At 51.0% G+C, this 123558-nt stretch overlaps 5 protein-coding genes across 14 annotated transcripts in view; 3 read left to right on the top strand and 2 right to left on the bottom strand.

Moving 5' to 3' along the window:
- The first annotated feature begins 6463 nt into the window (after nucleotides 1-6463).
- On the top strand, nucleotides 6464-14352 carry LOC117397469 (transgelin). 2 transcript variants are annotated; one of them, XM_034917372.2, is made up of 5 exons: nucleotides 6464-6606; nucleotides 12039-12224; nucleotides 12327-12501; nucleotides 12599-12701; nucleotides 12905-14352. In XM_034917372.2, exons 2-5 carry the CDS (start codon nucleotides 12051-12053, stop codon nucleotides 13050-13052), a joined length of 600 nt encoding a protein of 199 aa, XP_034773263.1. In that variant the 5' UTR covers nucleotides 6464-6606; nucleotides 12039-12050; the 3' UTR covers nucleotides 13053-14352. The 2 variants fall into 2 exon arrangements, with proteins under 2 accessions (XP_034773263.1, XP_034773262.2); XM_034917371.2 differs by lacking the exon at nucleotides 6464-6606 and adding an exon at nucleotides 11291-11344.
- A 5320-nt stretch (nucleotides 14353-19672) lies between these two features.
- LOC117969402 (proprotein convertase subtilisin/kexin type 7-like) lies at nucleotides 19673-74478 on the bottom strand. Of its 2 annotated transcripts, XM_059010122.1 has the most exons (16): nucleotides 73974-74476; nucleotides 65763-66222; nucleotides 63036-63170; nucleotides 59354-59519; nucleotides 58443-58533; nucleotides 56180-56234; nucleotides 52034-52172; nucleotides 50635-50735; nucleotides 37559-37726; nucleotides 30244-30351; nucleotides 28810-28912; nucleotides 27806-27962; nucleotides 22999-23093; nucleotides 22468-22561; nucleotides 22154-22271; nucleotides 19673-21782 (listed from the first exon to the last, which is right to left on the bottom strand). In XM_059010122.1, the coding sequence occupies exons 2-16, from the start codon at nucleotides 66162-66164 to the stop codon at nucleotides 21504-21506; spliced, it is 2211 nt and encodes a 736-aa protein (XP_058866105.1). In that variant the 5' UTR covers nucleotides 66165-66222; nucleotides 73974-74476; the 3' UTR covers nucleotides 19673-21503. The 2 variants fall into 2 exon arrangements, with proteins under 2 accessions (XP_058866105.1, XP_058866106.1); XM_059010123.1 differs by lacking the exons at nucleotides 50635-50735; nucleotides 52034-52172 and having other exon boundaries at nucleotides 73974-74478.
- A 771-nt stretch (nucleotides 74479-75249) lies between these two features.
- Nucleotides 75250-88742, top strand: LOC117968464 (RING finger protein 214-like). 4 transcript variants are annotated; one of them, XM_059010126.1, is made up of 16 exons: nucleotides 75250-75341; nucleotides 76569-76683; nucleotides 77190-77577; nucleotides 78224-78283; nucleotides 78497-78637; nucleotides 79033-79172; nucleotides 79438-79506; nucleotides 79725-79821; nucleotides 80984-81072; nucleotides 81276-81366; nucleotides 82217-82312; nucleotides 82553-82884; nucleotides 86353-86476; nucleotides 87005-87118; nucleotides 87289-87390; nucleotides 88248-88742. In XM_059010126.1, exons 2-16 carry the CDS (start codon nucleotides 76583-76585, stop codon nucleotides 88311-88313), a joined length of 2010 nt encoding a protein of 669 aa, XP_058866109.1. In that variant the 5' UTR covers nucleotides 75250-75341; nucleotides 76569-76582; the 3' UTR covers nucleotides 88314-88742. The 4 variants fall into 4 exon arrangements, 3 of the variants coding, with proteins under 3 accessions (XP_058866109.1, XP_058866110.1, XP_058866108.1); XM_059010125.1 differs by lacking the exon at nucleotides 75250-75341 and adding an exon at nucleotides 75417-75725; XM_059010127.1 differs by lacking the exon at nucleotides 76569-76683 and having other exon boundaries at nucleotides 75272-75341.
- Nucleotides 88743-96384: 7642 nt separating this feature from the next.
- Nucleotides 96385-109943, bottom strand: LOC117397465 (beta-secretase 1). Its single transcript, XM_059010128.1, has 9 exons — nucleotides 109026-109943; nucleotides 106359-106447; nucleotides 104525-104741; nucleotides 104115-104252; nucleotides 103846-103980; nucleotides 103186-103287; nucleotides 102803-102952; nucleotides 102160-102331; nucleotides 96385-97176 (listed from the first exon to the last, which is right to left on the bottom strand). The coding sequence occupies exons 1-9, from the start codon at nucleotides 109350-109352 to the stop codon at nucleotides 96935-96937; spliced, it is 1572 nt and encodes a 523-aa protein (XP_058866111.1). The 5' UTR covers nucleotides 109353-109943; the 3' UTR covers nucleotides 96385-96934.
- A 798-nt stretch (nucleotides 109944-110741) lies between these two features.
- Nucleotides 110742-123558, top strand: part of LOC117397346 (centrosomal protein of 164 kDa-like) — a 35326-nt gene continuing 22509 nt past the window's right edge. Inside the window, exons 1-12 of one of the 5 annotated variants that reach the window (XM_059010119.1) lie at nucleotides 110742-110896; nucleotides 113143-113257; nucleotides 113955-114066; nucleotides 114998-115232; nucleotides 117872-118015; nucleotides 118186-118296; nucleotides 118380-118457; nucleotides 119456-119569; nucleotides 121018-121650; nucleotides 122117-122194; nucleotides 122502-122585; nucleotides 123207-123295. In XM_059010119.1, the coding sequence (XP_058866102.1) occupies nucleotides 113176-113257; nucleotides 113955-114066; nucleotides 114998-115232; nucleotides 117872-118015; nucleotides 118186-118296; nucleotides 118380-118457; nucleotides 119456-119569; nucleotides 121018-121650; nucleotides 122117-122194; nucleotides 122502-122585; nucleotides 123207-123295 (1760 nt within the window). In that variant the 5' untranslated portion in view covers nucleotides 110742-110896; nucleotides 113143-113175. Of the gene's footprint in view, nucleotides 111023-113142; nucleotides 113258-113954; nucleotides 114067-114997; nucleotides 115233-117871; nucleotides 118016-118185; nucleotides 118297-118379; nucleotides 118458-119455; nucleotides 119570-121017; nucleotides 121651-122116; nucleotides 122195-122501; nucleotides 122586-123206; nucleotides 123296-123558 lie in introns of all 5 variants that reach the window. The other 4 variants (XM_059010117.1, XM_059010118.1, XM_059010120.1 and 1 more) reach the window with 4 other exon arrangements.

The raw sequence follows: 123558 nt of genomic DNA, 5'->3' as shown, positions 1-123558 counted from the left end.
CTCATCAGAGCTCTGTGTGCACATATATGGACATTTACATTCAGCGCATGAATGTCACTGGTTATGGCAGTGGAGGCAGAACAGGCTTTGTATGTTTAATGTCCAAAATAAATCGCATCAAAAGAAGCGTGAAATAGTGAGAAAACATGATGACTGTCAGGAGAGGAAGAGAGGTTAGGGTTAGGGTTAGGGGGGGGACCAAAAAACAAGAGACTGCAGCACAAACACACCCTCTCACTGCACAGGAGAGAGAGACTGCAGCACAAACACACCCTCTCACTGCACGGGAGAGAGAGACTGCAGCACAAACACACCCTCTCACTGCACAGGAGAGAGAGACTGCAGTACAAACACACCCTCTCACTGCACGGGAGAGAGAGACTGCAGCACAAACACACCCTCTCACTGCACGGGAGAGAGAGACTGCAGCACAAACACACCCTCTCACTGCACGGGAGAGAGAGACTGCAGCACAAACACACCCTCTCACTGCACAGGAGAGACTGCAGCACAAACACACCCTCTCACTGCACGGGAGAGAGAGACTGCACTACAAACACACCCTCTCACTGCACGGGAGAGAGAGAGACTGCAGCACAAACACACCCTCTCACTGCACGGGAGAGAGAGACTGCAGTACAAACACACCCTCTCACTGCACAGGAGAGAGAGAGACTGCAGCACAAACACACCCTCTCACTGCACGGGAGAGAGACTGCAGCACAAACACACCCTCTCACTGCACAGGAGAGAGAGAGACTGCAGCACAAACACACCCTCTCACTGCACGGGAGAGACTGCAGCACAAACACACCCTCTCACTGCACAGGAGAGACTGCAGCACAAACACACCCTCTCACTGCACAGGAGAGAGAGAGACTGCAGCACAAACATACCCTCTCACTGCACGGGAGAGAGAGACTGCAGCACAAACACACCCTCTCACTGCACGGGAGAGAGAGACTGCACTACAAACACACCCTCTCACTGCACGGGAGAGAGAGAGACTGCAGTACAAACACACCCTCTCACTGCACGGGAGAGAGAGACTGCAGTACAAACACACCCTCTCACTGCACAGGAGAGAGAGACTGCAGCACAAACACACCCTCTCACTGCACGGGAGAGAGAGACTGCAGCACAAACACACCCTCTCACTGCACAGGAGAGAGAGAGACTGCAGCACAAACACACCTTCTCACTGCACGGGAGAGAGAGACTGCAGTACAAACACATCCTCTCACTGCACAGGAGAGAGAGACTGCAGCACAAACACACCCTCTCACTGCACGGGAGAGAGAGACTGCAGCACAAACACACCCTCTCACTGCACAGGAGAGAGAGAGACTGCAGCACAAACACACCCTCTCACTGCACGGGAGAGACTGCAGCACAAACACACCCTCTCACTGCACAGGAGAGACTGCAGCACAAACACACCCTCTCACTGCACAGGAGAGAGAGAGACTGCAGCACAAACACACCCTCTCACTGCACGGGAGAGAGAGACTGCAGCACAAACACACCCTCTCACTGCACGGGAGAGAGAGACTGCACTACAAACACACCCTCTCACTGCACGGGAGAGAGAGAGACTGCAGTACAAACACACCCTCTCACTGCACGGGAGAGAGAGACTGCAGTACAAACACACCCTCTCACTGCACGGGAGAGAGAGACTGCAGTACAAACACACCCTCTCACTGCACGGGAGAGAGAGACTGCAGCACAAACACACCCTCTCACTGCACAGGAGAGAGAGAGACTGCAGTACAAACACATCCTCTCACTGCACGGGAGAGAGAGACTGCAGTACAAACACACCCTCTCACTGCACAGGAGAGAGAGAGACTGCAGTACAAACACACCCTCTCACTGCACAGGAGAGAGAGACTGCAGCACAAACACACCCTCTCACTGCACGGGAGAGAGAGAGACTGCAGTACAAACACACCCTCTCACTGCACAAGAGAGAGAGACTGCAGTACAAACACACCCTCTCACTGCACGGGAGAGAGAGACTGCAGCACAAACACACCCTCTCACTGCACGGGAGAGAGAGACTGCAGCACAAACACACCCTCTCACTGCACGGGAGAGAGAGACTGCAGTACAAACACACCCTCTCACTGCACGGGAGAGAGAGAGACTGCAGTACAAACACACCCTCTCACTGCACGGGAGAGAGAGACTGCAGTACAAACACACCCTCTCACTGCACGGGAGAGAGAGAGACTGCAGTACAAACACACCCTCTCACTGCACGGGAGAGACTGCAGCACAAACACACCCTCTCACTGCACGGGAGAGAGAGACTGCAGCACAAACACACCCTCTCACTGCACGGGAGAGAGAGACTGCAGTACAAACACACCCTCTCACTGCACGGGAGAGAGAGAGACTGCAGTACAAACACACCCTCTCACTGCACGGGAGAGAGAGACTGCAGCACAAACACACCCTCTCACTGCACAGGAGAGAGAGACTGCAGTACAAACACACCCTCTCACTGCACGGGAGAGAGAGACTGCAGTACAAACACACCCTCTCACTGCACGGGAGAGAGAGAGACTGCAGTACAAACACACCCTCTCACTGCACAGGAGAGAGAGACTGCAGCACAAACACACCCTCTCACTGCACAGGAGAGAGAGAGACTGCAGTACAAACACACCCTCTCACTGCACGGGAGAGAGAGACTGCAGCACAAACACACCCTCTCACTGCACAGGAGAGAGAGACTGCAGCACAAACACACCCTCTCACTGCACGGGAGAGAGAGACTGCAGTACAAACACACCCTCTCACTGCACGGGAGAGACTGCAGCACAAACACACCCTCTCACTGCACGGGAGAGAGAGACTGCAGTACAAACACACCCTCTCACTGCACAGGAGAGAGAGACTGCAGCACAAACACACCCTCTCACTGCACGGGAGAGAGAGAGACTGCAGTACAAACACACCCTCTCACTGCACGGGAGAGAGAGAGACTGCAGTACAAACACACCCTCTCACTGCACAGGAGAGAGAGACTGCAGTACAAACACACCCTCTCACTGCACAGGAGAGAGAGAGACTGCAGTACAAACACACCCTCTCACTGCACGGGAGAGAGAGACTGCAGCACAAACACACCCTCTCACTGCACAGGAGAGAGAGACTGCAGCACAAACACACCCTCTCACTGCACGGGAGAGAGAGACTGCAGTACAAACACACCCTCTCACTGCACGGGAGAGACTGCAGCACAAACACACCCTCTCACTGCACGGGAGAGAGAGACTGCAGTACAAACACACCCTCTCACTGCACAGGAGAGAGAGACTGCAGCACAAACACACCCTCTCACTGCACAGGAGAGAGAGAGACTGCAGCACAAACACACCCTCTCACTGCACGGGAGAGAGAGACTGCAGTACAAACACACCCTCTCACTGCACAGGAGAGAGAGACTGCAGCACAAACACACCCTCTCACTGCACAGGAGAGAGAGACTGCAGTACAAACACACCCTCTCACTGCACGGGAGAGAGAGAGACTGCAGTACAAACACACCCTCTCACTGCACGGGAGAGAGAGACTGCAGTACAAACACACCCTCTCACTGCACGGGAGAGAGAGAGACTGCAGTACAAACACATCCTCTCACTGCACGGGAGAGAGAGACTGCAGTACAAACACACCCTCTCACTGCACAGGAGAGAGAGACTGCAGCACAAACACACCCTCTCACTGCACAGGAGAGAGAGAGACTGCAGTACAAACACACCCTCTCACTGCACAGGAGAGAGAGAGACTGCAGTACAAACACACCCTCTCACTGCACGGGAGAGAGAGACTGCAGCACAAACACACCCTCTCACTGCACGGGAGAGAGAGACTGCAGTACAAACACACCCTCTCACTGCACGGGAGAGAGAGACTGCAGCACAAACACACCCTCTCACTGCACAGGAGAGAGAGAGACTGCAGCACAAACACACCCTCTCACTGCACGGGAGAGAGAGAGACTGCAGCACAAACACACCCTCTCACTGCACAGGAGAGAGAGACTGCAGCACAAACACACCCTCTCACTGCACAGGAGAGAGAGAGACTGCAGCACAAACACACCCTCTCACTGCACAGGAGAGAGAGACTGCAGTACAAACACACCCTCTCACTGCACGGGAGAGAGAGAGACTGCAGCACAAACACACCCTCTCACTGCACAGGAGAGAGAGACTGCAGCACAAACACACCCTCTCACTGCACAGGAGAGAGAGAGACTGCAGCACAAACACACCCTCTCACTGCACAGGAGAGAGAGACTGCAGCACAAACACACCCTCTCACTGCACGGGAGAGAGAGAGACTGCAGCACAAACACACCCTCTCACTGCACGGGAGAGAGAGACTGCAGTACAAACACACCCTCTCACTGCACGGGAGAGAGAGACTGCAGTACAAACACACCCTCTCACTGCACAGGAGAGAGAGAGACTGCAGTACAAACACACCCTCTCACTGCACAGGAGAGAGAGAGACTGCAGCACAAACACACCCTCTCACTGCACGGGAGAGAGACTGCAGTACAAACACACCCTCTCACTGCACAGGAGAGAGAGACTGCAGCACAAACACACCCTCTCACTGCACGGGAGAGAGAGACTGCAGTACAAACACACCCTCTCACTGCACGGGAGAGAGAGACTGCAGTACAAACACACCCTCTCACTGCACAGGAGAGAGAGACTGCAGCACAAACACACCCTCTCACTGCACGGGAGAGAGAGAGACTGCAGCACAAACACACCCTCTCACTGCACGGGAGAGAGAGACTGCAGTACAAACACACCCTCTCACTGCACGGGAGAGAGAGACTGCAGTACAAACACACCCTCTCACTGCACGGGAGAGAGAGACTGCAGTACAAACACACCCTCTCACTGCACAGGAGAGAGAGAGACTGCAGTACAAACACACCCTCTCACTGCACGGGAGAGAGAGAGACTGCAGCACAAACACACCCTCTCACTGCACGGGAGAGAGACTGCAGTACAAACACACCCTCTCACTGCACAGGAGAGAGAGACTGCAGCACAAACACACCCTCTCACTGCACGGGAGAGAGAGACTGCAGTACAAACACACCCTCTCACTGCACAGGAGAGAGAGACTGCAGCACAAACACACCCTCTCACTGCACGGGAGAGAGAGACTGCAGTACAAACACACCCTCTCACTGCACAGGAGAGAGAGACTGCAGTACAAACACACCCTCTCACTGCACGGGAGAGAGAGACTGCAGCACAAACACACCCTCTCACTGCACGGGAGAGAGAGACTGCAGCACAAACACACCCTCTCACTGCACGGGAGAGAGAGACTGCAGTACAAACACACCCTCTCACTGCACAGGAGAGAGAGAGACTGCAGTACAAACACACCCTCTCACTGCACGGGAGAGAGAGACTGCAGCACAAACACACCCTCTCACTGCACGGGAGAGAGAGACTGCAGCACAAACACACCCTCTCACTGCACGGGAGAGAGAGACTGCAGCACAAACACACCCTCTCACTGCACGGGAGAGAGAGACTGCAGTACAAACACACCCTCTCACTGCACAGGAGAGAGAGAGACTGCAGTACAAACACACCCTCTCACTGCACAGGAGAGAGAGAGACTGCAGCACAAACACACCCTCTCACTGCACAGGAGAGAGAGACTGCAGCACAAACACACCCTCTCACTGCACAGGAGAGAGAGAGACTGCAGCACAAACACACCCTCTCACTGCACGGGAGAGAGAGACTGCAGGAGGATAGGAGTCTCAGGTGTGTTCAGTCCATGCTCTGATAGGAGTCTCAGCTCAGGTGTGTTCAGTCCATGCTCGGATAGGAGTCTCAGATCAGCTCAGGTGTGTTCAGTCCATGCTCTGATAGGAGTCTCAGCTCAGGTGTGTTCAATCCATGCTCTGATAGGAGTCTCAGATCAGCTCAGGTGTGTTCAGTCCATGCTCTGATAGGAGTCTCAGCTCAGGTGTGTTCAGTCCATGCTCTGATAGGAGTCTCAGCTCAGGTGTGTTCAGTCTGCATGCTCTGATAGGAGTCTCAGATCAGATGTGATTAATCCGAGCTCTGGGGGGGGTTATCAGATTCACAGCTGAACTCTTGGGCTGCTGCTGCTGCTGAGTAATGTTTAGCTAAGTAAAAGATTAGCTAAGCAGCTCCTGTGGCATGTTGCTTTAACTCCCGATGAGCACATAGCACTCAGCAGTGCCTCTCTCAGGATCCTGTCTATAAAAGGGCTGCTAACTCCTCTAGCCCTGGGTCCACGCTCCTCTTAAATCAACAGACGCCCTGGTATTTGGAGAATGTTGACCAAAACCAAGCCCTTTGGCTACAAGCCTAGTCTGCTGAGCCCCTCATTCCAAATAAGGAGTCTGTTAAAAAAAAGAGCCGTGTCCTTTTAAGGGGTTTCCTCTCTCCTGGGCTGGGCGGAGTGAAATCACGCTGCTCAACAGGGCTCTTTACAGCACCCTTCCAGCTCAGAACATCTGCAGTCTCCACTCGACCTCGCTCAGGAAACACAGACGCACACTCCCTCTCCAGCAACCAAGTAAGTCGACACAACAACAATGCAGGCGCTTTACTGTGTGGGATCCTGGTTTTGTTTGTGAATATGTTTCAATGCAGGTGGTTTACTGTGTGGGATCCTGGTTTTGTTTGTGAATGTTTTTTTTTTTTTAAAGCTGCCAAAGGTATAGAAGTTTCAGAAGAGCCCATGATTAAATGAAAGGCTGTTTTCTGTGTGCCGGTTTGTAATTGTACGTGTGCGGATGTGTCTGGAAGTTTTTGAACCGAGCCACAGGTGGCAGTCCTAATTGAAGCGTGTTTTAGTAGCGTTGTGTTTAGCTGTGCTCTGGGGAGCCCGTCAGGCAGGCTGGTGATGAGGGGCTGAGATGGAAGCACAGGGGTCGGGTAGCGTGTGTTCAGCGGTGCAGGAACATTGCTCCTGGCTCCGCTCTCGCATCTGAAGAGCTAGACGGGTAGTGAATGGTCAGCAAAGTGAGATGTAGTCGTGACAAGTCATTGTAGCTTTACAGCAACCTGTAGCAGTTAGACGATGTGTCTGCGATCACTTCTGTTAGTCCCAGCTCATTTATTGTTTTTACTTACAATTTTTTATTTTTTTTTCATTTCAAAATGGCTTTTAAGACTTGCTGTAAAATTACATAAAAAAAAAAAAACTTAAAATGGCCACACCCATTGCTGGTTCAGTACCTGTGTGAAGCCACAGGGGGGCGCTGTGGTTCAGGGCTTCCAGGGGGTGAGCTGCAGGCACTGCAGCCCAGTGAAGCAGTGTGTTCTTGAACAGGGGCAAGAGGATCACTGCCAGGGAGTGAACTCAGTGCACAGGTCACATGACAGGGATCAGTGCCAGGGAGTGAATCCGGTGCACGGGTCACATGATAGGGATCAGTGCCAGGGAGTGAATCCGGTGCACGGGTCACATGATAGGGATCAGTGCCAGGGAGTGAATCTGGTGCACGGGTCACATCAGAGTGCACAGAGAGACGGGGGTGGAAACAGGCGTTGCCGTGCTCAGCTTCGTGTCCCACTGCAACTCGCAGGCAAAACATCTGTGAGTGAAGCACTGGACTCCCACTGTTGACTCCGTGGGATACACACTGTCTTGGAATCCACACATCCCCCTAATATCAAACAGCCAGAGACTGCTTGTTTATCCAGATTTTCGATACTTTTGGTAAATGAAAAAGATATAAATATATTTAACTAGCACAGATTTTAGGTTTAACTGCAAACTACACGTGGACACAGATCTCGCAGGAACGACACCAGACCCGCGATATTCAGCTGCTCTGGTACACTGGACGGGTGGTGTTTTGTTTTGATTGGAGTGGAATGGCATATTCGTGTGTTCTGGTGTATTGCAATGTATTTATAGATCTGGAAAGGAAAACGGCAGGAAACTGCAGCCCTGGTGGAGTGTGCAGAGCAGAGATACCAAGCAGAGCTGTAGAGCAGGAGAGAGCAGGAGAGAGCAGAGATACCAAGCAGAGCTGTAGAGCAGGAGAGAGCAGGGGAGAGCACAGCACAGCAAGAGCCCAGAGTGAGAGCAGAGATACCAAGCAGAGCTGTAGAGCAGGAGAGAGCAGGGGAGAGCACAGCACAGGAAGAGCCCAGAGTGAGAGCAGAGATACCAAGCAGAGCTGTAGAGCAGGAGAGAGCAGGGGAGAGCACAGCACAGCAAGAGCCCAGAGTGAGAGCAGAGATACCAAGCAGAGCTGTAGAGCAGGAGAGAGCAGGGGAGAGCACAGCACAGCACAGCAAGAGCCCAGAGTGAGAGCAGAGATACCAAGCAGAGCTGTAGAGCAGGAGAGAGCAGGGGAGAGCACAGCACAGCAAGAGCCCAGAGTGAGAGCAGAGATACCAAGCAGAGCTGTAGAGCAGGAGAGAGCAGGGGAGAGCACAGCACAGCAAGAGCACAGAGTAGGAGCAGAGATACCAAGCAGAGCTGTAGAGCAGGAGAGAGCAGGAGAGAGCACAGCACAGCAAGAGCCCAGAGTGAGAGCAGAGATACCAAGCAGAGCTGTAGAGCAGGAGAGGGCAGGGGAGAGCACAGCACAGCAAGAGCCCAGAGTGAGAGCAGAGATACCAAGCAGAGCTGTAGAGCAGGAGAGAGCACAGCACAGCAAGAGCCCAGAGTGAGAGCAGAGATACCAAGCAGAGCTGTAGAGCAGGAGAGGGCAGGGGAGAGCACAGCACAGCAAGAGCCCAGAGTGAGAGCAGAGATACCAAGCAGAGCTGTAGAGCAGGAGAGAGCAGGGGAGACCCAGCCCCTGCAAGATCAGAGACGAGCACCAGGTGCGCGTTGCACTGAGGGTCTGTAGCACTGAAATGATTTCTGCTGCCCTTTCATCCCATCCCGAATATAAGCGAGTGTCAGAATACCTGCAGGAGACTTTTACACAGCTCCCAGCTCACCGGCCGTGAAGCCAGGAAACGTGTGGAAGCAATATGGAGACAAAAAATACCATCCAGAAATGAGAGCACTCCTATCCTCTCCCGTCACTCTGTGCACACCTGGACCACCTTCATCTTCCCATCTGTTTTATAGATAGGAAAATGAATCACCTGTGCATCACCTGTTTGCTCAGGTGAGGCACAACAATCTTGAACCATTACTGGACTGAAATGATGTCAAACACTCTCACACACACTCTCTCTCTCTCTCTTTCTCTCCTCTCTCTCTCTCACACAGTCTCTCACACACAGTCTCACTCACACACACTCACACAGTCTCTCTCTCTCACACTCTCACACTCTCTCACAGTCTCACTTGCACACACATACAGACACTCACACTTGCACAGTCTCACACACACAGTCTCTCACACTCCCTCTCTCACACTCCCTCTCACACACAGTCTCTCCCTCTCACACTCCCTCTCACACACAGTCTCTCCCTCTCACACTCCCTCTCACACACAGTCTCTCCCTCTCTCTCACACAGTCTCTCTCTCTCCCTCTCACACTCCCTCTCACACACACACTCAGTCTCTCTCTCCCTCACACTCCCTCACACACAGTCTCTCTCACACTCCCTCTCACACACACTCCCTCTCACTCTCACACACAGTCTCTCTCTCACACTCCCTCACACTCTCACAGTCTCTCCCTCTCACACACACACACAGTCTCTCTCTCTCTCACACTCCCTCTCGCACACACTCTCCCTCTCACACTCCCTCTCACACACAGTCTCTCCTCTCTCACTCTCACACACAGTCTCTCTCTCTCTCACACTCCCTCTCACACAGTCTCTCTCTCTCTCTCTCTCCCTCTCACACTCCCTCTCACACAGTCTCTCCCTCTCTCACTCTCACACACAGTCTCTCTCTCTCTCTGTCTCACACTCCCTCTCACACAGTCTCTCCCTCTCACACACACACACACAGTCTCTCTCTCCCTCACACACAGTCTCTCCCTCTCACACACAGTCTCTCCCTCTCACACAGTCTCTCTCTCACACACACACACAGTCTCTCCCTCTCTCTCTCTCACACACACACACAGTCTCTCTCTCTCTCTCACACACACACACAGTCTCTCTCCCTCTCTCACACACACACAGTCTCTCTCTCTCCCTCGCTCTCACAGCCGGTTTCTCTTTGTGCAGCGTTGCTCTCTGGGTCTGTGGTGTCGCACTGCATTTCTGATGCATTCCTGCAGCTCTCGAGCACAGCAGCACATCTTTAAACATTCAGGAGCTGGCATGGGACGACCGCAGCCGTGCTCAATTGGATTTCACTTCAATTCAATGTAATGCTGTAGCTGTGAAAAGGGCAAGCTGGAAATATCCATGTCAGCAGTAAACCCTGGCGACTCCAAAGGGCTGTTTATTATTTTTGATTGATTTCCGCACAGCAAGCACACTTCAGCAACCAATCCCTCAGCAATGCCGTCGTCTTTTTAAAAGCATTGCTGGCAGCTGAGGGTGAGCTTGGGGTAACCAAACGAATTGGGAAGTGGAGTTCAAACATACAGCTTCTGGTTTCTTTGTTGGTTGACAAACTCAACTGCTCTATAATATACAGAGCAGAGCTTCCAGCAATGAGGTGCATCTGTTATAAACGGATTGACACACTGAGTTTCAAACCTGCCGTTTATCCCTTGAACCACAGTGACAGACTGGAAATCAGCAGAACCCCAGTGCTGAGCAGAGCTGGGCCGGTCTGGGAGGGATCTGTCCAGTGCTGCTCCGACACAACACTGCTCCCTGGACAGTGCCAGCCGCAGCTTGTCTGGGTCACTGTCCATTGCTTCAGTCCGTTAATCTGTAGCACTGTAAGCACTAATTGACTGGACACAAATCCTTGGTTTTCGTGGCCTTTCGTTAAGCCACGTTTCCACTAACAGAAAGGTTCTTGAGATGCTGTGTGCCAACGAACAGGAACGAGCAGATTCTGGACATGACATTGGGCTTGCACTGAGGGATTCAATCCTCTGATCTCCCGTTTATTTATAGCAACTTGTTTCAGAGGTCTGTACACATGTGTGTAAGTCACCTGTGCCTCCCTGGGCCGCTGTGTAAGTAAGGGTTCACAAATCCATTCTGAAGAGACTATGATCTCTATGAGGGGGTACTGCCAGGGGGAAACCACTTCTCCAGCAGAACTAAGGGCTGTGTGAATGGAACCCGTCTCCGGTGGTTTCCTCACGGAATTGAGCATGTGTGGGTTCTCCTCTGTAACAGTTCTGACCTTTAACCCCTCAGGAACGGAAGCTGCTTTCTCAGCGATTGACAGACACTCTTCGAGATGGCATCACAGGTGAACATTCGAGGACATGGGAAGGGTCACTAGCGTGTGCAGTCCGCATGTCTTTCCACACTTCACCGCGTGTTTGTGTGTGTGTGTGTGTGACCACGCTTGTTAGCTTGCTTTTACCCAAGGCAGCACTGAAATGAGACGCGTAGCTGTGTGAGTAGCAGTTAAGATTCTATACCTACAGTTAATGCTGTGATGCAAATACACATTGACCTCAAACTGCAGCTCCAGTGTGAATCTTACAATGAGAGCAGAATTCTCTTAAACTGCCAGTACAGTGTAGCCAAGCAGCCGTTACTCTGTGATTCTCTGTTTCAATGCTATGCATTTTCACAGCAAGTAAAAAGCATTCACTCTCTGAGTTAATAACATCAGGGACACTGTGATCTCCCAGCAAGAAATGATGCTGCAGGACAGAGTGGGGTCCTACATCAACCAGCTGGACACCACACCTGCTAGGTCTGGCTGAGACCGAGGTCCAAACAGATGGCGCAGTTGGCGGGCCAGGCTGTCCAGTTTGAGGGCTGTGTTTTACATGGTTTGGTAAATGAATGAATACAGCGAGAGAGAGTAACAGAAAGGAAGCCCGGGCTGCTTTACCTTCCCAGAGGCAGGAGCTGCAGCTGCTGGTGTCGGCTTTGGATTGAGTGCGTCTCTGCCGAGTCTCTAACTCCCCCCTCTCCTCCGCCCTCCCCAGACAAAAGAGAACATGGCAAACAAGGGACCCTCGTACGGACTGAGCCGCGAAGTGGCGAGCAAGATCGAGAAGAAGTACGACGCACAGCTGGAGGACAGAATCACGGAGTGGATCATGGTGCAGTGCGGCGTGGAGAAGCCAGAGGCTGGCAAGCTGGGCTTCCAAACATGGCTGAAGGATGGCATTGTGAGTGGAGGGGGAGGGGGAGGGGGAGGGGGAGGGGGAGGGGGGGTGTAGGTATTGGGTATTCCCAGTGTTTCGCTGACAGTTCTTTTCTCCTGGTTCTAGGTCCTCAGTAAGCTGATAAACAGCCTGTACCCTCCCTCAGAGAAGCCCATCATGAAGATCCAGGCCTCCAACATGGCCTTCAAGCAGATGGAGCAGGTGGCCCAGTTCCTGAAGGCGGCGGAGAACTATGGGGTGGTGAAGACTGACATCTTCCAGACCGTCGATCTGTGGGACGGTACAGCAGCGATCTCTCTCTCTCTCTCTCTCTCTCAATACCTGTCCTTCGCTCACAGCATCCCTCTCTCATACTCCTCCTCTCTTTCCCTCCGCAGGAAAGGACTTGGCAGCGGTTCAGCGGACGATCATGGCCCTGGGCAGCATTGCCGTCACGAAGCACGATGGGTTTTACAAGGGAGACCCCAGCTGGTTCCACAGGTCAGTGCCTCCTTTCTCCAGGGCGGGGCGGGGATGGGCGGGGCGGGGAAGGGCAGGGCAGGGATACAAACATACGTGGATTCCTGGTGGTTTAGAAGCAAGGATGGTGTGCATTAGGGTATGTTTTCAAGTTGTTTGAAACAGTGCAGTATTACTGATGCGGCGGTCCGTGTGTTCATCACCTCTCCCGTCTCTCTCTGCAGGAAATCTCATGAGAACCCACGTGATTTCAGCGATGAGAAGTTGAGGGAGGGGAAGAACGTGATCGGGCTGCAGATGGGCTCCAACAAGGGGGCTTCACAGGCAGGGGGCACTGGGTACGGGCGACCCAGGCAGATCATCAACAACTGAGCTGAACTGAGAGGGGCGAGCAACCAACCAGGAGACACACCAACACCCCCAGCCAATCCAAAGACACTCTGGGACCTCCCACCCCTTACAACCACCAATCAGGAGCCACCCTGACCATGGCACAGCCTATCCCTGCACGCACTATCCAGTGGGGAATCCCTCCTGCACAGCAAAGTCTTAAAAGGTCCAAGACGGGATCTCTTGAACCAAAAACCTGACCAAAAAATGAAGACAACAACATGACCAAAATCAAACAAACCCGAGGGGATAAAGAGATCTCATTCCACTCTGTAACACACACACCCCTCTATTCATCACACACACACACACACACACCCCCCCCTCTATTCATCACACACACACACACACACACACACACCCCTCTAATCACACACACACACACACACACACACACACACCCCTCTATTCATCACACACACACACTCCCCCACTCCCCTCTATTCATCACACACACACACACCCCTCTATTCATCACACACACACACCCCTCTATTCATCACACACACACACACCCCTCTATTCATCACACACACACACACTCCCCCACTCCCCTCTATTCATCACACACACACACACCCCTCTATTCATCACACACACACACACACCCCCCTCTATTCATCACACACACATACACCCCCCTCTATTCATAACACACACACACACACCCCTCTATTCATAACACACACACACACACACACACCCCTCTATTCATAACACACACACACACACACACCCCTCTATTCATAACACACACACACACACACACCCCTCTATTCATAACACACACACACACACACACCCCCCCCTCTATTCATCACACACACATACACCCCCCTCTATTCATAACACACACACACACACCCCTCTATTCATAACACACACACACACACACACACCCCTCTATTCATAACACACACACACACACACACACCCCTCTATTCATAACACACACACACACACCCCTCTATTCATAACACACACACACACACACACACTCCCTTCTATTCCATATATATATATATATATTTTTATTGTTAAAATACACTTCCTGCAATTTGTTTTTATTTTCAAGTCTTGAATGTCTTACATATCTGAAGCTAACCCAAGTAAGAAACAAATAAAACGACTCCATTCCCTGGACCGGCTTCTCCCACTGTCTCTCGTGTGAAATTGCAACAGGCTAATTTTGTAAAGAATTCCTTACACTGTCACTGTCAAACCCCAAATTTTGTAAATTTTCTTTTGAAATAATAATAAAATAAAAGTCCAGTTTAATCGAGTTGCTGTTCCTGGTGTTTTTTTGAGTGCCTTGTTTGCGAGTCTCCTTTGAGTAAAACTGCACATCTCTTCTTTCTTCTGTCGATTTTTAAAACAGCATGTTCTTTCCTGCAGACCACACCAGCAATCCTAATTACAATGCATGGAGTTCCACAACTAGAGATCCTCAATGATGCAGCAGGATAGCGTCAGGCATGCGCACATCTTACTCACAGACATAGAAGAAACAAAGAAACAAGGCACAAGGGCCAAAGCAAAAGACGAAGCCTCCCATGCTTTCACACCGAGGCTTGGGGTGATCCAGGCTGCTGTTCAGGACAGGCATTCGCCTTCACTGAAGCCCTCCTCCTTCAAGCAAACCATTCAGCTCCCTTTGCATACATGTGGCCGTTCCCCAGTTAGAACTCCATGACCACCTTCCACACCTTTCAATAAACATCGAGAACGACTTCCAGTGGAAACGCTGGTCATTGGAGGGTGGCACAGGGTGATACCAGGGCCACCTTTATTCCACCAAACATCTCCTCTCCCATCACGACGCCCCCCAGGTCTGTCCCCACAGCTCCCACGGCACACTGCGATCCCTCACATTCTTCCACTGGATGCTGCTGTGGGGTTGTGCAACTCGACAGCTTACCTGTTGTAGTAAGGGGGGATCAGTCTGTAGATTGCAGAGGGGTTGTAGTAAGGGGGGGATCAGTCTGTAGATTGCAGAGGGGTTGTAGTAAGGGGGGATCAGTCTGTAGATTGCAGAGAGTTGTGGTAAGGGGGGGGGATCAGTCTGTAGATTGCAGAGGGGTTGTAATACGGGGGGAGCAGCTGACCCAACACAGGGTCTGTCTGTTGTTTCGATTGGTTTTGCAGGTGAACAGGTGCAGCTCTACTGGCCGCGGTTCCACTCCCCTGTAGCTTCCAAACACTCGGGACTTGGCCACAGAAAGCAAGACAGGACTCCCGTGTCACCTTCACATCAGAAACAAGACAGGACTCCCACCTTCACATCAGAAACAAGACAGGACTCCCACCTTCACATCAGAAACAAGACAGGACTCCCGTGTCACCTTCACATCAGAAACAAGACAGGACTCCCACCTTCACATCAGACACAAGACAGGACTCCCACCTTCACATCAGAAACAAGACAGGACTCCCGTGTCACCTTCACATCAGAAACAAGACAGGACTCCCACCTTCACATCAGAAACAAGACAGGACTCCCACCTTCACATCAGAAACAAGACAGGACTCCCACCTTCACATCAGAAACAAGACAGGACTCCCACCCTGACATCAGAAACAAGACAGGACTCCCACCTTCACATCAGAAACAAGACAGGACTCCCACCTTCACATCAGAAACAAGACAGGACTCCCACCTTCACATCAGAAACAAGACAGGACTCCCGTGTCACCTTCACATCAGAAACAAGACAGGACTCCCACCTTCACATCAGACACAAGACAGGACTCCCACCTTCACATCAGAAACAAGACAGGACTCCCGTGTCACCTTCACATCAGAAACAAGACAGGGCTCCCGTGTCACCTTCACATCAGAAACAAGACAGGACTCCCGTGTCACCTTCACATCAGAAACAAGACAGGACTCCCGTGTCACCTTCACATCAGAAACAAGACAGGACTCCCACCTTCACATCAGAAACAAGACAGGACTCCCACCTTCACATCAGAAACAAGACAGGACTCCCACCCTGACATCAGAAACAAGACAGGACTCCCACCTTCACATCAGAAACAAGACAGGACTCCCACCTTCACATCAGAAACAAGACAGGACTCCCACCTTCACATCAGAAACAAGACAGGACTCCCGTGTCACCTTCACATCAGAAACAAGACAGGACTCCCACCTTCACATCAGAAACAAGACAGGACTCCCACCTTCACATCAGAAACAAGACAGGACCCCCGTGTCACCTTCACATCAGAAACAAGACAGGGCTCCCGTGTCACCTTCACATCAGAAACAAGACAGGACTCCCGTGTCACCTTCACATCAGAAACAAGACAGGACTCCCGTGTCACCTTCACATCAGAAACAAGACAGGACTCCCACCTTCACATCAGAAACAAGACAGGACTCCCACCTTCACATCAGAAACAAGACAGGACTCCTGTGTCACCTTCACATCAGAAACAAGACAGGACTCCCACCTTCACATCAGAAACAAGACAGGACTCCCACCTTCACATCAGAAACAAGACAGGACTCCCACCTTCACATCAGAAACAAGACAGGACTCCCACCTTCACATCAGAAACAAGACAGGACTCCCGTGTCACCTTCACATCAGAAACAAGACAGGACTCCCACCTTCACATCAGAAACAAGACAGGACTCCCACCTTCACATCAGAAACAAGACAGGACTCCCACCTTCACATCAGAAACAAGACAGGACTCCCGTGTCACCTTCACATCAGAAACAAGACAGGACTCCCGTGTCACCTTCACATCAGAAACAAGACAGGACTCCCACCTTCACATCAGAAACAAGACAGGACTCCCGTGTCACCTTCACATCAGAAACAAGACAGGACTCCCGTGTCACCTTCACATCAGAAACAAGGCAGGACTCCCGTGTCACCTTCACATCAGAAACAAGACAGGACTCCCACCTTCACATCAGAAACAAGACAGGACTCCTGTGTCACCTTCACATCAGAAACAAGACAGGACTCCCGTGTCACCTTCACATCAGAAACAAGACAGGACTCCCACCTTCACATCAGAAACAAGACAGGACTCCCGTGTCACCTTCACATCAGAAACAAGACAGGACTCCCGTGTCACCTTCACATCAGAAACAAGACAGGACTCCCGTGTCACCTTCACATCAGAAACAAGACAGGACTCCCACCTTCACATCAGAAACAAGACAGGACTCCCGTGTCACCTTCACATCAGAAACAAGACAGGACTCCCACCTTCACATCAGAAACAAGACAGGACTCCCGTGTCACCTTCACATCAGAAACAAGACAGGACTCCCGTGTCACCTTCACATCAGAAACAAGGCAGGACTCCCGTGTCACCTTCACATCAGAAACAAGACAGGACTCCCACCTTCACATCAGAAACAAGACAGGACTCCTGTGTCACCTTCACATCAGAAACAAGACAGGACTCCCGTGTCACCTTCACATCAGAAACAAGACAGGACTCCCACCTTCACATCAGAAACAAGACAGGACTCCCGTGTCACCTTCACATCAGAAACAAGACAGGACTCCTGTGTCACCTTCACATCAGAAACAAGACAGGACTCCCGTGTCACCTTCACATCAGAAACAAGACAGGACTCCCACCTTCACATCAGAAACAAGACAGGACTCCCGTGTCATCTTCACATCAGAAACAAGACAGGACTCCCACCTTCACATCAGAAACAAGACAGGACTCCCGTGTCACCTTCACATCAGAAACAAGACAGGACTCCCACCTTCACATCAGAAACAAGACAGGACTCCCACCTTCACATCAGAAACAAGACAGGACTCCCACCTTCACATCAGAAACAAGACAGGACTCCCGTGTCACCTTCACATCAGAAACAAGACAGGACTCCCGTGTCACCTTCACATCAGAAACAAGACAGGACTCCCACCTTCACATCAGAAACAAGACAGGACTCCCGTGTCACCTTCACATCAGAAACAAGACAGGACTCCCGTGTCACCTTCACATCAGACACAAGACAGGACCCCCACCTTCACATCAGAAACAAGACAGGACTCCCGTGTCACCTTCACATCAGAAACAAGACAGGACTCCCACCTTCACATCAGAAACAAGACAGGACTCCCGTGTCACCTTCACATCAGAAACAAGACAGGACTCCCACCTTCACATCAGAAACAAGACAGGACTCCCACCTTCACATCAGAAACAAGACAGGACTCCCACCCTCACATCAGAAACAAGACAGGGCTCCCGTGTCACCTTCACATCAGAAACAAGACAGGACTCCCACCTTCACATCAGAAACAAGACAGGACTCCCACCTTCACATCAGAAACAAGACAGGACCCCCACCCTCACATCAGAAACAAGACAGGACTCCCACCTTCACATCAGAAACAAGACAGGACCCCCACCCTCACATCAGAAACAAGACAGGACTCCCGTGTCACCTTCACATCAGAAACAAGACAGGACCCCCACCCTCACATCAGAAACAAGACAGGACTCCCGTGTCACCTTCACATCAGCTTTATTGCCACCCAACAGATGCATTTTATTCATTACAAAAAAGCAGCACGCGTTTCTGTTCCACGGTTTGTGTTTACCTGATTATTGTGGACATGTGCACATACAAATACCTCTTCTCATTGCTTGTCTTTCAGATTCGCGTCTTTTCTTTCAAAAGTGTAAAGTATTGCACGCAGGCAATAAAAATGTGCATTATAAATATCATATGGGAGATACTGAAATTGAAGAAGGGAACTATGAAAAAGACCTAGGAGTTTATGTTGACTCAGAAATGTCTTCATCTAGACAGTGTGGGGAAGCTATAAAAAAGGCTAACAAGATGCTCGGATATATTGTGAGAAGTGTTGAATTTAAATCAAGGGAAGTAATGTTAAAACTCTACAATGCATTAGTAAGACCTCACCTAGAATATTGTGTTCAGTTCTGGTCACCTTGTTACAAAAAGGATATTGCTGTTCTAGAAAGAGTGCAAAGAAGAGCGACCAGAATTATCCCGGGTTTAAAAGACATGTCGTATGCAGACAGGCTAAAAGAATTGAATCTATTCAGTCTTGAACAAAGAAGACTATGCAGTGATCTGATTCAAACATTCAAAATCCTAAAAGGTATTGACAGTGTCGACCCAGGGGACTTCTTTGACCTGAAAAAAGAAACAAGGACCAGGGGTCATAAATGGAGATTAGATAAAGGGGCATTCAGAACAGAAAATAGGAGGCACTTTTTTACACAGAGAATTGTGAGGGTCTGGAACCAACTCCCCAGTAATGTTGTTGAAGCTGACACCCTGGGATCCTTCAAGAAGCTGCTTGATGAGATTCTGGGATCAATAAGCTACTAACAACCAAACGAGCAAGATGGTCCGAATGGCCTCCTCTGGTTTGTGAACTTTCTTATGTTCTTAAAAGCAAAGCCCACTGGATTACGATGGGAAGGTATTGTTACTGTACAGACGATGACAACGCAATGGAAATGTTTCTGTTGAACTGGCCCCACAGTTAGCAGTATTACCCATTGTTTTCACACCTCTGCTTAAGTTTGGGCTGCATTACTCTCTCATTCATGAACCCATATTCACAATAATAAGGCTGTTTATTTTTTCATTCGTTTGTTTTATTTTTTTTCTCCTTGCAAGGCTAACCCACTGCATGCAGGTCTTTGCATAGCAGTAAACCGACTTTACAAAGCACCATCAAAATATACAAAAACAGCAATTTGAGTATTTTAACATTAAGGAGTTCAGAGCGGGGTTCTGGGAAAAACATGCTGCTGCAGCTGTTTAAAAAAACGTACCTGTCGTTTTTAAAATCGCACTGATGTAGAGCTCTGATCTCAAACCCCAGTGCACTAGAGTGGCAACACAGTTAGTTCACATTGCCCTTGAAGCCTGCTTGCACTGGCTTTGCTCTGCGAGTCACACAGGCATGCAGCGCTTTGCACAACAGCAGGTCATACAGCACAAGAAGACATCTGGAAGCTTGGTCTCAGGAATCAAAGCAGGCCCCCAAAGGGAATCGTCCGTGAGTGAGCGAGGCTGTGTAGCTCCTTCACTTACCTGAACCTTGTTTCAGCGTCTGCGATCTCAGTACAAGCAGGGTTCAAAGCAAAACACATTCCTCAAAAAGGAAACGAGGTGACCTGCACAGCAGACCCATGATGCCTGAAGCACATGAGGAATGCAGGCTTTGTATGATCTGGAAAGGGCTGGTCATGACTCAGCTGAGATTGCTCAGTACAGCAAGCTTTGTGCATGGACAAGAAAGTCTCACTAAATAAACAAAGTATAGGTTAGAAATGACTAGAAACTTTTGGACAAATAATATTCACTTATTACACAAGCGGTGTTGGAGCTGGAACAGTCTGCGTGAGTGATTCTGCTTCGGGCTCCCTTCTTTAATAAAGAGGCAGCTGGATAGAAGGGGGGTGTTTGAAAGCAGGACTGATGATTCATTCAGTAGCACGGTGTGCCACTCTCTTTCAAACTGGTTTTCTGCCATTATTCTTATTAAAAGGAGATTTCTTTATTTCGTGCTCCGAAGGGGTGGCGTGAAGCGAGTGAAGCGCCCGATTTCCTCGCGCCTGCACCGGATCATCCTGCCGTGTCTCCCAACGACCCCTCCCCAAACTCCACGGTAACATCAAGCAGGCAAATCGACAGAGAGACAACTGGAGGAAGCAGTGAGAAATGGGCTGCGTACTCCCGAAAAAGAAATCAAAGCACAAGCCAAACAGAAAAATCATTATTATTTTCATTCTGTTCAAATACAGTATAGTGCACAGCTCCCCCTCCCAATACAGTAGCCCCTCAGACGAGAGGCAGGGAGACAGATCTGAGAATGTGGAATACTGCAGCAATTCTATTGACAGATCGAAATTAAAAAATTAAAACAAACTGAAAACTAAAAACCAAAGGAGGAGCAACACAGTTTAAAACTCATCATCATCATCATCATCCTCATCATCCTCATCAACACAGAATGTTTTTTCTCCGATCAGTTCAGCGCTGTGACTTCCTCCGTCGAAGAGAGGCGGCCCGATTCCGTCGAAGAGAGCTCCAGCAGCAGTGCAATCATGGGGAAGCTCAGGGACACTCTGCCAGAGCCTGGAGCTCAGAGTCAGGGAAGGAGGGAGGCAGGCTGCCCTGAGACACGGAACAAGGCAGCCTCTAATACTGAAGACACCCAAAACCAAAACCTCTCTCTCTCTATAGATATACTGCTATAGATATACTGTAGCTCTACTCTCTCAGCTCTGTTCTTGAAATGCATCTCAGTAAAGCTCTTTATTGACTCCCTTCCTCCCTGTGAATTAGTCCTGGTTCTTTCTGCAGCACCAGTGCAGATCATGTCCCTAGATTGCTATATACTGTCAATATCCCCCGCAGCGGGGGCCAGTATACCGGGGGGGGGGGGGGTGACGGTGCTACGTGGGGGAGATCAGGGGGGCTGCCTCCTCTTCTTGTTGCAGGACGGGGGTCTTGTTGTGGGAGAACTGTGGGCGGGGAGGAGGCAGTCTCTCCAGGGGAACCATGGGGTCCCCCCCCCCCTCTCCCTCTCCGCCTCCCTCCTCCACCTGCCTGTCCCTCCCTGCCCTGCAGGGGGCGCCGCGGCACAGTGCTCTCCAGTCCAGGTGAGCCAGCAGAGTCTCCAGGGTGTAGTACAGAGACCAGAACAGAGCGAAGCAGCCCAACAGGAGCAAGGACTGGGGGAGAGAGAGAAGAGTTAACCGAGGAGAACAGGGGGACCGGAGTGCATTCAAACATAATAACACAGTACATCCTCGCTAGAACGAACCTGGCCCCTGGACCCCAAATGACGTGAAGATTCGCTAGAATGAACCCCTCGATATAATGAAGGCTTGAACCCACACAGGTTCGTTATAGCGAGGTTGTGCTGTAGCAGCGCTAGTCCTATTTGAAGGAATGGGAATACGACTCCCACTGCATAGCAGTTTGATCCATTCCATGTAATAAGACACAGCTTGTTACCGATGCACTGTGGCTAGTCAGGCTTGTAGTAAACCCTGGAATGGGCGATGCTCTGCAGTAGGAGTCTGATTTGTAATGCCCTCACCTTCAGGCTGTTGGCAGTCAGGGTGGTGACTGGCGGCTCCTGGATCTCCAGACCCGGGGGACAGGGCAGAGAGAAGCTGCTCACCAGGTACTGCCCCCCCATCGCATGCTCCACCAGCCTGAGGACCAATCAGAGAGGCCGGTTACAGGCTAACACACACACGCCTCCACCAATCGGAGACCCTGACAGACTGTCAAGATTGCTAAAGAGATTCAGTATTGAACAACAGACCCAGGCTATTGAAGAAAGACTCCCCTCAACCCCTCCACCCCTCCACCCCTCCCTCCCTTTATCAAAGCTGGTACATCTCGTACTGTTGCCTCTCTTTCACTTCTTCGGAGGACCAGGATGAGCCGTACAGGGTGAGCTGCCAGCGGTTCAGAGTGCCCTGGGTCAGGGGGCCATCAGCTGAAACAAAACAGAGAGGGGGGTGAAAACTGAAGAGCTGCAGTCAACATCTCAGAGCTAAACTCACCCTCCTTACCACTTACCATCTGTGAGTGTGTATGTGAGTGTGAGCGTGTGTGAGTGTGTGTCTCTCTGTGTGTGTGTGTGTGTGTGTGTGTGTGTGTGTGTGTGCGTGTGTGTGTGTGTGAATGTGTGTGAGTGTGTGTCTCTGTCTGTGTGTGAGTGCATGTGTGCGTGTGTGCGTGTGTGTGTGAGCGTGTGTGTGTGTGAGCGTGTGTGAGTGTGTGTGTGTGTGTGTGTGTGTGAGCGTGAGCATGTGTGTGTGTGTGTGTGTGTGTGTGTGAGCGTGTGTGAGTGTGTGTGAGTGTGTGTCTCTGTGTGTGTGTGTGTGTGTGTGCGCGTGTCAGTGTCAACTCCTTCCCTGCCGCGCTGCTCACCGTGATCTTGCACCAGCAGTGTGTACACCCCCTCCGCCCGCTCACCCCAGCAGCGCACCGTGGAGAACATCCAATCAGAGAAGCCGGAGGGGTCGCTGGGAAAGAAACACAAACAAGGGGGGGTTACAGGAACACCCTGTCTGTTTACTGAGCCCCTCCCCCTCCACACAAACAACACAAACAACACAAACAACACACGCAATACGGGCTCGTCAAGGGTTAGAGCTGAGGCACTGAGAGGGGACGGGCAGTACGGGCTACAACACCCAGCCATGTGAATGGATGTTCAGCAGCATGCTGTTTGGATCTGGAGAGTGCAGAACACCCAGCCATGTGAATGGATGTTCAGCAGCATGCTGTTTGGATCTGGAGAGTGCAGAACACCCAGCCATGTGAATGGATGTTCAGCGGCATGCTGTTTGGATCTGGAGAGTGCAGAACACCCAGTCATGTGAATGGATGTTCAGCGGCATGCTGTTTGGATCTGGAGAGTGCAGAACACCCAGCCATGTGAATGGATGTTCAGCAGCATGCTGTTTGGATCTGGAGAGTGCAGAACACCCAGCCATGTGAATGGATGTTCAGCAGCATGCTGTTTGGATCTGGAGAGTGCAGAACACCCAGCCATGTGAATGGATGTTCAGCAGCATGCTGTTTGGATCTGGAGAGTGCAGAACACCCAGCCATGTGAATGGATGTTCAGCAGCATGCTGTTTGGATCTGGAGAGTGCAGAACACCCAGCCATGTGAATGGATGTTCAGCGGCATGCTGTTTGGATCTGGAGAGTGCAGAACACCCAGTCATTTGAATGGATGTTCAGCGGCATGCTGTTTGGATCTGGAGAGTGCAGAACACCCAGCCATGTGAATGGATGTTCAGCAGCATGCTGTTTGGATCTGGAGAGTGCAGAACACCCAGCCATGTGAATGGATGTTCAGCGGCATGCTGTTTGGATCTGGAGAGTGCAGAACACCCAGTCATGTGAATGGATGTTCAGCGGCATGCTGTTTGGATCTGGAGAGTGCAGAACACCCAGCCATGTGAATGGATGTTCAGCAGCATGCTGTTTGGATCTGGAGAGTGCAGAACACCCAGCCATGTGAATGGATGTTCAGCAGCATGCTGTTTGGATCTGGAGAGTGCAGAACACCCAGCCATGTGAATGGATGTTCAGCAGCATGCTGTTTGGATCTGGAGAGTGCAGAACACCCAGCCATGTGAATGGATGTTCAGCAGCATGCTGTTTGGATCTGGAGAGTGCAGAACACCCAGCCATGTGAATGGATGTTCAGCGGCATGCTGTTTGGATCTGGAGAGTGCAGAACACCCAGTCATGTGAATGGATGTTCAGCGGCATGCTGTTTGGATCTGGAGAGTGCAGAACACCCAGCCATGTGAATGGATGTTCAGCAGCATGCTGTTTGGATCTGGAGAGTGCAGAACACCCAGCCATGTGAATGGATGTTCAGCGGCATGCTGTTTGGATCTGGAGAGTGCAGAACACCCAGCCATGTGAATGGATGTTCAGCGGCATGCTGTTTGGATCTGGAGAGTGCAGAACACCCAGCCATGTGAATGGATGTTCAGCAGCATGCTGTTTGGATCTGGAGAGTGCAGAACACCCAGCCATGTGAATGGATGTTCAGCGGCATGCTGTTTGGATCTGGAGAGTGCAGAACACCCAGCCATGTGAATGGATGTTCAGCAGCATGCTGTTTGGATCTGGAGAGTGCATAACACCCAGCCATGTGAATGGATGTTCAGCGGCATGCTGTTTGGATCTGGAGAGTGCAGAACACCCAGCCATGTGAATGGATGTTCAGCAGCATGCTGTTTGGATCTGGAGAGTGCAGAACACCCAGCCATGTGAATGGATGTTCAGCAGCATGCTGTTTGGATCTGGAGAGTGCAGAACACCCAGCCATGTGAATGGATGTTCAGCAGCATGCTGTTTGGATCTGGAGAGTGCAGAACACCCAGCCATGTGAATGGATGTTCAGCAGCATGCTGTTTGGATCTGGAGAGTGCAGAACACCCAGCCATGTGAATGGATGTTCAGCGGCATGCTGTTTGGATCTGGAGAGTGCAGAACACCCAGTCATTTGAATGGATGTTCAGCGGCATGCTGTTTGGATCTGGAGAGTGCAGAACACCCAGCCATGTGAATGGATGTTCAGCAGCATGCTGTTTGGATCTGGAGAGTGCAGAACACCCAGCCATGTGAATGGATGTTCAGCGGCATGCTGTTTGGATCTGGAGAGTGCAGAACACCCAGTCATGTGAATGGATGTTCAGCGGCATGCTGTTTGGATCTGGAGAGTGCAGAACACCCAGCCATGTGAATGGATGTTCAGCAGCATGCTGTTTGGATCTGGAGAGTGCAGAACACCCAGCCATGTGAATGGATGTTCAGCAGCATGCTGTTTGGATCTGGAGAGTGCAGAACACCCAGCCATGTGAATGGATGTTCAGCAGCATGCTGTTTGGATCTGGAGAGTGCAGAACACCCAGCCATGTGAATGGATGTTCAGCAGCATGCTGTTTGGATCTGGAGAGTGCAGAACACCCAGCCATGTGAATGGATGTTCAGCGGCATGCTGTTTGGATCTGGAGAGTGCAGAACACCCAGTCATGTGAATGGATGTTCAGCGGCATGCTGTTTGGATCTGGAGAGTGCAGAACACCCAGCCATGTGAATGGATGTTCAGCAGCATGCTGTTTGGATCTGGAGAGTGCAGAACACCCAGCCATGTGAATGGATGTTCAGCGGCATGCTGTTTGGATCTGGAGAGTGCAGAACACCCAGCCATGTGAATGGATGTTCAGCGGCATGCTGTTTGGATCTGGAGAGTGCAGAACACCCAGCCATGTGAATGGATGTTCAGCAGCATGCTGTTTGGATCTGGAGAGTGCAGAACACCCAGCCATGTGAATGGATGTTCAGCGGCATGCTGTTTGGATCTGGAGAGTGCAGAACACCCAGCCATGTGAATGGATGTTCAGCAGCATGCTGTTTGGATCTGGAGAGTGCATAACACCCAGCCATGTGAATGGATGTTCAGCGGCATGCTGTTTGGATCTGGAGAGTGCAGAACACCCAGCCATGTGAATGGATGTTCAGCAGCATGCTGTTTGGATCTGGAGAGTGCAGAACACCCAGCCATGTGAATGGATGTTCAGCGGCATGCTGTTTGGATCTGGAGAGTGCAGAACACCCAGCCATGTGAATGGATGTTCAGCGGCATGCTGTTTGGATCTGGAGAGTGCAGAACACCCAGCCATGTGAATGGATGTTCAGCAGCATGCTGTTTGGATCTGGAGAGTGCAGAACACCCAGCCATGTGAATGGATGTTCAGCGGCATGCTGTTTGGATCTGGAGAGTGCAGAACACCCAGCCATGTGAATGGATGTTCAGCAGCATGCTGTTTGGATCTGGAGAGTGCAGAACACCCAGCCATGTGAATGGATGTTCAGCAGCATGCTGTTTTTATGGTAGAATTCATTGTGGTGCTGTTTGTTTTGCAGCTCTGTTTCAGTGCCTGTGAGTTATAGATTGTGAAGCAGCCAGACAGGGCACTGGAAATGCGTTGCTGTTTTTCACCGGAGACTGCGAGATTCTGGCTGGCTGCTTACGAGGTGACTGTGTAAACACTAAACTCACAAGAACCTGCGAGTTCTGAGCTGGGGACATGCCCTGCCTGTCTGTCTGTCTGCCCACTTGCCTGCCTGCAGTCCCTCAGCTCAGTGCTGGCAGGGGAGCAGACTCAAGTCAGGCTCAGGGTCTGTTTTAGTGAACTGAACCAGAGGCAGGTTTGATAGGTGAAATGAAACAATAATGAACTACACCTGGACCAAAAAGGAGTTTTCACTGATTCAATGAAACAGTTAAAACACTGACAGAGGCAGGATCACCCTCACTGCTTCTGTAACAGCTGGAGCTCTGAACGGGCTCACGAGAAAGCTGGACAAGGTTTACTTTTACTGGAGAACAAGACGAGCTACAAGGAACTCAGGCAGTTTATCTGTGGTGTTGAAACACAAAACCTTGCCTGCTGCTGATTTTGTAAACTGATTTCCAAAGAATGCACGGTCATTGTTATTGCACGAAACGAAATGACGACACTAATCACTACACTGCCAAACAACTTCCAGTGCGAGTCTGGACTGAAGAGGAAAGGGGGGGGGTCTGTGTCCCTCAGTGTGTGTGTCTCAGTGTGTGTGTGTGTGTGTGTGTCTCTCTCTCTCTCTCTCTCTCTCTCTGTGTCTCTTTTCAGTCTCTATCTCTGTGTTTCTGTCTCTCTGAGTGTCTCTGTTTCTCTCTCTCCCTCTGTCTCTCTCTCTCTGTGTCTCTCTCTCTCCGTCTCTCAGTGTGTGTGTGTCTCTCTCTCTGTCTCTCAGTGTGTGTGTGTCTCTCTCTCTGTCTCTCAGTGTGTGTGTCTCTCTTCAGTGTCTCTCTCTATCTCTGTGTTTCTGTTTCTCTCTCTCCCTCTCTGTCTCTCTCTCTCTCTCTCGCTCTCTGTGTTTGTCTCTCTCTCTGTCAATTCAATTCAATTTAATAAGCTTTATTGGCATGACAAGAATAAAAACGTTTTGCCAAAGCAATTACAATGTATGAAACACAAACAACAAACAAACAAACACATGTATAGACATATTTTCAGTGCAGATTCGTTTTTGTCTCTTGGACTGTGGCAGGCAGTCACATATTCTGCAGCTAGTCCAGATGTTGTAATATTTCTGTTTCTGTGAGGTGGGTGAAGTCACTTCTGTCTCTCTCTCTCAGTGTGTCTCTCTCTCTGTCTCACCTGTCCATGGCTCTGCGTGCTCCTATCAGGGAGGAGATGCCGCTGGGGCAGAGCAGCACGATCTCCACGTTGCCACGGCGAGGGTGTGTGAGGGTCAGCGTCACGGCAACGTGCTCCAGCGTGCGCATGCCAGACTGACCCAGATCCGCCGCCGTCACTGCGGGGAGGGAGGGGTTAATCAGGGTCCCTCAATCACTCAATCAAGCACTCTCACAGGCTCACTCCTCAACACAATGCTGGTTTACAGGTGACAGGCATGGGTACATGTTGTGCCATAGCCAGCACAAGAGGGGTTAATAATAACAGCACCCATCCCAGCCACACCCCCACCCATCTCCCCCTTCCCCTGCCTGCTCCTCCTCCTCCTCGCCTCTCCCTCTCCCTCTCCCTGAATTCCTGGCAGTGTTTTGGCATTTTCCTTGCCTGTGTTATTGCTTCAGTCCTCACTCTTTCGCTCCTTGTAGGGAAGAATCCATCCCCTCCAAAACTGCGAGGAGGGGGGAGGAAGGAGGGGCTAATGAGCTGAACGAGGGAAGGAGGGAGGGAGGGAGGGAAGGACAGAAAGAAAGAGGCTGGGGCGTGCAGGGTTAACATGCTGCAGGACAGATTGGGTCAGGCTCTTTTCCACTGTAACCCTGTAGCCGTCCTGTTCTGTAGAGTGTGGCTGCTTGATAAAGAGAGACAGGGGCAGAGATAGAGAGAGAGAGGGAGGGGGAAGAGGCAGAGAGAGGCTGTCAGTCCAGGGGGACGGCTCTGCGTGTTTCACAATTTCACTGGAAGCAGAAACATTACCTAAAAAGGACACAGCAGAGTGGAGGGCTGGCCAAGAACCAAACCGGGGAACAAGCCCCCCTCCTTCTCCCTCTCCCCCTCCCTCTCTTATTCCCTCTCCTTCTCTACCTCTCTACATCTCTCTTAACCCTGCCAGCCGAAAGCACACGGAACGCACAGTTAGTCCAGTATAAATGTGATGATATGAAGTGTGCTGCAGAGGCTGGGCTCACCGTTCCAGGAGACTCTCAGCTGAGCCGGGGCGCTGGGGATCACTCTCTCCTCCTTGAACGCGGGGCTCTGATAGGAGGTGAGGTACGGCACAGACTCCCACACCTGCACAGAGACACAGAGAGAGACAGAGTGAGACACAGAGACACACAGAGACACAGAGAGACACAGAGAGACACAGAGAGAGACACAGAGAGAAACAGATACACAGAGACAGAGACAAAGAGAGACACAGAGACAGAGACAAAGAGAGACACAGAGACAGAGACAAAGAGAGACACAGAGACAAAGAGAGACACAGAGACAGAGAAACAGATACACAGAGAGAGACACAGGAGAGACACAGTGTCACAGACAAAGAGAGACAGAGTGAGATGTGAGATGCAGAGACACAGAGAGAGAGACAAAGAGAGAGACACTGAGACAAAGAGGGGCACAGAGTGAGACACAGAGACACAGAGAGACACAGAGACAAAGAGAGAGACACAGAGACAGAGAGAGACACAGAGACAAAGAGAGAGACACAGAGACAAAGAGAGAGACACAGAGACAGAGAGAGACACAGAGACACAAAGAGAGACACAGAGACACAAAGAGAGACACAGTGGTGTACACACAGCGCCGTACCGCTCTGAGTGTGTCAGTGCAGGAATGGAAACAGGACCCGCTGCACAGAGGTAACAAGCTCAGGTGTGTCTTCTGAAACTCAGAGCACAACCTGGAATGGAGCAAACTGCTCTGCAAAGGGAGTCTTATTTAGGTCCATGCAATGTGTATGCAGACCTTTCAAAAAGCAAGCACAACTGCAGAGTGAAAGCACACACAAGACTCTCCACTGTGAGCAGCTCTATAGGCATGCATCCCACTGAGAGGAATCAGGGTGCGAGAGATCCTTACTGCACTGAGACAGAACTGTATCAATCAGGGTGCGAGAGATCCTTACTGCACTGAGACAGAACTGTATCAATCAGGGTGCGAGAGATCCTTACTGCACTGAGATAGAACTGTATCAATCAGGGTGCGAGAGATCCTTACTGCACTGAGACAGAACTGTATCAATCAGGGTGCGAGAGATCCTTACTGCACTGAGACAGAACTGTATCAATCAGGGTGCGAGAGATCCTTACTGCACTGAGACAGAACTGTATCAATCAGGGTGCGAGAGATCCTTACTGCACTGAGACAGAACTGTATCAATCAGGGTGTGAGAGATCCTTACTGCACTGAGATAGAACTGTATCAATCAGGGTGCGAGAGATCCTTACTGCACTGAGACAGAACTGTATCAATCAGGGTGCGAGAGATCCTTACTGCACTGAGACAGAACTCATCTCAGCATTGAACACTTCAGCCTTTGCACTGATTGTGCGTCTCTTAGTACTGCTGTGTTTAGAGCTGTGGCTGAGGCAGGCAGGGGTTAGCACTCTGGCTGGTACCTTGGCAGCGTTGACCAGTCTCCAGGCGTTGAGCAGCCCGAAGCCGTGCTGGTGGCTGTGGTGGAACCCGGCTCCATTCACCTCCCAGTCCGCTCGCCGGTCCTCATACTGGAACAGAGAGCAGGGGTCAGGGGCCAGGGAGGGTTAAACGCAGACACACACACACACAAACACACACACTCGCGCGCACACACACACACACACACACACATCTCTTTACTGCAGGTCATCACCAGCATTATGTTTCTTTGAATGGAAACTCGCACCCAATAAAGGCACCACACTGGAAAATAAACAAGCAAGTCAGACTCAGAGGCTTGTGAAGCAGCTTTATAAAGTAACTGATGCTGGAACGAATGCACATCTGAAGTAAAAAAATAACCTTTGAGAGTTTGGCCCATAATGACCAGCAACACTGACTCAAAGTGTACTGCAAAAGAATGACAAAGTAAAGCATGGTAAAAACATGATTAATCATAGTAGATCAGATATATGCAGGCAATGAAGCTCACAGCCTGCGCTCCCCCTGCCTCTCCCCTCCCCTATCCCCCTGCCTCTCCCTCTCCATCTCCTTCTGCCTCTCCCTCCCCTTCCCCCCTCCCCCTCCGCCTCTCCTGCCAGCTGGCTGTGTTGCGGGGCTCAGCGCTCCCAGCAGCTCCAGACAGACTCCCTGTGCGTGGAGCCCTGCAGCTGTGCCAGGCTGTGCTCTGGCTGAATGCGCTTCTTTCCTCCTGCACCTCAGTGTAGTGCTGAGTTACTGTTAAGTACCGTTTATTTTGTTACTGCAGCACTGAGAATATTTCCTTGGCTTGGTGAAGACAATGCTGTGCTGTACAGTCCTGCATGTGTCCTGTCTCTGGTAGCAGTGTGCACTGTGCTGTAGTGACTGGGCTGTATTCACTGTGCTGTAGTGACTGGGCTGTATTCACTGTGCTGTAGTAACTGGGCTGTATTCACTGTGCTGTAGTGACTGGGCTGTATTCACTGTGCTGTAGTGACTGGGCTGTATTCACTGTGCTGTAGTAACTGGGCTGTATTCACTGGGCTGTAGTGACTGGGCTGTAGTGACTGGGCTGTAGTGACTGGGCTGTATTCACTGTGCTGTAGTAACTGGGCTGTATTCACTATGCTGTAGTGACTGGGCTGTATTCACTGTGCTGTATTGACTGGGCTGTAGTGACTGGGCTGTATTCACTGTGCTGTAGTGACTGGGCTGTAGTGACTGGGCTGTATTCACTGTGCTGTAGTGACTGGGCTGTATTCACTGTGCTGTAGTAACTGGGCTGTATTCACTATGCTGTAGTGACTGGGCTGTATTCACTGTGCTGTATTGACTGGGCTGTATTCACTGTGCTGTATTGACTGGGCTGTAGTGACTGGGCTGTATTCACTGTGCTGTAGTGACTGGGCTGTATTCACTGTGCTATAGTGACTGGGTTGTATTCACTGTGCTGTAGTGACTGGGCTGTATTCACTGTGCTGTAGTGACTGGGCTGTATTCACTGTGCTGTAGTGACTGGGCTGTATTCACTATGCTGTAGTAACTGGGCTGTATTCACTATGCTGTAGTGACTGGGCTGCATTCACTATGCTGTAGTGACTGGGCTGTAGTGACTGGGCTGTATTCACTGTGCTGTAGTGACTGGGCTGTAGTGACTGGGCTGTATTCACTATCCTGTAGTGACTGGGCTGTATTCACTGTGCTGTAGTGACTGGGCTGTATTCACTGTGCTGTAGTGACTGGGCTGTATTCACTGTGCTGTAGTGACTGGGCTGTATTCACTGTGCTGTAGTGACTGGGCTGTATTCACTGTGCTGTATTCACTATCCTGTGGTGACTGGGCTGTATTCACTATGCTGTAGTGACTGGGCTGTATTCACTATGTTGTAGTGACTGGGCTGTATTCACTATGCTGTATTGACTGGGCTGTATTCACTATGCTGTAGTGACTGGGCTGTATTCACTGTGCTGTAGTGACTGGGCTGTATTCACTGTGCTGTAGTGACTGGGCTGTATTCACTGTGCTGTAGTGACTGGGCTGTATTCACTGTGCTGTATTGACTGGGCTGTATTCACTGTGCTGTATTGACTGGGCTGTATTCACTATCCTGTAGTGACTGGGCTGTAGTGACTGGGCTGTAGTGACTGGGCTGTATTCACTGTGCTGTAGTAACTGGGCTGTAGTGACTGGGCTGTATTCACTGTGCTGTAGTGACTGGGCTGTATTCACTATGCTGTAGTGACTGGGCTGTATTCACTGTGCTGTAGTGACTGGGCTGTAGTGACTGGACTGTATTCACTGTGCTGTAGTGACTGGGCTGTATTCACTATGCTGTAGTGACTGGGCTGTATTCACTGTGCTGTAGTGACTGGGCTGTAGTGACTGGACTGTATTCACTATGCTGTAGTGACTGGGCTGTATTCACTATGCTGTAGTGACTGGACTGTATTCACTGTGCTGTAGTGACTGGGCTGTATTCACTATGCTGTAGTGACTGGGCTGTATTCACTATGCTGTAGTGACTGGGCTGTATTCACTGTGCTGTAGTGACTGGGCTGTATTCACTATGCTGTAGTGACTGGGCTGTATTCACTGTGCTGTAGTGACTGGGCTGTAGTGACTGGACTGTATTCACTATGCTGTAGTGACTGGGCTGTATTCACTATGCTGTAGTGACTGGGCTGTATTCACTGTGCTGTAGTGACTGGGCTGTATTCACTGTGCTGTATTGACTGGGCTGTATTCACTGTGCTGTAGTGACTGGGCTGTATTCACTATGCTGTAGTGACTGGGCTGTATTCACTGTGCTGTAGTGACTGGGCTGTAGTGACTGGACTGTATTCACTATGCTGTAGTGACTGGGCTGTATTCACTGTGCTGTAGTGACTGGGCTGTATTCACTGTGCTGTAGTGACTGGGCTGTATTCACTGTGCTGTATTGACTGGGCTGTATTCACTGTGCTGTAGTGACTGGGCTGTATTCACTGTGCTGTAGTGACTGGGCTGTATTCACTGTGCTGTATTGACTGGGCTGTATTCACTGTGCTGTAGTGACTGGGCTGTAGTGACTGGACTGTATTCACTATGCTGTAGTGACTGGGCTGTATTCACTGTGCTGTAGTGACTGGGCTGTATTCACTGTGCTGTAGTGACTGGGCTGTATTCACTGTGCTGTATTGACTGGGCTGTATTCACTGTGCTGTAGTGACTGGGCTGTATTCACTGTGCTGTAGTGACTGGGCTGTATTCACTGTGCTGTATTGACTGGGCTGTATTCACTGTGCTGTAGTGACTGGGCTGTAGTGACTGGACTGTATTCACTATGCTGTAGTGACTGGGCTGTATTCACTGTGCTGTAGTGACTGGGCTGTATTCACTGTGCTGTATTGACTGGGCTGTATTCACTGTGCTGTAGTGACTGGGCTGTATTCACTATGCTGTAGTGACTGGGCTGTATTCACTGTGCTGTAGTGACTGGGCTGTAGTGACTGGACTGTATTCACTATGCTGTAGTGACTGGGCTGTATTCACTGTGCTGTAGTGACTGGGCTGTATTCACTGTGCTGTAGTGACTGGGCTGTATTCACTGTGCTGTATTGACTGGGCTGTATTCACTGTGCTGTAGTGACTGGGCTGTATTCACTGTGCTGTAGTGACTGGGCTGTATTCACTGTGCTGTATTGACTGGGCTGTATTCACTGTGCTGTAGTGACTGGGCTGTAGTGACTGGACTGTATTCACTATGCTGTAGTGACTGGGCTGTATTCACTGTGCTGTAGTGACTGGGCTGTATTCACTGTGCTGTAGTGACTGGGCTGTATTCACTGTGCTGTATTGACTGGGCTGTATTCACTGTGCTGTAGTGACTGGGCTGTATTCACTGTGCTGTAGTGACTGGGCTGTATTCACTGTGCTGTATTGACTGGGCTGTATTCACTGTGCTGTATTGACTGGGCTGTATTCACTGTGCTGTAGTGACTGGGCTGTATTCACTATGCTGTAGTGACTGGGCTGTATTCACTGTGCTGTAGTGACTGGGCTGTAGTGACTGGACTGTATTCACTATGCTGTAGTGACTGGGCTGTATTCACTGTGCTGTAGTGACTGGGCTGTATTCACTGTGCTGTAGTGACTGGGCTGTATTCACTGTGCTGTATTGACTGGGCTGTATTCACTGTGCTGTAGTGACTGGGCTGTATTCACTGTGCTGTAGTGACTGGGCTGTATTCACTGTGCTGTATTGACTGGGCTGTATTCACTGTGCTGTAGTGACTGGGCTGTAGTGACTGGACTGTATTCACTATGCTGTAGTGACTGGGCTGTATTCACTGTGCTGTAGTGACTGGGCTGTATTCACTGTGCTGTAGTGACTGGGCTGTATTCACTGTGCTGTATTGACTGGGCTGTATTCACTGTGCTGTAGTGACTGGGCTGTATTCACTGTGCTGTAGTGACTGGGCTGTATTCACTGTGCTGTATTGACTGGGCTGTATTCACTGTGCTGTAGTGACTGGGCTGTAGTGACTGGACTGTATTCACTATGCTGTAGTGACTGGGCTGTATTCACTGTGCTGTAGTGACTGGGCTGTATTCACTGTGCTGTATTGACTGGGCTGTATTCACTGTGCTGTAGTGACTGGGCTGTATTCACTATGCTGTAGTGACTGGGCTGTATTCACTGTGCTGTAGTGACTGGGCTGTAGTGACTGGACTGTATTCACTATGCTGTAGTGACTGGGCTGTATTCACTGTGCTGTAGTGACTGGGCTGTATTCACTGTGCTGTAGTGACTGGGCTGTATTCACTGTGCTGTATTGACTGGGCTGTATTCACTGTGCTGTAGTGACTGGGCTGTATTCACTGTGCTGTAGTGACTGGGCTGTATTCACTGTGCTGTATTGACTGGGCTGTATTCACTGTGCTGTAGTGACTGGGCTGTAGTGACTGGACTGTATTCACTATGCTGTAGTGACTGGGCTGTATTCACTGTGCTGTAGTGACTGGGCTGTATTCACTGTGCTGTAGTGACTGGGCTGTATTCACTGTGCTGTATTGACTGGGCTGTATTCACTGTGCTGTAGTGACTGGGCTGTATTCACTGTGCTGTAGTGACTGGGCTGTATTCACTGTGCTGTATTGACTGGGCTGTATTCACTGTGCTGTAGTGACTGGGCTGTAGTGACTGGACTGTATTCACTATGCTGTAGTGACTGGGCTGTATTCACTGTGCTGTAGTGACTGGGCTGTATTCACTGTGCTGTATTGACTGGGCTGTATTCACTGTGCTGTAGTGACTGGGCTGTATTCACTATGCTGTAGTGACTGGGCTGTATTCACTGTGCTGTAGTGACTGGGCTGTAGTGACTGGACTGTATTCACTATGCTGTAGTGACTGGGCTGTATTCACTGTGCTGTAGTGACTGGGCTGTATTCACTGTGCTGTAGTGACTGGACTGTATTCACTATGCTGTAGTGACTGGGCTGTATTCACTATGCTGTAGTGACTGGGCTGTATTCACTGTGCTGTAGTGACTGGGCTGTATTCACTGTGCTGTATTGACTGGGCTGTATTCACTGTGCTGTAGTGACTGGGCTGTATTCACTATGCTGTAGTGACTGGGCTGTATTCACTATGCTGTAGTGACTGGGCTGTAGTGACTGGACTGTATTCACTATGCTGTAGTGACTGGGCTGTATTCACTGTGCTGTAGTGACTGGGCTGTATTCACTGTGCTGTAGTGACTGGGCTGTATTCACTGTGCTGTAGTGACTGGGCTGTATTCACTGTGCTGTAGTGACTGGGCTGTATTCACTGTGCTGTATTGACTGGGCTGTATTCACTGTGCTGTATTGACTGGGCTGTATTCACTATCCTGTAGTGACTGGGCTGTAGTGACTGGGCTGTAGTGACTGGGCTGTATTCACTGTGCTGTAGTAACTGGGCTGTAGTGACTGGGCTGTATTCACTGTGCTGTAGTGACTGGGCTGTATTCACTATGCTGTAGTGACTGGGCTGTATTCACTGTGCTGTAGTGACTGGGCTGTAGTGACTGGACTGTATTCACTGTGCTGTAGTGACTGGGCTGTATTCACTATGCTGTAGTGACTGGGCTGTATTCACTGTGCTGTAGTGACTGGGCTGTAGTGACTGGACTGTATTCACTATGCTGTAGTGACTGGGCTGTATTCACTATGCTGTAGTGACTGGACTGTATTCACTGTGCTGTAGTGACTGGGCTGTATTCACTATGCTGTAGTGACTGGGCTGTATTCACTATGCTGTAGTGACTGGGCTGTATTCACTGTGCTGTAGTGACTGGGCTGTATTCACTATGCTGTAGTGACTGGGCTGTATTCACTGTGCTGTAGTGACTGGGCTGTAGTGACTGGACTGTATTCACTATGCTGTAGTGACTGGGCTGTATTCACTATGCTGTAGTGACTGGGCTGTATTCACTGTGCTGTAGTGACTGGGCTGTATTCACTGTGCTGTATTGACTGGGCTGTATTCACTGTGCTGTAGTGACTGGGCTGTATTCACTATGCTGTAGTGACTGGGCTGTATTCACTGTGCTGTAGTGACTGGGCTGTATTCACTGTGCTGTAGTGACTGGGCTGTATTCACTGTGCTGTATTGACTGGGCTGTATTCACTGTGCTGTAGTGACTGGGCTGTATTCACTGTGCTGTAGTGACTGGGCTGTATTCACTGTGCTGTATTGACTGGGCTGTATTCACTGTGCTGTATTGACTGGGCTGTATTCACTGTGCTGTATTGACTGGGCTGTATTCACTGTGCTGTAGTGACTGGGCTGTATTCACTGTGCTGTAGTGACTGGGCTGTATTCACTGTGCTGTATTGACTGGGCTGTATTCACTGTGCTGTAGTGACTGGGCTGTATTCACTGTGCTGTAGTGACTGGGCTGTAGTGACTGGGCTGTATTGACTGGGCTGTATTCACTGTGCTGTATTGACTGGGCTGTATTCACTGTGCTGTATTGACTGGGCTGTATTCACTGTGCTGTAGTGACTGGGCTGTATTCACTGTGCTGTAGTAACTGGGCTGTATTCACTGTGCTGTAGTGACTGGGCTGTATTCACTGTGCTGTATTGACTGGGCTGTATTCACTGTGCTGTATTGACTGGGCTGTATTCACTGTGCTGTATTGACTGGGCTGTATTCACTGTGCTGTATTGACTGGGCTGTAGTGACTGGGCTGTATTCACTGTGCTGTAGTGACTGGGCTGTATTCACTGTGCTGTAGTGACTGGGCTGTATTCACTGTGCTGTATTGACTGGGCTGTCGTCTCACCTTGGTGGCAGTGAAGGCTATGATGTGCTGCACGTCTCTCCAGGTCAGGCAGGGTCGAACCTGCAGCATCAGAGCCACCATCCCCGCAGCGAGGGGGGCGGCAGCGGAGGTGCCAGAGTGCCCGTCCGTGCAGCCAGTGCCCTTCAGCAGGTCCCAGTCTGAGGTCACCTGCACAGCGCAGGGGGAAGAGGGCTTACTGGGAGTATACTGGGAACATACTCCCAAGAAATACAAACACAACACAGTGAGCTGGCAGTTAGGATTCAAAAGGTTTAAAATAAATAAACAAACAAACAAAGACATGAATGATCAATCTTGACAGTGGAGCAACAGAACCCCAGGCCACTCCGAGATTCAAATCCGATTCACCAGGAATAAACAGCAACACCGTGCGATATCTGAGAGGGTCTGCTCACTAAACCAGGGGGAGTTTAACAAAACACAAATCACAGACACACGGATTGGAGTTAATGCTGGGGAGGGCGGAGGAAAGAGCTACAGTCGAATGGTGAAATGTTGAATAATCCTCAGAACAGCTGGCAGTAAATTAAAAAAAAAAAAAAAACCACTTCAACCATTTTTCTTCCTTTTCTTTGTAATGTAAACAGAGATTTAATTCCATCTGTCTCCAGTGTGTCTCTCCCTGTCAAGCAAATGAGAAGGGTACCTGCTGCTGAGAGAGGAGGGGAGGAGAGGAGAGGAGAGGGGAGAGGAGAGGAGAGGAGAGAGGAGAGGAGAGGGGAGAGGAGAGGAGAGGAGAGAGGAGGAGCAGAGAGGATAGAAGAGAGGGGAGAGGAGAGAAGAGAAGAGAAGAGAGGGGAAAGGAGAGGAGAGAAGAGAAGAGAGGGGAGAGGAGAGGAGAGAAGAGAGGGGAGAGGAGAGGAGAGGAGAGAGGGGAGAAGAGAGGAGAGGAGAGGGGGGAGAGGAGGAGAGGAGAGAGGGAGGAGGAGAGGAGAGAGGGAGGAGGAGAGGAGGAGCAGAGAGGGGAAAGGAGAAGAGAGGGGAGAGGAGAGGAGAGAAGAGGGGAGAGGAGAGGAGAGGGGGAAGGAGAAGAGAGGGGAGAGGAGAGGAGAGAGGAGAGGAGCAGAGAGGAGAGAGGGGAAAGGAGAAGAGAGGAAAGAGGGGAGAAGAGAGGAGAGGAGAGGGGGGAGGAGAGAGGAGAGGAGAGGAGAGAAGAGAAGAGAGGGGAGAGGAGAGGAGAGGAGAGGGGGGAGAGGAGGAGAGGAGAGGAGAGGAGGAGCAGAGAGGGGAAAGGAGAAGAGAGGGGAGAGGAGAGAAGAGGGGAGAGGAGAGGAGAGGAGAGGGGGAAGGAGAAGAGAGGGGAGAGTAGAGGAGAGAGGAGAGGAGAGGAGCAGAGAGGAGAGAGGGGAAAGGAGAAGAGAGGGGAGAGTTGGACAGGAGAGAAGAGGGGGAGAGGAAGATAGAAGTGGAGAGGAGTGGAGAGGAGAGAGGGGAGAGAAGACAGGAGATGAGAGGAGAACAGAGGAGAGGAGAGGAGAAACATTGTTTTTGATGCCTACCTGATTATAACATTCAACCTCAATCTAGACTGTCAACAAAAACAAAACAACCTCATCCTTTTTAAATAGTGGGGTTGAAATGATTGCTTCAGTGTCAAAGATCTTGCTGCAACAACACAGACAGAGACAGAGAGAAGCTCTCACTGAAACTTCAGTCCAAGTACATACTGCACTGGCACAGTCCCTTCTTACATTTCTGAGTCTGTCTCTGAGACAGAATGAGAGACACAGGAGGGGGGCAGTGATTTATAACTGCAAAGCCAGACGAAATCCACAAACCAGCTTTCAGCAAAGAGATCTAATCTGTTTCAATAAAACAAAGCAAGAGGCAAAGCAAAGATGAATTCCACTGTGAGAAGGTAAACAACATAACTGAGGTGCTGCAGTCAGGAAAGGGGGGGACTGGACGGGGGGGGGGGGCATGTACAAACTACGAGAGATCAACTCCTTACACTGCATGAACAAGCACCTCAACTCACATTCACTTAAGCCAGCAGGGTCAGCTGTATAGTCCAGCAGTCACAGTGAGCAGGGTTAGCTGTATAGTCCAGCAGTCACAGTGTGCAGGGTTAGCTGTATAGTCCAGCAGTCACAGTGTGCAGGGTTAGCTGTATAGTCCAGTCACAGTGAGCAGGGTTAGCTGTATAGTCCAGTCACAGTGAGCAGGGTTAGCTGTATAGTCCAGTCACAGTGAGCAGGGTTAGCTGTATAGTCCAGCAGTCACAGTGAGCAGGGTTAGCTGTATAGTCCAGTCACAGTGAGCAGGGTTAGCTGTATAGTCCAGTCACAGTGAGCAGGGTTAGCTGTATAGTCCAGTCACAGTGAGCAGGGTTAGCTGTATAGTCCAGTCACAGTGAGCAGGGTTAGCTGTATAGTCCAGCAGTCACAGTGAGCAGGGTTAGCTGTATAGTCCAGTCACAGTGAGCAGGGTTAGCTGTATAGTCCAGTCACAGTGAGCAGGGTTAGCTGTATAGTCCAGCAGTCACAGTGAGCAGGGTTAGCTGTATAGTCCAGTCACAGTGAGCAGGGTTAGCTGTATAGTCCAGCAGTCACAGTGAGCAGGGTTAGCTGTATAGTCCAGTCACAGTGAGCAGGGTTACAGTCCAGTCACAGTGAGCAGGGTTAGCTGTATAGTCCAGTCACAGTGAGCAGGGTTAGCTGTATAGTCCAGTCACAGTGAGCAGGGTTAGCTGTATAGTCCAGTCACAGTGAGCAGGGTTAGCTGTATAGTCCAGCAGTCACAGTGAGCAGGGTTAGCTGTATAGTCCAGTCACAGTGAGCAGGGTTAGCTGTATAGTTCAAACAACAAACAAATAAATAAATAAATGCAGATGACAGCAGAGAAGACGTCTCGCTCCTGCCCATCAGACAGGTCTTTAAGTGATGAGTTTGTACCCCTCCTCCCCTCTCTGGTAGCACTAACACCTCCCCCTGCCCCCCGCTCTGAAACACAGGGCAGTAAAACCCAAGAGAGCTCCTTAAAAGGTCACTTCTGTGATGCTCTCCGAGGGGGGGGGGGGGGGGGGCCTGAACAGCATTGCTGCAATAACTGAGAGTTTTTACAGCACTTGTAAAAGCTGCTTGTGTAATGAAGTGTACAGCACCGTGCCACCAGCTACATTACAACATCAATTCTAGATGAAACAAAGGCATGCAGTAGACTCTCGGCATCAGACACTGGTCTAAGTTTGGCTATATTTCCCAAAAGGTAAAAAGATACTTCAGTAACTTCCCTAAGATGAGTCTCAAATGAGAGATCAGGATCAAAGATGACCCCCAGACTCGTCATTTCTAGTTTAAGTTTTGATGAGAGGCTGCAAGGGTCGAGCTCATGTAATCCCACATTTCCTCTTATTTGGTTCTGTGAGCTCACAAGCATAACCTCAGTTTTATCTGAATTCAACATTAGAAAATTCTGCCACATCCAATGCTTGATGTCTGTAAGGCAAGTAGCTAATAACACCCCGGCAAAGAAATTCCTGGCTTTAGGGGCAAATCTAGCTGGGTATCATCAGCACAGCAATGGAAGGTCACTCCGTGTCTGCGGATAACGTCACCTAACGGTAGCATATATAATGAAAACAGCAAGGGACCTGGAATGGAGCCCCGTGGAACACCACAGACAACTTCTGATAATGCCAATTCTACCTCCCCAATAGAGACAAACTGAAACCTATCAGAAAGATGAGATTTGAACCAGGATAGGACAAGGCCAGACAGTCCCACTGTGCTTTCAAGATGAATGGTCTACAGTATCAAAAGCAGCACTTAGATCTGAGACTTAATACTGATGGAAAGCCTGAGTCAGAGCTAATCAGCAGATCATTCACAACTCTGACAAGGGCCGTCTCGGTGCTATGTGCAGCACGAAAACCACACTCAAACTTCTCGAATATACCATTAAGAGTTAAGAAATTTCTGTAATTGAATTGCAACAACTCTCTCTAGAACCTTATCTAAGAATGGTAGGTTGGAGATTGGCCTATAGACATTGAGGACTTTAGGGTCCAAATTGTGTTTCTTAAGAATGGGCTTTACCACAGCTACCTTAAGAGCTGAGGGAACTATACCGGAGGAAAGCGAACCACTTATCATCTGAGCTGCCCGTTTCCACTGGAGAACAGACCGACGCTGGGTCTGGTCCTGTATGCGCGTGCAGAGCCCCTGAACTGCAGTGCGTGCCCGATGACATCATACCCCTTGCGTGAAGCCATTTCCCCTCCCAAAACACAGAGAAGGAAGTGTTTAAATCCCCAGCAAGCCTGTCATACTGCGGAAGGCTAGTCTCTTATGTCTTATTCTAAATGCTCGAACCTGAACCACCACAGGGTCTGGGTTACAGCATCGTGACCACGTGCACTCCCTTCACGCTGCATTCCGGCTCCTCATCTCAATTCTATCATCTTGTAATTCAATATGTATCGATGGTCTATCACTGTGATTGGCGTCCTCAGCTTTCTAGGTCTCAATCAGGTTTGTGTGCAGCCCTGTGCTGAACAGCTCTGCGGACACATCTGTTAACCTCTGAAGCGTGTGTTGCGCATGAGAAATAATCTGCCCTGGTTTACACAGCGGAGAGCAATGCTAGCAGGCTGGAGAGGGTGTTTACACAAACATTCATCAAACAACTAAATATAGGAGATCCAACCCGCTGGAAAAGTTCCAACCCACTGGAAAGTTACTGAGTGTTAATAACTGCTGCTGAAGGGTTGATAAAAACAACATAAAACCACAGACATTAAAGAAAGATGCCGGTCATGAAAGCACTCAGGAAGTGCTTCATGAGCTCCGCACGGCTTCCAGGGCTGGCTGCCAGCGCAGCGCAGCAGGGGCCCGCACGTGGCCTCCATCACCACTCTGAAAACGCGTGCTTTCAGAAATATTCGTGGCGATTTGTCACTTTATCTGAAACATTCCGGGTCTCGCGCCATTCGATTTGTGTTTCTCCTTGTTTGTAAAGCGTCTTCTGTGCTGATGTGTGAGTCTGACGGGAAGGCTCTCTGACTGCAGGCAGGCTGGTTACAGCGAACCCTTTCTCACAGCGCTCACAAACAATGTAGGCTCTATTTTAACCATCTGCGCTGGACTGAAATTGCGCAGCTGTGCCAGCACTGTGATTTGTTAACCCGCTTACATTCGAAATACAGCAGTCCACAGATCAACGTTACAGCCCGCTTGGATAAATCACCATGTCCCCCCTTCCAGCTATCCGTTTCAAACCTCCCTGATCCCTCGCCCCCCCTTCCAGCTATCTGTTTCAAACCTCCCTGATCCCTCGCCCCCCTTCCAGCTATCTGTTTCAAACCTCCCTGATCCCTCGCTCCCCTTCCAGCTATCTGTTTCAAACCTCCCTGATCCCTCGCCCCCCTTCCAGCTATCTGTTTCAAACCTCCCTGATCCCTCGCCCCCCTTCCATCTATCTGTTTCAAACCTCCCTGATCCCTCGCCCCCCTTCCAGCTATCCGTTTCAAACCTCCCTGATCCCTCGCTCCCCCTTCCATCTATCCGTTTCAAACCTCCCTGATCCCTCGCTCCCCCTTCCATCTATCTGTTTCAAACCTCCCTGATCCCTCGCCCCCCTTCCAGCTATCCGTTTCAAACCTCCCTGATCCCTCGCTCCCCCTTCCAGCTATCTGTTTCAAACCTCCCTCATCCCTCGCTCCCCCTTCCAGCTAACTGCGAGCTACTGGTGCACAATGTGAAGATAGAAATCTCTGCTCCAACATGTGGAACCCATTACGGGATAAAACTCGACACAATTTGCTTTTGAAATCCCTTGCTTGATAAATATCTGCCCCTGCACCCAACACAGCAGCACGCTGAGAGTGCAGGATTGGGTTGTGTAACACAGACAGTAGTGTTGAGACATTATGCATTATAAAACAGATGCATAGATAGGCAACGTAATGTGGTACAGTTAGACACACAGTGAGTGAAGGGGATATGTGGTACAGTTATACACACAGTGAGTGAAGGGGATATGTGGTACAGTTATACACACAGTGAGTGAAGGGGATACGCGGTACAGTTATACACACAGTGAGTGAAGGGGATACGCAGTACAGTTATACCACAGTGAGTGAAGGGGATACGCGGTACAGTTATACACACAGTGAGTGAAGGGGATACGCGGTACAGTTATACACTCAGTGAGTGAAGGGGATACGCGGTACAGTTATACACACAGTGAGTGAAGGGGATACGCGGTACAGTTAGACACACAGTGAGTGAAGGGGATATGTGGTACAGTTATACACACAGTGAGTGAAGGGGATACGCGGTACAGTTATACACACAGTGAGTGAAGGGGATACGCGGTACAGTTATACCACAGTGAGTGAAGGGGATACGCGGTACAGTTATACACACAGTGAGTGAAGGGGATACGCGGTACAGTTATACACTCAGTGAGTGAAGGGGATACGCGGTACAGTTATACACACAGTGAGTGAAGGGGATATGCTGTACAGTTATACACACAGTGAGTGAAGGGGATACGCGGTACAGTTATACACACAGTGAGTGAAGGGGATATGTGTGGTACAGTAATACACACAGTGAGTGAAGGGGATATGCTGTACAGTTATACACACAGTGAGTGAAGGGGAGACGCGGTGCAGTTATACACACAGTGAGTGAAGGGGATATGCGGTACAGTTATACACACAGTGAGTGAAGGGGAGACGCGGTACAGTTATACACACAGTGAGTGAATGGGATATGCTGTACAGTTATACACACAGTGAGTGAAGGGGATACGCGGTACAGTTATACACACAGTGAGTGAAGGGGATATGTGTGGTACAGTAATACACACAGTGAGTGAAGGGGATATGCTGTACAGTTATACACACAGTGAGTGAAGGGGATATGTGTGGTACAGTAATACACACAGTGAGTGAAGGGGATACGTGGTACAGTTATACACACAGTGAGTGAAGGGGATACGTGGTACAGTTATACACACAGTGAGTGAAGGGGATACGCGGTACAGTTATACACACAGTGAGTGAAGGGGATACGCGGTACAGTTATACACACAGTGAGTGAAGGGGATATGCGGTACAGTTATACACACAGTGAGTGAAGGGGATACGCGGTACAGTTATACACACAGTGAGTGAAGGGGATATGCGGTACAGTTATACACACAGTGAGTGAAGGGGATATGCGGTACAGTTATACACACAGTGAGTGAAGGGGATACGCGGTACAGTTATACACACAGTGAGTGAAGGGGATACGCGGTACAGTTATACACACAGTGAGTGAAGGGGATACGCGGTACAGTTATACACACAGTGAGTGAAGGGGATATGCGGTACAGTTATACACACAGTGAGTGAAGGGGATATGTGCGGTACAGTTATACACACAGTGAGTGAAGGGGATATGCGGTACAGTTATACACACAGTGAGTGAAGGGGATATGTGTGGTACAGTTATACACACAGTGAGTGAAGGGGAGACGCGGTACAGTTATACACACAGTGAGTGAATGGGATATGCGGTACAGTTATACACACAGTGAGTGAAGGGGATATGCGGTACAGTTATACACACAGTGAGTGAAGGGGATATGCGGTACAGTTATACACACAGTGAGTGAAGGGGATATGCGGTACAGTTATACACACAGTGAGTGAAGGGGAGACGCGGTACAGTTATACACACAGTGAGTGAAGGGGAGACGCGGTACAGTTATACACACAGTGAGTGAAGGGGAGACGCGGTACAGTTATACACACAGTGAGTGAAGGGGAGACGCGGTACAGTTATACACACAGTGAGTGAAGGGGATATGCGGTACAGTTATACACACAGTGAGTGAAGGGGATATGCGGTACAGTTATACACACAGTGAGTGAAGGGGATATGCGGTACAGTTATACACACAGTGAGTGAAGGGGATATGCGGTACAGTTATACACACAGTGAGTGAAGGGGAGACGCGGTACAGTTATACACACAGTGAGTGAAGGGGAGACGCGGTACAGTTATACACACAGTGAGTGAAGGGGAGACGCGGTACAGTTATACACACAGTGAGTGAAGGGGAGACGCGGTACAGTTATACACACAGTGAGTGAAGGGGATATGCGGTACAGTTATACACACAGTGAGTGAAGGGGATATGCGGTACAGTTATACACACAGTGAGTGAAGGGGATATGCGGTACAGTTATACACACAGTGAGTGAAGGGGATACGCGGTACAGTTATACACACAGTGAGTGAAGGGGAGACGCGGTACAGTTATACACACAGTGAGTGAAGGGGATATGGGATCTGAGGGGGTTAATCTGATTCCAGTGCGAGTCAGTTACAGGTCTCAACTCGCTGTTACTCTGTTTGTTCGAGTTTGTGCTGCCCTTTCTTCTCTGTAATTAATCATTTCCGTCTACAGCCCTGCCAATGACCTCATCGCTCAGCTTCCTGACACGCACACAGAACTCTCTGACACTGCCACGGTCGCCTAGCAACACAGTAAACAGGATCCCATCCGGGGAAACAGAGACGACCCCACCCTGCTGAGCAGATAAGAGACCAGGCTGGGCCCGTATAAAACATGAACTCCCATTCAATACAGTACAGTGTGGGGATCTGAGAGCCAGCGCATTCAATACAGTACAGTATAGAGAACTCAGCGCTGTGGATCTGAGAGCCAGCACATTCAATACAGTACAGTATAGAGAACTCAGCGCTGTGGATCTGAGAGCCAGCACATTCAATACAGTACAGTATAGAGAACTCAGCGCTGTGGATCTGAGAGCCAGCACATTCAATACAGTACAGTATAGAGAACTCAGCGCTGTGGATCTGAGAGCCAGCACATTCAATACAGTACAGTATAGAGAACTCAGCGCTGTGGATCTGAGAGCCAGCACATTCAATACAGTACAGTATAGAGAACTCAGTGCTGTGGATCTGAGAGCCAGCACATTCAATACAGTACAGTATAGAGAACTCAGCGCTGTGGATCTGAGAGCCAGCACATTCAATACAGTACAGTATAGAGAACTCAGTGCTGTGGATCTGAGAGCCAGCACATTCAATACAGTACAGTATAGAGAACTCAGTGCTGTGGATCTGAGAGCCAGCACATTCAATACAGTACAGTATAGAGAACTCAGTGCTGTGGATCTGAGAGCCAGCACATTCAATACAGTACAGTATAGAGAACTCAGCGCTGTGGATCTGAGAGCCAGCACATTCAATACAGTACAGTATAGAGAACTCAGTGCTGTGGATCTGAGAGCCAGCACATTCAATACAGTACAGTATAGAGAACTCAGCGCTGTGGATCTGAGAGCCAGCACATTCAATACAGTACAGTATAGAGAACTCAGCGCTGTGGATCTGAGAGCCAGCACATTCAATACAGTACAGTATAGAGAACTCAGCGCTGTGGATCTGAGAGCCAGCACATTCAATACAGTACAGTATAGAGAACTCAGCGCTGTGGATCTGAGAGCCAGTACATTCAATACAGTACAGTATAGAGAACTCAGCGCTGTGGATCTGAGAGCCAGCACATTCAATACAGTACAGTATAGAGAACTCAGCGCTGTGGATCTGAGAGCCAGCACATTCAATACAGTACAGTATAGAGAACTCAGTGCTGTGGATCTGAGAGCCAGCACATTCAATACAGTACAGTATAGAGAACTCAGCACTGTGGATCTGAGAGCCAGCACATTCAATACAGTACAGGATAGAGAACTCAGCGCTGTGGATCTGAGAGGGTTAATCCAATTCCAGCGTGTGTCAGTTACAGGCGCTGCCCTTTCTGATGTCATGAGCAGAGCGAAGCGGCCACTTCCTTGGAGAAGAGCAACAAACAGCAGCAAACACAAAAACCACAGAGCTCGCTCGCTCTCGGATGAGAGTAAAGGGAATTCTGTGGCCTGATTGGCCTATTTGGGGAAGAACTTGTCCCCAGTTTGTTTTTCCCCTCCCTCTCTCCCTCTCTCTCTCTCTCTCTACCCTTCTCTCTTCACCCTCTATCTAACGCTCACTCAATCACTCTTTCCACCTCCTCTCTCTCCACCCTTCTCTCTTCACCCTCTATCTCTTTCTACATCTCTCCTCTCCCGTCTCTCTCTCTCTCTCCTCACTTCTGTCAGTGTTACTAAGGGAGTTAATGATGATCTTCCAAAATGCTGATGTCAGCTCAGCCCAAAAGAAACAGCCAAACGCCAGGCACTAGATCACTGGGAGTAAAATCTGGAAACTCAACAAATCTCTTTCTAAAGCAGCTCACCTCTCCCTCTACCTCTCTTTTTGTCCACCCCATCCTTCCCGCGCTCCCTGTTCCTATTCCTCCCTCTCTCTCTCTCTCGGCTGTGTACAGTAACACAATTCCCAGAATAGTAGATGATTTATCGCTGAATAAACAGCAAGTTACTGTAATAATGTGCTGGCTCGGGGGTGACGAGGCTTCTGTAGCCAGAAGCAGCAGCTGCTAACTGAGACTGAGAGAAGGAGAGAGAGAGAGAGGAGGGGGGAGAAGGGGAGAGACTGAGGAACAGCTTCACTGCGCCGGCTGCTGTGAATAAACAAAGTTGTTTTGTTCTATAAAAAAAAGGAAGGAGGACTGCGTTCCTGTTACACAACAGTGCAGTGTGCAATGCAGGCTAGCTGAGATCTCTCTCAGTCCAGTGCAGTGTGCAATGCAATGCTAGCTGAGATCTCTCTCAGTCCAGTGCAGTGTGCAATGCAATACTAGCTGAGATCTCTCTCGGTCCAGTGCAGTGTGCAATGCAATGCTAGCGGAGATCTCTCTCAGTCCAGTGCAGTGTGCAATGCAGGCTAGCTGAGATCTCTCTTGGTCCAGTGCAGTGTGCAATGCAGGCTAGCTGAGATCTCTCTTGGTCCAGTGCAGTGTGCAATGCAGGCTAGCTGAGATCTCTCTTGGTCCAGTGCAGTGTGCAATGCAGGCTAGCTGAGATCTCTCTCAGTCCAGTGCAGTGTGCAATGCAATGCTAGCTGAGATCTCTCTCAGTCCAGTACAGTGTGCAATGCAATGCTAGCTGAGGTCTCTCTCGGTCCAGTGCAGTGTGCAATGCAGGCTAGCTGAGATCTCTCTCGGTCCAGTGCAGTGTGCAATGCAGGCTAGCTGAGATCTCTCTCGGTCCAGTGCAGTGTGCAATGCAGGCTAACTGAGATCTTTCTCGGTCCAGTGCAGTGGTTAATGCAGGCTAGCTGAGATCTCTCTCAGTCCAGTGCAGTGTGCAATGCAGGCTAGCTGAGATCTCTCTCAGTCCAGTGCAGGGTGCAATGCAGGCTAGCTGAGATCTCTCTCGGTCCAGTGCAGTGGTTAATGCAGGCTAGCTGAGATCTCTCTCGGTTCGGTCCAGTGCAGTGTGCAATGCAGGCTAGCTGAGATCTCTCTCTGTCCAGTGCAGTGTGCAATGCAATGCTAGCTGAGATCTCTCTCAGTCCAGTGCAGTGTGCAATGCAATGCTAGCTGAGATCTCTCTCGGTCCAGTGCAGTGTGCAATGCAGGCTAGCTGAGATCACGTCCTCTGAAACGTGTGCCGTCAGCCGTCTGCTTCTTTTCACTCTGCAGCCCCGCCATGCAGCTACCTTCAGAGCTACAGCATCGGAGGACCACGCAGCTCTGGGCCACTTACAGGCAGGCCTGCAGGCGCCCGGCCAGACTACAGGGGTCGCTGGCGTGCGGTGAGCCGAGGACACCCTGGCCGACCTAAGCCCTCCCCATCCCCACCGCCTGGGAACTCCAGTCCTAGGCCAGCAGTGGAATAGCCTGGACCTGAACCGGCAACCTCCAGTCTATAGGGCGCATCCTGCCTTTACTGGATGCACCACTCGGGGGCCCCCTAACAATTTATTTTGTGCTTAAAGTGACAATGATGGACAAGGGCTGGATGAAGAGCACAGAGATGCACAGAGAGAGACGTTGGGCTGGGCGTGACGCAAACAGAGAGGAGCAGTCATAACCTACAACTGATCTGAATACACGTCAGCACCATTGAGAATATTAACCTGCTCATTCTCTGCAAAATACCTGAGATTGACCTTGATTGGAATTCCACTGTCATCGCAATGATACAAGGAAACCCCAATCACCCAACTCCCATCACCCCTCCGATCACCCCAGTCCCATCACCCCACTCCCATCACCCCAGTCCCATCACCCCAGTCCATCACCCCAGTCCCATCACCCCAGTCCCATCACCCCACTCCCATCACCCCAGTCCATCACCCCAGTCCCATCACCCCAGTCCCATCACCCCAGTCCATCACCCCAGTCCATCACCCCACTCCCATCACCTCACTCCCATCACCCCAGTCCCATCACCCCACTCCCATCACCCCAGTCCATCACCCCACTCCCATCACCCCAGTCCATCACCCCAGTCTCAGCCGCTCACAGTGCTGTTTCTGGGAATTCTCTCCTGTCAGGGAATTCTTTCTCGGCTCAGCAGGGAAGCAGGAAGGAAGCCAGCCTCATTCCATCACTTCTATTATTAGACTTGTGACGGGATCAGGGTTCAAGTAGGTCAGGTGTAGGGAGGTGGGGGGGTTACAGAAACAATACCCCCCCCCTCCCCATGGCATCAGGGACTCACAAATGGAAACTCCCTGAGGTTTTAAAATCCATTTTCTCATGCTTTATTAGCTTTGGAATCCTATTGGTCTTAAAACTAAGCTTGTCATTCCGAACACATTTCATTGTACCTTGAAAACACTGTAAACGGTGCCTCACATATCGAGCAGCTTTCCCTCTCCTGCATGTTGATCCGCACCTATTTCAGCCCCCTGAGAGACAGTGACAGGGTCCTCTCTCCTCTGTTGAAACTGGGACTGAGAGGTGAACGGCACAGAGCTCAGCATCACAGGGAGGCGCTCTGTCCAGCACAGACAGCAGGGACAGACTACAATGCCGACAGACCTACATGCTATGCACTTTCAAACTCAAGAGAACGTGCTCGCAATGAAAAGGGGAACGCGGCGATGATGAAGGGGACCAGTGGAAAGGGGACTGGAGGATTTTAAGGGTTTCCACAGTCCTTGTGCTGCTGTACTCACAATGCTGCGCAGCATCTTGTCTCCACTGCTGAACGTGACGGCGAGCATGGAGGCACACTCCTCCGCATAGAAGGGCATCCGGCCGTTCTCATCCACTGCTCCTGAGAGAGGGAGAGGGGGAGGGGGAGGGAGAGGTATACAGGGAGAGGGAAAGGGAGAGGGAGAAGGGGGGCAGATAGTCACAGTGTGTAGTCTGATTGCTCTTACAGTCACGGTGTAGTCTGATTGTGCTCTTACAGTCACGGTGTAGTCTGATTGTGCTCTTACAGTCACGGTGTAGTCTGATTGCTCTTACAGTCACGGTGTAGTCTGATTGCTCTTACAGTCACGGTGTAGTCTGATTGTGCTCTTACAGACAGTCACGTGTAGTCTGATTGCTCTTACAGACAGTCACCGTGTAGTCTGATTGCTCTTACAGACAGTCACGGTGTAGTCTGATTGCTCTTACAGTCACAGTGTAGTCTGATTCTGCTCTTACAGTCACGGTGTAGTCTGATTCTGCTCTTACAGTCACGGTGTAGTCTGATTCTGCTCTTACAGTCACGGTGTAGTCTGATTGTGCTCTTACAGTCACGGTGTAGTCTGATTGTGCTCTTACAGTCACGGTGTAGTCTGATTGTGCTCTTACAGTCACGGTGTAGTCTGATTGCTCTTACAGTCACGGTGTAGTCTGATTGTGCTCTTACAGTCACGGTGTAGTCTGATTGCTCTTACAGTCACGGTGTAGTCTGATTGTGCTCTTACAGTCACGGTGTAGTCCGATTGCTCTACAGACAGTCACGGTGTAGTCTGATTGCTCTTACAGTCACGGTGTAGTCTGATTGTGCTCTTACAGACAGTCACGGTGTAGTCTGATTGTGCTCTTACAGTCACAGTGTAGTCTGATTGCTCTTACAGTCACAGTGTAGTCTGATTGTGCTCTTACAGTCACAGTGTAGTCTGATTGCTCTTACAGTCACAGTGTAGTCTGGTTGCTCTTACAGACAGTCACGGTGTAGTCTGATTGTGCTCTTACAGTCACGGTGTAGTCTGATTGTGCTCTTACAGTCACGGTGTAGTCTGATTGTGCTCTTACAGTCACGGTGTAGTCTGATTGTGCTCTTACAGTCACGGTGTAGTCTGATTGTGCTCTTACAGTCACGGTGTAGTCTGATTGTGCTCTTACAGTCACGGTGTAGTCTGATTGCTCTTACAGTCACGGTGTAGTCTGATTGTGCTCTTACAGTCACGGTGTAGTCTGATTGTGCTCTTACAGTCACGGTGTAGTCTGATTGTGCTCTTACAGTCACGGTGTAGTCTGATTGTGCTCTTACAGTCACGGTGTAGTCTGATTGTGCTCTTACAGTCACGGTGTAGTCTGATTGTGCTCTTACAGACAGTCACGGTGTAGTTTCCTTACCAATGGTCACAGTGTAGATGGAGTTGGCGTAGCCGTCGTAGTTGCAGTTGTCCCTGAACTGTCCTCCGTTGCCACTGGCGACCACAAAGATACTGCCGAAGCCCTTCCTGCCAGCAATGACCCCGTGCTGCAGAGCTGCCTACAGACCAGGGCAGGAAAAACAAGCTAATGCAAAATCCCTCTCAACAATCTCAACACAACAGAACCGCTCCCAATTTCAGGGCACTGCCTTGTATAACAGCACATGCTGCACTACAGCCACTGCAGGGTCCAGAACACAAAGGGTTAAGAGCACCTGGAGGAATCTGTCAGCAGGGTTTAGGTGCCAGAGTAAACAGAGGGAAGGGAGCGCAGGGTTCAGAGCCGAGGAGTAATCTCAGTGTGCTTTACAAAGGGAGCGGCGTTCTCATGAACTGAACAAACAGGTTCAGCAGCGGGGAGGGCTCTGACAGACCCACACACTGACACAGAGCCCCCTTCAGGTACAGCATGTTTATAAACAAACCATGGTCAACTATGATACTGGCTCAGTATAAACATGGGAAACCTGCAGAGAGAGAGAGAGAGAGAGAGAGAGAGAGAGAGAGAGAGAGAGAGAGAGAAGGAGAGAGAGAGAGAGAGACAGAGAGAGAGAGAGAGAGCGAGAGAAGGAGAGAGAGAGAGACAGAGAGAGAGAGAGTGAGAGAGAGAGAGAGAGAAGGAGCGAGAGAGAGAGCGAGAGAGGATTCAGAGACGCTCTGTTTCTGGTCCGAACGAGTTTTTACTGTGTTAGTGAAGGGCCTGTGGTCCTGATGAGTTCATGTTTTTTTGTGACTTAAACATTGTAGTAAGAGAGACAGAGAGAGAGACACAGAGAGAGGGAGAGAAAGAGAGACAGAGAGACAGAGACAAAGAGAGAGACAGAGAGAGACAGAGACAGAGAGAGAGACAGAGAAAAAGAGACAGAGAGACAGAGACAAAGAGAGAGACAGAGATACAGAGAGAGGGAGAGAGACAGAGAGAGGGAGAGAGACAGAGAGAGGGAGTGAGACAGAGAGAGGGAGAGAGACAGAGAGAGGGAGAATGATTCTAAGTGGGTAACAAACATAATTCTTCAGTCCTTGTGTTTATACCACTTACTGACGAAGATGGAGTGAAGAAAGTGGTTTATTTGTGTTTTGGGGATTAAACAGCAATGCTATTGTGATGTCACACTGCAACACGCTGCCTGTGAATATGAAACATGCTTTGGAACACGCACACACGTCGGATAAATCACTAAAACGGCCTGTGTCCACCATGCATTCTTTTTCTACAATAAAAAACCTAGCTTTTCATTCAAAGTCGTTTTTCCAGTTAGTCAAAGCGAATGTATCCTGCGAGTCCGTTCATTCAAGCGGACTTGCAGGTTTGCTTCAGTGGCATGCAGTGGTACGGCAGACACTCTGTCTGAGTGACCAGGCTGAAAAACACACATTTAAAACAAGAGAATAACTGATTGAGAGCTCATTAAAATGAAACCCTGGACTGTGAGGGATGGCATGGGACCGCTCATTACACAGTGCTGTGGAGCCTCTGGCTCACTCCATTCAAGTTGTTGCAGGGGCTAGAGGACCCACACTAATCTGACAGTACATGGGCTCTGCTGTCGTGGGCTCGTTATCCAGAGAACTAACGAGAAACTGCTCGGAACAGGAAATGAGCTGCTCCTTCCTTCCTGCACCAGAAGCGCTTCTTGGTGGATTCTTTGTGTTGTAATCGTTGGATTCCTCAGAGTACACCAGTAGCCTTTGCTTCTGCACTTTCCTTACAATGCAACACCCCCATCTCTTTAACCCTTTCATGCATGGCGACTTCAGATGGGGACTGATACAAAAGATCTCTTCCAGTCTCTGTATGGGGCCACATTGAAGATGTAAAAGCATGATAGCCTCATATGATGGGAGACAGGGAGTTACCTTTGTTGCATGTATGCCATTATTCCCCCATTTCAATAAAAAAAGTAGGTCAAAACTTTTCAATATTTCATGCATGAAAAGGTTAAACAGACCAGAGTCTTGGTCCAAGGTAAACAGGACTGCATTAAAGGGGAGTGACTCCAGCCTCGGTCTCCCCCCCCGCCCCCCCTTGTTAAAGTCTTGGCCGGCTGTGAAAGGAACCCAGCTTTTGTTTATCGCCATGGCGACCGTCTGTTTGTTGAAGTGTGTTTCCCAGGGACCCCTTTGGCTACTGAAGCAGGAGCCAGTGAAAAGGGTTTTTTATTATTCTTATGACCGGGCCTGCTGTTTCTCAAGATATGATTTAGTTTCCCCTCTTAGTAGCAATTTTAAAAAATCAAGCAGTGATACCGATAACAAGCCTGCGGTCTGGCAGCAGCAGCTGCAGCGCTGTACAGAGAGGGAGGATGTTCCAGCTTGGACACAACAACAAGGAACACAACTGAGGGCCTAACTGAGAACACGCAATTGCAGTGGGACTGTGCAGTTCATTGCAGTGGGACTGTGCAGTTCATTGCAGTGGGACTGCCTGTGTATGTGTGTGTGTCTGTGTGTGCATCTGTGTGTGTGTGTGCCTGTGTATGTGTGTGTGCATGTGTCTGTGTGTGTGTGCGTCTGTGTGTGTGCGTGTGCATCTGTGTGTCTTAGTCTGTGTGTGTGTGTCAGTGTGTGCGTCTGTGTGCGTGTGTGTGTGTGTCTGTGCATGTGTGTGTGTGTGTGTGTCTGTGTCTGTGTGTGTGTTTGTATGTGTGTCTGTGTCTGTGTGTGTGTTTGTATGTGTGTCTGTGTCTGTGTGTGTGTTTGTATGTGTGTCAGTGTCACTGTGTGTGTGTGTGTGTGTGTGTCTGTATATGTGTGTGTGTGTCTGTGTCTGTGTGTGTCTGTGTGTCTGTATATGTGTGTGTGTGTGTCTGTGTCTGTGTGTGTCTGTGTGTCTGTATATGTGTGTGTGTGTGTCTGTGTGTGTGTGTGTCTGTGTGTCTGTATATGTGTGTGTGTGTTTCTGTGTGTGTCTGTGTGTCTAGGGGCCGAACCACCAATGAAAAAGTCAACTAACTTTCGCAAACAGTGTATCTGAACTCCACGTTCCTAAACAGCACTCAAAGCGTATGAAAATAACCCCCTGAAGTTAGACCCAGTACAGGACATAGTGAATGAATTAGTAATGGGAGGAGCAGAAACGCTGAGCACTGATAAACTAACAGGGGAGGAGGAGATGTGTTTAACCCTGACAGCCCTTGTTCTGGAATCAATCCTGCGCTGGAGAGCTGAGGGATGAACCACAAAGATCCTCCTGCTTGCCATTGTAACCGACTCTCTGTGCGGTGCGTCCAGGGCAGAAAGGGTTAATGCAACCCTGCAATGGGGGCTGTGCATCGCACTTCAACACAGTCCTGCACAGATCACTGTCAAAAATCACCACCAGAACCTCTCTCAAGTATAACTTACCTAATACAATAAAGCTTGTGTATCTGCATACACTGAAGCAGGCTATTTTAATTGTGTGTTTACTGTTCAACTATACAACATAATTCTTCAGCTGACGATACTGTTTCACACCCGTGTGGTTGATATTACCTTCCTGTCAAAGACCTGACCTCGAACCTTCACCACAGACTGAGACTTCAGGCTGCCTGCTTGTCTCCCTGCCTGCCTGTCTCCCTCCCTCCTTCCTTCCCTCCCTGCCTGCCTGCCTCCCTCACTCCCTCACTCCCTCACTCCGTGCCTGGCTGCTGCCTCCCTTCTGTGGGCTATACTGCCACCTTCTGGTCTTCATTCAGAGAACATTAGGGAAGCACTAAATCACACCCTGTGTTATTAAAACCCCCTTCTCTGTACTATACAAACAGGAGGAGAAGAACAACATGACAACGCAGGAAGTGAAAGCCGTTTGGGAAAGTCCTGCCAAATAAATCTTACACTGCTTTCACCAGACAGACTTCAACTGCAATCCACACCACCATTAATATCTATCTATATATAAATATAACTATTCTGCAGTCTTCACATCCTGGTGACCCCTTTTAAAACTTCAAACAGAAACGTCCTGTAACTGCCCCTCCTCTAGTGGATGCAGTAAATACTGCAGCTCAGTAAGACCCAGCAGACAGAGCAGTGTTTCACACAGCCCCTGATGCAGCGCTGCAATGTGACTGACTGACTGACTCACCTTGCCCAGAGGGTGCGGCCCGTCCACCGTGCGCCCGTCATCATCGGGGCCCCAGCTGTCAAAACAGACGAGAAAACAAATCCAGCACTGCACAGCACTGCAGTATTGCACAGCACTGCACAGTACTGCAGTATTGCACAGCACTGCACAGCACTGCATTATTGCACAGCACTGCACAGCACTGCAGTATTGCACAGCACTGCAGTATTGCACAGCACTGCAGCATTGCACAGTATTGCACAGTATTGTAGTATTTTAAAAGGTTAATGAAATATCAGTAAAGGCTAAAACTGTAAAGAAACATTAGCCTGTGTCTCAGCTAATTAACCAGTTCCAGCATCTTACACTCAGAAATGAATAACAAAAAAAAATACAGATGCAGATTAAATGGGCATGGATATAAGATGGGAGTGTGAGATCAGTTTAGTGGGGTGCAGTTTCTTTACAGTATAGAGGAGTGTGAGATCAGTTTAGTGGGGTGCAGTTTCTTTACAGTATAGAGGAGTGTGAGATCAGTTTAGTGGGGTGCAGTTTCTTTACAGTATAGAGGAGTGTGAGATCAGTTTAGTGGGGTGCAGTTTCTTTACAGTATAGAGGAGTGTGACATCAGTTTAGTGGGGTGCAGTTTCTTTACAGTATAGAGGAGTGTCAGATCAGTTTAGTGGGGTGCAGTTTCTTTATAGTATAGAGGAGTGTGACATCAGTTTAGTGGGGTGCAGTTTCTTTCCTGTAGCACTGGAGCGCTCTGCACACCACATGACACCCACATTTTCTTTTCGTTTCCCTCCTTTACCCCCGACCTTGCCGCCCGTACATCAGCTTGCTTGGCTGCTATCGAATCTTGGATGGCGCGCCGATATCTCCTCATCAACCCATCAAAAACTGAAATCCTTTACTTCCCTTCCCCTTCTTCTCCCCCACCCTGCCCCACCATCTCATTCCCTCCCTTCTCCCTCATCACGGTCCAGACTCCCCTGTATCTCCTACACTAGCAGGGACTGACTCCCTGGTGTATTCAGATTGATTCACGGTCCAGACTCCCCTGTATCTCCTACACTAGCAGGGACTGACTCCCTGGTGTATTCAGATTGCATCACGCTCCAGACTCCCCTGTATCTCCTACACTAGCAGGGACTGACTCCCTGGTGTATTCAGATTGCATCACGGTCCAGACTCCCCTGTATCTCCTACACTAGCAGGGACTGACTCCCTGGTGTATTCAGATTGCATCACGCTCCAGACTCCCCTGTATCTCCTACACTAGCAGGGACTGACTCCCTGGTGTATTCAGATTGCATCACGCTCCAGACTCCCCTGTATCTCCTACACTAGCAGGGACTGACTCCCTGGTGTATTCAGATTGCATCACGCTCCAGACTCCCCTGTATCTCCTACACTAGCAGGGACTGACTCCCTGGTGTACTCAGATTGCATCACGGTCCAGACTCCCCTGTATCTCCTACACTAGCAGGGACTGACTCCCTGGTGTATTCAGATTGCATCACGCTCCAGACTCCCCTGTATCTCCTACACTAGCAGGGACTGACTCCCTGGTGTATTCAGATTGCATCACGGTCCAGACTCCCCTGTATCTCCTACACTAGCAGGGACTGACTCCCTGGTGTATTCAGATTGCATCACGCTCCAGACTCCCCTGTATCTCCTACACTAGCAGGGACTGACTCCCTGGTGTATTCAGATTGCATCACGCTCCAGACTCCCCTGTATCTCCTACACTAGCAGGGACTGACTCCCTGGTGTACTCAGATTGCATCACGGTCCAGACTCCCCTGTATCTCCTACACTAGCAGGGACTGACTCCCTGGTGTATTCAGATTGCATCACGCTCCAGACTCCCCTGTATCTCCTACACTAGCAGGGACTGACTCCCTGGTGTATTCAGATTGCATCACGGTCCAGACTCCCCTGTATCTCCTACACTAGCAGGGACTGACTCCCTGGTGTATTCAGATTGCATCACGCTCCAGACTCCCCTGTATCTCCTACACTAGCAGGGACTGACTCCCTGGTGTATTCAGATTGCATCACGCTCCAGACTCCCCTGTATCTCCTACACTAGCAGGGACTGACTCCCTGGTGTACTCAGATTGCATCACGGTCCAGACTCCCCTGTATCTCCTACACTAGCAGGGACTGACTCCCTGGTGTATTCAGACTGCATCACGGTCCAGACTCCCCTGTATCTCCTACACTAGCAGGGACTGACTCCCTGGTGTATTCAGATTGCCTCACGGCTCCTCACCTGCAGCTGTAAATGTCATTGATCTGGTAGTGCTTGTTGAAGGCAACGGCTTCCATGCTGTCAGTGAGCGGCCCGTCAAGCACGCGGATCCCTGCAGACACACAACACGCCACACTCAACACTCGCACTGCAGCACCACGGAACATAAACCCTTTAAGGGACATGTGTGTCCCACAGATAAAAATGATGCTAACTTTTTTATTTATGGGCTCCCGAGTGGCGCATCCAGTAAAAGCACTCGCTAGAGTGCAGGATGCGCTCTATAGCCTGGATGTCGCGAGTTCGAATCCAGGCTATTCCACAGCCGACCGAGGACGGGAGCTCTCAGGGGGCGGCGCTCAATTGGCCGAGCGTCGCCCGGCGGGAGGGAGGGTTAGGTCAGCCAGGGTGTCCTCAGCTCACCGCGCACCAGCGACCCCTGTAGTCTGGCCGGGCGCCTGCGGGCTTGCCTGTAAGCTGCCCAGAGCTGCGTTGTCCTCCGACGCTGTAGCTCTGAGGCGGCTGCACGGTGAGTTCGCAGTGTGTAAAGAAGCGGGCGGCTGACGGCACACGCTTCGGAGGACAGCGTGTGTTCATCTTCACCCCTCCCGAGTCAGCGCAGGGGTGGTAGCGATGAGCTGAGCCTAAAAATAATTGGTCATTTCAAAGTGGGGAGAAAATAATAAAAACTAATTGGCAACGACTCAAATTTTTTTTTTTTTGCAGGTGCACGAAACAGGGTTGGATCCTCCACATTGTCAGCTTCCTCCTCAAATGTATTTTAAGAAGAAACTGTTTGAACAAGCGCTCAATTCCTTGTGTACCTTCAGAGGTTAAAGAATAATATGAAACTTCTTTACATGCAGTCTCTTGACTGTAAAGCCCCTTATACTGAATCTTTCCCCCCAGTTCCTCCCTCCCTCCCCGCTCACCTGCCACCCGGCTCCCGTACGCCACGCCCACGGCGCAGTAGCTGTTGTTAGGCGCGGCAGCGATCTCTCCCGCGCACCGTGTCCCGTGGTGATTGTCGTTGTTGGCGTCGGGGTGTGGCATGGGGTCAGGGTCGTTGGAGTTCAGGTCGTAGCTCCCCTCGGGGCTCTAGGGGGGGATAAAGCTCAGTGTTAGCGAGGACAGGGAAGCGCCACCCCCATCTTGTCTCCTCTTTTCCCCCCTCCCTCCCTCCCTCCCTCCGCAACTGGGAACTCACTCATATAACAACCTACTGAATACATCAGTCCCTACTGAGTACATCGCTGTGATCAGGCCTCTGTTAAAGAAATACATTGCTCCTCCCGTTGAACTGTAGCCCTTCAGACTGCATTGAGGCTTATTCACACTGTGATGAGTGTTATTCACCCTGTGATGAGTGTTATTCGTGCTGTGATGAGTGTTATTCACACTGTGATGAGTGTTATTCGCGCTGTGATGAGTGTTATTCACACTGTGATGAGTGTTATTCGCGCTGTGATGAGTGTTATTCACACTGTGATGAGTGTTATTCACACTGTGATGAGTGTTATTCGTGCTGTGATGAGTGTTATTCACGCTGTGATGAGTGTTATTCACGCTGTGATGAGTGTTATTCACACTGTGATGAGTGTTATTCACGCTGTGATGAGTGTTATTCACGCTGTGATGAGTGTTATTCGCACTGTGATGAGTTATTCGCGCTGTGATGAGTGTTATTCACGCTGTGATGAGTGTTATTCACGCTGTGATGAGTTATTCATGCTGTGATGAGTGTTATTCACGCTGTGATGAGTGTTATTCACGCTGTGATGAGTGTTATTCACACTGTGATGAGTGTTATTCGTGCTGTGATGAGTGTTATTCGTGCTGTGATGAGTGTTATTCGCGCTGTGATGAGTGTTATTCACGCTGTGATGAGTGTTATTCTCCCTGTGATGAGTGTTATTCACACTGTGATGAGTGTTATTCACGCTGCGATGAGTGTTATTCACGCTGTGATGAGTGTTATTCACGCTGTGATGAGTGTTATTCGCACTGTGATGAGTTATTCGCGCTGTGATGAGTGTTATTCACGCTGTGATGAGTGTTATTCACGCTGTGATGAGTTATTCATGCTGTGATGAGTGTTATTCACGCTGTGATGAGTGTTATTCACGCTGTGATGAGTGTTATTCACACTGTGATGAGTGTTATTCGTGCTGTGATGAGTGTTATTCGTGCTGTGATGAGTGTTATTCGCGCTGTGATGAGTGTTATTCACGCTGTGATGAGTGTTATTCACGCTGTGATGAGTTATTCATGCTGTGATGAGTGTTATTCACGCTGTGATGAGTGTTATTCACGCTGTGATGAGTGTTATTCACACTGTGATGAGTGTTATTCGTGCTGTGATGAGTGTTATTCGTGCTGTGATGAGTGTTATTCGCGCTGTGATGAGTGTTATTCACACTGTGATGAGTGTTATTCACGCTGTGATGAGTGTTATTCACGCTGTGATGAGTGTTATTCACCCTGTGATGAGTGTTATTCACCCTGTGATGAGTGTTATTCACGCTGTGATGAGTGTTATTCACACTGTGATGAGTGTTATTCACGCTGTGATGAGTGTTATTCACGCTGTGATGAGTGTTATTCACGCTGTGATGAGTGTTATTCACGCTGTGATGAGTGTTATTCACGCTGTGATGAGTGTTATTCACGCTGTGATGAGTGTTATTCACACTGTGATGAGTGTTATTCACGCTGTGATGAGTGTTATTCATGCTGTGATGAGTGTTATTCACGCTGTGATGAGTGTTATTCACGCTGTGATGAGTGTTATTCACGCTGTGATGAGTGTTATTCACGCTGTGATGAGTGTTATTCACGCTGTGATGAGTGTTATTCACCCTGTGATGAGTGTTATTCACCCTGTGATGAGTGTTATTCACGCTGTGATGAGTGTTATTCACACTGTGATGAGTGTTATTCACGCTGTGATGAGTGTTATTCACACTGTGATGAGTGTTATTCACGCTGTGATGAGTGTTATTCACGCTGTGATGAGTGTTATTCACGCTGTGATGAGTGTTATTCACGCTGTGATGAGTGTTATTCACGCTGTGATGAGTGTTATTCACGCTGTGATGAGTGTTATTCACGCTGTGATGAGTGTTATTCACGCTGTGATGAGTGTTATTCACACTGTGATGAGTGTTATTCACGCTGTGATGAGTGTTATTCACGCTGCGATGAGTGTTATTCACACTGCGATGAGTGTTATTCACGCTGTGATGAGTGTTATTCGTCCTGTGATGAGTGTTATTCACGCTGTGATGAGTGTTATTCACGCTGTGATGAGTTATTCATGCTGTGATGAGTGTTATTCACGCTGTGATGAGTGTTATTCACGCTGTGATGAGTGTTATTCACACTGTGATGAGTGTTATTCGTGCTGTGATGAGTGTTATTCGTGCTGTGATGAGTGTTATTCGCGCTGTGATGAGTGTTATTCACACTGTGATGAGTGTTATTCACGCGGTGATGAGTGTTATTCACGCTGTGATGAGTGTTATTCACGCTGTGATGAGTGTTATTCACGCTGCGATGAGTGTTATTCACGCTGCGATGAGTGTTATTCACGCTGTGATGAGTGTTATTCGCGCTGTGATGAGTGTTATTCACGCTGTGATGAGTGTTATTCACACTGTGATGAGTGTTATTCGCACTGTGATGAGTGTTATTCACCCTGTGATGAGTGTTATTCACACTGTGATGAGTGTTATTCACGCTGTGATGAGTGTTATTCACGCTGTGATGAGTGTTATTCACGCTGTGATGAGTGTTATTCACGCTGTGATGAGTGTTATTCACCCTGTGATGAGTGTTATTCACGCTGTGATGAGTGTTATTCACGCTGTGATGAGTGTTATTCACCCTGTGATGAGTGTTATTCACCCTGTGATGAGTGTTATTCACGCTGTGATGAGTGTTATTCACGCTGTGATGAGTGTTATTCACGCTGTGATGAGTGTTATTCACGCTGTGATGAGTGTTATTCACGCTGTGATGAGTGTTATTCACGCTGTGATGAGTGTTATTCACACTGTGATGAGTGTTATTCACCCTGTGATGAGTGTTATTCACCCTGTGATGAGTGTTATTCACACTGTGATGAGTGTTATTCACGCTGTGATGAGTGTTATTCACGCTGTGATGAGTGTTATTCACCCTGTGATGAGTGTTATTCACCCTGTGATGAGTGTTATTCACACTGTGATGAGTGTTATTCACGCTGTGATGAGTGTTATTCACGCTGTGATGAGTGTTATTCACCCTGTGATGAGTGTTATTCACCCTGTGATGAGTGTTATTCACGCTGTGATGAGTGTTATTCACACTGTGATGAGTGTTATTCACGCTGTGATGAGTGTTATTCACGCTGTGATGAGTGTTATTCACGCTGTGATGAGTGTTATTCACACTGTGATGAGTGTTATTCACGCTGTGATGAGTGTTATTCACGCTGTGATGAGTGTTATTCACACTGTGATGAGTGTTATTCACGCTGTGATGAGTGTTATTCACGCTGTGATGAGTGTTATTCACACTGTGATGAGTGTTATTCGCAGTTACAGCACGTCTCCTTGGTTACGGTGTACCTACATAGTTGGGTTGGATGTCCTTCAGAGTGTGTTGAACTCCGTCGTCCACGACAACCACGGTGACCCCAGCGCCGGTCACATTGTGCTCCCACACAGCCGTGACATTGATATCCATCCCCGCCCGCACCTTATTGTGCTGGAGAGAGAGACAGAGAGAGAGCTGAGTGAGACAGACAGAGAAACACACAGAGGGGAGAGGAGCGACAGAGAGAGAGAGCTGAGTGAGACACAGACAGAGAAACACACAGAGAGGAGAGACAGAGAGCTGAGTGAGACACTGACAGAGAAACACACAGAGAGGAGAGACAGAGAGAGAGCTGAGTGAGACACAGACAGAGAAACACACAGAGAGGAGAGACAGAGAGAGAGCTGAGTGAGACACAGACAGACAGAGAAACACACAGAGAGGAGAGACAGAGAGAGAGCTGAGTGAGACACAGACAGAGAAACACACAGAGGGGAGAGGAGCGACAGAGAGAGAGCTGAGTGGGACACAGACAGAGAAACACACAGAGGGGAGAGGAGCGACAGAGAGAGAGAGCTGAGTGAGACACAGACAAACACACAGAGGGGAGAGTAGCGATAGAGAGAGAGAGCTGAGTGAGACACAGACAAACACACAGAGGGGAGAGGAGCGATAGAGAGAGAGAGCTGAGTGAGACACAGACAGAGAAACACACAGAGGGGAGAGGAGCGACAGAGAGAGAGAGCTGAGTGAGACACAGACAGAGAAACACACAGAGGGGAGAGGAGCGACAGAGAGAGAGAGAGCTGAGTGAGACACAGACAGAGAAACACACAGAGGGGAGAGGAGCGACAGAGAGAGAGAGCTGAGTGAGACACAGACAGAGAAACACACAGAGGGGAGAGGAGCGACAGAGAGAGAGAGCTGAGTGAGACACAGACAGAGAAACACACAGAGGGGAGAGGAGCGACAGAGAGAGAGAGCTGAGTGAGACACAGACAGAGAAACACACAGAGGGGAGAGGAGCGACAGAGAGAGAGAGCTGAGTGAGACACAGACAGAGGAACACACAGAGGGGAGAGGAGCGACAGAGAGAGAGAGCTGAGTGAGACACAGACAGAGAAACACACAGAGGGGAGAGGAGCGACAGAGAGAGAGAGCTGAGTGAGACACAGACAGAGAAACACACAGAGGGGAGAGGAGCGACAGAGAGAGAGAGCTGAGTGAGACACAGACAGAGAAACACACAGAGGGGAGAGGAGCGACAGAGAGAGAGAGCTGAGTGAGACACAGACAGAGTGTGGCAAACATGACATATCTGTACTGTACGTTTAACAGAGAGCCACTTGCGTATAAAAGCTGAACAATTAGCTTGTTGAGGAGGCTTGCTGGAGGTCACGACGGGTGCTGTATGGAGGTTGGCGGTTCCTGTTTGCTATGCAGTCTGGGATGGAAGGCATTGGGTGATGTCATCAGGAAGTTTGGCGCTGAGGGCTGTGACTGTGATGGTGTGTTCGAACGAAACAATTTGAAAGGGAAAAATTTTTTTATATTATCAGCGGCTGCATGAGGAAAACGTTAACTAAACTACTTGCCAAGTATTTGGAACAAACTACGTGCCGGAGGCCAGATGAACAAACAAGGTTAACTAAACTGTTTGTTCCAGCGGAACAGGTCGTACAGTTTTGAAATTGGGTAGTTTGGTTTTAGGTCATTGAAAGGATTCCCGCATCGTTGTTTCGATTGCTAAAGGGAAATTGACATTTTTGTGACTGGTTAAATATCCAATACAGTCCCTGTAAGGAAGAGAAAATAATTCGAATATAACTGACTTGCAGCATATTAAATGAACATTACTCTGTCTATCAGAACTGCTATAGAATTACCGCCAATCCTTGTGTGTTATTTTCCTTACTTTATTATTTTTTTTCTATTTATTTATTTTGTTTTGACCAGTAAATAATTATAAATATTGCTTTATAGTATGCTGTTGTTTTTTTGTTTCTGTATTTTATTTTAGTAAATTAATTAACTTTTGCTTTGTTGATTAATTGTTGGGTATGTATATTGCGTTGTGTGTGTTCGCTGAGACTATTGAAACCCGGCTTGCAGTTTAATAGTGTAAATTGGCTCGTGAGGGTTTATTACCGCAACCACTGGCGTTGATTACTAAAGAGGTGTCTTTGGTAACACAATGGTAAAGTTAGTTTGTCTCTTGGAAGGACCGTATTTAAAGCAGGTTTCCAATAGGGATGAAAAGCTTTTCATTGTCTTGTACTGTTTGTTACTACCATAGCAATTAACTGTTATTTTTTATGTTTGGTTAATTAATATTTTGTTCTGTACATGTTTTGTTTCTTTGTTCTGTAAAACTTTGGTTTTTTTATTTTGCTTTTGTAATTTGGTTTCATTATTTTGGGTAAATGGACTTAAAGCTGGAGCCATCTAAATGTATATATATATTTTACCTCATAAGCAACTTGTTTGGTCATTCAATTAATTAATAGTTGATAGTTGAGAAACACACAGAGAGGAGAGACAGAGAGAGAGAGCTGAGTGAGACACTGACAGAGAAACACACAGAGGGGAGAGACAGAGAGAGAGCTGAGTGAGACACTGACAGAGAAACACACAGAGAGGAGAGAGAGAGAGAGCTGAGTGAGACACTGACAGAGAAACACACAGAGAGGGGACAGGGCGAGGGGAGAGGGGAGAGGGCAAGGGGAAGAAAGGAAGGGGAGAGGGGAGAGGTATGTCACTCACCAGGTGCCACTGCTTGGGGTATCTGGGGTCGTTGAATGTGAGGCTGCGCTTGGCCCTTCTGAGGAGCTGCTGTTCTGAGTGCCACCTGACGGCTGGGTGCTGTGACAGGGCCTGGGCCGCCTGCCCTCTGCCCCCCTCCTGTCCGCAGGGCAACGCCAGCAGGTAGTGCCCCTCCAGCTGGCCGATCTGCCCCCTGCTCTCCAGCCCTGCTTCTGCGGCCACTTCCCCAGCCAGCAAGTCCAGCGCCTGCCTGTCTGCCTGCCCCCCCTCCGGCCCCAGGCTCACCGCCCAGGTCAGCCCCGAGTCGCACTGGGGGACTGGGTCTGGGTCAGAGCCAGCCAGGCTGGGGGTCTGCAGGCAGGTCAGCAGTGCACACAGCAGGGGGAGAAGGAGAGGAGCCATGGCTGGAGCCCACAGCCAACAACGCCTTGCCAACGCTGCTCTGCATCAGAACCAAGCCCTGGGAGCAAGAGTGGAGAGAGCAGCGTCATGACAGAATCCCCTTCAGATACACACACACAAAACAAGCACTTACTGGAGCAGAATCCCCTTCAGACACACACACACAACAACAAGCACTTACTGGAGCAGAATCCCCTTCAGACACACACACACAACAACAAGCACTTACTGGAGCAGAATCCCCTTCAGACACACACACACAACAACAAGCACTTACTGGAGCAGAATCCCCTTCAGACACACACACACAACAACAAGCACTTACTGGAGCAGAATCCCCTTCAGACACACACACACAACAACAAGCACTTACTGGAGCAGAATCCCCTTCAGACACACACACACAACAACAAGCACTTACTGGAGCAGAACCTCTGTAGAATAGACCTCATATGGTCAGAATCCTCCCCAGACACACACAAAGCACTTACTGGAGCAGAACCTCTTCAGAATAGGGGTTAAGGCTGGTTCACACTTCAGTCCACAGGGAGACAGAGTTGAAAAGAATTATACTCTGGTGACAATCTCCTTGGGATTGACAGACAGTCGCACGACTGGAGAGACTGGAAACCACCCTCAGCATCGGTCGCACAATGGAAGGATGAACCAGCCTTTACTGGGTCATTACAGGGTGGATCCTAACCCCTATTGAACAGATCCTTACTGGAACAGAACTGAGCCTCGCTGGACCAGAAGACACTGGTGCTTCCTTTAAATGGCCCTACAAACAGGACTCTTTTTGGCACACTTTTTCATTTCAAATGCTGCAGCAGGGCAGTGGGAAGAGCAGAATAGCCCCTGTGTGGAGCTGTGGCTTGTCTGGAGAGAGGCTTGCTGAGTCAGTGATCGAGGGAGGGTGTGACATACACAGCCAGGCTGTGAGGTCTGTACAACAGCAGCAGCAATTAGCTGTGGGGCGAGAGGACAGCCCACAACTCACCCAGCTGCCTTGCTTATATAGTCATATTCATTTGAGAAGAGCCCTCGATCTCTTAAAGAGCAGACTGCAGCTCTGTGTTTTACTGATGAAATGATTTCAGGTCATGTTTGCTGTCCTCTCCCAGGCACTGCTGTCTGCTTTTGCTTTGCTGTTTGCCGTCTCCAAACAATACCTTCAGTGGCGTCAGCAATTAAAAGCAACCGTGTGAACTCTACACCCCTCTACATCCATCCCTCTACATCCCTCTACATCCACCCCTCTACACCCCTCTACATCCATCCCTCTACACCCCTCTACATCCCTCCCTCTACACCCCTCTACATCCATCCCTCTACACCCCTCTACATCCATCCATCTACATCCCTCTACATCCATCCCTCTACATCCATCCCTCTACATCCATCCCTCTACATCCATCCCTCTACATCCATCCCTCTACATCCATCCCTCTACATCCATCCCTCTACATCCATCCCTCTACATCCATCTACATCCATCCCTCTACATCCACCCCTCTACACCCCTCTACATCCATCCCTCTACACCCCTCTACATCCATCCCTCTACACCCCTCTACATCCATCCCTCTACATCCCTCTACATCCATCCCTCTACACCCCTCTACATCCATCCCTCTACACCCCTCTACATCCATCCCTCTACATCCATCCCTCTACATCCCTCTACATCCATCCCTCTACATCCATCCATCTACATCCCTCTACATCCATCCCTCTACATCCATCCCTCTACATCCCTCTACATCCACCCCTCTACACCCCTCTACATCCATCCCTCTACATCCATCCATCTACATCCCTCTACATCCATCCCTCTACACCCCTCTACATCCATCCCTCTACATCCATCCCTCTACACCCCTCTACATCCATCCCTCTACATCCCTCTACATCCATCCCTCTACATCCGTCCCTCTACATCCATCCCTCTACATCCCTCTACATCCATCCCTCTACATCCATCCCTCCCTCTACATCCATCCCTCTACACCCCTCTACATCCATCCGTCCCTCTACATCCATCCCTCCCTCTACATCCATCCCTCTACACCCCTCTACATCCATCCCTCTACATCCATCCCTCTACATCCATCCCTCTACACCCCTCTACATCCATCCCTCTACACCCCTCTACATCCATCCCTCTACATCCATCCCTCTACACCCCTCTACATCCATCCCTCTACACCCCTCTACATCCATCCCTCTACACCCCTCTACATCCATCCCTCTACACCCCTCTACATCCATCCCTCTACATCCCTCTACATCCATCCCTCTACACCCATCCCTCTACATCCATCCCTCTACATCCATCCCTCTACATCCATCCCTCTACACCCCTCTACATCCATCCCTCTACATCCCTCTACATCCATCCCTCTACACCCCTCTACATCCATCCCTCCCTCTACATCCATCCCTCTACACCCCTCTACATCCATCCCTCTACATCCATCCCTCTACACCCCTCTACATCCATCCCTCCCTCTACATCCCTCTACATCCATCCCTCTACACCCCTCTACATCCATCCCTCCCTCTACATCCATCCCTCTACACCCCTCTACATCCGTCCCTCTACACCCCTCTACATCCATCCCTCTACATCCCTCTACATCCATCCCTCTACACCCCTCTACATCCATCCCTCTACATCCATCCCTCTACATCCATCCCTCTACACCCCTCTACATCCATCCCTCTACATCCATCCCTCTACACCCCTCTACATCCATCCCTCTACATCCTTCTACATCCATCCCTCTACACCCCTCTACATCCATCCCTCTACATCCATCCCTCTACACCCCTCTACATCCATCCCTCTACATCCGTCCCTCTACATCCATCCCTCTACATCCGTCCCTCTACATCCATCCCTCTACATCCCTCTACATCCATCCCTCTACACCCCTCTACATCCATCCCTCTACATCCATCCCTCTACATCCCTCTACATCCGTCCCTCTACATCCATCCCTCTACATCCCTCTACATCCATCCCTCTACACCCCTCTACATCCATCCCTCTACACCCCTCTACATCCATCCCTCTACATCCATCCCTCTACATCCCTCTACACCCCTCTACATCCATCCCTCTACACCCCTCTACATCCATCCCTCTACATCCATCCCTCTACACCCCTCTACATCCCTCTACATCCATCCCTCTACACCCCTCTACATCCATCCCTCTACACCCCTCTACATCCATCCCTCTACACCCCTCTACATCCATCCCTCTACACCCCTCTACATCCATCCCTCTACACCCATCCCTCTACACCCCTCTACATCCATCCCTCCCTCTACATCCCTCTACATCCATCCCTCTACACCCCTCTACATCCATCCCTCTACACCCCTCTACATCCATCCCTCTACACCCCTCTACATCCATCCCTCTACACCCCTCTACATCCATCCCTCTACACCCCTCTACATCCCTCTACATCCCTCTACATCCGTCCCTCTACATCCCTCTACATCCGTCCCTCTACACCCCTCTACATCCATCCCTCTACATCCATCCCTCTACACCCCTCTACATCCATCCCTCTACACCCATCCCTCTACATCCATCCCTCTACATCCATCCCTCTACACCCCTCTACATCCATCCCTCTACATCCCTCTACATCCATCCCTCTACATCCATCCCTCTACACCCCTCTACATCCATCCCTCTACATCCATCCCTCTACACCCCTCTACATCCATCCCTCTACACCCCTCTACATCCATCCCTCTACAGCCATCCCTCTACATCCATCCCTCTACATCCATCCCTCTACACCCCTCTACACCCCTCTACATCCATCCCTCTACATCCATCCCTCTACATCCCTCCCTCTACATCCATCCCTCTACATCCATCCCTCTACACCCCTCTACATCCCTCTACATCCATCCCTCTACATCACTCTACATCCATCCCTCTTCATCCATCCCTCTACATCCATCCCTCTACATCCATCCCTCTACACCCCTCTACATCCATCCCTCTACATCCGTCCCTCTACATCCATCCCTCTACACCCCTCTACATCCATCCCTCCCTCTACATCCATCCCTCTACACCCCTCTACATCCATCCCTCTACATCCCTCTACATCCATCCCTCTACACCCCTCTACATCCATCCCTCTACATCCATCCCTCTACACCCCTCTACATCCATCCCTCTACACCCCTCTACATCCATCCCTCTACACCCCTCTACATCCCTCTACATCCGTCCCTCTACATCCCTCTACATCCGTCCCTCTACACCCCTCTACATCCATCCCTCTACACCCCTCTACATCCATCCCTCTACATCCCTCTACATCCATCCCTCTACACCCCTCTACATCCACCCCTCTACATCCATCCCTCTACATCCATCCCTCTACACCCCTCTACATCCATCCCTCTACATCCATCCATCTACACCCCTCTACATCCATCCCTCTACACCCCTCTACATCCATCCCTCTACATCCATCCATCTACATCCCTCTACATCCATCCCTCTACACCCCTCTACATCCATCCCTCTACACCCATCCCTCTACATCCCTCCCTCTACATCCATCCCTCTACATCCCTCTACATCCATCCCTCTACATCACTCTACAGCCATCCCTCTACATCCATCCCTCTACACCCCTCTACATCCATCCCTCTACACCCCTCTACATCCATCCCTCTACATCACTCTACATCCATCCCTCTTCATCCATCCCTCTACATCCCTCTACACCCCTCTACATCCATCCCTCTACATCCATCCCTCTACATCCATCCCTCTACACCCCTCTACACCCCTCTACATCCATCCATCTACATCCCTCTACATCCATCCCTCTACATCACTCTACATCCATCCCTCTTCATCCATCCCTCTACATCCCTCTACACCCCTCTACATCCATCCCTCTACATCCATCCATCTACATCCCTCTACATCCATCCCTCTACATCACTCTACATCCATCCCTCTACACCCCTCTACATCCATCCCTCTACACCCCTCTACATCCATCCCTCTACACCCATCCCTCTACATCCATCCCTCTACACCCCTCTACATCCATCCCTCTACACCCCTCTACATCCATCCCTCTACATCCCTCTACATCCATCCCTCTACACCCCTCTACATCCATCCCTCTACACCCCTCTACATCCATCCCTCTACATCCCTCTACATCCATCCCTCTACACCCCTCTACATCCATCCCTCTACATCCATCCCTCTACACCCCTCTACATCCATCCCTCTACACCCCTCTACATCCATCCCTCTACATCCATCCCTCTACACCCCTCTACATCCATCCCTCTACATCCCTCTACATCCATCCCTCTACACCCGTCTACATCCATCCCTCTAGATCCGTCCCTCTACACCCCTCTACATCCATCCCTCTACATCCATCCCTCTACATCCATCCCTCTACACCCCTCTACATCCATCCCTCTACATCCATCCCTCTACATCCATCCCTCTACATCCATCCCTCTACATCCATCCCTCTACACCCCTCTACATCCATCCCTCTACACCCCTCTACATCCATCCCTCTACACCCCTCTACATCCATCCCTCTACACCCCTCTACATCCATCCCTCTACATCCGTCCCTCTACATCCATCCCTCTACATCCACCCCTCTACATCCATCCATCTACATCCCTCTACATCCATCCCTCTACATCCGTCCCTCTACATCCATCCCTCTACATCCATCCCTCTACACCCCTCTACATCCATCCCTCTACACCCCTCTACATCCATCCCTCTACACCCCTCTACATCCATCCCTCTACATCCATCCCTCTACACCCCTCTACATCCATCCCTCTACATCCCTCTACATCCATCCCTCTACACCCGTCTACATCCATCCCTCTAGATCCGTCCCTCTACACCCCTCTACATCCATCCCTCTACATCCATCCCTCTACATCCATCCCTCTACACCCCTCTACATCCATCCCTCTACATCCATCCCTCTACATCCATCCCTCTACATCCATCCCTCTACATCCATCCCTCTACACCCCTCTACATCCATCCCTCTACACCCCTCTACATCCATCCCTCTACACCCCTCTACATCCATCCCTCTACACCCCTCTACATCCATCCCTCTACATCCGTCCCTCTACATCCATCCCTCTACATCCACCCCTCTACATCCATCCATCTACATCCCTCTACATCCATCCCTCTACATCCGTCCCTCTACATCCATCCCTCTACATCCATCCCTCTACATCCACCCCTCTACATCCATCCCTCTACATCCATCCCTCTACATCCACCCCTCTACATCCATCCATCTACATCCACCCCTCTACATCCATCCATCTACATCCCTCTACATCCATCCCTCTACATCCGTCCCTCTACATCCATCCCTCTACATCCATCCCTCTACATCCGTCCCTCTACATCCATCCCTCTACATCCACCCCTCTACATCCATCCATCTACATCCCTCTACATCCATCCCTCTACATCCGTCCCTCTACATCCATCCCTCTACATCCATCCCTCTACATCCACCCCTCTACATCCATCCCTCTACATCCATCCCTCTACATCCATCCCTCTACACCCATCCCCCTACACCCCTCTACATCCCTCTACATCCATCCCTCTACATCCATCCCTCTACACCCCTCTACATCCCTCCCTCTACACCCCTCTACATCCATCCCTCCCTCTACATCCATCCCTCTACATCCATCCCTCTACATCCATCCCTCTGAAAGGAGACTGCTCTGTAGCACTGTTCAAAACCTTCAGAGGCTTTTCAAACCCATGAGCAGCAAACAACAACACAGGGGAGCAATGACACAAGTTACAAAGCAGATGAAGAGAGCTTAGCTTTTACACATGTAGTCATTGCACCTCTAGACACATGAATTCATCCTGAAAAACACATCGAAACACAAACCTGGACCAGGTGCTGTGTGGTGCTGGGTTACTATGTGTCTGTGTAAGTGTGGAGCTGTGTTACTCTGTGTCAGTGTGGTGCTGTGTTACTCTGTGTCAGTGTGGTGCTGTGTTACTCTGTGTCAGTGTGGTGCTGTGTTACTCTGTGTCAGTGTGGTGCTGTGTTACTCTGTGTCAGTGTGGTGCTGTGTTACTCTGTGTCAGTGTGGTACTGTGTTACTCTGTGTCAGTGGTACTGTGTTACTCTGTGTCAGTGTGGTGCGATGTTACTCTGTGTCAGTGTGGTGCTGTGTTACTCTGTGTCAGTGTGGTGCTGTGTTACTCTGTGCTTGTCAGGCTCTGGAGTGTTGAAATTCAGGGTGGTTTGCTGTGCCTGTGTCATCGTCTCCATTGTCCTTATACACTACATACAGCTTATTCTGATGCATTGACAAAGTGAACAAAGTCAGTTGGCCTGAGGGAAGGGATGAGACCTGAAATGTGAGCTTGTGGTTGCCGTGCTGGCTGCGGATGAGGTTTGTATTTTAGATTTGGGGAATCTGGGGCAGTGGGGTGTGTCTGCTGGCCATTGTACTGAGAGCAACATGCCAGGGGTGAGCTTTAACAACCCATTGAAATCTATAACCATCCGGACTGCAACTTCAAAACACTCAGTATGAAATCCAAAACCTCAAAAGAAATCATGCAGACAAACATCCAGCTGAAAAGTGAGTCTACTTTACCGACGCGTCTTGTAGTTGTACCCGTGAAAGAGGTCTGGTGAGAACAGATTTAAACTCTGTAGTCTCGGATTAGCGGTTGGATTATAACGGTTTAGTAAAAGTAAAACCTACCTCGTGTTGTATCTCCCAGCAGCAGAGCCGAGAGACAGGCACACTCAGCCGGAGACAGTCGCTCTGGGCCGGACAGACCTTTTCTAGCAGCGCCGGTCCGCTGTGCTCCTGGCTGAGACTCTGACACACGCACAGGTGCTTAGAGACAGCAGGAACTGGAAGTGTTGGGAGACAGGATCCCAGATCCGGATATTATGATTATTATTATTATTATTATTATTATAAGCGGTGCTCCGGGATTTGAACACAAACCCAACGCTGATGCAAACACAGAGTTAGGTGTAGGTGTGCAGCTCTGCCCTCCCGATCTCAGCTCGATAAGAAACCCTCTCCACTCTCCACTTCTCCCCCGATCGCTCTGTTTAACCCCTCCAGCCTGTCCCCAAACCCGTGTATTTGTCCTGAGTCTCTCTCTCTCACACGATAAATGTCTAAACTAGTTAAACCCACGCTGTCTATCCAGTCTCGCTTCCTTTTTTTTTTGTGAAATACTGCACTTCCGCATTCAGGTGACACACTGACAATGTCTTCACTTCCGGTGTCCCGCGGACTCGGATTTTGGAATTCATGAACTGAACCCTTAAAAAAAAAAATAACAGAAAGTTGCGTCCAGTGCAGCATTTCAGCGTTTGTATAGGTGCTTGGTTTTCAGTGTTTTCGACGATTATTGCTAAATCCTCCTAGCCAAAAATAAACACATTAAAAAAGCAGCGGGGCCGGTTAACCTAAATTCAACACAATACATTATTATTATTATTATTATTATTATTATTATTATTATTATTATTATTATTATTATTATTATTATAATAATAATAATAATAATAATAATAATAATAATAATAATAATATGGGCAGCAGTGTGGAGTAGTGGTTAGGGCTCTGGACTCTTGTCCGGAGGGTTGTTGGTTCAATCCCCAGTGGGGGACACTGCTGTTGTACCCTTGAGCAAGGTACTTTACCTAGATTGCTCCAGTAAAAATCCAACTGTATAAATGGGTAATTGTATGTAAAAATAATGTGATATCTGTATAATGTGAAATAATGTATAATGTGATACCTTGTAACAATTGTAAGTCGCCCTGGATAAGGGCGTCTGCTAAGAAATAAATAATAATAATATTATTATTATTATTATTATTATTATTAATAGTGTGTTTGATCGGTGAGCTGGCGTTGTGCGGCACACCCGACGCAAGATGTCGCTGCTGTGTAACGCAACAGAATGATTTCACTCAGAGCCCTTCCGCCGCCTCCGCGCTCCTCTGCTGCGCCAGCTGGAGGCGTTACCTTTGACCCTAAACCCTGAATAACTGCAGCGAGCAGCGTGTGCGAGAGTGAGAGAGAGAGTCCGGCACCGAGAAGCAGGTATTGCAGAATTAAAATCACTAACTGAGTCGTTTTATAGGTCAGCCGGTTTAGTAACGATGGTGTTTCGCGGTGGGATGATTGGAGCTACAAAAAAGCAATTCATTCAGTACTGGAGTTTTCAACTTTCATCCGGTTGTTGAATTTGCTTTTCTTTCAGTTTCAAGTTTGCTTTTTCATCACGCAATGACGTTAATACAAACTCAGAAATGAATACTTGAAAGTTTGTCTGCGTCGGAAACGCCGGAGCGTTTATAAAAACGGCGTGCGTCTCTTCTGAATTGAAGTTTGAACTCATCTTCATACAGAGGCTACACAGTGTCGACTCGGCTGATCGGCTCCCTTCAGTCACGGATTCGCAAGTGTATTCAGTGGGGTGATCAGGTTTAGTGCAGTATTGCATGTTATTCCATGTCATTTCAGCTTGCCATGCTACACCGAAATGTTTCTGCTCATGTCCTGTGCTTAAGTGTGAGTTGACGTCACTGCAGGAAGGGTGGCAGCTGTGTAGCAGTCTGAGCCATTCCAGGTTTTACTTCAAACTCCGAACCCTGCGACCTGGACTTCCTGATCAGGCAGCACCTCAAGTGTGACTCTGCTCACAGCAAAACCAGGAGTGGCTGTGACCGATGTGCATCTATAGGATAATATTAATGTCTTTATTTTTATATAGCGCCTTTCATAGTGGACCCCCATCACAAAGCGCTTTACAGAGGCAGGCTGTGAACTGTGCGTTATATGCAGAGTCACTTCCAGTAGGACATTGATTTAACATCTCATCCGCAGCACAAGGAGGTGAAGTGACTTGCTTAGGGTCACACACAGTCAGTGCTAGAGGTGGGATTTGAACCGGTGACCTTCTGGTGACAAGCCCTGGACTTTAACCACTGGACCACACAGCCTCCTATAATAAGACTCCTGTTGCACAGCAGTTTCACCCATCCCAGGTTTTACTACAAGCTTGATTAGCCACAGTGTATAGGTAACAAGCTCAGCCTGGTGTGTCTTAATATTAAACTCACAGTGAAACCAGGAAAGGATAACACTGCAGTGGAGTCTTATTGCCATCCCTGTAATTTCTCCTTAGAGTCATTTCTTAGGAAGCAATAAAGGCTCACATACAGTAAACAGCTGAGAAGGTTCATTTAAGAGCCGTGCAGCATGAGTTAGTGTGCTTCCTCTGCACTGCGCGTGACCCCTGACCCTGTGTTCTCTGCTCTCTTGAAGCTGTACGCACTGCAATGGCCTCGGGAGAGTGGGAGAGCGTGCCCCCTAGTGACGAGGAGCCGGCGTCCACGCTGCACAGTCAGCTGGACAGGGAGCTGACACAGATGGCTATCAGGTAACGAGTTTCAACACTGGAGGAGGCATCGTCCAAAACGCTGGTCTGCTTCACTCGGGCTTGTTTATAGACAGGTTCAGCATCGTCCAAAACGCTGGTCTGCTTCACTGAGGGGCTTGTTTATAGACAGGTTCAGCATCGTCCAAAACGCTGGTCTGCTTCACTGAGGGGCTTGTTTATAGACAGGTTCAGCATCGTCCAAAACGCTGGTCTGCTTCACTCGGGCTTGTTTATAGACAGGTTCAGCATCGTCCAAAACGCTGGTCTGCTTCACTGAGGGGCTTGTTTATAGACAGGTTCAGCAATGACAAAATGCTGGTCTGCTTCACTCGGGCTTGTTTAAGGAGTTGAATCCGAGGTTCCAGTTACTGGGAATGTGCTGACTTCCAGGAGTGAGAGTCAAGCAGCAGCTTTGAATCCAAGCTTAAGTCAGGCTTATATTTACTTGTATTGAAAAATGTTTTAGGAGCCAATAAAAACATCCAACGATTCCTCTCCTCCCACAGCGAGAACGCCCTCTCTGTCGCTGGAGACCTGCCGGACACGCCGTGCCCTGTCCCGTTCCATCACCAGGCAGAGAAGGAAGCTTCCACTGTGTGGGGCGGCGAGGGGAGGTTCACCGGGCACATCCAAGCTCTCACTGGGTGGGAGCTGGAAATGGCTGAAGAGGTGTACGCCTTCCTAAAAGAGGAGCTGCGGGAGCCTGGGTACACACCCTGGTCCAGTGATGATCCCCGCAGTCCCTCAGTGGAAGAGCCTGCGACCACAGTGCCCAGTCCCTCCGTGGAAGAGCCTGCGACCACAGTGCCCCCTGCCTGCCAGGGGGAGCCTCTGCATTGCAGGGAGGATGGGGAGGGAGATGGGGTCACACAGACAGAGGAGAGAGAGGTGCAGGTGAGAGAGCTGCCTGTTACATTTGGAATGTCAATCCCTGTATGAGAGAGAGACAGAGCAATAGACAGACAAATAGCCAGATAGAACGAAAGAAAGACAGACAGCTAGCTAGACAGACAGACAGCTAGCTAGACAGACAGATAGACAGACAGACAGACAGCTAGATAGACAGACACAGACAGCTAGATAGACAGGCAGACAGCTAGATAGACAGACAGACCGCTAGATAGATAGCTAGAATGATCAGATCAGATAGATAGATAGATCAATCCCATGGAATGTTAAAATAGTGCAAACCAAGGATTTAAACTCCCAGTCTCTTACTAGCAGATTTACAGAGTTGATAAGACTATTACATGACACACGGGAAGAATCCCACTGCACGGCAGTCTGGTCCATTTCGGGTCTTGTTTCCTGTATGCAGTGGTGGAACAAGCTGGCAGTAAAACCCAGCCTGCATCAGACTGCTGTTTACAACCTAGCTTCAACAAGAATGCCGCTCTGATGTTTCATAAATGTGTCTCGGCTCCTGTTGGAATGTAGTCCTGAGTGTTTGGCTGACAGTTGCTCCTCCCTCTCCCCCTCCCCCTCCTCCTCCTCCTCCTCCCTCTCCCCCACCCCTCTCTCTATACCTGCTCCTCTGTAGACGGACTTCCAGACGGCAGAGACAGGAATCAACACTGACCAGGTCACTGGGAAGTACATGGTGAGACACAGATCGATACACAGGCAAATCAAATTAAAATTACAGAGCTTTGTTTCGGAGGATGTTTTCAATTCTTTATTTTGTAAACCTTGGCTTTTACTGCTGTTGTAAATGAGAATGTGTTCTCAATCTGCTTGCCTGCTTAAATAAAGGCTGAATGAAAATGATCATCGTTTGATTGGTGCAGCCCGTTGTTTCCATGTGGTGTTCCAGGAGGAAGTGATGTCAGAGAGCCAGGTTCTGCGGGAGCGCTACCAGGAAGTGCTGGACAAGCAGACGCAGGCAGAGAAACAGCAGCAGCTGAAAACGAGGGTCCTGCAGGAACAGAGAGAGGAGAGACTCAGAGTCTACCAGGTACTGCACCCTGCACCCTACACACTACACCCTACACACTCTACACCTTACAGCTAAAAACAAGGGTCCTGCAGCAACTGAGAGAGGAGAGACTCAGAGTCTACCAGGTACTGCACCCTACACACTACACCCTACACACTACACCCTACAGCTGAAAACGAGGGTCCTGCAGGAACTGAGAGAGGATAGACTCAGAGTCTACTAGACACTACACCCTACACACTGTACACCCTACACCCTGCAGCCTTCACCCTGCACCCTACACACTGCACCATACACCCTACGCGCTACACCCTGCACCCGACTGTGTGTGTGGGAATGTGTTGGAGAGGTTGGCAGCCTCGGGCCGTGTCTCAGTAACCCAGCCTGGCTTGCTTGTGTGTTTGCTTTTGCAGAGGACCCTGGAGCAGGTGCAGGAGCTGATAGGAAAGAGAGATGAAAACCGCAGGAAGTTTGAGAAGGAAAATAAGGAGTGCAGCCAGAAAGAGCAGGAGATGAAGAACGAGATCGACAGACTGGAAGAGGAGGTGAAGAGGTAGGGGCGAGAGTGAGACTGGCTGAGACGTGCATGTGTGTGGGCTGGATGAGACTGCTGCTGCTTAGCTGTCAGAGCTAGTATGTGTTTTACTGTGACTTCAGTTAGAGATACTTCATAGGAAGCAAGCTCTGTCATGTAGTAAAACCTGGAATGGCTCCAACTACTGAGAGTGTGTGTGTGAGGAGTGATTGAGGTGTGTGTGTATTAGTGATTGAGCGAGCGAGGTTACCTGCTTATCTGAATCGGTGCCTCTTTCTTGCAGGCTGCTGCGTAAACAAGAAGAGGAGGAGGTCCGAGTGGAATTGCTGATCGGAGAGCAAACTGTGGAGAGGTACAGCACACACCACCGCTGCACTCTGTCTCACTCTCTCTACCGCTGCACTCTCAATCACTCCGAGGTCTATACACACCACTGCTGCACCCTGTGTTTCTCTCTGTTACTAAACACCACCGCTGCACTCATGCTCCCACTGTTCCTCCCTCACCCCCTCTCTCTGCTTGCCTCCTCTCCCTGATGGCGTGACTGTGCCCCGTGTCTCTGTCTCACAGGGAGTGCTGGGAGAGAGAGCTGGCTGAGCTGCGCAGTCAGCTGACGGAACAGAATCCCAGGATCGAGGAGGAGACGAGGAGGGCGCTGAACACAGAGGTGAGAGAGGGGGTCACAGAATCCCAGGATCCAGGAGGAGATGAGGAGGGCGCTGAACACAGTGGTGAGAGAGGGGGTCACAGAATCCCAGGATCCAGGAGGAGGGCGCTGAACACAGAGGTGAGAGAGGGGGTCACAGAATCCCAGGATCCAGGAGGAGATGAGGAGGGCGCTGAACACAGTGGTGAGAGAGGGGGTCACAGAATCCCAGGATCCAGGAGGAGGGCGCTGAACGCAGAGGTGAGAGAGGGCGTCACAGAATCCCAAGATCGAGGAGGAGGGCGCTGAACACAGAGGTGAGAGAGGGGGTTACAGAATCCCAGGATCCAGGAGGAGACGAGGAGGGCGCTGAACACAGAGGTGAGAGAGGGGGTTACAGAATCCCAGGATCGAGGAGGAGGGCGCTGAACACAGAGGTGAGAGAGGGGGTTACAGAATCCCAGGATCGAGGAGGAGGGCGCTGAACACAGAGGTGAGAGAGGGGGTCACAGAATCCCAGGATCGAGGAGGAGACGAGGAGGGCGCTGAACACAGAGGTGAGAGGGGGTTACAGAATCCCAGGATCGAGGAGGAGGGCGCTGAACACAGAGGTGAGAGAGGGGGTTACAGAATCCCAGGATCGAGGAGGAGGGCGCTGAACACAGAGGTGAGAGAGGGGGTCACAGAATCCCAGGATCCAGGAGGAGGGCGCTGAACGCAGAGGTGAGAGAGGGGGTCACAGAATCCCAGGAGGAGACGAGGAGGGCGCTGAACACAGAGGTGAGAGAGGGCGTCACAGAATCCCAGGATCCAGCAGGAGGGCGCTGAACGCAGAGGTGAGTGAGGGGGTCACAGGATCCAGGAGGAGACGAGGAGGGCGCTGAACACAGAGGTGAGAGAGGGGGTCACAGTGCCAGCAGGCAGGGCTAATGCTGAGGCAGGCTCAGCGTAAAAGCTGAGGCAACTTTTCAAGCTTTTCCTCAAAACTTACTGTAGGGGATATTTTCGAGCAAATGTTCATTAAGTTGTTCAAATCAAGATAGTTTAGAATGAACTATTCCAATGGTGGTAATTGCTAAAAAATGGCACGACAAGTTGCCAGAAAAAGTTTCCCAAAAGAACACTGGTGTAGCATGTACTCTGGAGAGCCTGGCTGATCTGTCTGGTCGTGTCTCTTCTGCAGGTGGCGGTTCTGGAGTGCCAGAGAGAGAACATGCTGGCTCAGACAGAGGAGTGGCTGACAGAGGCAGAGCAGCACCTGCAAAACCTGCGGTCAGTCTGTCTGCGGAGCGCACTCCGTGGTCTTAAAGGGGTGGGAGAGGTGGCTGGGGTTTTAAAGTCTAAAAAGGGAGGGGTGTAGTGGAGGGGTAGAGGTGGTTAAAGTTGCATCTGCATGCTTCAGATAGCTAACGTGAGGAGTGAGGCGTAACAAATGAGCCATGAGCAGTATCCTCTGTTCTGTGTCCGCTGTGCAGACTGGGTCCGGGTTCGATAGACAACCTTCAGCAGAGACACGAGTGGGACACACAGATCGGGCGAGTGCGCATCGAGATGGGCAACATGCAGGTGAGGTGAGGGGGTGCATCGAGCTGGGCAGTGTGCAGGTGAGGGGGTGCATCGAGCTGGGCAGTGTGCAGGTGAGGGGGTGCATCGAGCTGGGCAGTGTGCAGGTGAGGGGGTGCATCGAGCTGGGCAGTGTGCAGGTGAGGTGAGAGGGGTGCATCGAGCTGGGCAGTGTGCAGGTGAGGTGAGGGGGTGCATCGAGCTGGGCAGTGTGCAGGTGAGGGGGGTGCATCGAGCTAGGCAGTGTGCAGGTCAGGTGAGGGGGGTGCATCGAGCTGGGCAGTGTGCAGGTGAGGTGAGGGGGTGCATCGAGCTGGGCAGTGTGCAGGTGAGGAGGGTGCATCGAGCTGGACAGTGTGCAGGTGAGGGGGGTGCATCGAGCTGGGCAGTGTGCAGGTGAGGGGGATGCATCGAGCTGGGCAGTGTGCAGGTGAGGGGGTGCATCGAGCTGGGCAGTGTGCAGGTGAGGGGGTGCATCGAGCTGGGCAGTGTGCAGGTGAGGGGGATGCATCGAGCTGGGCAGTGTGCAGGTGAGGGGGTGCATCGAGCTGGGCAGTGTGCAGGTGAGGGGGATGCATCGAGCTGGGCAGTGTGCAGGTGAGGGGGTGCATCGAGCTGGGCAGTGTGCAGGTGAGGGGGGTGCATCGAGCTGGGCAGTGTGCAGGTGAGGGGGGTGCATCGAGCTGGGCAGTGTGCAGGTGAGGGGGTGCATCGAGCTGGGCAGTGTGCAGGTGAGGGGATGTACCAGTTAACCATTTTCAATACATTTGCAAATATGTGATATATTGTGTTTTTATTATTGAAGGTGCAGCACTGTGCAGGCTTTTTTACTTTATATTCAATCCTTTCTCAGAACCAGTATAATGGGCACATTCAACTGGTGAGGAACGGGGCGAAACTGAAGAGCCTACCAAGCATCCCAGTCCCATCCCTGCCAGCTGTGCCAATGGTGAGTGTGTTGGGGAGCGTGTGTGTGTGAGTGAGTCAGGGAGTGTGCATGTGTGTGCTTCAGCGGTACAGTAGAGGTTAGGGTTAGATAACTATACAGCGTGTGCATGTGTGTGCTTCAGCGGTACAGTAGAGGTTAGGGTTAGATAACTATACAGCGTGTGCATGTGTGTGCTTCAGCGGTACAGTACAGGGTGTATCTTCACATTCTTTTTGTAAAGTATTTTCTCCCCCCTCTCAGGCTCTGCCGCCCCCTCCTGTCTTCCGGCCCCCGGTTCCCATGGCGATGCCAGGTGGAATGCCCCATTACTACATGCCTCCGCCCGCGTTACGTCAGAGTGCTCCTCCTGTTTCCATGGTGATGCCCTTCACTGCACCACAGCACCCGCCCCCTGCCGCTGCCATGCCGACACAGAGCATTCCCACGGCGACAGTGACCTCACAGACACCAGCCCAACCTTCTGGCATCCCATCCCCCCTCCCCTCGAACCCTCAGCCAGCGAGCAGCAAACCGGCCGGCAAACTGGAGGTCCTGCTGGAGAAACTACAGAGCCGCTTCCCCCAGTGCACCAGGTAACACTCACCTGAGCCAGGTAATACACTGAGAGCCAGGTAACACTCATCTGAGCCAGGTAACATTCACCTGAGCCAGGTAATACACTGAGAGCCAGGTAACTCTCATCTGAGCCAGGTAACATTCACCTGAGCCAGGTAATACACTGAGAGCCAGGTAACACTCATCTGAGCCAGGTAACATTCACCTGAGCCAGGTAATACACTGAGAGCCAGGTAACTCTCATCTGAGCCAGGTAACATTCACCTGAGCCAGGTAATACACTGAGAGCCAGGTAACTCGAGTCACTTCCTCTAGTGCACCAGGTAACACTCATCTGAGCCAGGTAACACTCACCTGAGCCAGGTAATATACTGAGAGCCAGGTAACTCGAGAGTCGCTTCCTCTAGTGCAACAGGTAACATTCACCTGAGCTAGGTAACATTCACCTGAGCCAGGTAATACACTGAGAGCCAGGTAACTCGAGTCGCTTCCTCTAGTGCACCAGGTAACATTCACCTGAGCCAGGTAATACACTGAGAGCCAGGTAACTTGAGTCACTTCCTCTAGTGCACCAGGTAACACTCATCTGAGCCAGGTAACATTCACCTGAGCCAGGTAATACACTGAGAGCCAGGTAACTCTCATCTGAGCCAGGTAACATTCACCTGAGCCAGGTAATACACTGAGAGCCAGGTAACTTGAGTCACTTCCTCTAGTGCACCAGGTAACACTCATCTGAGCCAGGTAACATTCACCTGAGCCAGGTAACTCTCATCTGAGCCAGGTAACACTCACCTGAGCCAGGTAATACACTGAGAGCCAGGTAACTCGAGAGTCGCTTCCTCTAGTGCAACAGGTAACATTCACCTGAGCCAGGTAACATTCACCTGAGCTAGGTAATACACTGAGAGCCAGGTAACTCGAGAGTCGCTTCCTCTAGTGCAACAGGTAACATTCACCTGAGCCAGGTAACATTCACCTGAGCTAGGTAATACACTGAGAGCCAGGTAACTCGAGTCGCTTCCTCTAGTGCAGCAGGTAACATTCACCTGAGCCAGGTAATACACTGAGAGCCAGGTAACTTGAGTCGCTTCCTCTAGTGCACCAGGTAACATTCACCTGAGCTAGGTAATACACTGAGAGCCAGGTAACTCGAGTCGCTTCCTCTAGTGCACCAGGTAACACTCATCTGAGCCAGGTAACATTCACCTGAGCTAGGTAATACACTGAGAGCCAGGTAACTCGAGAGTCGCTTCCTCTAGTGCAACAGGTAACATTCACCTGAGCCAGGTAACATTCACCTGAGCTAGGTAATACACTGAGAGCCAGGTAACTCGAGTCGCTTCCTCTAGTGCACCAGGTAACATTCACCTGAGCCAGGTAATACACTGAGAGCCAGGTAACTCGAGAGTCGCTTCCTCTAGTGCAACAGGTAACATTCACCTGAGCCAGGTAACATTCACCTGAGCTAGGTAATACACTGAGAGCCAGGTAACTTGAGTCGCTTCCTCTAGTGCACCAGGTAACATTCACCTGAGCCAGGTAATACACTGAGAGCCAGGTAACTCGAGTCGCTTCCTCTAGTGCACCAGGTAACACTCATCTGAGCCAGGTAACATTCACCTGAGCCAGGTAATACACTGAGAGCCAGGTAACTCTCATCTGAGCCAGGTAACACTCACCTGAGCCAGGTAATACACTGAGAGCCAGGTAACTCGAGAGTCGCTTCCTCTAGTGCAACAGGTAACATTCACCTGAGCCAGGTAACATTCACCTGAGCCAGGTAATACACTGAGAGCCAGGTAACTCGAGTCGCTTCCTCTAGTGCACCAGGTAACATTCACCTGAGCCAGGTAATACACTGAGAGCCAGGTAACTTGAGTCGCTTCCTCTAGTGCACCAGGTAACATTCACCTGAGCCAGGTAATACACTGAGAGCCAGGTAACTCGAGAGTCGCTTCCTCTAGTGCAACAGGTAACATTCACCTGAGCCAGGTAACATTCACCTGAGCTAGGTAATACACTGAGAGCCAGGTAACTCGAGTCGCTTCCTCTAGTGCACCAGGTAACATTCACCTGAGCCAGGTAATACACTGAGAGCCAGGTAACTCGAGAGTCGCTTCCTCTAGTGCAACAGGTAACATTCACCTGAGCCAGGTAACATTCACCTGAGCTAGGTAATACACTGAGAGCCAGGTAACTCGAGTCGCTTCCTCTAGTGCACCAGGTAACATTCACCTGAGCTAGGTAATACACTGAGAGCCAGGTAACTCGAGTCGCTTCCTCTAGTGCACCAGGTAACATTCACCTGAGCCAGGTAATACACTGAGAGCCAGGTAACTTGAGTCGCTTCCTCTAGTGCACCAGGTAACATTCACCTGAGCTAGGTAATACACTGAGAGCCAGGTAACTTGAGTCGCTTCCTCTAGTGCACCAGGTAACATTCACCTGAGCCAGGTAATACACTGAGAGCCAGGTAACTTGAGTCGCTTCCTCTAGTGCACCAGGTAACATTCACCTGAGCTAGGTAATACACTGAGAGCCAGGTAACTCGAGTCGCTTCCTCTAGTGCACCAGGTAACACTCATCTGAGCCAGGTAACATTCACCTGAGCTAGGTAATACACTGAGAGCCAGGTAACTCGAGAGTCGCTTCCTCTAGTGCAACAGGTAACATTCACCTGAGCCAGGTAACATTCACCTGAGCTAGGTAATACACTGAGAGCCAGGTAACTTGAGTCGCTTCCTCTAGTGCACCAGGTAACATTCACCTGAGCCAGGTAATACACTGAGAGCCAGGTAACTTGAGTCGCTTCCTCTAGTGCACCAGGTAACATTCACCTGAGCCAGGTAATACACTGAGAGCCAGGTAACTTGAGTCGCTTCCTCTAGTGCACCAGGTAACATTCACCTGAGCTAGGTAATACACTGAGAGCCAGGTAACTCGAGTCGCTTCCTCTAGTGCACCAGGTAACATTCACCTGAGCTAGGTAATACACTGAGAGCCAGGTAACTCGAGTCGCTTCCTCTAGTGCACCAGGTAACACTCATCTGAGCCAGGTAACATTCACCTGAGCCAGGTAATACACTGAGAGCCAGGTAACTTGAGTCGCTTCCTCTAGTGCACCAGGTAACATTCACCTGAGCCAGGTAATACACTGAGAGCCAGGTAACTTGAGTCGCTTCCTCTAGTGCACCAGGTAACATTCACCTGAGCTAGGTAATACACTGAGAGCCAGGTAACTCGAGTCGCTTCCTCTAGTGCACCAGGTAACACTCATCTGAGCCAGGTAACATTCACCTGAGCTAGGTAATACACTGAGAGCCAGGTAACTCGAGTTGCTTCCTCTAGTGCACCAGGTAATACATTGAGAGCCAGGTAACTTGAGTCGCTTCCTCTAGTGCACCAGGTAACACTCACTGTCCTGTTAGACTCACCTGCACCAGGTATTACTCTCTCTCCCCCCCCTCCCCCTCTCTCCGCAGGCCCCAGCTCACCTCGGTGCTCCAGCAGATCAAGACGTCTCGCGGGACCATGGCCGGCCTCTCTGTGGAGGAGCTCACCCAGCAGGTGGCACAGACACTGGCAGAGAGACAGAGACAGAGACAGGTAACACATAGAGACTGACAACCAGAGCCCCACTGAGCACTCCGAAACAGGTCGAGCCCCACTGAACACTCCGAGACAGGCCGAGCCCCACTGAACACTCCGAGACAGGTAACACATAGAGACTAACAACCAGAGGCCCCACTGAACACTCCGAGACAGGCCGAGCCCCACTGAACACTCCGAGACAGGTAACACATAGAGACTGACAACCAGAGCCCCACTGAACACTCCGAGACAGGCCGAGCCCCACTGAACACCCCGAGACAGGCCGAGCCCCATTGAACACTGCACTGAACACTCCGAGACAGGCCGAGCCCCACTGAACACCCAGAGACAGGCCGAGCCCCACTGAACACTGCACTGAACACTCCGAGACAGGCCGAGCCCCACTGAACACCCCGAGACAGGCCGAGCCCCACTGAACACTGCACTGAACACTCCGAGACAGGCCGAGCCCCACTGAGCACTCCGAGACAGGAATATCTTTGTCTGTAAACAAGTGTCTGCTGTTTCTCAAACCTCTTTTAGTCTCTCGGCCCAATTGGGCCTCCCTCCACCGGAACAGGACCTTTTCCTATCTCTGTGCCCCAGGCTTATCACCCTGCTCCACGGATGCCTTCACTACCCGCAAGGCAGCCCACGGTAAGAAAAAAGGGCGCTGCTTCTGCAAATACAATTGAGTTTTTTAATATTCTGTGACCGTGCCGTGACCGTGTTGTTACAATGATCTTCTAAGTGTTATTACTGCGCTGTTAGCGTGTTGCTGCTGTGTTATTACTGCGCTGTTAGCGTGTCTGTGTTGAATTCTTCAGGTGCCGCAGTCAGTGAACAGGAAGCTGTGTCTGATGTGTCAGAACGTCGTGGAGCCTGGAAACCTGCACCCCATGAGCTGCTCCCACACCGTACACAAAGAGGTACAGTTTAACACTACCCCTAACATTAACCCCATGAGCTGCTCCCTTACCGTTCACAAAGAGGTACAGTTTAACACTACCCCTAACCCTACCCCCTCCCCCTAACACTAACCCCATGAGCTGCTCCCACACTGTACACAGAGGTGCAGTTTAACACTACCCCTAACCCCTAACCCTACCCCCTACCCCTAACACTAACCCCATGAGCTGCTCCCACACCGTACACAGAGGTACAGTTTAACACTACCCCTAACACTAACCCCATGAGCTGCTCCCACACCGTACACAGAGGTACAGTTTAACACTACCCCTAACCCCTACCCCCATGAGCTGCTCACACACCGTATACAAAGAGGTACAGTTTAACACTACCCCTAACCCCTAACCCTACCCCCTACCCCTAACCCTAACCCTATGAGCTGCTCACACACCGTACAGAGGTGCAGTTTAACACTAACCCTAACTCTCTGAGCTGCTCGCACACTGATCACAGAGGTACAGTGTTCTTTCCTTCTCTCTTCCTGATAGGGCTTTTGGTTTGTTTCTATCTGTTAATATTGTGCTCGTGAAAGTTAGAGGGGGGCTAACCTAGGCTTCTTTTCAAATCGCATCTCTCGTTAGCAATGCAGTCATCACCCTACCGCAACCTGCTGTCTTCAGTGGAAGATCTTTTGCTTCTTTGCTTGAACGAAGACAGTGATAAAGACTTTTAGTCGAACACTGTATCTGCTGCTTTCTGGTTGCTAGACTTTGTGTTGTAAACGTTCAACACTTGAGCAGTTTAGCTGCAGTGGGAGCATGTGCTTTACAGCAGGGTGCCAGGGTGTGTTTTTTCTAAGGTGTTTGTTTGGTTTCAGTGTATCAAGGTGTGGGTGCAATCCAGCAAGAACAGCGGCTGTCCTTTCTGTCCCAGTGTGAAGTAGCTCCCTGGCGCTGTGGAGAGACTCCAGATCCTCCTCAAGATTCATCTCCGCACAGGGTTTTTATTTGTGTTTGTGGATGAAGACAGTTCTCCCTTTGAGTGAGCTGTGCACACGTGCAAAGCACTGCTCTTTATTTCACTGTGCTGGAATCAAGCTGCCTTTCTGCAGGTCCAGAGTCATTAAAAAAGCAATGCAAACACGAGGGGGTCTGTCTGTCTGTCTGTCTGTCTGTCTGTCTGTCGGGCTGGCTGCCTCGTGCACGGGAGAGGGGAGAGCGGACAGGAGCAGCTGCAGCCCCCGGTACACCCGCGGTCTGAGCCAGGTTTAGTTCAGACCTCAGTTCAGGACTCACAGGGGAAGCCTGCTGTTTTCTTGCAGCACTCTCTCAAGACGCTTTGTCAAACACTCAATAAAGTTGATTTTCCCAGGCTGTGTCGCCCCCGAGTTTTATTTCCAGATTCCTCAGCCCAGAGTATAGGGAAGCATTGTAAAGCACAGAGAGGTCTGGTAAAGCATAGGGAAGCATTGTAAAGCACAGAGAGGTCTGGTAAAGCATAGGGAAGCATTGTAAATCAGAGAGGTCTGGTAAACAGTGTTAAGAAAGCAATGCAAAGTGTCTTAAATGTGTAGTAGTATATGAAAAGTGCAAGAACACTGTGCAGATTTACTGATGCCCAGCCAAGATCGGCAACTGGGGTTTGAATCTACAAGAATAAGTATGCAGGAGACAGACTCTCCCACACAATCACACCAGAACAGCGATGCACACACCCACAGAGCACTCAGGAGACAGACTCCCACACAATCACACCAGCACAGCGATGCGCACACCCACAGAGCACTCAGGAGACACTCTCCCACGCAATCACACCAGCACAGCAATGTGTGCACACACACAGAGCACTCAGGAGACAGACTCTCCCACGCAATCACACCAGCACAGCGATGCACTCGGGAGACAGACTCTCCCACGCAATCACACCAGCACAGCGATGCACTCAGGAGACAGACTCTCCCACGCAATCACACCAGCACAGCGATGCACTCAGGAGACAGACTCTCCCACGCAATCACACCAGCGCAGCGATGCACTCAGGAGACAGACTCTCCCACGCAATCACACCAGCGCAGCGATGCACTCAGGAGACAGACTCTCCCACGCAATCACACCAGCACAGCGATGCACTCAGGAGACAGACTCTCCCACGCAATCACACCAGCACAGCGATGCACACCCACAGAGCACTCAGGAGACGGACTCTCCCACGCAATCACACCAGCACAGCGATGCACACACACAGAGCACTCAGGAGACGGACTCTCCCACGCAATCACACCAGCACAGCGATGCACACACACAGAGCACTCAGGAGACGGACTCTCCCACGCAATCACACCAGCACAGCAATGCGTGCACACACAGAGCACTCAGGAGACGGACTCTCCCACGCAATCACACCAGCACAGCGATGCGCACACACACAGAGCACTCAGGAGACACTCTCCCACGCAATCACACCAGAACAGCGATGCGCACACACAGAGCACTCAGGAGACGGACTCTCCCACGCAATCACACCAGCACAGCAATGCGTGCACACACAGAGCACTCAGGAGACAGACTCTCCCCCGCAATCACACCAGCACAGCGATGCACTCAGGAGACAGACTCTCCCACGCAATCACACCAGCACAGCGATGCGCACACACAGAGCACTCAGGAGACAGACTCTCCCACACAATCACACCAGCACAGCGATGCGCACACACAGAGCACTCAGGAGACAGACTCTCCCCCGCAATCACACCAGCACAGCGATGCACTCAGGAGACAGACTCTCCCCCGCAATCACACCAGAACAGCGATGCACTCAGGAGACAGACTCTCCCATGCAATCACACCAGCACAGCGATGCGCACACACAGAGCACTCAGGAGACAGACTCTCCCCCGCAATCACACCAGCACAGCGATGCACTCAGGAGACAGACTCTCCCACGCAATCACACCAGCACAGCGATGCGCACACACAGAGCACTCAGGAGACAGACTCTCCCACACAATCACACCAGCACAGCAATGCGCGCACACACAGAGCACTCAGGAGACGGACTCTCCCACGCAATCACACCAGCACAGCAATGCGCGCACACACACAGAGCACTCAGGAGACAGACTCTCCCACGCAATCACACCAGCACAGCGATGTGCACACACACACGGAGCATTCAGGAGACAGACTCTCCCACGCAATCACACCAGCACAGTGATGCACTCAGGAGACAGACTCTCCCACGCAATCACACCAGCACAGCGATGCACTCAGGAGACAGACTCTCCCACGCAATCACACCAGCACAGCAATGCGCACACCCACAGAGCACTCAGGAGACAGACTCTCCCACACAATCACACCAGCACAGCGATGTGCACACACACAGAGCACTCAGGAGACGGACTCTCCCACGCAATCACACCAGCACAGCGATGTGCACACACACAGAGCACTCAGGAGACAGACTCTCCCACACAATCACACCAGCACAGCGATGTGCACACACACAGAGCACTCAGGAGAAAGACTCTCCCACACAATCACACCAGCACAGCGATGTGCACACACACAGAGCACTCAGGAGACGGACTCTCCCACGCAATCACACCAGCACAGCAATGCGCGCACACACACAGAGCACTCAGGAGACAGACTCTCCCACACAATCACACCAGCACAGCGATGTGCACACACACAGAGCACTCAGGAGACGGACTCTCCCACGCAATCACACCAGCACAGCGATGTGCACACACACAGAGCACTCAGGAGACAGACTCTCCCACGCAATCACACCAGCACAGCGATGCGCACACACACAGAGCACTCAGGAGACAGACTCTCCCACACAATCACACCAGCACAGCGATGTGCACACACAGAGCACTCAGGAGACGGACTCTCCCACACAATCACACCAGCACAGCGATGTACTCAGGAGACAGACTCTCCCAAGCAATCACACCAGCACAGCGATGTACTCGGGAGACAGACTCTCCCACGCAATCACACCAGCACAGTGATGCACTCGGGAGACAGACTCTCCCATGCAATCACACCAGCACAGTGATGCACTCGGGAGACAGACTCTCCCACGCAATCACACCAGCACAGCGATGCACACACCCACAGAGCACTCAGGAGACAGACTCTCCCACGCAATCACACCAGCACAGCGATGTGCACACACACAGAGCACTCAGGAGACAGACTCTCCCACGCAATCACACCAGCACAGCGATGCGCACACACACAGAGCACTCAGGAGACAGACTCTCCCACACAATCACACCAGCACAGCGATGTGCACACACAGAGCACTCAGGAGACGGACTCTCCCACACAATCACACCAGCACAGCGATGCGCACACACACACGGAGCATTCAGGAGACAGACTCTCCCACGCAATCACACCAGCACAGCGATGTGCACACACACACGGAGCATTCAGGAGACAGACTCTCCCACGCAATCACACCAGCACAGTGATGCACTCAGGAGACAGACTCTCCCACGCAATCACACCAGCACAGCGATGCACTCAGGAGACAGACTCTCCCATGCAATCACACCAGCACAGCGATGCACTCAGGAGACAGACTCTCCCACGCAATCACACCAGCACAGCGATGCACTCAGGAGACAGACTCTCCCCCGCAATCACACCAGAACAGCGATGCACTCAGGAGACAGACTCTCCCATGCAATCACACCAGCACAGCGATGCACTCAGGAGACAGACTCTCCCCCGCAATCGCACCAGCACAGAGATGCACTCAGGAGACAGACTCTCCCATGCAATCACACCAGCACAGCGATGCACTCAGGAGACAGACTCTCCCACGCAATCACACCAGCACAGCGATGCGCACACACAGAGCACTCAGGAGACGGACTCTCCCACGCAATCACACCAGCACAGCGATGTGCACACACACACGGAGCATTCAGGAGACAGACTCTCCCCCGCAATCACACCAGCACAGCGATGCACTCAGGAGACAGACTCTCCCATGCAATCACACCAGCACAGCGATGCACTCAGGAGACAGACTCTCCCACGCAATCACACCAGCACAGCGATGCACTCAGGAGACAGACTCTCCCACGCAATCACACCAGCACAGCGATGCACTCAGGAGACAGACTCTCCCACGCAATCACACCAGCACAGCGATGCACTCAGGAGACAGACTCTTCCACGCAATCACACCAGCGCAGCGATGCACTCAGGAGACAGACTCTCCCATGCAATCACACCAGCGCAGCGATGCACTCAGGAGACAGACTCTCCCCCGCAATCACACCAGCGCAGCGATGCACTCAGGAGACAGACTCTCCCACGCAATCACACCAGCACAGCGATGCACACCCACAGAGCACTCAGGAAACTCAGCAGTATTACATGGGTTTTTGTTTATTAAATAAAATCAAAAACAACTCACAGCTTAACACAGTAGAAATTAGAAACTACTATGTACATCCTAGATAAACATGTTTTTAAATAGTAACTCTCGTGTCACATTGATACAGTATTTCTATTCACAATTAGTCTGACGCAGTGGAGCCTGGGAGAGGGAGGGGGAGTAGGATTGAATATGGCCCTCGCTCTCTCAATCCCTTGTCCTTGCGTGGTGTACCCCATAACTTGACAACTCTCCCCCCAGGCCTTTCTGAACGCGCTCTCACAGAAACACTGTCACACCGTGATTACCTGCAAAGCGCACACGAGCACAGTGTGTGGTGAAAAACAACCAAAACAACACAACCGTGCTAACCCTAGCCATGCTGATCCCACTGGAATAAATAGACCTGACGGGGAGGACCCAGGGCTGGCCCCTCCCTGCCTGCTACCACCTTGTGCAGTTAGTTATTTTCCTTATTTAATTTGTACAACAAAGAATAATTCCCCTCCACTCTCCTCGCACCGAGTAAACCTGACCCACCTGCATAGACCCACCCCTTTGTTACTAAACCCGCCCACTGTGTGCCAGGACACGCCCCTTTGTGTGTGGGGTTCCAGACCCCGCCCCCTGTGCCCTCAGCCTCGTCCCATTCGTCTTTGTAGTAGGATGCCTCAGTTCCATCAGGGCAATGCAACAAGGTCCCTTTGTTTTAATCAGTGGGATATTCCCACAGGTCCCCACGCTGACCAGTGCAAATTGAGGCATCTCCCATTCTGGAGAATTGGACTGCTTGTTTTTACTGAAATCTATATACTCTCCTTTCTCTAGTTTATTTGATTTGTGCAGTATTGCCCCCCTAGATTCTATTTAAGCAGCATGGTATTCCCTACCTCTCACCCCTATTTATGTGGGCATCAATACCCCCCCCCTTCTATTACAGAAATGACAATCAAACAGAAATTAAATATGAAATCGTTCAGAGAGATATCTCTCGGTTGATATCCCCTGGGTATCTATTTGAATAGGGCTGTCCTGGTCAAGCAAGCCACAGTGTAATCTGCTATAGATTACCTATCCTTGCTTCATAGTGCCAACCAAACACCAAAAACAAAAAATAGAACATTTTAATGTTCAAGATACTGGCAATGTTAAGCAAAATGAGTCTAAAACTGTTGAACGGGAGCATATCCCTGGGTGTGTGTCTGTTGCAGTAGGAGGATAGATTTCCCTGGGGGTTCGGGTTTCTCCAGGGTGGTTCTGTTTGAATCGGGGGGTCCAGGTTTCTCCAGGGTGGTTCTGTTTGAATCGGGGATCCGGGTTTCTCTAGGGTGGTTCTGTTTGAATCGGGGGTCCGGGTTTCTCTAGGGTGGTTCTGTTTGAATCGGGGGGTTCGGGTTTCTCCAGGGTGGTTCTGTTTGAATCGGGGGGTCCGGGTTTCTCCAGGGTGGTTCTGTTTGAATCGGGGGTCCGGGTTTCTCCAGGGTGGTTCTGTTTGAATCGGGGGGTCCGGGTTTGTCTCCAGTGGTTCTGTTTGAATCGGGGGTCTGGGTTTTTCTCCAGTGGTTCTGTTTGAATCGGGGGTACGGGTTTCTCTAGGGTGGTTCTGTTTGAATCGGGTGGTCCGGGTTTCTCCAGGGTGGTTCTGTTTGAATCGGGGATCCGGGTTTCTCTAGGGTGGTTCTGTTTGAATCGGGTGGTCCGGGTTTCTCCAGGGTGGTTCTGTTTGAATCGGGGCTCCGGGTTTGTCTCCAGGGTGGTTCTGTTTGAATCGGGGGGTTCGGGTTTCTCCAGGGTGGTTCTGTTTGAATCGGGGGTACAGGTTTCTCCAGGGTGGTTCTGTTTGAATAGGGGGGTCCGGGTTTCTCCAGGGTGGTTCTGTTTGAGTCGGGGGTACAGGTTTCTCCAGGGTGGTTCTGTTTGAATCGGGGCTCCGGGTTTGTCTCCAGTGGTTCTGTTTGAATCGGGGGTCTGGGTTTTTCTCCAGTGGTTCTGTTTGAATCGGGGGTCCGGGTTTCTCCAGGGTGGTTCTGTTTGAATCGGGGGTCCGGGTTTGTCTCCAGTGGTTCTGTTTGAATCGGGGGGTCTGGGTTTCTCCAGGGTGGTTCTGTTTGAATCGGGGATCCGGGTTTCTCTAGGGTGGTTCTGTTTGAATCGGGGGGTTCGGGTTTCTCCAGGGTGGTTCTGTTTGAATCGGGGGTCTGGGTTTTTCTCCAGTGGTTCTGTTTGAATCGGGGGTCCGGGTTTCTCCAGGGTGGTTCTGTTTGAATCGGGGGTCTGGGTTTTTCTCCAGTGGTTCTGTTTGAATCGGGGGTCCGGGTTTCTCCAGGGTGGTTCTGTTTGAATCGGGGGTCTGGGTTTGTCTCCAGTGGTTCTGTTTGAATCGGGGGGTCCGGGTTTGTCTCCAGTGGTTCTGTTTGAATCGGGGGTACGGGTTTCTCCAGGGTGGTTCTGTTTGAATCGGGGGTCCGGGTTTCTCCAGGGTGGTTCTGTTTGAATCGGGGGCTCCGGGTTTGTCTCCAGTGGTTCTGTTTGAATCAGGGGTCCAGGTTTCTCCAGGGTGGTTCTGTTTGAATCAGGGGTTCGGGTTTCTCCAGGGTGGTTCTGTTTGAATCGGGGGTCCGGGTTTCTCCAGGGTGGTTCTGTTTGAATCGGGGGTCCGGGTTTCTCCAGGGTGGTTCTGTTTGAATCGGGGGTCCGGGTTTCTCCAGGGTGGTTCTGTTTGAATCGGGGGTCCGGGTTTGTCTCCAGTGGTTCTGTTTGAATCGGGGGGTTCGGGTTTCTCCAGGGTGGTTCTGTTTGAATCGGGGGTCTGGGTTTCTCCAGGGTGGTTCTGTTTGAATCGGGGGGTCTGGGTTTGTCTCCAGTGGTTCTGTTTGAATCGGGGGTACGGGTTTCTCCAGGGTGGTTCTGTTTGAATCGGGGGTCCGGGTTTCTCCAGGGTGGTTCTGTTTGAATCGGGGGTCCGGGTTTGTCTCCAGTGGTTCTGTTTGAATCGGGGGTCCGGGTTTGTCTCCAGGGTGGTTCTGTTGGAATCGGGGGTCCGGGTTTCTCCAGGGTGGTTCTGTTTGAATCGGGGGTCCGGGTTTCTCCAGGGTGGTTCTGTTTGAATCGGGGGGTCTGGGTTTGTCTCCAGTGGTTCTGTTTGAATCGGGGGTCCGGGTTTGTCTCCAGGGTGGTTCTGTTGGAATCGGGGGTCCGGGTTTCTCCAGGGTGGTTCTGTTTGAATCGGGGGTCTGGGTTTGTCTCCAGGGTGGTTCTGTTTGAATCGGGGGTCCGGGTTTCTCCAGGGTGGTTCTGTTTGAATCGGGGGTCCGGGTTTCTCCAGGGTGGTTCTGTTTGAATCGGGGCTCCGGGTTTGTCTCCAGTGGTTCTGTTTGAATCGGGGGTCCGGGTTTCTCCAGGGTGGTTCTGTTTGAATCGGGGGTCCAGGTTTCTCCAGGGTGGTTCTGTTTGAATCGGGGGGTTCGGGTTTCTCCAGGGTGGTTCTGTTTGAATCGGGGGGTTCGGGTTTCTCCAGGGTGTTTCTGTTTGAATCAGGGGTCCAGGTTTCTCCAGGGTGGTTCTGTTTGAATCGGGGGTCCAGGTTTCTCCAGGGTGGTTCTGTTTGAATCAGGGGTCCGGGTTTGTCTCCAGTGGTTCTGTTTGAATCGGGGGTCCAGGTTTCTCCAGGGTGGTTCTGTTTGAATCAGGGGTTCGGGTTTCTCCAGGGTGGTTCTGTTTGAATCGGGGGTCCGGGTTTCTCCAGGGTGGTTCTGTTTGAATCGGGGGTCCGGGTTTCTCCAGGGTGGTTCTGTTTGAATCGGGGGTCAGGGTTTCTCCAGGGTGGTTCTGTTTGAATCGGGGGTCCGGGTTTCTCCAGGGTGGTTCTGTTTGAATCGGGGGTCCGGGTTTGTCTCCAGTGGTTCTGTTTGAATCGGGGGTCCGGGTTTCTCCAGGGTGGTTCTGTTTGAATCGGGGGTCCGGGTTTGTCTCCAGTGGTTCTGTTTGAATCAGGGGTCCGGGTTTCTCCAGGGTGGTTCTGTTTGAATCGGGGGTCCGGGTTTCTCCAGGGTGGTTCTGTTTGAATCGGGGGTACGGGTTTGTCTCCAGTGGTTCTGTTTGAATCGGGGGTACGGGTTTCTCCAGGGTGGGTCCGGGTTTGTCTCCAGTGGTTTTTCTTTATTTCAGCAGTGAGATGTCGTCTGCGAAGTCTCCCCCTGGGCGGCGCAGGCAGCGGAAGCAGCGCCACTGGAACACCATGAGGCACAGCGGCAGCATGAACAGGCCGCACACCGCCGCCATCACGTACGCGATCGTCATCAGCGTCGACTCGTCCGTCTGCGGGATATTGTACCCACAATCCTCCATGTCCCCGAACAGGAAGGGGCCCTCCACCGTCGCCGTGCGGAACTCGTCGTGCACTGGGGAGGGATAGAGGCGTTATACAAGGAGAGGCAGTGTGCAGGGAGGAGAGAGGGGCTACACAGGAAGGAGGGTGTGGCTGCGGGTCAAGGCTGGCGCATACGGTACTTGAGTCTTGCGACTGTCGCTCAGGGCCGCTTGTCCTGGGACTCCTGGACTACCTTTATTGTAATTTGTTGGTCTTGTCGCATGACTGTCTCACGATAGTTGAAAGACTCAGTTGCCGTCTCAGTACCTGACTTGCAGTCTGACTGTGGGAGAGTATTGGGGTTGGGGAGGGTTGGAGGGGGAGAGGGTTGAGGAGATGGTTGGGGAGGGTTGGAGGGGGAGAGGGTTGAGAAGATGGTTGGGGAGGGTCGGAGTGTTGGTGTTGGGAGAGGGTAGGGGACAGGGTTGCGGTTGGGGAGAGGTGGGGAAAGCTTTGGGGTTGGGGAGAGGGTTAGTGTTGGGGTTGGGGAGAGGTTTGGGGTTGGAGAGAGGGTTAGTGTTGGGGTTGGGGAGAGGTTTGGGGTTGGAGAGAGGGTTAGTGTTGGGGTTGGGGAGAGGTTTGGGGTTGGAGAGGGTTAGTGTTGGGGTTGGAGAGAGGGTTAGTGTTGGGGTTGGAGAGAGGTTTGGGGTTGGAGAGAGGGTTAGTGTTGGGGTTGGGGAGAGGTTTGGGGTTGGGGAGAGGTTTGGGGTTGGGGAGAGGGTTAGTGTTGGGGTTGGGGAGAGGGTTAGTGTTGGGGTTGGGGAGAGGTTTGGGGTTGGAGAGAGGGTTAGTGTTGGGGAGAGGTTTGGGGTTGGAGAGAGGGTTAGTGTTGGGGTTGGAGAGAGGGTTAGTGTTGGGGTTGTGGAGAGGGTTAGTGTTGGGGTTGGGGAGAGGTTTGGGGTTGGGGAGAGGGTTAGTGTTGGGGTTGGGGAGAGGTTTGGGGTTGGAGAGAGGGTTAGTGTTGGGGTTGGGGAGAGGTTTGGGGTTGGGGAGAGGGTTAGTGTTGGGGTTGGGGAGAGGGTTAGTGTTGGGGTTGGGGAGAGGTTTGGGGTTGGAGAGAGGGTTAGTGTTGGGGTTGGGGAGAGGTTTGGGGTTGGAGAGAGGGTTAGTGTTGGGGTTGGAGAGAGGGTTAGTGTTGGGGTTGTGGAGAGGGTTAGTGTTGGGGTTGGGGAGAGGTTTGGGGTTGGAGAGAAGGTTAGTGTTGGGGTTGGGGAGAGGTTTGGGGTTGGAGAGAGGGTTAGTGTTGGGGTTGGAGAGAGGTTTGGGGTTGGGGAGAGGGTTAGTGTTGGGGTTGGGGAGAGGTTTGGGGTTGGAGAGAGGGTTAGTGTTGGGGTTGGGGAGAGGTTTGGGGTTGGAGAGAGGGTTAGTGTTGGGGTTGGGGAGAGGTTTGGGGTTGGGGAGAGGGTTAGTGTTGGGGTTGGGGAGAGGTTTGGGGTCGGGGAGAGGGTTAGTGTTGGGGTCGGGGAGAGGGTTAGTGTTGGGGTTGGAGAGAGGGTTAGTGTTGGGGTTGGGGAGAGGTGGGGAGAGCTTTGGGGTTGGAGAGAGGGTTAGTGTTGGGGTTGGGGAGAGGTTTGGGGTTGGGGAGAGGGTTAGTGTTGGGGTTGTGGAGAGGGTTAGTGTTGGGGTTGGGGAGAGGGTTAGTGTTGGGGTTGGGGAGAGGTTTGGGGTTGGAGAGAGGGTTAGTGTTGGGGTTGGGGAGAGGTTTGGGGTTGGAGAGAGGGTTAGTGTTGGGGTTGGGGAGAGGTTTGGGGTTGGGGAGAGGGTTAGTGTTGGGGTTGGGGAGAGGGTTAGTGTTGGGGTTGGGGAGAGGGTTGGGGTTGGGGAGAGGTTTGGGGTTGGGGTTGGGGAGAGGTTTGGGGTTTGGGTTGGGGAGAGGGTTAGTGTTGGGGTTGGGGAGAGGTTTGGGGTTGGGGAGAGGGTTAGTGTTGGGGTTGGGGAGAGGTTTGGGGTTGGAGAGGGTTAGTGTTGGGGTCGGGGAGAGGGTTAGTGTTGGGGTTGGGGAGAGGGTTAGTGTTGGGGTTGGGGAGAGGTTTGGGGTTGGAGAGAGGGTTAGTGTTGGGGTTGGGGAGAGGTTTGGGGTTGGAGAGAGGGTTAGTGTTGGGGTTGGAGAGAGGGTTAGTGTTGGGGTTGTGGAGAGGGTTAGTGTTGGGGTTGGGGAGAGGTTTGGGGTTGGGGAGAGGTTTGGGGTTGGAGAGAGGGTTAGTGTTGGGGTTGGGGAGAGGTTTGGGGTTGGGGAGAGGGTTAGTGTTGGGGTTGGAGAGAGGTTTGGGGTTGGGGAGAGGGTTAGTGTTGGGGTTGGGGAGAGGGTTAGTGTTGGGGTTGTGGAGAGGGTTAGTGTTGGGGTTGGGGAGAGGGTTAGTGTTGGGGTTGTGGAGAGGGTTAGTGTTGGGGTTGGAGAGAGGGTTAGTGTTGGGGTTGGAGAGAGGGTTAGTGTTGGGGTTGGGGAGAGGTTTGGGGTTGGAGAGAGGGTTAGTGTTGGGGTTGGGGAGAGGTTTGGGGTTGGGGAGAGGGTTAGTGTTGGGGTTGGGGAGAGGTTTGGGGTTGGGGAGAGGGTTAGTGTTGGGGTTGGGGAGAGGGTTAGTGTTGGGGTTGGAGAGAGGGTTAGTGTTGGGGTTGGAGAGAGGGTTAGTGTTGGGGTTGGAGAGAGGGTTAGTGTTGGGGTTGGAGAGAGGGTTAGTGTTGGGGTTGGGGAGAGGGTTAGTGTTGGGGAGAGGCTGGGGTTGGGGAGAGGGTTAGTGTTGGGGTTGTGGAGAGGGTTAGTGTTGGGGTTGTGGAGAGGGTTAGTGTTGGGGTTGTGGAGAGGGTTAGTGTTGGGGTTGTGGAGAGCTTTGGGGTTGGAGAGAGGGTTAGTGTTGGGGTTGGGGAGAGCTTTGGGGTTGGGGAGAGGGTTAGTGTTGGGGTTGGGGAGAGGTTTGGGGTTGGAGAGAGGGTTAGTGTTGGGGTTGGAGAGAGGGTTAGTGTTGGGGTTGGGGAGAGGTTTGGGGTTGGGGAGAGGGTTAGTGTTGGGGTTGGGGAGAGGTTTGGGGTTGGGGTTGTGGAGAGGGTTAGTGTTGGGGTTGGGGAGAGGTTTGGGGTTGGAGAGAGGGTTAGTGTTGGGGTTGGGGAGAGGTTTGGGGTTGGGGAGAGGGTTAGTGTTGGGGTTGTGGAGAGGGTTAATGTTGGGGTTGTGGAGAGGTTTGGGGTTGGGGTTGTGGAGAGGTTTGGGGTTGGGGTTGTGGAGAGGTTTGGGGTTGGGGTTGTGGAGAGCTTTGGGGTTGGAGAGAGGTTTGGGGTTGGGGAGAGGGTTAGTGTTGGGGAGAGGGTTAGTGTTGGGGTTGGGGAGAGCGTTGGGGTTGGGGAGAGGTTTGGGGTTGGGGAGAGGGTTAGTGTTGGGGTTGGGGAGAGGTTTGGGGTTGGGGTTGTGGAGAGGGTTAGTGTTGGGGTTGGGGAGAGGTTTGGGGTTTGGGGTTGGAGAGAGGGTTAGTGTTGGGGTTGGGGAGAGGTTTGGGGTTGGAGAGAGGGTTATTGTTGGGGTTGGGGAGAGGTTTGGGGTTGGGGAGAGGGTTAGTGTTGGGGTTGGGGAGAGGGTTAGTGTTGGGGTTGGGGAGAGGGTTAGTGTTGGGGTTGGGGAGAGGTTTGGGGTTGGGGTTGGGGAGAGGTTTGGGGTTGGAGAGAGGGTTAGTGTTGGGGTTGGGGAGAGGTTTGGGGTTGGGGAAAGGGTTAGTGTTGGGGTTGGGGAGAGGGTTGGGGTTGGGGAGAGGGTTAGTGTTGGGGTTGTGGAGAGGGTTAGTGTTGGGGTTGTGGAGAGGTTTGGGGTTGGGGAGAGGGTTAGTGTTGGGGTTGGGGAGAGGTTTGGGGTTGGGGAGAGGGTTAGTGTTGGGGTTGGGGAGAGGGTTAGTGTTGGGGTTGGGGAGAGGTTTGGGGTTGGGGTTGGGGAGAGGTTTGGGGTTGGGGTTGTGGAGAGGGTTAGTGTTGGGGTTGGGGAGAGGTTTGGGGTTTGGGGTTGGAGAGAGGGTTAGTGTTGGGGTTGGGGAGAGGTTTGGGGTTTGAGAGAGGGTTAGTGTTGGGGTTGGGGAAAGGGTTAGTGTTGGGGTTGTGGAGAGGGTTAGTGTTGGGGTTGGGGAGAGGTTTGGGGTTGGAGAGAGGGTTAGTGTTGGGGTTGGGGAGAGGTTTGGGGTTGGGGTTGTGGAGAGGGTTAGTGTTGGGGTTGGGGAGAGGTTTGGGGTTTGGGGTTGGAGAGAGGGTTAGTGTTGGGGTTGGGGAGAGGTTTGGGGTTGGGGAGAGGGTTAGTGTTGGGGTTGTGGAGAGGGTTAGTGTTGGGGTTGGGGAGAGGTTTGGGGTTGGAGAGAGGGTTAGTGTTGGGGTTGGGGAGAGGTTTGGGGTTGGGGAGAGGGTTAGTGTTGGGGTTGTGGAGAGGGTTAATGTTGGGGTTGTGGAGAGGTTTGGGGTTGGGGAGAGGGTTAGTGTTGGGGTTGGGGAGAGGTTTGGGGTTGGGGAGAGGGTTAGTGTTGGGGTTGTGGAGAGGGTTAATGTTGGGGTTGTGGAGAGGTTTGGGGTTGGGGAGAGGGTTAGTGTTGGGGTTGGGGAGAGGGTTAGTGTTGGGGTTGGGGAGAGGTTTGGGGTTGGGGAGAGGGTTAGTGTTGGGGTTGGGGAGAGGTTTGGGGTTGGGGAGAGGGTTAGTGTTGGGGTTGGGGAGGGGTTAGTGTTGGGGTTGGAGAGAGGGTTAGTGTTGGGGTTGGGGAGAGGTTTGGGGTTGGAGAGAGGGTTAGTGTTGGGGTTGGAGAGAGGGTTAGTGTTGGGGTTGTGGAGAGGGTTAGTGTTGGGGTTGTGGAGAGGTTTGGGGTTGGAGTGCGGGTTAGTGTTGGGGTTGGGGAGAGGGTTAGTGTTGGGGTTGTGGAGAGGGTTAGTGTTGGGGTTGGGGAGAGGTTTGGGGTTGGAGAGAGGGTTAGTGTTGGGGTTGGGGTTGGGGAGAGGTTTGGGGTTGGAGAGAGGGTTAGTTTTGGGGTTGGGGAGAGGGTTAGTTTTGGGGTCTCACCGTGGCAGGTGCTCACAGCGAAGCCGATCCTCTTGTGGGCGCGGTCAAACACCACGTAGAACCCCTCCATGATGACGGCGCCCATCACTGTGCCCGTGCTGGACTGCGAGATTGCAAACTTGTAACAGTCATCCTGAGAGGTGGCCACATCCTCCACTGGCCGCAGGTATTGCTGAGGGAGGGAGTCAGGGGTTAGGAACTGAACACATCCTGAACCTCAGCACACGCTCCAATCGGAAGCCAGGTAAAGCAATAGAAACACATCAAGTCAAGCAGACGGTTCGGCCGGTGCCTTCTCCAGCGTACTGCTCTCAAGATCCTCAGTGGACCAGAGAACAGAAACGGATGCACGCTGTCTGAGTGAGTGGCCGTGTCACGAAAAACTGAATGCGACACACGGTACACTGAATCTAGTGGAGTCGAGGATGCTGGAGAAGGCACTTGCTGAAACCTCTGTCTACTTGACCTAAAGTTTTTATAGTTTTACCTACAGTAGAAATTTAACAACTGAAAAAACCATGGAGCAGGTTCCCCTTGTTTAGCGTGCTGCTTGGAGATCCTCAATTCTCCAGTTAGTTAGTTAGTTAGTTAGGGTTGGTTAGTTGGTTGGTTAATCAGATCATTGGTCAGCTGGTTGACTGACCTGAGGCAGGATTGTGATTCTGAAGGACTGGTTGGTCGACTCGCCCATCAGATACAGGGATATGACTGGGAAGATGTGCCAGGGCGTGGTGCCAACCTGCCAGCAGACCAGCTGCTCCCCCAGCCAGAAACCATCTGGGAACTTCTCTGTCTGCAGAGAGGGGAAATACAAAGCCATCGATAAACACGCCTGCAGCCTTACACACTGCTACATGTGGGCGTAATGAAACAAAACTGCCAGCGTCGAGAATTCACTTCTACGTTTGGAAACACGTATTCCACCTTCCTCTCTGTAAGCCATTTGATTTTGGGAGTCGGTCTGCGTGCATTGTTAGAGGCACAGATCTGTGTCAGCAGCCTTGTTGTCTGATCACTGCTACTCACAGAGGAAGCAGCTTTGATGGCCTTGACGGCAGACTGGAACACCTTCCTGGGCAGACGCAGGTTTGTGGTGCCGCTGTCGACGATGCTCTTGTCATAGTTATACTGAGAGAACGAGAGGAGGGAAGGGAGAAGGGAGAGAGAGAGGCTTAGAAATCGGGAGTGCAATACAACTGCACACTTTTTCACCAGGCCTGACCCTGCTGCTGCTGCGTAGAATGCAGCGTGGTGTCAGTGTGTCGGGGTGCAGGGTGGTGTCAGTGTGTTGGGGTGCAGTGTGTCAGGGTGCAGCGTGGTGTCAGGGTGTCAGGGTGTCAGGGTGCAGGGTGTCGGGGTGCAGGGTGGTGTCAGTGTGTCGGGGTGCAGGGTGTCAGGGTGCAGCGTGGTGTCAGGGTGTCAGGGTGTCGGGTGCAGGGTGGTGTCAGTGTGTCAGGGTGCAGGGTGTCGGGGTGCAGGGTGGTGTCAGTGTGTCAGGGTGCAGGGTGTCGGGGTGCAGGATGTCGGGGTGTCAGGGTGCAGCGTGGTGTCAGTGTGTCAGGGTGCAGCGTGGTGTCAGTGTGTCAGGGTGCAGGGTGTCGGGGTGCAGGGTGTTGGTGTCTGTGTTGGGGTGCAGTGTGTCGGGGTGCAGTTTTTTTTGTCAGTGTTTTGGGGTGTCCTCCGTACCTCTTTGCAGTCCATCTTCAGGTCCTGTCCGTTGATCTCAATCTTCACGATGATGACCTCATAGTACCACTCCTTCCTGATTGGTGTGTACCAGATGCTGCCGATGTGGAGGGAGGGGTCAGTGCCGCCAATGATCTGCAAGGAGCCGGGGTGAAAGGTGAAGTCCGGTAATATAGATCTTCATCTTCATCAATATCAACAACTAGACAGCTTCCCATCCCCACAGCTCGAACCTCCGGTCTGCCTCCTCCCCACCCCCCTCTCCTCACCATGCTGCCCCCCACAGACGCGGTGGTCTCGGACTCGTTGAGGAGGAGGCCGGCTCCACAGAGCTGCAGAGAGAAGAGGTTCGGGACGCGGGTCTGCTTTACCAAGGAGTCGAAGAAGGGCTCCAGAGTCTCATCAGGCTGAGAGGAGGAGAGAGAAAAGGAGAGAGAGGGGGGAGGGAGAGAGAGAGAGAGGGAGGGAGGGAGGGAGGGAGGGAGGGAAGGAGAGAGAGAGGAAGGGAGAACAAACTGACTGATTATAAAATCAATAACATGAAAAACACAGCAGCACAAAAGCACTGCTTCTGATTCATCAGCATGACCAAACACACTGCAGCGATGGAGAGGTCAGCCCCAGAATGCCCTGAGGAATGTGCTCTCCTCTCCTCCCCTCCCCTCCCCTCCCCTCTCACCCTGGCTATCTCGGCGTACGCCAGCCCCAGAATGCCCTCCCAGTTGGATCCATTGATGAAGAACTTGTCTGACTGCGTGATGGCGGCGATGTTGGCTCGCACCGTGACGCTGGGCCCGTGAGGGATGGAGACGAGGTCTGTGCCGAGCTGCCCCTCCCATTTCCCCTGTGTGTACGGGACATAGACGCTCCTGCGCAGGTCCCGGTACGTGCTGGAGCTGCGAGAGAGAAGGACAGTCAACACAGCAACACAGCAGGGAGGGCACGAGAACAGCAACACAGCAGGGAGGGCACGAGAGCAGCAACACAGCAGGGAGGGCACGAGAGCAGCAACACAGCAGGGAGGGCACGAGAGCAGCAACACAGCAGGAAGGGCACGAGAACAGCAACACAGCAGGGAGGGCACGAGAACAGCAACACAGCAGGGAGGGCACGAGAGCAGCAACACAGCAGGGAGGGGACGAGAGCAGCAACACAGCAGGGAGGGCACGAGAGCAGCAACACAGCAGGGAGGGCACGAGAGCAGCAACACAGCAGGGAGGGCACGAGAGCAGCAACACAGCAGGGAGGGCACGAGAGCAGCAACACAGCAGGGAGGGCACGAGAGCAGCAACACAGCAGGGAGGGCACGAGAGCAGCAACACAGCAGGGAGGGCACGAGAGCAGCAACACAGCAGGGAGGGCACGAGAGCAGCAACACAGCAGGGAGGGGACGAGAGCAGCAACACAGCAGGGAGGGCACGAGAGCAGCAACACAGCAGGGAGGGCACGAGAGCAGCAACACAGCAGGGAGGGCACGAGAGCAGCAACACAGCAGGGAGGGCACGAGAGCAGCAACACAGCAGGGAGGGCACGAGAGCAGCAACACAGCAGGGAGGGCACGAGAGCAGCAACACAGCAGGGAGGGCACGAGAGCAGCAACACAGCAGGGAGGGCACGAGAGCAGCAACACAGCAGGGAGGGGACGAGAGCAGCAACACAGCAGGGAGGGCACGAGAGCAGCAACACAGCAGGGAGGGCACGAGAGCAGCAACACAGCAGGGAGGGCACGAGAGCAGCAACACAGCAGGGAGGGCACGAGAGCAGCAACACAGCAGGGAGGGCACGAGAGCAGCAACACAGCAGGGAGGGCACGAGAGCAGCAACACAGCAGGGAGGGCACGAGAGCAGCAACACAGCAGGGCTTTACACAAAGGGAGTTTATACAGCCGCCATATAAAGTTAGTGCATGTTTAGTTTGCCGCACAGCAGATCCTGCTGGAGGCAGAAAGACACAGGCAGAGGTGAGGGAGAGCTGGGATTGCTGATCCGGTGCTGTTTGCCGTGCTGCCATGGAGATGGAGCCCTGCACAGGGAGCAGAGAGGCAGCGAGGGACGTGCTTCACCCACAACACACCACCCTGAACGCTTACAAGGCGAGGTCTGGAGGAGACTTTTATTGCCCTTAACCCTGTTTGTTTTGCCATGCTCTCACTATGGGTCTGCTTTCAAAAGCATTTGACCCCAAAAGTGTAAAATGACCGAATTTAAAAAAAAAAAATTAAGAAAATACACTTTTTAAAATTATAAAAATTAGACGTCTAGACAAAACACCTGTCAGTTTTATTTCGTTCAGTGTTTATAAATGTAGCACTCTTCAGTGTTTGAATGAGAGATAAACAACCTAACTCCTATCAAACAAATGCACCGGCCAGGGCTGCACAGTCCGGTCCGCGAGGTCCAGAGAGTAAACGAATTGAAGAGGAGGAATGCAGACTTCAGGACCTGTAGGACTGGAACAGTGCAGCCCTGCCCCACGCTGTGTGACCCGCACACCGCAGAGAGAGGACACTCACAGCTCCCGACGGTAGAACCTCCTGAGGAAAGGGTGCGGCGCAGCGCCCACCGCGAAGTTACTGCTCCCCGTGTCCACCAGGATATTGAGCTGCACAGAGGAGAGAGCACAGCAGGTTACACAGACCGAGAGCATCTGCACCCTCCCACTGTCAACACGCTTATGGCAACAGAAGTCAGCGTATTAAGGAGAACTCCACGTAGTAATTAAGCTCATTTTGCGGTAAGTCTGCTTGAAATGATCAGGAGCAGGAGTTTGACGTTAAATAGACTGTTCCAGCCTTGCTTTTCCGAACGAGGGCACTGCTGGGAGAGAAAGGGATGGCAGGAGTTTCTAAACCTGCCTGCTTAGCCATCACTCCTTCAAATCCCAACTTTTATTAGAGCCTTAGGAATACTTCCTGAGAGAAACCTGAACGCAGACGCTCCTCTGCAGCTCGTTTTCAATGTCCGAATGTTTGTCCTTGAATTTATGACGTCTAAATGCAGCCCTGTTGAGTGTTTAAGAGTTACAGACGGACGTTGAGCGCACCAGGCCAACACGCTGCACAGCGAGAGCTGGGAGGGGAGACAGGAAGTCTTCAAAGGACGCGTGAATAATTCATCAGCTTTCTCCTGGAAACCTGACCCGAGGAAGCCAGCGAGCGGCCTGACACTGCGCAATGTGAGGAGCAGGAGAGAGAGAGAGAGAGAGAGAGACGCTCAGCGACCCCACTGAATCAGGGTAGAGCTGCTGGGATGAAAACTCCCATTGCACACCTGAGCTTGTAACCTGCACACTGGCTAATCAAGCTGGTATGTGTGTGTGTGAGGGGGGGTCTGTGTGAGTCGTGTGTGTGAGGGGGGGGTCTGTGTGAGTCGTGTGTGTTACAGGGGGGTCTGTGTGAGTCGTGTGTGTTACAGGGGGGTCTGTGTGAGTCGTGTGTGTTACAGGGAGGTCTGTGTGAGTCGTGTGTGTGAGGGGGGGGTCTGTGTGAGTCGTGTGTGTTACAGGGGGGTCTGTGTGAGTCGTGTGTGTTACAGGGGGGTCTGTGTGAGTCGTGTGTGTGAGGGGGGGGTCTGTGTGAGTCGTGTGTGTTACAGGGGGGTCTGTGTGAGTCGTGTGTGTTACAGGGGGGTCTGTGTGAGTCGTGTGTGTTACAGGGGGGTCTGTGTGAGTCGTGTGTGTGAGGGGGGGTCTGTGTGAGTCGTGTGTGTTACAGGGGGGTCTGTGTGAGTCGTGTGTGTTACAGGGGGGTCTGTGTGAGTCGTGTGTGTGAGGGGGGGTCTGTGTGAGTCGTGTGTGTGAGGGGGGGTCTGTGTGAGTCGTGTGTGTTACAGGGGGGTCTGTGTGAGTCGTGTGTGTTACAGGGGGGTCTGTGTGAGTCGTGTGTGTGAGGGGGGGTCTGTGTGAGTCGTGTGTGTGAGGGGGGGTCTGTGTGAGTCGTGTGTGTGAGGGGGGGGTCTGTGTGAGTCGTGTGTGTGAGGGGGGGTCTGTGTGAATCGTGTGTGTGTGAGGGGGGGTCTGTGTGAGTCGTGTGTGTGAGGGGGGGTCTGTGTGAGTCGTGTGTGTTACAGGGGGGGTCTGTGCCAGTCCTGACTGTCCAGCACAATACAACCCTTTCAGGCTCCGGCACGCTCGCCTCCTTCCTCACTGCCTGCATTGTTTCAATCTGTGGAGCACAACTCTGCCCCCTCTCCAGAGATCCATTCCAGTCCAGGTCTTTATACCAAGCAGGTGCTAAACTAGTTCAGCGATCCTGCTCAGGGTCAGTTACCCAATGCAGGACCGGGTGGGGACTCAAACCCAGACACAGTGGTTTAAGAGCCCCCTTCACAAGCCCAGGGTCCTGCCTGCTGAACCCCAGGGCTCTCCGTGGGGTTCAGCGGGGTCCCTGTACCTGCACTACAAGACTGCCGCCAAACAACAAAGACTGAGAAATCCAACAAGACTACAGAGGAAACGTACGGAAAGACATTGCTGTGGACTTGGGCATGAATGATATGTCTTATAAAACCTAACAGGATGAACTGATAGCATACAGAAACACGTGGGGTTTGTGCAGCACAGGTTATTACAAGCACATACTTTTTTATTTCAATTGTAAAGAAACAATGGCCTCACCTGGAGACGCATATCAGAGAAGGAAGTGTGGCAGGTAGAGCGGTCAGGGCTTAGCAATCACAAGGGGCAGTACATGAACGTGATGCCATTCCTGGCTGCACACACACAGAGTAGACGGTCATTACGGTAAAGGATTTTCGGGAGCCCACTGCTAGCTTCCCAACTTTTAGATACATTACACACGCTGAATGCTTGAAATAAAATATTGGTCACATGGTTTTTATGACAGCTGTATCCAGTTGTGTAATTATGTACTGTGTTTTGAATGCATTACAAGCACGATATTAACGCATCTAGTGTGCAATAGACTGAAGCACGGCTTTTTTTTCAGATGACGGCAGACTCCTGGCTCCTGATTTTTCAAAGATACCCTTCTTAATGAAGCTGGTTGTGAAACCCAGAGCGAGGCGAGGGAGTTTCAAGCGCTCGGAGGACCACCCCGATGATAAACCATGCGATTTGGACATTTTGGATTTTTGGTTGGTAATAACAGCTTTAAGATTAAAAAGCCAGGGTGCTCTTGGGTCTCAATGGAAGCGCGCACTGCACTTGAAGGCAGACTCACCTTTTGCGGGGGGGACCCCACTGTCATTTCCACGTAGTAGCCCTGCCCCGACTTCCCCCTCAAGTTGTCAATCATCTCCACAAAATTGATGTTTTGCAGAAAGCTGTCCGCGTCTCGAGCCGACCTGGGGACCCTGGCGCGCGGCGGCGGAGGAGCGCCGAATTCCACATCCTGGATACCGTTGCGAAGAGGCACCCGGATACCGACATGCCCGTCTCTCCCGTTACCATAACCAATATAATCATTATCCTTATTATCGGGTTCAAACAACTCCACCACCGTCCAGGAAAGCAGCAGCCACGGCACAAGCTGAAGATCCATCATCATTATTATTATTATTATTATTATTATTATTATTAATTGTATACTGAAATGATGTGTGTTTCTTTGGTGTCTGTTAGTTATTTACTAACCCATAGATTACACGTTTAATGTATTTCACTAAAACACATAGAGATGTACTGGCTGGTGATGAAGACGGTTCCGATGATAAATAACGGTTTATAAATGATTACTAGAGTTCTGCATCCCCAGTTTCAAAATCGATGCATGCCACTTTAGATTAATTATAACAGATACCGCTGGTGATATCAATCTTCATCTGATGCCGTTTCACGGTTATATTTTACCTTGTGTGTGTGTGTGTGTTTTTTTCTAGCAACAAAGCAGAGAAAATCGAAGACATCGTCCCAGTGTTAAAGTCCTGCAAACGGGAATGCGGTCCAGCAGATGTGTCATGCAATGGAGGTCCTGCCTGGTGTTTTCATGGCGTCCTGATACCCCTCATCACAGCCCTCAGTTTGCCATTCCTCCTCCATCCTCCGCATCAGCCTCGCTGCTGCCCGTCCGCCCCGGAGCTGCAGGCGACCTTCCAACAGGAAGACCCCGCTGAGCATGACGGGAATATGAGTTTCTGTGTGTTGTAGTCCCTCCCCGCTATTACTGTGCATCAAACGTATCATATTATATTATATTATATTAACCCACTGAGCGCATTGTCCTCGTTTGAGGACAGGCTGCCTTGTCTCTTTAACTCGATTGCGATGATAATTGGATCTAATTGTGTTAAACGCAAAAGTCTAAATGTAACGTATCAAATTATATAATACAGCTCGTGTTCCGATTTCTTCTTTTATTTTTTTAAAGAAAAAGTTATTTTGGTGCTTAATGGGTTCATATTAATATCAATATTATTACTGTTGTAATTAATAATGTAGCGCAGTAATAACTATCAGTGTTCTATGATATTAATAATGATAATATTATAACGTTTATAGTGTGACTATATCACTTACATTGTTTCTGTAAAGTGTATTTTAGAAAAGACACAGGAGATAAAGCCAGTGTTATGTCTGCATTTACAGGATATTTCAATATAAAATATAAAATAAAGTCTTTCAGGGTAAGAAGAGGATTCGTTCTCCGTGTACACAGACCAAGTTTATTCGTTGTTTTTAAATCATATCTCCCTCGTGTCGCATGTCCGCACTCATCAGCAGGTTCAAATCATTATTATTTCATTTTATTTTGTTTTGAAATCACACCTTTTATTTGTATTTATGGAAAGAGCCACCTCCGTTTAAATATGAGAATCACTGTTTTTAAACGAATCCGGTAAAATTTCTATTCCCAGACCGCCACAAATAGCCTGTTGTCAAAGGTTCAGAGTTTCGCGACACTAAATAAAACTACATTTCCCATGAACCCCACATTTCAACTCTGCAGTGATTGACTTTCCCATCGACCATTAGCAGCTTGCGTCTTCCGGCGGTGACCAATCGCGTGACTGGAAGGCGGCGCCTCTGCTGGTTGCTAAGAGGGAACCCGGAAGCGACCTCGCGTCCCTGGAAGCGGCGTAGGGATTCAGTTTGGTAAGGATGGGCAGAGACAGAGAGAGAGAGATAATAATGTAATCATGTTTCGTTTAGTTTAGAACTGTTAAAGGGCTGCCGTTCGAGTGGGCGACAAGTCAGGAGCTTTTATGAGCTGTAAGTCGGGTATGCAACACTTTGACTGTTTTGTTTTGGGAAAGGTAAACTTTACAAGGTAGTATTAATATATGTTCTGCCGTTTTAATCCGACGCTTTCCAGTGTTTGTGTCTGTGTGTTGCAGTGCCTAATCTGGGGTGTTTCTGTAAAATCCTGGTGAAACATTCGTGTTTCTAATGTGATGCGGTCCTCTCCAGTTTTCAAAATAAATGCGGCTCATCGTTAGACTGGCCGTACTCAGAAATATTAAAATGCGATTTCCGTGCATCTTGCAAAAATGCAGGTTGGTTGCCTTTTGCCAACAGGTTATTTAACGCATCAAATACTACATTTACATGTCTCTGATAAACTCGCAAGCTGTATTGATGTCATCTGATACATGGCATTTAGTGCGGTTCACACACTTCGAGTGAGTTCTCACAAGTGTAGTTAAAGAGAGCAGTTAATAACGGGGAGATGACGGTTAAAGACGCTGCACAGAATGACCGAGCAGCCCGTCGCTGGCTCTTGAGTAGTTGATGCCGTATGGAGACGGGTTAGACACGTCCACACGATACACAGATTGGTTTGGTTTTTATTTTGGTAGGCAGCAGAAGTAAGCATAACAAAACCGAGCAAGACGAGTTGTGTCGTTTGTGTAACTAACTGTACACCCACACAATACAAAACAAACATACCGAGGTACACATGGGGTTTAGAAACGCACCATATATCACTGATGCGGTAAACTTTCTGATCACCCTGTAGATACATATAGATATGGGTTTCAACGCTTCAGATAACGCGTGACAGTAAACCGCGAGTTAATCACAAACGTTTTTTTAAATAATTCAGTTTTAATGGATTCAGTATAGTAATCGCACCAGGATGTGCATCAAACTGTGACTCGAGGAAAGTGTCTCTCCACTGTCTCACACAGGCAACGCAGGGCTTGTCAAACACACACACACACACACACAATACAGTGAGGCGCACACACCACACAAGAACACCATAGTGTCACATGCACACAACAGCACTTCACAAAAACAATGACTGTGGGGCTGGCTTACTAACTGGCTCAACCCAGGGCTGTTCAATGAAATTGCGCTAATACCCGTGTCTGAGATTTACTATTGCAGTAAAGGTGTCACAAGGGAATGAAAAGTCAGAGGACAACTAGAGAATGACAGTCGAATCATTATTTGCACATGCATTGCGTCTGGCTTCACTGTAATCGCCCCATATACCCTCGCGTGCCAAAGGAGTTAGTTTGCAAGTGAACCACGATTCAAATCACTTGCAAGTGAACTAGCTGTGCCCTCAGCCACATCATTTAGTAGACACAGACGGGCAGCAGTTATAACCTGCGCATGAATTGAACGGTCCTGCTTTCTGTTCACGAAGTTCAATTCATTCAGTCTTGAGTACAGTCGTATTGGGAACCAGCAAGTGAATGGAAATCCCTTTTCCCTCCAGTCTGCTGCTGCTCCCTGCAGGGGGTTGAAGACACCGAGGGCTGAAAGAGGCTTGAGAAATGACAGTGTCCCATCCGCCTTTGAAAGCTACCAGTGGCTTGAGTAATGGGGTGCATGCTCTTGCGTGGTCTGTGCAGCTGGGGACCCCACATCTCGCACAGATCTATTAGGACTGCCTTTGGAAAGCGGTCTTCAGGAATTGCGAGATCATCCATTTTCATAATAGCCTACATACCTGCTACAACTTAGTGTCATAGTAATGTGTTCTGTAATTACCAGCACCGCTGAAACAAGGGAGTCACCAAAGCATGGCCTTCTGCATAGTGAGTAATAATCACGCTGCTGGAAACCAAGATTCATATCAAACCGCTGCCTAAATATTAATAACACCAATAATAATAGCATATTGGGATGTAATTATATGTGATAAACATTGCAATCTCAGCAATACACAACCCTATTGAGAGTGTTATTATTTCACACCGCGTGTGGATCTGTAGCCGATGTAATAGGAGTTTGCTCTTGTCTTGCAGTACCGTCATTGTAACACAAGGAAATGAATGTGCTAGTGAGCTAGTGTACTTAGCTGAAGCTGTGAAGCCTGGGCTGGTGTGAGTCTCGAGCCCCGAGTACCAGGCTCTGCAGTCTCTAATGCTTGTGCTTTTCATCAGTCAGAGCCGCAGCGGGAGAGCAGCCCCAGAGAGATGGATGCAGCAGGAGGACAGATTGGGGATCAGATGATCCTGGAGGAAGAATACGATCCAAATTACATCCCCACGGAGCAAGGTACTGGCCTGGCTTTATCCAAATTACAAATTACATCCCCACTGAGCAAGGTACCGCCCTGCTGTCAGTTGTTTGGTCAGTGTTGTGACGCACTTCCACCCATCCTGCAGCTGGGGCTGGCAGGCAGTGCGGGTCGTCTGAATGAACACGGGACCGCAGTGTCAGGGGCAGCGGGGTCTCCAGCCCGGGTGAGTGCGCACTGGAATTGAGCTCTGTGTTACAGCAGAGGTGCACAGTCCCAGTCCTGGAGCTCCACAGCCCCCCTGTACCCCGTTGCTCACGTATCTTAAATTGCAGAACCGAACCTAGTTACCCTCCTTCCCTTTAATGATCCCTATAAAACGTGGAGCGCTCCGGACCTCGAGGGAGGGCTTGTGCAGCACGGGTTACAGTTTACACATGCTTTCCAAGCGTGAAACTTGTACAGGGATTCCCTAAGCACCCAGCCTGTATCGCACATGGCATCTCGGCTCTGTACAGCGTAGGAATGTTCATTCAAAGTGTTTTTGCACATAGCGTGCACGATGTTGTTCAGTCTCATGCACATTGCAGTAAACCGTCTGTCTCTGATCCCGTCTGCCCTGCCTCTCCAGTGGTGGAGAGGTAACAAGCTCCTCGTGAAACCAGGGATGGATGAAAGCGCTCTGCGATGGGAGTCTTGTTTCCATCCCTGCCTCTCTCTCTCTGTCTCCGTTAGAGATCCGGGACTATGCCAGGGAGGTGGGCATCGACCCTGACAAGGAGCCCGAGCTGATGTGGCTGGCCAGGGAGGGCATTGTGATGCCACTGCCGTCGGAGTGGAAGCCGTGGTAAGAGCTGAACACACCTGGAGACACGCCTGCCGGGCCGCTTCGGGGCAATGTAACCCTTCAGTGGATTATTATAGAATTAGGAGCCTTCGTGCTCCCCCTACCCCCTAAGAGAAGAACACCCTCACGGTGACTGTATAGCACAGTCCTCCTCCGCTGGCTGCTTGACTCGCACATCACAAAATGGTGAAATATTGAAGAGGCCGTTTATACTGTAAAGCAGGGGTCTCCAGCCCTGGTCCTGGAGAGCCCCGATCCTGCAGGTTTTCTAGGTGTCTTTACATCATCAGTGGCTAAAGGTCTGGAACACATGTTAATCTTCACTAATTAAGCCAGTGATTGGTTCAACTAAGTAACTGAGAGATAGGTTGTAATTTAAACCAGCAGCACCAGTAGCTCTCCAGGACCAGGTGGGAGACTGCTGTAAAGAGACTGCTGTAAAGAGACTGCTGTAAAGTACAGCACTCGCCAATGCACTGTCGACATGGCCAGACCTCAAATAACAAACCCGACTCGTAAATGATCGAATCCTGAAATAACTGGCTTTGTTTGTGTTGTATCACCCAGTATGCAAAACGAAAAGGTTTCAGCCACATTCTCTCTCCCTCCCCTTCTCCCTCTCCTTCTCACTCTCTCCTCCCCCTTTCCCTCCCTCCCCCTCTCCTCTCCCCTATTTCTTACTCCCCTCTCTCCCCCTTCTTCTCTCCCCTCCTCTGTCTCTGCCTCTCTCCCTCCCCTCTCCCCCTCCTCTCCCCTTCTCTCTCCCCCTCCCCCTCTCACTCCCCCTTCCCTCCCTTCCCCCTCCCCTCTCTCCCCTTCTTCTCTCCCCTCCCCTCTCTCTCTCCCCCTCTCCCCTCTATCACTCCCCCTCCCCTCTCCCCCCTCTCTCTCACTCCCCCTCTCCCCCTCCCCTCCCCCCTCTCCTCCTCAGCCAGGACGTGACTGGTGAAGTGTACTACTTTAACTTCACCTCGGGCCAGTCCACCTGGGATCACCCCTGTGACCTGCAGTACCGCAGCCTGGTGGCCTCGGAGAGGGACAAGCTGCAGGCCAAGGGGCTTGGACAGAAAAAGGAGAAGAAGAAGAAGAAAGAGAAGAAGGAGAAGAAAGAGAAAAGAGAGAAAGAGAAGAGAGAGAAAGAGAAAGAGCTGCTCAGACCCCCGGCGGTGAGTATATACAGGGGTGCCTACAATACAATAAACAATACAATACAATACACTACAATACAATACAATACAATACAATACAATACAATACAATACAATACACTACACTACAATACAACACAATACACTACAATACAATGCAATATCATACAATACAATACACTACACTACAATACAACACAATACACTACAATACAATACAATACAATACAATACACTACACTACACTACAATACAATACAATACACTACACTACAATACAACACAATACACTACAATACAATACAATACAATACAATACACTACACTACAATACAATACAATACACTACAATACACTACGCTACAGTAAACAGCACACTACACTACAAAAAAAAATACAAGACAATGAGTCTGTTGTTATGAACATCCATAACTGCAAATTGTTGATGTAACAGGAGCGTTTGCAATGTAAAGATGTCACGTAATGTGAAGAGGGTCAGGGTCAGGGTCAGGGTCAGGGTCAGGGTTAATGGAGTTCACTGCGTCTCTTTGAGCTTCTCTCTGATGGTGCAGCAGCAGGGCTGCGTGACATGTCTGTACTCTTTGTTTAGGAAGCGCAGGTAGAAGCAGGCTGTTGCAGGATGGCTCCCCCTCTCACGCGAGCCAGACAGCAGGACGCAGGGTCTGTAGAGCAGGCAGGGCAGGACCAGGGAGAGCAGCACTGCCAGCCTGCCCTCCTGTCCTTCTCAGCCCCCCTGCCCTCCAGCGTGCCGCCCCCGTTCTCAGGGAAACCCCTCCCTGCCGTCACCGCTGTCGGGAAGACGTTGAAGCCCCTGGCTATCCGGAGGGAGAGCCGAGCCATCCTAGAGGATGCCAAGGAGATCCTGGGAAGGCAGGGGGGGCTAGGGGTAGAGGGAGGGGCCGCTGAAATAATCGAAAACCCAGAAGAGACTTCAGGGAGCCAGGCTAGGGACTCCTCACCCGGTGTCAAGAAGGATTCGTTTGCAGGGGCGGCGGAGAAAGAGTTACCCGTCGCCATCGACATCCAGGCCCGTCCGTCGATCACGCTCCCAGCGTTCGATATCCCGGAGGAAGATATTTCAGAGCTGGTCATCCCGGCTGGAGTCGCAGAGGAAGCGTGCTTCCCGGGGGATACGTTCCAGGAAGAGCTGGAGACGTGGGGAATGCATCCACAAGCACAGGAAGAGCCGAAATTCCTGAAAAGGGAGTCCTGCAGTGAGCGGGACAGTGTGGAGGCTGACGAGAGGCTGGGAGTCTGCACCTCTGAGAGCTACTTCTTCAGCAGGCATTGCGAAGTGGTGATACTGGAAACCAGTCTGAGTGACGAGCTTAACGCAGGAGCAGAGGAGACCACGAGGGGGGAGGGAGAGCAGGGGGGCAGGGGAGGGGAGAGGCTCACTCAGAAATCACAGCCGACAGAGGAAAGAACAGAAAGCAGAGTCGCCGAGGAGAGTCTGAGAGGGGGGGTGGGGTCCCGTGAGCTCAGTGGAAAGGAGGTTGGGGTGGGTGAGTCTGCAAGGTGTTGGGAGACCTCAGAAGATGCCATTCAGAGTCGCGCCGAGTGGGTCGGATATCTGGATAGGGGAGGAGAAGAGGAGGAAGGATCTAGGAATGAGAGCAAGACCCCGAAGCAGAGCGGCTCTGTGAGGATCCGAGAGCTCGCAGCAGAGCCCCCCAGTGTCCATGTCTGTGATTGCACTGCGGGTGTGTCCTCCACAGTCCCAGGGGCTGGCTTGAGACCGGGGGGTGTGGGAGAGAAGCAGGAGCAGGACGAGGGTTCAGACGAAGCTCCAGTGAAGCGGGAAGGGATGGAGGAATGGGAGGAGACAGCGTCAGCGTACGAAGCCTCAAGCACAGCCGTTAGCTCAGCTGCCAGCCACCTCATCTCCCACATCCTGGGGGACCAGCACTGCGACTGGGAAGAACCGGAATCGACCTCCTGCTGCATCCCACCAGCCCTGTCAGCCACAGCTAGCAAGACCGACTCTGAGGACCAGGCGCTGTGCTGGGAGATCCTCACGAAAGTGCGTCGGTCCAGGGAGGGCAGAGGCAGCGAGGCAGGGGCTTCTCCATTCACCCTGGAGGATAGGCCAGGGTTGGAGAGCGTGGGAGAGGCAGTGAGAAGACAGGGTGTAGGGCAAGGCGGTGCTGTAGAGATGGGCAGGGTGTGGGGCGTCCCCAGAGGTCAGCACAGTGACAGTGGGAGGATCGACATGAGGCAGGGACAGACGGACAGGCTGGAGATGCAGCAGAGCCCAGGCAGTGTACAGGTAGGGAGAGCCAGCGCAAGGGTTAGCACTCAGCACTGTAAGGAGGCTTGGGTTAATTGGGACTGTATGTAGGTCCTCTTTCATATCTCCTATGACATGCTTTTTTTATGTTGAGTGTCTGTCCGCCATTCACTTTTGCAACAGGGTTACAAATTGAGTTATAATCGCAGCTATAAAGTGAAATCTGAATTTAACAGCAGTTACTAAGGGACTTGTGTATGCTGTACAGAAAGGCAGGCAGACTAAATGAACTGTGAGGAGTTGGCAGCTGTGGGTACAGGGATTAAGAGGAGGGGGGAGTTTTCTTTGTCCCAGACAGGAGCACAGCCTCTAACTGCCCCTCTCTGTCCTTTATCGGGCCCCTCAGCCTGTGATGTCAGCGCTGGCCCCTGTGCAGGCTCCTCTGGGGTCCCTGGCTCCGCTCCGTGGCCTGCTGGACTCTTCGGGGTCCACGCTGCGTGGATCCGTGGGCAGCTCGGGAGGGCTGGAGCCCCTGCGATCGTCGTGCGGGGTGAGTGCTGACTCAGGTGTTTCTTTTTTGTTTCAGAAAAAAATGAATTGCAGTAAAAAGCTTAACCCTTTGTGTGAAAAGAAAATGATAATAATTATAAAATCTCTCTCCCTCTGTCTCTCCCTATCCCCTTCTCTTTCCACCCCTCTCCCCCTCTCACTCTGCCCCAGCTCCCCCGGTCGGGGCTGGACTCCAGTCTGCTGGGAGTGAGGCCGGAGGAGAAGGTTTCCCTGTCGCTGCTCGGGTTTGAGGAAGAGGAGGACAGAGTCTCTGAGGGAGAGGTAGATTTCGCATGCAGTTCTGCAGCATTGAGAAGCGCTTGCACCCCGTGTTAGTAACTTCCCTCACCCTTCTCTTCTCTCAGAGTCCGCGTGGGACGGCCCGGCTGCTGCAGAACTTGCACATGGACATAGGGTCCCTGGGAGCCGGGTTCGAGTACGAGGTACAGCGCTGAGAGAAGGATACACGACAACTATCACACACACAGTGCTACACACACAGTGCTACACACACACACACAGTGCTACACACACACACACACTGTCAGACACACACACACACAGTGCTACACACACACTGTCAGACACACACACAATTCTACACACACTGTCTCACACACACACACACAGTCGCACACCGTCACACACACTCGTTATTATTATTATTATTATTATTATTATTATTATTATGATTATTATTATTATTATTATTGATTGTTCTATGGGTAATACAAAGTAAAAACAGAAAACAGTAATGTTCACCAATATGAATGAGCCCCGGGGCAAAATTATTATTTATTGATTTATTTATTGATTTATTTATTTATTTATTTATTTATTTGGTGTTTTTCTTTTTACAAATCATGTTTTTTTTTAAACTTTAATATAAAGATGTGTGTGTGTGTTTTTTAAGAAGTTCATGTGTTCATAGAGTGTCCACTGGGTGGCAGTGTGCGCTGCTGGCACAGTGCAGGACTGCCCCCCCCCCCTGCTCTGAGAGTCAGCTGCCTGTCTGGTCAGGGGAGGCTGCATTACCAGAGTCAGCATTACCAGGGTCAGGGTCAGCCTAGGGGCATGGCTGCTCACCACTGTCCTCCAGACATTGAGGCTGCAGAGCGGTGCGTTTCACTACCCTGTCAGCGTTCTCCCTGTCACGTTTCACTGTCTGGAGGAGAATCTGCACGCTGATAAGCGCGTGACTTGCTTCGTGCTCCCCATCTGTGTTACAACAGCCCCCCTCCGAGGGCTTTGCTAGAGTGACACCCACGCAATCCCACAGACAGGACAGGGCAGGCAGGGGCTGCGTTATAACTGACTGGAGCTGAGACATGGAGAGAGGGCTGGAGTCGAGGCAGAGGCAGCGGGTCTCCCTGTGAAGCGTTCGGACAGAGAGCCGGTTGGGGTTGGGAGTGAGTGTGACCCTGACCCCTCCTCTGTCCAGGACAGTGAGAGCGCAGGGACGCCCCCCCAGAGTGCCCCCCCGGAGGAGCAGACTGAGCCAGAGCTGCAGGACCTGCGCGCCTCTGAGGACGAAGAGGGGGACAGCCTGCGAGAGGTGACCCCCGACTCCTGCATGCTGTAGTGCTGTGCTGAAGCCTGGCTCCCCTGCCTTGCACTCCACCCTCCCTGCGCTAATCTGAATTACAAGCCCTGCACGCCTCTGGTTTTGGAGCCTGTGTGTGCCCTTCTAAACGTTTACTAGGGTATGCCAGGGTGGAGATCAGCTGAGTGTGCTGACGCAGGGCAGGGTGAACTGCAGAGTGCAAACACAGACCGCACACGGGGACACTGTGAAACTGCTGTGCCATTTTTGCCATGGTAAACCTTTCTAAGGATCCCTACCCTTTGAAAAATGGTGCGAATTGCAGTATGTTTGTTATTTAAACAGATCAGTACAGTATGCTGAAACTCCTGGCTGCTGCACTAGTTCGTTTGCTTTTCTAGAGGCTTGCTTGCCTGTGAGTTTAGTATGAGCTTGCTGTGGGTCATGCGTTTTCATCTAACACTGTACAGCACATGGCAGGTCAAATAAACACAATTGATTTCTCTAGGCCCTATTCACAAAGCTTTAACTCGGGAGGGTTTTAAAGAACACCGTTTTTCAGAGTGAATAAAATACAGGTCTGTATTCACTGCCAAGATTGGTACTGGCTTCTTGAACAAAGTCTGTGAAAGTTTAATGAATATCAGGCTGCTGTAGTATTTACTTGTGTTCTTTAAGTAGTACCTGGTTTCAAGTTGTGTGAGTAGCGCCTGTTACAGTCAGAGGAACAAACCTCTGGAATGGGACACCGTATCTAAGCTAACGTGTCACTTTATTTTGCTGTGCTGTGCTGCCAGGTCCTGTAGATTGCTTGGCATGGATTCAGTAGCTGTAGTGTGTGTAGGGCTGGTAAGAAGTGCACTGCTTTTGCACTCAAATGAAGCTGATTTTATAAAGTGATAACGTTTCTAAAAGTGATCATGCATCATTTAGTTTTCCAAATTACCGCGCACCAGCGACCCCTGTGGTCTGGCCGGGCGCCTGCGGGCTTGTCTGTAAGCTGCCCGGGGCTGCGTTGTCCTCCGACGCTGTAGCTCTGAGGCGGCTGCACGGTGAGTCTGCAGTGTGTAAAGAAGCGGGCAGCTGACGGCACATGCTTCGGAGGACAGCATGTGTTCATCTTCGCCCCTCCTGAGTCAGCGAGGGGGTGGTAGCGGTGAGCTGAGCCGAAAATACAATTGGACATTTCAAATTGGGAGAAAAAATCAATTGCCGATTACTAAATTAAAAAAAAAAAAAAAGATTATCATTAGAAATGTGCGATCACCATTAAAGTAATGAAGTGTAGCCTGTGTTATTTATATCATTGACAATTATTAAATACTCAACAGTGCTAAATGTAGAAATGCTAAAACAAATGAAGCCAGTTGGTAAACTGTGTATTGTGTATAAATGTAGCCATGCTGCACAAACCCCTTGTCTTTGTTCTCCTTGGTTTCGCTGCCTCTGCTGGACTGAAGGGATCTCTGAAGGCTAACCCCTGCTCAGTAGCTGGGAGCCAAGCTTCCACCCCAGACTGCCTCAGCGATGGGGTCTGCCCTCCCACCCCTGACAAAACAGGGCCAGGCAGCGAGAGATCGCCCCCTGCAGGCTTGGAGGACAGAGACACGGGCAGCGAGGTAGAGGAGGAAGAGGAGGCGGAAGGGAACCCCGAGACTGGAGGCCCTGGAGAAAAGGAGAGCCCCCTGTCCAAAGTGGCTGGAGAAATGAGTGTGGATTCTGGGGAGGTGAAAGAGAGAGGTCCGCCTCAAGACAGAAAGAAACCCTCTCTTTCCAAAGCTATGTGGGGGGCCAGGAGGAGTGAAGGGGGTCCCATGGATTCTATACTAGAGGAGACGGGGGAGAGCCAGGAGATGAGATCGGAGCCAGACCAGGAGGGAGAGGACAGCCCGGAGGTGTCTGAACAGGAGAAGCCAGACAGAGGAAGTGTCGAGATGGAAGGGGCTGGGGAGGGAGAGGGAGAGAAGGAAGAAACCAGCAGCGTCTCCCACTCTGATTGTGGGGAGTCAGAGGAGCTGATTATAGAGAGAGGAGGGGGCAGGAGCACCTCCAAGGAGCCTGGGACTGTCCCCCTGATAACCCAGCCCGAAGAGGTAGGGTGTGTGTACCCCAACACTGCCCTCATTCTGCACCCCGTCCCTCCTCCCTGACACTGCTTCGCTCGTAGGAGGGCAGTAGCGATGGCTCATGTCGTCTGCGCTGCATGTGTTGTGAAGTGTTGTAGCGGCTCCGAGCCGGGCTGGTAATTAAACTCCCATTGAATTGCTGTTTCTGGCGCATGTCATTTTACTGTGAGTTTTACTAGCTCTTTAGGGTGAGGATGATAACGTGCATCAAAGTGCCGGTCACATGTGTTTGGGGGTAGGGGGGTTTGTCTGAGCTTTGCACACTGATATCCAGCCTCCCCCCCAGTCCTGTATGAAGGGAGAAGTCTGTTTATGTGGTAATGTCTCTACCTCTCTATCCTTCTGTCTCCTTCCTCTCTCCCTTCCTCTCTCTCTCTCTCTCTCTCTCTCTCTCTCTCTCTCGCTCTCTCTCGCTCTCTCTCTCTCTCTCCAGGATTCCGAGGCCAGTGAACACATCAAGGAGCTGCGGGTCTCCCTGCACTCTGATGAGGAGGAGTCCAGAAAACACAAGGTACTCCCTGCTCTCACTCCCCTGCACTCACTCCCGTGCTCTCATTCCTCCGCTCTCAGTCCCCCGCTCTCACTCCCCCGCTCTCACTCTCCCTCTCTCACTCTGTGCTCTCACTCCCCCGCTCTCGCTCCCCTGCTCTCACTCCCCTGCTCTCACTCCCCCTGCTCTCACTCCCCGCTCTCACTCCCCCTCTCACTCCCTGCCCTCACTCCTGTGCTCTCACTCCCTGCCCTCACTCCTGTGCTCTCACTCCCCAGCACATTGACTCACTCCCCGCTCTCACTCCCCTGCTGTTTTTTCTTTCTAGGATCCTGTGTTTGGATCCTGCATTTCGGAGCAGGTCCTGGATGTGGAGGCCCTTTCCCCAGCCCTGCAGAGCCCCAAATCAGAGGTAAGAATTAAACAACATTTCAACTCCAGAGGTTCTGATAAACCTTCTACTAGCTGAGGGGTTGTGAGTGTGAGTGTGTGTGTCTGTGTGTGGGGGGGGGTCAGTGTGTGAATGGGTTTGTTTGTGTGTGTGTGTGTCTGTGTGTGGGGGGGGGTCAGTGTGTGAATGGGTTTGTGTGTGTGTGTGTGTCTGTGTGTGTGGGGGGGTCAGTGTGTGAATGGGTTTGTGTGTGTGTGTGTGGGGGGGGGTCAGTGTGTGAATGGGTTTGTGTGTGTGTGTGTCTGTGTGTGGGGGGGGGTCAGTGTGTGAATGGGTTTGTGTGTGTGTGTGTCTGTGTGTGTGGGGGGTCAGTGTGTGAATGGGTTTGTGTGTGTGTGTGTCTGTGTGTGTGGGGGGGTCAGTGTGTGAATGGGTTTGTGTGTGTGTGTGTGGGGGGGGGTCAGTGTGTGAATGGGTTTGTGTGTGCTGTCTTCTGTCCACTACATTACCTTTACAAGTAGTACTGGTGAGAGAAACAGACTGGGAGCCAAGGAGAGCTCGGGTTTGAACGTGAAGGGACGACCGCAGGGCTGCGATGAGCGACCGCAGAGTACAGATTGCTTGACGCCCCTGTCCCTACAGGAAAAGGACTCTGTGGAAGACAGGAAAGAGGAGAGTGTGAAAGCACAGGAAGAGGAGGAGAGGAGGAAGAGAGCCGAGGCTGCGGAAAGGTAAACCAGTACACACCACACTCGTGTGGCACGGAAATGCTGGTCTAATTTGATAACTCATTGTAGAAAGTTTTTGGGCAGGCGGGGGGCGGGGTTCTGCTTTTAGATGCAGGGGAAAGAGGTTGGGTTGGAGGAGATTGGCAGGGTCAATCTCAAAGGGTTTGTCCTGGGAACACAGAGCAACCCTCCAGACAGGCTGACTGCGTTTCTAACATAAGATAAATATTGAAAGAAAAATGACTGAAGCCTTGCGGGTCTGATCG

Source organism: Acipenser ruthenus, chromosome 40 (assembly GCF_902713425.1).
Source record: "Acipenser ruthenus chromosome 40, fAciRut3.2 maternal haplotype, whole genome shotgun sequence".
In the NCBI taxonomy this organism is placed as follows: domain Eukaryota; kingdom Metazoa; phylum Chordata; class Actinopteri; order Acipenseriformes; family Acipenseridae; genus Acipenser; species Acipenser ruthenus.
Note: the sequence above shows the minus strand (reverse complement) of the source record. Positions and strands in the feature narration are given on the sequence as shown.

What these genes read in the sequence shown, in the direction of transcription:
- LOC117397469 (XM_034917371.2), top strand. An exon ending in CATGGCTGAAGGATGGCATT is followed by an intron (nt 12,225 to 12,326) that starts GTGAGTGGAGGG and finishes TCCTGGTTCTAG; the next exon opens with GTCCTCAGTAAGCTGATAAA. An exon ending in GACCGTCGATCTGTGGGACG is followed by an intron (nt 12,502 to 12,598) that starts GTACAGCAGCGA and finishes TTCCCTCCGCAG; the next exon opens with GAAAGGACTTGGCAGCGGTT.
- LOC117969402 (XM_059010122.1), bottom strand. Translation starts at nt 66,164, where the DNA reads ATGGCTCCTCTCCTTCTCCCCCTGCTGTGTGCACTGCTGACCTGCCTG. An exon ending in CATCTACACTGTGACCATTG is followed by an intron (nt 50,736 to 52,033) that starts GTAAGGAAACTA and finishes TCCCTCTCTCAG; the next exon opens with GAGCAGTGGATGAGAACGGC. An exon ending in GCACGCAGAGCCATGGACAG is followed by an intron (nt 23,094 to 27,805) that starts GTGAGACAGAGA and finishes TTTCTTTCCCAG; the next exon opens with CGACCCCTCCGGCTTCTCTG.
- LOC117968464 (XM_059010126.1), top strand. Translation starts at nt 76,583, where the DNA reads ATGGCCTCGGGAGAGTGGGAGAGCGTGCCCCCTAGTGACGAGGAGCCG. An exon ending in CAGAGGAGAGAGAGGTGCAG is followed by an intron (nt 77,578 to 78,223) that starts GTGAGAGAGCTG and finishes GCTCCTCTGTAG; the next exon opens with ACGGACTTCCAGACGGCAGA. An exon ending in CAGCACCTGCAAAACCTGCG is followed by an intron (nt 81,073 to 81,275) that starts GTCAGTCTGTCT and finishes TCCGCTGTGCAG; the next exon opens with ACTGGGTCCGGGTTCGATAG.
- LOC117397465 (XM_059010128.1), bottom strand. Translation starts at nt 109,352, where the DNA reads ATGATGATGGATCTTCAGCTTGTGCCGTGGCTGCTGCTTTCCTGGACG. An exon ending in CGTCTGTGGGGGGCAGCATG is followed by an intron (nt 103,981 to 104,114) that starts GTGAGGAGAGGG and finishes GGCTCCTTGCAG; the next exon opens with ATCATTGGCGGCACTGACCC. An exon ending in GAATCACAATCCTGCCTCAG is followed by an intron (nt 102,332 to 102,802) that starts GTCAGTCAACCA and finishes TCCCTCCCTCAG; the next exon opens with CAATACCTGCGGCCAGTGGA.